At 43.9% G+C, this 144,179-nt stretch overlaps 1 pseudogene; it reads right to left on the minus strand.

Moving 5' to 3' along the window:
* Positions 1 to 5,679: 5,679 nt before the first annotated feature.
* Positions 5,680 to 73,891, minus strand: LOC124722534 (annotated as a pseudogene).
* Positions 73,892 to 144,179: the final 70,288 nt, after the last annotated feature.

Here is a 144,179-nt window from a genome sequence, read left to right on the forward strand (position 1 = left end):
GTCCCTTAACAATAACTACAAATTTATACCACTCACGAGTCTCCGTATATATAGTCATTGTGCTACCCTCACTTCTCGTGACACTAGCGAGCTCGCGAGTGACTCCTTCCGGTCATTTAATGCGATTTCTTGGAACCATCACCCACAATGCATGGTGGTCGCTGTCCGCCAGCTCATGGGGTCTGTCTGGTCTTCATTTACCTGTGGATGTTCCTTCGAGTTTCCATTTCACAGATAAATCAACATTCAACTCCGGCAGCAAAGAAGGGTTGATATGTCCCTGTTGGATTTGCTATTTGAAGAATACTCAGTATTATAGAACACTCAGTATAATGTCGTTTATTGAAAACTGAACTACATTTCTAGAAAGATCACTATATACACACAAAAAAAACAAATAACAAAAAATGGTTCAAATGGCTCTGAGCACTATGGGACTTAACATCTATGGTCATCAGTCCCCTAGAACTTAGAACTACTTAAACCTAACTAACCTAAGGACAGCACACAACACCCAGCCATCACGAGGCAGAGAAAATCCCTGACCCCGCCGGGAATCGAACCCGGGAACCCGGGCGCGGGAAGCGAGAACGCTACCGCACGACCACGAGATGCGGGCACAAATAACATGTAGACGACTATTCATGAAGAGCGTCGGTGAGGTCCGTCGGAGCTCGTCGTAGCTCGGCGAGGTACTGGCTGTACTGCTGCTGCGCTGGCCTTATAAAGCGGCGAAGGTCGGCGGAGTGCTCCAACTTCCCTGTGTCTGTGAGGCGACCTCTGCAGAAAAAGGTTCGCATTAGTCTCTAGCAAGTTCTGTTTATATTGAAGAATTGTTTCCTTCTTGGTGGCGCCTGCAAGTGCTTGTGTATGTTATATGGTACGCAGGGTTGTCTTGAGTGTACTCTCCCCGGCAGGGGCCGTCTGCGGCAGACGCAACATACCGCCATTCTGGTGAGGGGGGAAGGGGGGGTTCGGAGCGGCGAGAAAGATCGATAGCTGCTACGTCGTGGAGATCTGCGGCTGCGGCGCCCCGGAGGAGGCTGTGGAGGCTGCCTCTTGGAGAATAGGGTGCTGAACGTCCTGCGATGCGGGCTGACCTGTGTACTGGTTGTGATGGCGGCATGGGTGGGACCAGTGTCATCGGTTCGTCTTCCTCGGTGGCTATCGGCTGTTGGGAAGGTGCCGATGAGGGGCCGGGCAGCTGGTCCGTCGGCTGAGGCTGCTGTGTTGGTGGTGCTGGTGGCGGCGACCGATGCCCTGAAACGTCACCCATGCAACGAGTAGATGACATTAGTGAAGGTGTCTGTGTAGGTGGTCCGGATTGGGTTGTAGAGGTGGCGGTGGTCCGCGTCGTAGGGTGTGGTGCATGTGTCTCAGGGCAGCGAGGACGCAATTGATTTCGATGGCGACGGACTACGTGGCCATCCAAGACGACATCAAAAAGTTGGCGACAGCGGGAACACTGGATAACGGTAGGCAGCCAACCCGCGTTAGTGCCAAAACCTTGGGTCCAGACTAAGGAGCCAGGGAAGAACCGGGACTGTCCAGAAGGGCCCGCATCTCGTGGTCGTGCGGTAGCGTTCTCGCTTCCCACGCCCGGGTTCACGGGTTCGATTCCCGGCGGGTTCAGGGATTTTCTCTGGCTCGTGATGGCTGGGTGTTGTGTGCTGTCCTTAGGTTAGTTAGGTTTAAGTAGTTCTAAGTTCTAGGGGACTTATGACCACAGCAGTTGAGTCCCATAGTGCTCAGAGCCATTTGAACCATTTTTGTCCAGAAGGAATCTGACTTCGTGGAGAGCGCAAGAGATAATGTACGAGGGTCCTGGGTTGGCGGCCATGGAGTGCTTCCGCTGGGCTTTTGTCCCCTATCGGAGTGGCTCGATAGGAACTGAGGAATTGCGTCAGAGCATCTTCAAGGGAGTGGTCTTTGGTATATTTGAGCATTTGCGTCTTGAAAGTTCCGACCAGGCGTTCCGCTTCCCCATTGGATTGGGGATGGAAGGGCGGGGTGAGAAGATACTGGATGCCGTTGTCGGTGTCAAAGGAGAGGAATTCCAGGCTTCAAAATTGTGGTCCATTGTCTGTGACTATGGATTTCGGTAGTCCTTCCAAGCAAAATATTTTTGCGGGGACTGATAATGTAGTGTACGTGGTGATCGCTGAAAACCGATCGACGCATGGGAAATGGGAAAATGCATCCGTGACTAGGAGCCATTGGTGGCCCAGAAATTGGGCCCGCGAAGTCAAGGTGGATGCGTTCCCAGGGACCATTCGGCATAGGCCAGGGAAGGAACTTTTGGGGGGGATGGGGCAATTGTTGGGCACAGACGGTACAGCGCTGAACCATCTCTGTGATGTCAGACGTGAGGCCGATCCAAAAAACATGCCTTCTTGTGAGGGATTTGGTGGAAACGATCCCTCAATGCCCTTGGTGAGGAATGTGGAGGATCGTCGGCTGCAGGGATCTCGGAACGATGACCCTCAATTCTACTGAATCTAAGCAAAGGAGGACTCCATCCACCACCAAAAGCTGGTGTCGGATGGAATAGTACAACTAGAGGTGGCGTTGATCCTGAGGGGGCGGTGAGGATGGCCAACCATGGAGAACGCGGTGTCGGACAACTCGGAGAAGGGAATCTTCTGCGGTGGCTGTAGCTACTTTGACAGCTGTAACGGGAAATGCTTTCTGGGCCTCTTGGACGTCATCATCAATCTGAAAAACGAGGAGGTCCAACTGGTCAAAATCTGGGTCAGGACCTTGTGGTGGATGCGAAAAGGCGTCCGCGTTGGCGTGCTGGGGGGTGGTACGAAAATGCGTGGTGTAGCGAAACTGGGATAGGAACAACGTCCAACGCTGGAGACGTTGGGATGTTTTGGTCGGTAATCGCGCAGAAGGCGCAAATAAAGAGAGGAGCGGTTTGTGGTCAGTAATAATGTGAAAGGACTTGCCATAGAGAAAGGGATAGAACTTGGAACAGGCAAAAACCATGGCAAGTGCTTCTTTCTCGATTTGGGAATATTTGATTTGTGCTGTGGCGAGAGCTTTTGAGATGTATGCTATGGGGCACTCTGTGCCATCCGGCAATTTGTGACACAGGACGGCGCCCACACCATATTCAGAGGCGTCCGTAGCAAGTATCAAACGAAGATTTGGATCTTAAGGCATAAGATATGCAGCGGATTGGAGCTGCTGTTTGAGGGTATGGAAGGCGGTCTCGCAACTGGGGTCCAACAGAATGGGACATTTTTGCGGCAGAGGTGGTACAGGGGTGCTGCCACTTGAACTGCAGAAGGAACGAATTTCCTGTAATACGAAATTTTGCCCAAGAAGGATTTTAACTGATGAAGGTTCCAGGGACGGGGCAGGTTGTTAATGGCCTCGATGTAAGAGAAAGATGGAGAAATGCCCTTCTGGGAAATGATGTGACCCAGATAGGAAATAGATTGTTGGAAAAATGAACATGTAGAAATATTACATTTCAGACCTGCAGTTCGAAGGCGGAGAAAGAGGAGGCGGAGGTTGGCTATGTGCTATTCGTAGGAGGACCCCGTGACGACTATGTCATCTAAGTAATTTATACAGCCCGGGGTATCAGTGAGAAGTTGTTCGAGGTATCTTTGAAAGATTGCAGGAGCACTGGCTAAACCGAACGGCTTAGTTGGAAGAGGCCGAAAGGAGTATTTATAACAGTGTATTGTCGGGAGGAAAGATCAAGAGGAATTTGGAGATATGCTTCTGGTAGGTGGATTTTGGTAAAGTAGGAGCCCCCTGCCAATTTGCGAAAAAGATCTTCCGGTTGTGGAAGGGGATAGTAGTCAACGAGAAGCTGTGGGTTGACTGTAGACTTAAAGTCACCGCAGAGGCGAAGGCGGCGGCCTGGCTTCTGCTCGAAGACTAAAGGCGTGGACCACAAGCTGAACTGCACGGGCTGGAGAACCCCCTCATCTTGAAGACGTTGGAGTTCTTCTTTGAGCGGCTGTTGTAGTGCCACTAGTACCTGGCGTGCCCGGAAGTAGCGGAGCCGGGCGGCGGGACGGAGTTGGAGCGAGGCCTCAACGTCCTTGTCATAGCCTATGCCCGGTGAAAATAGGTACTGAAATTCATTACAGAGTGCATCAACTGCAGGGAAAGGAACGTGCTGAGACACTAGGTGAACATCGTCCACAATGGAAAATCCGAATAAGCGGAAAGCGTCCAGTCCGAATAAGTCTGCTGTGGAGGAACTGTTGACAACCAGAAACGTGACTGGACGGTGAACCGATTTGTACTTAACTTGAGCCGTGAATTGTCCTAGGAGAGCTATCTCTTGCTTATTGTACGCCACTGGGCGCTTAGGGGCTGGAGAGAGGGGTGGTGAACCAATAAAGGCATATGACGTGTAATTAATCAAGGATACTGCTGCGCCGGTGTCTACTTGCAGACGCAGAGGTTTGTTATTGATAGTGACGTCTATAAAAAATTTTGATGTCGAGGAGTTGTCCACCTGGTTGACGTCCATTGTGGTCTTATTCAAGCCGTATGGATATGGTCTGGGCTGGGTGCTGCTAGAGGCGGTTGTTTTTGCGCGACAAGCGGACGCTAAATGGCCTTCCCTGCCGCAGTGTGTGCATTGCGTCCAGCGGTCTGGGCAATCTTCTCTATCATGTGTTGAATAGCAGCTGGGGCAGGAGGACAGGCGGAGACGATCCCCACGACGACGTTGCTGGTTGTGTTGTTCCTGCAGTGGCTTCTGGCTCCGGCTGGGACGGTGGGACTCGGCGTCTTGTTGTGGGGGCGGTCTCCGACCGCGGCGGCGGTAGCAGCGCGGCGTGGATTTCTGCGACGTCTTCGGCGTCCGTCGTGGCGTCGTCAGATTGCTGCTACATCTGCCCAAGATTCCAGTCGACGATCGGCGGCTGTAGAAATTTCGAACTTATTGGGTAGTTCTATGACCTGCTCGAGGGACGGGTCTCCTAAGTTGAGGGCGTCGTGGCGGAAAGCGGCGTCTGGCACTGCCTGTATCAAGTCGTCACGCACCATGTCATCAGCGTAAGATTCCTTGGAAAGATGTGTGTGAAACTTACATTTCCTGCTGAGACCTTGAAGCTCGGCGGCGCACTGGCGATAGATCTGCTCGGGTTTCTTCCGGCACTGGTAGAACTCGACGCGGGCTGCGAGGACATGATATCGGCGTTTGTAGTAGGCATTTAACGTCGCACAGACGGTGGTGAAGGTGAGGGAGTCGGGGTCCAGCGGCTGTAGTTTCGTGAGCAAGACGTACATCTTCGATTGGTTCCATGACAAGAAAAAAAGCGCGCTGCCTCTCTTCTTGGGTGACTTGATGAATCGCGAAGTGTTGCCGGAGACGTCGCTCGTATGTTTCCCATTCTTCAACTTCATCGTTGAATGACTGGAACGGCGGTGGCGTCGCGGGGCGGTGGAGGCTTCGGATTTCGGTGATCAGTTGTGTCTGAGTTTCCAAAAACTGGTGCAGAAGTACTTGAAAGAATTGTTGTCATTCCGTAGGTGCTGCTGTCGTAACCATGATGGTCGTCGGTTCGTTCCACTATGCTAGTCGCTACTGAAGGATACTCAGTATTGTAGAACACTCAGTATACTGTCGTTTATTGAAAACTGAACTACACTTCTAGAACAATCACTATACACACACACAGAAAACAAATAACATGTAGACGACTATTCATGAAGAGTGTCGGTGAGGTCCGTCGGAGCTGGTCCTAGCTCGGCGAGGAACTGGCTGTACTGCTGCTGCGCTGGCCTTATAAAGCCGGCGGAGGTCGGCTTAGTACTCCAACTTCCATGTGTCTGTGAGGCGACCTCTGCAGAAAAAGGTTCGCATTAGTCTCTAGGAAGTTCTGTTTATTTTGAAGAATTGTTTCCCTCTTTTTTGTGCCTGCAAGTGCTTGTGTATGTTATATGGTACGCAGGGGTGTCTTGAGTGTACTCTGCCTGGCAGGGGCCGTCTGTGGCAGACGTAACACTACTCAGGTCGCATGCAGTGACAAGTCCACGTTCGGACTCAGAGAGCTCTCCTGACCGACACATTCTGCAGATGCTGCATCTCTATTGACAACACAAGGAACCCCGCCCCTTAATACTGCCGAAACTGCCTCCCGTGGCATCTAATGATCGATTACGCCTTTCACAGGCGTGATCTGGCACATTTGATCAGAGAGTGCGTATATCATGTGTGCTGGCTAATCATGGAAGCCTTAGGAACTTCTACAAGGATGGAGAGAGTGCATTTTTCAGTATACTGACTTTTCGTGATATTTCCATGGCTCTCGGTAGTTCTCCGAAAAAAAAAAGCTTTCAGTAAATCAAGTAGATTGTTCGGTATTGCTTAGATCCCACATGCAAAGTCAGAAATCATGGAAGACGAATGTTTCAAATCCTAATTATTCTGGCAAGGCGCAAAAATACCAGTAAGGTGTCATCATTAATAAAATTTTCTCGGGCTTCCAACAGCGTCAGGTGGTTAAAATCCCACGAGCTTTCGACAGAGCGCTCCTCAGTCATTGACGAAAAGTCAGGATACTGAATAATACGCTGAGGCCAGAACTAATGCGAACCCATCCATCCTTGCAGAGGTTTCGACCGAGCTCACTTCAGTCATTGACTGAGGAGACCTCGGTCGAAAGCTGGAAGCCCGAGAAAATTTCATTAATTCATATCGCCATGAAACCATGCAGTCATACAAGGTCGTCATGTTTTCGTAGATTAGTAGTGTACGACTGAATACATCTGAAAGCGATCCAACATGTATTTATACAAAGCTACAGCTACTTAAAATCCATTAAATCACTCTCCACGTGCAAAGTGTTCTGCTCTGTAGACTGTAAATTAATTTGACAGGCGAATTCTGGAGAAAACGATTGAACAGCTAAAAGGTTCCAATTATTAGATCCATCAGTGTAAACTTGAATGAAATTCTGTTGATTAAGGAAACTACTGCTAACTGTAGACTAAGCGTTCTGTTTTTGTAAAAAGAATCATCATGTTTAACACGACTCTGAGTTACTTAGAAAGTCAGTGTGATGATTTGCTCCAACCTTCACGGAAAACACTGACTTTTGCGACACAGTTTTCTAAACTAAAGCTCTTGGCGTGATTCCCGATGAGAATCGTTGCCCATTAATGTTTATTAAAAATTTCTCTATGGGTTGGCGAGCAACGGTGTGGTATACAGAAGACTGCTGCAATAAGTAATTCTTACAGGTATATACCTGTCATACGATAAGGGAATGCTGTCTGATATACAAACTATAATTATGTCAGACAGCATTCCCACACGATATGACAGGTGTGTATCTTCATCACAGAGGTTGAGAATGTGGCTAGTTCTAATGTCTTTGTCGCCAGCCTGATACCCTCATGGTGAACCAAATCGAGTATATTTAATTAAGGTGGCTGAGCAGAACCATACACTGTGCAACGATAATCGAGTGTACATCGTATAAATACTATATAAATTTTTATTTTTTCCAATTCATTGGTTTCCGGAAAGTGACCTTACATCCATCTCACCACAGGAAATGTTACATGACAGTTTGACGATTCGTGGTAGACATTATTTTAAGTCGTACCCTATTACGAAGTTAAATAAAATTAAGAAACGACTAGTTCAACATAAAACAAGGCTTACAATCAGAGTTTACTAAAACGAGTAGAAAAACGTAAATGGAATACACAGTGGTAATATACAATAAAAATCTTACTGGTAACACAATAAGAAATGATTAACAGCTTTCGGTTCAAATTTGGGATATTCCCAAGTCAGTCCATATTGATGACTTTACATTGAGATTTGTAAATACCATCTAGATAGAATAGGAGTACAGTTTACAAGAACCAGAGTTGTGTATTACAGCCACACGCATAGATACACCATATTCGGGCACATACGTATAGGACGTACAGTGACAAACAGAGGCTGACCGTTTCATATTCTTCAGCGTAGCACGTGGAGATATAGTCACCTAATCGAGCGTTCGGTCTTCCCCTGGGATTCTAAGTAACAAGAGCATTAGATTAGCAGCGCAGGGAGCTATATCTTGGTGTTAGCACTGTTGACAAACTCGTACAGTACCTTCTGCGTCGCTACATCGTTGGATGTTGACGGCGTTTTAAGGTTGCTTGAGAACTGGTGACCAAAAGCCCGATGTTTACTTACAAAGACTTTTGTGTGCTATGTGTCCTGAGAACAATTTAGAAATATATGGTTTGGATCTTCTTCCTCTCAGCAAACACATGGATGTGTGACGGTTGGATTGAGCCGATATAATTGTTTGTTGCACTTCCAGTGATTATAGTTCAGCCGTGCTATAACTGTCATGAAGCTCCTTGATATTTGTGTCTCATTATACCAAGGTACTCTTGGAATATTGGAATGTACCAGTCCATAGTGATTGCCTTTGATTTCACATGCCTGCGAACATTTCTCTTGCCAGTCAGAGGGCAGCCGCTTTCTGAACATGGATATTACATCTGTGAGAAGGACTTTATCACATTTAATAGTTCCATACAGAGATGCCTGCTTTGATAGGGCATCAACTTGTCCATTTCCAGGTATCCCAGAGTGTTTTTTCATCCGTGGCATCACGATGTCGAGGCATTTCCTCTGCTCCCGATACACGTCAGAGACAATTACTGCTACTGCGGGGTTGATAAAACTATTATGGTTTCTAATCAGTTGTAGGGCTTATATACTATCAGATATAATGACTATTGTCTTCTGTGGTCCTCTGTGCGACAGTAGGGCTTCCAAAATGGCAATCAGCTCGGCATTCATAATATTGTAATGTTGATCCAGCTTTTATAAGCCTTCCAGAACGAAACTTTCACTCTGCAGCGAAGTTTGCGCTGATATGAAACTTCTTGGCAGATTAAAACTATGTGCCAGACCGAGACTCGAACTCGGGACCTTCGCCTTTCGCCGGCATGTGCTCTGCTGGCTGAGCTACCCAAGCACGGCTCGCGACCGCCCGTCACAGCCGTAGTTCCCCCCGTACCTCTTCCAAATAAGCCTTGGTGTTCTCTTCGGAGCGTGTAATAAGTACTGCCTGCGCCTCACTGGACTTGGACCCAACCGTATACACCACGCAAGCATCGTGATAGTGAGACAGGAATTCCATTGCCGTTGCGTTATTTGTATCCTGGTTCTGAGACGAAAAACTGGTTTTGGCATCAATGTGCAGAGTCAACGTTTCGTATGGCCTGTTGTGCTGCAGAAGAGAAGTTCTCCACACCAGATGCCTCAGTGACTGCCTGTCCGTATATTCAGCCGTGACTGGTGGGAGATGCTTATTTATCCGGTATCTTCCGCACACCCAATAGGATGTTAATTCCCGAATTTTTTCGTTCAGGGGCTCATATTCGTAGAAACAGAGTCGCAGGAGGAATTTCTTTCACAGACAAATTCCTCGTAAGTTTAATGGTAGGTTATTCGCTTAAGCGAGTAATACGTTTTTTGGCGTTGACATGAGCAGCGCAGTAGCTATACGTAAGGCTTTTTACTGCATATTGTTGAGTCTGGAGCGTGCTGTCTGTTGCTGATCCGTAGCACAAGTGTCCGTAATCAAAGTGTGTCCTTACTAAGCACATGTATATAGAAATCACAGTCCACCGATTAAAGCCCCACCATACTCCAATCGTCTCTCTGACGAGACTGATATGTCGGATATGAGGAGCCCATCTTCATTTATCATCGACAATTATCCAAAGATATTGACTTGCAAATATATGTTTTCCCAGTTGCATTGTTTGGGTACTATGGCGCGTAAGGATCATAAGACAGACTTGCTATCAGGGATTTCGACGGTAGTTTCTGTGTACAGCTCATACAGACGTATGAGAGCGGTATGCATTTTCAGAATACAGGACTGAAGAATACTGCCTTCCGAATATATGCATACGTCGTCTGCATATTGTAATATCTGGATGTTAATGGCGAAGAGGCAACGAAGGTGTGCAGTGTAGAGACTGAGTAATAAGGGAGCCAAGACTGATCTCTGCGGGAGTCCTCTGCTAGTTTCTCTGGGTCCCAGTGTAGTTTCTTGCTGAAAAATGATTTCTACTGCAAGTTCTTTGCTTTCCATATTTTGGTAACTGCTAGTATGGACTAAAACAAGAAAAAATGTCCGGTAGACATGTGCTCTAAAAAGCATTCCTTAAGAGCTATGAGCACTTGTTCATCGTTGCCACTCTGAAACACACCACTTCTAATGATCAACTGCTCGCAACTTTTAAGGTATGCGTTTCACAGCATATGTTTCCTCGACTTTTTTTTTCTTATTTTGATCCATACTGCCACTTTCCAAAATATAGAAATAAAGAACTAGCGGTAGTAGAGATTTGTTTCACAGTACTGAAGATGAAAAATTGCTCGTAGCTCTTAAGGTATGCGTTTTCGACCATATGTTTACTGAGACTTTTGCATCTAGTATCGTGTACTTTATGCGTTTACACGATTAATTATGATACACCCAGTATAAGGTACGCAGAGTCGCTGCCAGCTAGTCAGTTTGAAAGCTACAATCGTCGCTATAACATGGAAATGATAAAAAGTGAACACATGCCATTACTGGCTATTACCACGGACTTACGTCAGTGTTGTGCTTAGTGATATCAGAAATATGCTGCGTGTTTTAGTGTTAAGTGTACTATTGTCGCGTTTTTCAGTGCGAATCAAGTGTTTATTCGAGAATAATTGGCATCTAATATACCTACGAAGTAGCAATACAATAAAATGGATCGTTATGTAATAATAGAAAGAAAAGTACAAATATCTGAACATTTCGGTCACCATCCAGCTGAAAAAACGCCACCAGATGTACAGGAAGAGCCCAGCACTTCGTCGAAACTCCCACAACAAAGTTCATCGACTGATTCCTTTAATCCCACGGATATTGGCAATTATTTGGATATATTAGCGTCAGGTAATATTAGTGACGATATAAAACACTAGCTTCTCACAGCTTCAAGGAAACCTGGAAAAGGTTATATCTTTCCTACTTCCGAGCACAACAAGAGGGGACGGGTTGAATGCAGACAAGTGTACGATAATCACTTTGAACAGTATCAATGGCTGATGTTCTCACAACTTAAAAAGGAACTTCTTTGCATTAACTGTTCAGTTTTTGTGAATAACAAAATGGTTGGAGGAAATAAATATATTATCACCAAGAAACTTGTGTGAGAACCACTGACAAAGTTTGACAAACTTACTAGTAAAGAGACCCACTCTCAGCTCAAGTACCACGTTGGAGCGTCAACAGATGCAAAAAAATGGCTCTGAGCACTATGGGACTTAACTTCTGAGGTCATCAGTGCCCTAGAACTTAGAACTAGTTAAACCTAACTAACCTAAGGAATTCACACACATCCATGCCCGAGGCAGGATTCGAACCTGCGACCGTAGCGGTCGCGCGGTTCCAAACTGTAGCGCCTAGAACCGCTCGGCTACTCTGGCCGACCAACTGATGCAAAACCGTGAACTTGAGATCACAAATCAGTTGTCTCTCTTTCTCTCTTCTCAGCTATCGCAGGCCCTGTAGACCAAGCGCTGCATCATTTGTCAAGGCATAGACTGGAAAGCATTAGGGAAAACAGAGACCATCTTGTACCTATAACAAAACCAATCATATTTCATGGAAAGCAAAATATTCCTCTGCGGGGGCACAGAGATGATGGGAGTCTACTAGAAAACGAAAATGATCGTGAAAGTATCGTGAGTAACGAGGAAAATTTTAGAGCTCTTCTAAGATATAGAATTGATGCTGGAGACATCACCTTGACACCACTAAAGCGAACGCCACTTACATAAGTAAAACAACGTGTAACGAACTTATTTCATGCTGTGAAACAGTGACGTTATCGAGAATACTGGAGGAAATAAAAGATTTTCGTTATTACAGCATAATCTTCGATGAGACTTCGGACGTAGCGCACATCGCCCAACTGAGTTTAACTGCAAAATATGTTGATGGTGACGGAAAATTACACCAAAGATTTTTGGGTTTCGTTGACATCAAAAATGGTTCAAATGGCTCTGAGCACTATGGGACTTAACAGCTGTGGTCATCAGCCCCCTAGAACTTATAACTACTTAAACCTAAGGACATCACACACATCCATGCCCGAGGCAGGATTCGAACCTGCGACCGTAGCAGTCGCACGGTTCCGGACTGCGCGCCTAGAACCGCGAGACCACCGCGGCCGGCTTCGTTGACATCCATAAAGACAATGATTGTAGTGGAAACATTAACGATGAACCTCAAGAGAGTCAATATGAAGAGCGTAGTTTTACTGGTGAAATATTAGTTACCACGATTCTAAGGAGAATGGAAAGTTTTTCTCTGTCACTGGAAAACTGTGTGGATACAGGCTGTGATGGTTGCTCAGTTAATATGTCAGAACTGAAAGGAGCTGTTGCTACAATAAAAAAGAAAGCTATCAACGCGCAAGTATCACCGTGTCGAATTCATCAGCTCAGCCTCGCTGTCTCTGGAAGTTGCTATGTTACAAGTATAACAAACTCACTTGGCACTATTGAAGAAGTTGTATCGTGAAGTTGTATCGTTATTTACAGCGTCTAGCAAGCGGTTCGCAACATTGAAGAGTCTCCAAAAACACTCGCTGCAGTCACATTGTCAAACGAGATGGGTTGATTGACATGATGCTGTTATTCAATTCGCAGCTGATCTCGGAACAGCTTGCAAAGTTCTTAAAGAAATACAATGTTGGAGGGATAGAACAACGGCTGCCAAAGCCATTATTCTCTTTCCAACTCTCTCTAAATAGCGAGTTTATTATCACTCTGTTTACACTGAGTGACATTATTAGCATAACATATCCAGTCAGCAAAATCTTACCAGACCCTAGCTTGGAGGTTGCGATGGTAAAATCAAAATTAAGTTCGACGCTCAAGGTGTAAGACGGCACGAGAGCTAATGCTGATTGCGATTTTGCCCTTATTGTTGAAGAGGCTAAGGCAGTTATGGAAGAGTTAGACGTGGAGATGAGTGTTCCTCGTCCTACAGGCAGACAAAGACACAGGGAAAACTGCGATCTAATGATGATGCTATGACATATTGGAAAAGAACTGTTTTTGTTCCAATACTGGACCATGTTACGACTGACATGAGAGAAAGTTTTGCTGAAGAAAATGTTTATCATTTAAAATTCAACATACTCTTGCCCTCACAATTACTTAAACATGACGGTAATGATCTGGCATATAAATTGAATCAGTGCCGTTATTTGAAGAAGAGTGTGATTAAAAAGAGACTAATGGGAGAGATTCTTCAGTACAAGCAAACTAGCATAAACGCCCTTAATGATCATGATTCTGTTATGCAAGCATTGTCTGTTTGTCCTAGATATGACTATCCTACTTTACACACGCTAAACAAAATATTTGCTTGTCTACCTGCATCTGTTGTTACAGTAGAAAGAAGGTTTTCAACATTGCGTCGTAGAAAGACATGCCTGAGGTCGACAATGAAGGCGGATCGACTTAATGGCTTCGGTCTGTTGAACGCTCACCCTGACATTGATTGTTCTGTTGACGATGTAACTGACCAATTTGCCAGGAAGAATAGGCGCATAGGATTCATTATTTAAGGAAAAGAACCACAACTGTAACTTTTTTATATCATAAGATGGTATTGTCTTGTATGTCTATAATCAGTTTAAATAAAACTTTCTTAAACTTTCCATGTGACTTGATTGTTTTTTATTACGGTAAAAGTAAACACAGCGCAAGATATCTTTAGCGCTCCCTCCTTGAGGTTTTTCTGTATCCGCCACTGATCCAGCCTTCTCAAAGGCTCAAAATATCTCTAACATATAAAAATGAAACTGAATTTGTTGGTATCCATGTTTGACGAACTGTTTCATTGTACCTAAGAAAGTATTATAGAAATTTTGAGCCTTTGAGAATGGCGTAAGGCCGGAAAGCGTGAGGTAGTATAAAATTAATAATTACAGTGGTCAAGACATATCAGTCTCAGAGCGCACTATGACCACAGCCTTACAGAATTTCGATCGTTACTGGTCGGGGTGAAAAATACTATGTTTTTTTATCTATAACCACATTATACTTTGGGGAGGATTCTCATGGCTTTTTGTCTAAAATAGAAAAAAGGGTAACATAAAAATTTAAAAAATCTGTGTATCGTTCTATCTGCCCATAACCCCACTTACGTTTCTTATGATGCTCGCGACGAATTGAAGTAATAACTTTGGAGACATTGTCTACACGCCCTCGGATGTGACCACGGTCGATGGCTGCTCGCAGCCAAGGACCAAAGCTTCTCTGTACACTAAAAAATTTCACTCGCCATTTATAAAATGATCTTTCTCCGTCTCCTCCTTGTTCGACCGCTGGGGGATATCTATAAACGATATCCTGTATTTATTGATTCGGGGCGCGGGCGTCCACCGCTTCGGCGAGCGGTCACACGACACGCGTCAGCTGTACGCTGTGCCTACATCTACATCTACATCTACATCCATACTCCGCAAGCCACCTGACGTTGTGTGGCGGAGGGTACCCTGAGTACCTTCTAGGCGCTCAGTCCGGACCCGCGCGACTGCTACGGTCGCAAGTTCGAATCCTGCCTCGGGCTTGGATGTGTGTGATGTCCTTAGGTTAGTTAGGTTTAAGTAGTTCTAAGTTCTAGGGGACTGATGACCACAGATGTTAAGTCCCATAGTGCTCAGAGCCATTTGAACCCTGAGTACCTCTATCGGTTCTCCCTTCTATTCCAGTCTCGTATTGCTCGTGGAAAGAACGATTGTCGGTATGCTTCTGTGTGGGCTCTAATCTTTCTGATTTTATCCTCATGGTCTCTTCGCGAGATATACGTAGGAGGGAGCAAAATACTGCTTGACTCTTCGGTGAAGGTATGTTCTCGAAACTTTATCAAAAGCCCGTACCGAGCTACTGAGGGTCTCTCCTGCAGAGTGTTCCTCTGGAGTTTATCTGTCATCTCCGTAACGATTTCGCGATTACTAAATGATCCTCAAGTTCTACCCGCCACGCGACGTCAGCAGCGTCTCGAAGCTAGAGACATGTCGCAATCACGATAACTCAGCTCACCACGTAATATAAGCTGCACCTCTACGACTGGCAAAGCTAGCCGTAAGTTTTATATGACACCTACCGCAGAATACTATTTGTTATCTGGCAACTTACAGTTGTGTGGTTGATTATCCGACACGTAATGTCATACGCTATCTAATCAAAAGCACCTATTGTACGATTACGTACCACATACTATTGTGATCAAAAAATAATGACATTCTCTGTAAGCACAGCATTGTATGACCGCCTTCCAGTGCTATGAATCCTAAACAAATACCACCACATTTATTAAGCACTGTCGAAGTGTCTACCAAAGCTTGCTGCTGCTGAAATAAACAGTTAACAGCCAGTGCTCAAATACGTCGTTCATTTTCTGATCCCAATTCATGTTTTGGACTGGACTGCAGAAATGTGTTGCAAAAAAATGGTTCAAATGGCTCTGAGCACTATGGAACTTAACTTCTGAGGTCATCAGTCCCCTAGAACTTAGAACTACTTAAACCTAATTAACCTAAGGATATCACACACATCTATGCCCGAAGCAGGATTCGAACCTGCGACCATAGTGGTCGCGCGGTTCCAGACTGTAGAACCGCTCGGTCACCCCGGCCGGTGAAATGTGTTGCACACCTGAATTACAAGTACGATGTTTACCCTCTCAATATAGGATTCTGATGTCTGTAATGACACTTTAACAATATCCTGGATTGAGGGAGAAAAAATGTTTCCCCAACTAAAAATGTACCACCTATGTAAAATACCCATATTGTTCGTGTGAGTAGTCTCCTCCTAGTTTACAGGTATATGTTGAGATCTTTAGGAGGAGGAGGACATTGGTTAACGTCCCGTCAACAACGAGGTCATTAGAGATGGAGAGATCTTTACATAGTATCATTCCACTACCATGCGAATTGATATGAACGGCCGAAGGCTTTAATGGTAGTTAGTACACCACGAGAAAAACGTACGTACGCCTCTCTCTGCTGTGCATTCTCCTCTTCCTCCTCCTACTCGGTCTCCGTTAATATGTCATTTACCTCATCGTCGAGGTATTCCGTTTCTAGTCACTAAGATCACGAAACTCCTAATATCGCATCGGGCCTCTTTTTGCCCGGAATAGTGCAGAAACTCGACTTGACATGGACTCAATACGTCATTGGAAGTCCCCTGCAGAAATATTGAGCCATGCTGTCTTTATATCTGTCGATAATTCAGTAAGTGCTGCCACTGCGGGATTTTGTGTACGAACTGAACTTCCGATTATGTGCCATAAAGGTTCGATGGGATTTACGTCGGGCGATCTGAGTGGCGAAACCATTCGCTCCGATTGCCCAGAACGTTCTTCAGCCGGCCGCGGTGGTCTCGCGGTTCTAGGCGCGCAGTCCGGAACCGTGCGACTGCTACGGTCGCAGGTTCGAATCCTGCCTCGGGCATGGATGTGTGTGATGTCCTTAGGTTAGTTTGGTTTAAGTAGTTCTAAGTTCTAGGGGACTGATAACCACAGCAGTTGAGTCCCATAGTGCTCAGAGCCATTTGAACCATTTTTGAACGTTCTTCAACCCAGTCACGAACAAATGCGGCTAAGTGGCATGGCGCCTTGATATCGATAAAAATCCGATCCTTTTTTGCTGCAAATGGTCTCCAACTAGCCGAACATAACCATTTCCAGTCAATGATCGGTTCAGTTGGACCAGAAGACCCAGTTCATTCCATGTAAACACAGCCCACACCACTGTGGGGGCATCATTAGCTTGCACAGTGCCTTATTGACAACTTGGGTTCATTGCTTCGTGGGGTCTGCATCTCACTCGAAACCTACCATCAGCTCCTACCAACTGAAATTTGGACTCATCTCATCAGGCCACGGTTTTCCAGTCCTCTTGGGTTCAACCGATACGGTCACGACCCCAGGACAGAAGTTGCTTATGCTGTGCTGTTAGCATAGGTAGTGGCGTCGGTCGTCTGCTGCCATAACCAATTAATGCCAAATTTCGGGGCAGTGTCCTAATAGTTACCTTATTCGTACGACCTATATTGATATTTGCGGTTATTTCACCCAGTGTTGCTTGTCTGTTAGCCACTGACACTGCGGAAACTCAGCAGCTCTCTGTCGTTAAGTGAAGGCCGTCAGTCACTGCCCTGAGCATGGTGAGAGGTAGAGCCTGATATTAGGTATTCTCGGCACACTCTTGACACTGTGGATCTCCAAATATTGAATTCCCTAACGATTTCCGAAGTGGAATGTCCCATGCGTCTGGCTCTTACTACCTCTCCGCGTCATGCGACCATAACCACGCTGGAAACCTTTTTACATGAATCACCTGAGTACAAGTGACAGCTCCGACGATGTACTGCCGCTTTATACCTTGTGTATGCTATTCTACAGCCACCTGTATATGTGCATATCGCTGTCCCATTACTTTTGTCGCCTCAGTGTATATTGTAGAAGGGCGTGAACCCACACTCCTCCACCATCTCCCTGAAGTCGTGCATATTGTCCTCCACAAATGCGAGGACTCCTGGACTCATACTCCCGTATGTACATTAGTATAACTGATATTCGTCCGCCGCGTGGGATTAGCCGAGCTGTCTGGGCGCTGCAGTCATGGACTGTGTGGCTGGTCCCGGCGGAGGTTCGAGTCCTCCCTCGGGCATGGGTGTGTGTGTTTGTCCTTAGGATAATTTCGGTTAAGTAGCGTGTAAGCTTAGGGACTGATGACCTTAGCAGTTAAGTCCCGTAAGATTTCACACACATCTGAACTTTTTTTTATATTCCTCCAATACATATTGACAATAGATACTACTATATTTTGTTTTTGAATGAGTAAATAGGTAGTGTGCAACACGGAATTTATTAAAATGGAGCTCTGGGGAGAAAAGGTGTGGGAATAATATACGGTTATAGGCTCTAGAACAAAAAAAGGAATAAGCTGTAAGGTATACGATGAAATTTGAAAGGTCAAGAATGAAATGGTTGGTCTAAGCAGGTTTTCCACAATTGACACATCGTGAATAAATACACGTGTAAGCAGGAGGAAGACGGACGCTTGGATGGATAACCGCTTTGCGAAGTTTTACTGGGGAAACCAGTTTTTTGTGAATTTGTGACCTGAGAAAATCGGCTTCTCTGTGCTAAAAAACTGGCCATGTGTGAGTAGTATACTGCTTGTTTTTCCTTCATGTACTATTCTTCAAATATTCTTTGGTGTTAATGCGCTCCACACGTCCCTCAATAAATTTTTTTAAAACTACCATGATTGAAAATAATCTCGGTAGTAAATAAAATTTCATGAGACTCGGTGTGTGTGCGTGTTGGGGGGGGGGTGGGGGGGAGCGGGCGGAAGAGGGTTGTGATTGTTATGATTACTCCGTAAATTGCTACTACATACTTTGAGCAATTCTGACAAACAGATTTCTTTTGCGATATGAGGTACTACAGAAGAATATCGAAGGTTAAATGAGTAGATAGAGTAACTGACGAAGGTGTGCTGAATCGAATTGGGCAAAGAAAATAGATTTAATGATAAAACCAAGGTAGAAGGAAATATCGTCGTTTTAGTATTTGAGGGTGAAAAACTGGAAATGGAATTCAGTAAGTGGGCTTGAAATGGAGACCTGCACCACAGGATGCAGAAGCGTGGAGAGAGTCTTTGGAGTGAAGAACGTAACAGTTCACTCATACCAACCAATGAACGCTTTTTTATGTTGGAATCTTCATGAATCTAAAGCTAAAAGAATGAACAACTTTTTTGAGTCCGGATAACGTGTAAAGGGTGACAACGATGAATATGCATTGAAAGTAAATCGGAATCATCTATGAACGTGTGTTTAGGGCACAGCATTTTATAATCAAATAATTGAACTTACCCCCTAACCGCTCCACGGCGTTGATTGTAGGGCGTTCGTCATCCTGTATGACAATGTAATCTAATACATAACTTGGGGTTATCTCTGTATGAAATGAGTGCAACTTTACGATGTCATTGTTGGAAGTCTTCTGAATACCGCCATCTCACTATCACCGGCGATGATCCTCATATTTCCAAAAGCAGTGACTCCCTTGTAAAGAGGAACGAAGCACCAATCGCTACGAACGCTGAATGTGAAATATTGTAGCTATATATGCGGCTGTCACTGGAAGTGAAAACATTAATTACATATACATCAGTATGGCGTGCCCTGATAGTGCGAGAACTCACCGTCAAGAATTAATTTGTAAGCAATTTTTTCTCCCCAGTGGAGGATGTAACCTTTTCGGAATCTCCTCATCAGTTGATTTGCATATGGATGGTGAAAAATTCTGTCAACTAGCATTCGTAGAAACATTTGCGAATGAAGTACCAATACAGCCGTTGGAATCAGTGGACAGTAATTGTCCCCCCCCCCCCCCATCCTCATTTAGAATTTGATTTTATAGTCAGGAATCTAATTTCTTTTCGTTTTTTCCGGGCTACAGTTATAGCTATCCTCGACGACGATGACAATATTACCTCTTCTCTATCCATAGCGAATGTCCAAGAGGGTGAACGTTATTGACTCATTTCTACCCGTCCCATCGTCTTGTACGTTGTCACACAATCCTTCATGTCATATATGTTACAACTTAAATCTCAGATTGCGGTGGAGATGAGCCACAGCAGCAAGATAGAGCTATTCAAAATCCTCAATGTACGCCCAACATGTATTGCTTCTAACCGTGTGTGTGTGTGTGTGTGTGTGTGTGTGTGTGTGTGTGTGTGTGTGTGTGTGTGTGCGTGCAAGTGTGTGTGTCCACGCGCGTGCGCGTGTAAGATATATTTATTATTTCCGTATGTTGCAGGTTATGTTATAGAGAAGGTTGAGCTACCACCAACCAAAATGAGTGTAGAGCAGAGACGAGACGTGATGAATAACATGTGAACAGAATCTTAAAGGACGTTGCTTCTGCGGTGGTTCTCGGGAATTTACATATGGGCATTCATAAACGAATAGCGCAAATGCGTCTGCAGTAGCGGCGCAGTGCAACCAATCACTGACGTAAGTACGTATCTCCGGTTACTGGTAAACAGTCACTTCCTATACGGAAAAAATCACAACAACAAAAAATAATTAATGAAGACTAATGAAATTTCGGGAATACATTTGTCTACCTAACCATATTTAAGAGATTAACATTGCAAGATCACAGGTTAATGTAAGCGTGGGATACGCCATTACAAACGTGAAATGCTGCTACATTTATAACCTGTGTAACTGCCAGAATGTTTAATGCAATCATGCATACGTGCTTGCACTGTGTTGTAGAGGTGCTGCATGTCAGTTAGTGGGATGGAGTCCCATGCCTGTTGCACTTAGTCTGTCAGAACTGGGACTGTTAATACTGTTTGTGGATGACAATTGAGTTGTCATTAGATCATGTCTCATATGTGCTCGATTGGAGACAAATCTGGTGATCGAGCAGGCCAAGGGTAACATTTTGATAGTCTCTGTAGCATGTTGGGTTACAATAGCATTAAGTGGGCGAGCGTTATCCTGTTGGAAACCACCCTCTGGAATGCTGAACATAAATAGCCGCACAACAGGTCGAATCACCAGGTTGACATACAAATTTCCAGTCAGGGCGCGTGGGATAACCATGAGAGTACTCCTGTTGTCGTACGAAATCGCACCCCAGACCATAGCTCCAGGTGTAGGTCCATTGTGTATAGCAGGCAGAGAAGTTGGTTTCAGGCCCTCAACTGGCCTCCTTCTAACCAACACGTGGTCATCACTGCCGCCGAGGCAGGAACAGCTTACATCAGCAAACACAACAAACCTCCACACTGTCCTCAAATGAGCTCTAACTCGACACCACTGAAGTCGCAAATGGCGGTGGTCTGGGGACAGTCGAATGCGCAAAGTCGCAAATGGCGGTGGTTTGGAGACAGTCGAATGCACGCTACAGGGCGTCGGCCTCGGAGCTGTCCTTGAGGTAACCGATTTGTAACAGTTCGTTGTGTCACTTTGGAGCCAACTGCTGCTCAAATTGCTGGTGCAGATGCAGTACGATGCGCCACAGCCATACGCCTAACACGATGGTATTCCCTCTCGGCAATATCGCGTAGCTGTCTGGAGCCCGGTCATCTTGCGCCCGCACATTCTCGTGACAACGCTTCCAGTCATGTAAAAAGGCTACAGTCTTATCAAATCTTACTGCTGTATCGCAGAACGAACATCAGCTTCTCTTATCCGTTTACACGATCTCGTTCAAACTCAGTGAGATGTTGATAATGGTGTCTTTGTCGCCTTAAACGCATTCTTGACTGACATCAGCTCGCCATGCCCAATCTCAGAGATAACCAACTCTCACGATCGTTACAGCGTGTATTTAAAGCAAACCTCATTTGCATCCTCATAGGGGCGCAACCAGCACCACTCTTACGCGGCTGTCGCGGAATTTGAAGAAACATCATTCTTCAGATGTAGGAAAACGCGTACCAACTCACGTTTATGTTGCGTATCTCCGTCTTGGTATTGTGATTTTTTGTCTGTCACTGTTTATCACGTAGCTGAGTACTCTGAAATCAGCGTCCTTCTTTTATCTTTCTCTTTCCCCAGATACATTCACGTATTATATGAACATACGTCACAGGCCGAGTAATTAAGAAACATAGGATGATGTATGAGTTTGCTAAAAGTGTTTCGATAGCTTATGTAGCTGCAACCTACAGGGATAAAGAAAGTGTTTTTTGTTTATCCATGTGAATGATCGTTATTTTCACTCCCCAGCTCAAAAGTAATTTTAACTACAACATTTCCGACTGATCCTCCAGAGATAAAAAAATTAATGGATTTACTCGAATCTTACAACGTGCTACAGATACTGGATATTCTGACCAAAGTAGTTCTTCAGTCATAGGTATGTTTCGTAGACAGTAGTCTAGTTGACTGGTAGTGTGTGAGAAAATTCTTCATCACATCATTTTATTACTGGAAATGAATTAAGATACACACATACCTATAAAAACCTCTCGATGGATATATTCGGTCGGAAGTTTGCATAATACATTCCCTACCGACCTTTAGCACTTTCTTCGATATATCAAACAAAATAAAGAAATATCAGGTAGATATACAGCACTAATAATAACCTAACGTCATAGTGCAATACAATTTGATTACATCTTTAAGAAAATACGACTTTATTATCATGTAACTAGTTATGCCATCATCTTAAATTTCTAAAGAGTATAATAATGTGCAGACTTAGCTTCTCGGTTCCAACATAATAAATTTTATTGGGACTGAGAAGCTTATGTCCACGAATCAGCATAGTTTCAGAAAACACTGCTCGTTCGAAAGTCAGCTTGACCATTTCTCAGATGATATGCTGAGAACTATGGATGAAGGGCAACAGGCAGATTTCATATTTCTAGATTTCTGGAAAGCATTTGAGACAGTGTCCCATTGCAGGATGTTAATGAAGGTACTAGCATGTGGAATAAGTTCACAGATGTATGAGTGGCTCGAAGACTCCTTTAATAATAGAACTCACTTTGTTGTCCTCGACGGCGAGTGTTCGTCAGAGACAAGGGCATCGTCAGGAGAGCCCCAGAAAGTGTGATAGGGCCGCTGTTGTTCTCTATATACATAAATCATTTGGCAGAAATGGTGGGCAGCGATCTCCGGTTCTTTGCTGATACCGTTGTGTACGGTAAGGTGTCGAAGTTGAGTAACAGTAGGTATACACAAGACGACGTAGATAAAATTTGCAGTTGGTGTGATGAATGGTACCTAGCCCTAAATGTGGAAAAATGTAAGTTAATGTGGATGAGTAGGAAGATAAAAGCCGTAATGTTCGGAGACAGTATTGCTAATGTCCTGCTTCACACAAAGATCTGGGCGAAACTTTGCAAAATGATATGAGATGGAACAAGCATGTGAGAACTGTGGTAGGGAAGGCGAATGGTCGACTTCGGTTTATTGGGAGAATTTTAGGGAAGAATGGTTGACCTGTGAAGAAGACCGCATATAGGGCCGTGGTGTGACCAATTCTTGAGTACTGCTCTAGTAATTTGGATTCGTATCAGGTCGGATTGAAGGAAGACATCGAAATAGTTCAGAGACGAACTGCTAGATTTGTAACCGGTAGGTTCGAACAACACGTAAGTTCATGAGCTCAAATGGGAACCTCTTGAAGAAAGGCGACGTTCTTTTGGAGAACCACTATTGATAAAACTTAGATAACCGGCATTTAAAGCTGATTCCAAACGGTTCTACTGTCGCCAGCGTAAATAGCGCGTAAGGATCACGAAGGTAAGATACGAGAAATTAAGACACATACGAAGGCGTATAGACATTCGTTTTTCTCTTGCTCTATTTGAGAAGTAAGACCTTTTATTCGTTTATTATACGTACCGGGGAAAATAAGATACATCTATTTCCGGGGAAACATGGAATTAAACAGATATTATAGATTGTTGGAAAAATATTGATTTATTACAATTTCGTCTCATATACACTGTAACACCCCACCCGTCACTTATCTGGTTCTGGCGTGTGTTCACCCCAGCTAATTGACTAACAGATCAACAGAGAGTGCAAAACTGCCGCAATATTGGATAACGCAGAGAAAGTAATAAGGCCCTGTGACTCCTGATTGAACTGCGGTGGCAGTGTTGACATTAATTGATCCAGAATTGATCACTTTTATTTAAAAAGGGGTGCACATTGATGTTATATGCAGCTATTGACCATGAGATGCAAATGTTGAACATAAAATTAATTAAGAAAGTGACTTGAGATTTCAACTACTTGATTGAAAACAGATGCAGTCGATTAACACAAATTTATTTTAACTCACCACCTTGAATCATCACATTACATTACTCTCCTACCAGGCAGTGGTAATAAATTGCGTTTGCATGGAGTAAAGCTCGATAACTCAAAAGTAATTCCTATCGACTGACCCAGGTGTAATGTGAAGTGAGAGAAGAATTCTACAGTACACGGCCCATGAAACCCTCGTGGAAACTTTGCCGACGTGATCCAACAAATTAATCAGTGGCCGGAGCAGGCGCAATATCACCGAATAGAGCATGGCAGAGCGGCGTCGTTGTGTGGACGTCGGCCGACCTCGTGGTGCTGCAAGGCTGCGCTCGTCTATTCACTCCTAGCTATCTTGCTCAGTACATAGCTGAACCAATTCATTCAATCTCCAAGCTCAATCGTTCCATTTGCTAAGTCCTAAACTGCAGAGATGCTCACTCTTTCTCAGGCAAGCTGAGTAAAGAATGCCACGTCCGCACTCTAGGACAGCTGGGAACGTAAGATCTCTCCTGAGACTTTTGCTAGTCCGCTCTTCACCTCAGTTTCCCCTCCAGCAAAATCACTTACGCCAATTGCAGTGAAGTCGCGTTAATTATGCGTCGCTTCCCAGTGCCGACCAATGCCTGATCTGGGAAGTGAACAAATTCCCACAAAATTTCCCTTCTTCTCAACTTCTTCTATTTAGCTCCCCCCAGGCCACCCATCAAGGTTAGCGTCTGCACAAACATCAAGTTTTCCGGAATTCTGACTCCCAGGAGAGTACTTCAAATTCCTTGGTCCTACATTCCCATCAGAGGCTGGCGTATTTCATGCTGTCGCTCTTCACCTGATTTTCTTCAGGCTCTGTGGACTGTGAATTCAGCGTGAAGTTGCTATAGTCATGAACACGCATATTTTGACCTCTGTTGACTGCTCCACCGTAGTAGCTTGCGCGGCTTTGTCGCATGTTTCACAGAAAACGGGATGATGGACATTTATCAAAAGGCGCACAAGTTCTCCATCTGTTTCCCGGTACACCAGCATGGAGTCGGGGTCAACAACCCACTCACTGTCACTCATCTTAAGGTGGCTGGAGGCCGCGCTGCGCTACCGCTTTCTCAGAGCTTGAGCCGCCCTAAGCTGCCTATTGTCGCATCCTTTAGCCGTTCCCCCGGCCGGCCACGTTCAAATACTTCCCTGGGGTAAACTAGCGTCCAGTAAAGCGACTTGCTTCCACAAAGTTATCATGTTGTGTGAATTACTTTAAAACCATCACCCGACATTAATTATTCCACTACATCCATACTATACCCTCTACAAGATGCATTGTGCCTTGTCAGCTATTTTGTTCAGCCCTACTATTCGCTCAACGTGAGTTAGGTGATCGTTAATGACTTCATGTAAGGGGCATAGTTCTTGCCATCTTACAACACATACATTAAGTACACACACATTTTTCCTCCGCCAAAACTACATGCCATACAACAGTATATTCCAAATAATATGTTTATGCGTTCTAAATTCATTATGTATGTAATATCGTCCGTGGGCTGGTGTAATATCACCCAACTTGGAGCCAATACAGAGGCTATGCTGTAGATGTGTGTGATGTCCTTAGGTTTCTTACGTTTAAGTAATTCTAAGTCTATGGGACTGATGACCTCAGATGTTAACTCCCACAGTGCTTAGAGCCATTTGAACCATTTGAATAAACACTGATATGTATACACGTAGCCCCATCCCCATCCCCATCACCAACCTGAGGAATTCTTTACCACACGGAGACAAGCCTAAAATCATTCTCCATCGCAAATGATTTTTTGTAAATGAAACCTAATAAAAAGTTAATATTGCAATATGAATAGCATCTTAACACTAGTATAGTGTGTGTGTGTGTAAGTGCTCCTCGCCGTGTGTGTATGCAAGTATCTACCATTGACATAGGATTCATAGGTCCTCGTTTGTCGACATGGAGGTGGTACAACGGTTTCTGAGGCTCTAGAGCTATCAGTGGTTTCTACAATTTCTTGAAAAGATTCTTGTTTTCGAAACAACCTAATGAAGGTTTCTCTCGCTTCTTGTGTAGTTTCGCGCAGTGGCTTTGGAAAAAAGATGTAGGGAACTATTTGAATGAAACACTGCTGCATAAGGAAAGGGAGAGAGACGTGTGTCAGTGCAGCAACGTACTCAGGATCATGTTTGACATCAACTGGAGTATGGTTTTTTAAATAACGTCCACTTTAAACAACATATGAACTCAAACAGCGTTTTAATTCGAAATGTAGATATTAACGGATGTAAGGAAAATAATTATTGCTCGTTTATTAGCTATATTTTTATGAATCTGCTTGTGATATTGTACGTTCTAATGTAGGGCGATTACATTTTTGAGTCACTGTACGTCTCGCCGCGTCTCGGTTACCACTGCGGAGTATACAGGCCCGCATGTAATTATATCGATGTGTTTGAATATACATTATCCGTGCGTGTATTTACATATGTCATAAACGTTTTTTAAGTATAACACATATCAAGAGTATGGGGTAACATTAGTATGTTCTAATTACAACAGTTAATTTACTGTATGGATACCAAACTTTATAGGGATGATCTTCGGGAGGCAATACGGAATCAAAACATGATTTCTTGCATCATTCCGAATGGGAGCAACAGTGACATAAGTATTAATGCTGGTGCTTCTCTTCCGTTCTGTTTCATGATATCACAGAGCACATGCTAAGTCGTTTCTGCTCGGTGGTTATAATTAAAGTGCAGCTACTCACGAAGTAGCTGTAATTATCATATGGCAGCGAAACTTGGTAGTTACGCTAATACGTTGATGCGGAACCGATTTACGTAAAACAATAGTGATAACTTGGGCCAACAGGTGCAAAACTGGTGCTATGAATGCAAGAAAGACGTGAAGAAATATTTCCATATGTAAAGGATTAGGAACGGAACGTGGGCAGGAAAGGTGAAACAAATGAGAAAGGCATAATGTTGATTTTATTATTAAGTACCGTTAACACAGTTTGTTCACTATGAGCATCGGAGACGTTGTTGTGATGTTGCAGCCGTAAAACGACATGATCAACAGTAGTTGCAGCAGATCCGGTGGAGTCTGAGCCACGTGTTCCCGTACGCTGTCTTCAGATCAGGTAGAGACTGAACGTTTCCATGGTAAATGCGTCCTTCTAGATATCCCCAGAGTCAAAAATCACTTGGATTCGGATCAGATCATCTTTCAGGCCATGCAGCTAGAAAACCTTTGGAAATAACACGGTCGTGGAAGGTTGATTTAACTAGATCTTTCACTGGGTGAGTGTCATGAGGTGTTGGCTCAGAAATAGTGAAATAGTGGTTTCCACACAGTTGCACTCTTCCAAACCAGGACTCACATGTTTTGGAATAAAGTCTCGATTGAACAACGGACAGAGAATAAAGGTGCTTGTGAATCCACATCACACAGTCACATACGGCGAGCGCAGTGGCTCTTCGGGTACAAAATGCGATATACCAGTACCCCAAATTCGGCAGTTCTGTGTATACGCTGCATCCTGTAGTGTAAAATACGCCTCGTCACTTTATAGAGTATTGCACAACCGCATGCGATCAACATCGATCCGTGCCACAAACCGAAGAGGAAATTCAGAACGTTGCTGCGAAGGAGGAAATTTCAGTTGCTGCACCATCTGGATCTTGTACGGGTATCAGTGTAAAACAGGCCGCAAAACTACTGCACGAGCACTAGCGCGAACTTCGGTGACTTAACAAACATTGTTTCATTGAAGTATAATTACGTAACCCCAAGACTATTCCACTCATCTAGGGATAATATTACTTCAAAGCCACTTTATCGCGGATTTTTCGAATACAACCACTGGATAAACTCACTGCACTGGCGCATTTACCGGTGCTATTGTTTAGGTTGTAAGTGACTGTAAACAGCGTTAATTGCGATGACTGCGTTGTGATCTTATATCCGCCTCATGTCAAGGACAGAGATGTTTGTCATATGCAATACCTCCCGGGCCGGCCGGTGTGGCCGAGCGGTTCTAGGCGCTTCAGTCTCGAACCGCGCTACCGCTACAGCCGCAGGTTCGAATCCTGCCTCGGGAATGGATGTGTGTGATGTTCTTAGGTTAGTTAGGTTTAAGTAGTTTTAAGTTCTAGGGGACTGATGACCTCAGATGTTAAGTCCCATAGAGCTCAGAGCCATTTGAAAGCCAATACCTCCCGGTTATGCAGATATTGGGTGGCTGGTTCAAATGGCTCTGAGCACTATGGGACTTAACATCTGTGGCCATCAGTCCCCTAGAACTTACAACTACTTAAACCTAACGAACCTAAGGACATCACACACATCCAACCCCGAGGCAGGATTTGAACCTGCGACCGTAGCAGTCGCGTGGATCCGGACTGAGCGCCTAGAACCACTAGACCACGCGGCCGGCCAGATATTGGGAAACAGATGTAGGTTTTCATACAGGGCGGAGAAAAATTGTCACGAAATTTTAACCCTGGATAGCTGACGCCAGTAGGAACCAAAATTACTAATGTTGTGTAGGTCGACAACGAACAATTTTTGAACTACGGAAACTTGGCGCCATGCGCTCCGACTAGCCGCGGGATTGCCCTGTTGCCGGATGCTCTGGACAAGGGATGACTGCGAATGTCGGAGACCGCGATGTATCCAAGGCGGCCTGTACGCTCGGTGGAAGCGCGCCAGCCTTCTACTCTGGGGGCCTGGGTGCGAATCCGCCGGGGTCCCGACACATCCATTGTAGTTTAATGATATGACACACCTGGAACAAACCCGTCAACAGCTGTTAGTTCGCGTACAGAAAGTCCTTTACAAATTGTCTAGGCACTGAAAAGGGCCTTTTTTGTAGCTAGGACATTGTTTACTTAAATCAGGTGTTCGAACTGGCGACCCTCTGACGTGACACAAACTTGCTAGCGAAGAACGGTGTTTTGAAAGATTCCTGGCATTGCCCTGATTGGCGGCATGTTGACTGCGATCCATTCAAGTGGCTCTGAGCACTATGGGACTAAACATCTTAGGTCATCAGTCCCCTAGAACTTAGAACTACTTAAACCTAACTAACCTAAGGACATCACACATCCATGCCCGAAGCAGGATTCGAACCTGCGACCACAGCAGTCCCGCAGTTCCGGACTGCAGCCCCTAGAACCGCACGGCCACTACGGCCGGCCTTGCGATCCATTAATTCCTCTTCGTTTCTAGGTGGTTCGCATCCGGGTGGGTGAATTAGAACCTTGAAGAATCTACACAGGAAAAAGTCCGATGACATGAGGTCTGGTGATTGCAGGAGCCATGTCCTACGAGCACTTCTGCCAATTACCAGTCGTCGAAGACTTCATTTAAATATTCGCGCACAGCACGACTGTTACGTGAGGGCGCCTCATCATGCTGCAACCACATGCGTAGCCGTATGTCCAAGGGAACATCTTGCAGTAGGCTGGATAGAGTTTCTTGCAAAAAGTGATGGTAATTTGCGCCGGCAAGTCGAGGAGGTAGACGGACTGGCCCAGTCAGATGGTCAACCACAGTGCGTGCCCAAATCTTGAGCGAAAATCGTTCCTGGTGTCCGTCGACGTACGTAACGTGAGGATTTCCCCTTTCCGAGCAATGAACGTTTAGAGTGTTGTAAAGGCCATCCCGATGGAACGTGCACTCGTCGCTGAACAACACAATGGCGAGGAAGTCGGGATCTCGTGCAACACGTCGCAGAAACCACCGGCAAAACCCTAGCCGGTGTTCAAAGTCCGCTACTGGATTTAGGTATTGTATGGGGTGTAAACTAAATGGATGCTGGCCGTCAACCCTCAAAACCTCCCAGCCTAATCGATGAGTGACTCCCATGTCGTGTCCAACCGCTCTAGTACTTGTCGTCGGTGCTTCCTCGAAACACTCCAGAACAGTCTCTACAAATGCCGCATCCCGTCGTGTTGGAGGTCTTCCAGCTTCACGATGATATCCCACTAACGAGCTTGTTTCGCCAAGTCGCCGGTGAACCGCTGTAAACGTTTGCGGTTGTGGGTGTCGTCTTGCTGGGTACCGTTCCCCATACAACCGCCGAGCTTCATGCGCATTACCGTCGGCTAGTCCATAAACAAAAACCATATCTTGTTGTTCTTCAAACGAATACTATGATGCCATGTTTACTGTATGACTAAAGCTCAGGTGATGTGTGTGTGCTCCGAAGCGAAGCTTACCTGTAAATGCAGCTGACGTGAGGTGGAGACAAAAAAAAGACCTACTCAACACGTGTGCGTATCACGTTGGGACAGTGACGGGGCGAGGGACGTTTGTACGTATGAACCGACAACAATAGCGCTGTCCGTCAACCGACTAAAGGCAACAGGACAATCCCATGGCAAATTGGAGCGCGTGGCGCCAAGTTTAAAAATGGTGCTTTGTCGACCTACAGAACATTAGTAATTGGCATCAGCTATTCAGGGTTAAAATTTCGCGACACAATTTTTCTCCACCCTATATATAAATGCGCATGCTATACCTCAGGTACTGGTTGCAATGGGTCATTCCGCTGCCTGTAATACAAATACACTGAGGAGACAGAAGTCATTAGATAGCAATATGCACATATACAGACTGCAGTAGTATCCCATACACAAGGTATAAAAGGGCAGTGCAGTGGCGGAGTTGTCATTTGCACCCAGGTGATTCGTATGGGAAGGTGTCCACCGTGATTATAGCCGCACGACGGGGATTAACAGATATTGAACGCGGAATAGTAGTTGCAGCTAGACGCATGGGACATCCCATTTCAGATATTGTAAGGGAAATCCGTATTCCGAGATCCACAGTGTCAAGAGTATGATGAGAATACCAGATTTCAGGCATTACCTCTCACCACGGATACGTCATTGGCCGACGGCCTCCACTTACCGACCGAGAGCAGCGGCGTTTGCGTTGAGCTGTCAGTACTAACAGACAAGCAACATTGCGTGAAACAAACGCAGAAATCAACGTGGTAGTCAAAACGAACGTATCCGTTACAAAAGTGAGGTGAAATTTAGCGTTAATGGGCTATGGCTGCAGACGTCCGATGCGAATGCCTTTGCTAACAGCACGACATTGCCTACACCACCACTGCTGAGCTCATGACCATATGAGTTGGTCTCTCTACGACTGGAAAATCGTGGCCTGGTCAGATGAGTCCAGATTTCAGTTGGTAGAGCTGATAGTGGGTTCTAGTGCGGCGCAGACCACATGAAGCCATGGTCCAACTGAACTGATCATTCGGTGGAAACGGTTATGTTCGGTTACTTGGAGACCATTTGCAGCCTTTCATGGACTTCTTGTTCCCAAACAATAATGGAAATTTTATACATGACAATGCGCCACATCACTGGGCCACAGATGTTCACGATTGGCATGAAAAACATTCGGACAATTAGAGCGAAAGGTTCAGCCACCCAGATCGCTCGGTGTGAATCCTATCGAACATTTACGGCACGTAATCTGGAGGTCAGTTTGTGCACAAAATCCTGCACTGGCAACACTTTCACAGCTATGGATTATAGAGGCAGCATTGCTCTGTATTTCTGCTGGGGACTTCCAATGACTTGTTGAGTCCATGTCACATAGTGCTGCTGCTCTAGACTGGGCGAAAGGAGGTCCGACACGATAATCGAAGGTATCCCTACCATAACGCGACAGACGCCGTCGCCAACCTCGCATAGCGTAAGTGTGGCGTCGCCGGCGGTATCGACGCTGGCGCCGTTCTGGGCTGACGTTGATGTCTCGCTGGTGCAACACTGGCACTGGGACGTCACTTTCATCAATCTATCGGATTATTGTATGAAATAAGAGTAATTTGTTACAAAAGTTGATCAAAATCTTCCCTGCAGAGCACAGAACTCGGTAACTCCTATAGGATGAAAGTAATACGGAGGTCAGGGAGGAGCTCGATTCACGTTGGATGACCTCCCCCTCTCCCTCTGTATGTCCCCTCCCCTCTCCTCCTCTCCCCCTCCCCCCTCTTAGCCTTGCCACGTGCTGACAGATGTCTTCAATAAAGCTGTAATATGACACCGCTGACTGCTGCCAGATGCTGAGTCAGCGACTTGGTGTCGTTCTCTCACTGCCCCTTTACTCACATAAAAGAAATAGTGGGAGAAGCAAATGCCAGACTGAGTTTCTTAAGATGAATGTTAAGGAAATGCAACTCATTCGCGGAAGAAGTGGCCTACAGGATCCTGGTTTGACCGATTCTTGAGTGTCGTTCAACCATCTGGTACTTCGAGAATAGTTCAAATGGCTCTGAGCACTATGGAACTTAACATCTGAGGTCATCAGTCCCCTAGAACTTAAAACGACTTAAACCTAACTAACCTAAGGACATCAAACACATCCATACCTCAGGCAGGATTCGAACCTGCGACTGTAGCGGTCGCGCGGTTCCAGACAGAAGCGCCTAGTTCGCAACCATTTGGAACTATTTCCATGTAGGACTGATAGAAGAGATAGATACGATCCGACGAAGAGTGGAGTATTTCGTCACGGGATCGTTTAATCAGTGCGAGAGCATTAGTGAGATGTCCAACAAACTATAGTGGCAACCTCTACAAGAAAGGCTTTATGTTTCATGAAGAGGTCTACTACTGAAATTTCGAGAGAGTACTTTCTGGGAAGAGTCGGAAAACAAATTACTTCCTCCCACATATATCACGTGAAATGACTACGATGAGAAAATTCGAGAAGAGACCGTGAGGATAAAATCAGAGAGATTAGAGCCCACACAGAAGCATACCGACAATCCTTCTTTCCTTCTTTCCACGAACAATACGAGACTGGAATAGAAGGGAGAACCGATATAGGTACTCAGGGCACCCTCCGCCACACATCGTCAGGTGGCTTGCGGAGTATGGAAAAAAAAAAATTTGAGCTAATACAGAGGCTTACCGACAATAATTCTTCGCACGAGCCATTCGCGAGTGGAACAGGGAAGAAGGGGATCAGTTAGTGTTATCAGGAGTACCCTCCGCGATACGCCATCAAGTGGCTTGCGGAGATGATGTGGGTATAGATGTAGAGGTTTGAAATTTGATGCAGGATACTGGGGCAAATTCCAGTGATTAGGAACTTTAAGCCGTTCCTCCCCTTCGCACAAAGGGAAAGGAAAATGAGCCAATAGCATGTGGGATACCCAGGTGCTTGCCAATCTAAATGCTAGCCATGCTCGGCTTCGCTTAACTTCGGTGATCTGCCGAGAACCGGTGTATTCATCGAGGCAAGGTCGTTGGTGTCAATATTGTTATGCTGTGAGATTAGTCTGACTGTAAACGAAAGAATACACATGCGCAGTATGCTGTACACTCCGAGTGCCAGATAATTGTGTGATTATTTCGTTGTTATGCTCTCCGTTTTGTTCTACCCTTTTTTCCAACAACGTTAATAGAGAAGCAGAACAATTCGTCGAGGCTTCATAAAACAGTTGAAGGCTTTGTGGGCGAAATATTCTGACAGCGCGAACACGGCGAAAGCAACTAAGCGGCGCGGCGCCGCTGCGCGCAGCTCACCTGTTGCACGAACGGCTGCAGCCGGCCAGATTCAATCTTGCCGAGGACCAAATGGAGCAATAAATAACCCGCTAGCCCCAGCCCGGGATCGGACCGGCCTACAGCCCGCACGCTCACGGCGTTCCGCGTGACTGCACAACCGACGTGAGGCCAACCCCACTACAATTCCTTTCACCCTGTCATACTATAGTTTCAGTGCGTTGAAACTGTGATAGCACTTCATCCAGAGCGGGTTCGTTGCTAGACTACTGGCTGCGAATAATGGAGCCCACTGCACTATACAAACCGTAACGGATCTTGAAATGCCTCATAAGGGAAGCAGAAAGATCCTGTACCAATCTGTACCCGGAAACCCTCTCAGATTCTCCTACTCTCAATTTCTTGCTTAGTTTCTACAGCTCAGTTGTTTAAGTTTGCAAGTATATACTAGAACAGGGGTGGCCAACCTTTTCGTCAGGTGGGCCAAATTTTTGTGAGGGGATTTCTCCGCTGAACTCGTTATCAATTTTTGTTTCGTTAGCCAAAACAAGTAAGAAATATTAATTTATTTTTTTAATGAAAATAAAACAAATCTGACGAGAAAACATTTATTACACGATTTAGCGAAATAAAATGTTAGTAGCATGTCCGACTTTGGTTCACGGAACTAGGTGAGTCTGTGTTGATGTCAACTGAAGTTATTGCTACACGCGAAGAGTTTTCCGGATGAATATCAGTAATTCGTCTTCTCATTACCGATTTGATGTAATTCATCTGAGTAAAGAGCTGTTCACACATTCCAAAAAACGAAATCATTTTTAAGCAATTTTGTAAAACGGTGGATATTTCTTATTGTCCACATATGTTTTGTATGACTGTTCGAAACCCATCTGATTAAATATCTCCTTTAACTGTGAGTCACAATGCATTTCGCAGCATTCCATTTGCAAATGTTCCGGTAGTGAACTCACGTCTACAGAGAATAGCCAAAAAAAAAAAAAAAAAAAAAAAATGCGGACGATATTCCTTAAAACCTTGAAATCGGTTTTCGAATTCATATTTCAAGTCAGACGGGATTAAAGTGTAGTAAATAGCTTCCACCTGTGTGACATCCGATTGCTTTGACAGTATAAGAAAATTTGTGAAGTTTTTTTTGTTTTCATAACTGTTGTTCCCAAAGTCAAAGTTTCATTTGGAATGTGGAAATAAGACCAGGTATGACATTAATTAGCTGATCTTTTCCTTGCAATCGCGCATTAACGTTCCTGACGTGGTTAGTTATACCGTCCAAGAACGCAAAGTCAGAAAGCCATTCTCTATCTTCGAACTCCGGGAGTCACTTGTACTAGCTTTTAAAGAATGGTTACATTTATTGCTTCAAATCAAACACTCTTTTCCACATTTTCACACGGGCTTGCCATTTTACTTCTGTATAGTACGAAATGTTATCATGCTCTGGATCCAAAGATTTCAGAAATTATTAGAACTGACGGTGATTCTATCTTTTCACCTTAATAAAGTTCACTGTTTTGTCAAATACCTTCATGACATGGTCCATTTTGAGGGGTTTGGCACGTAAGTTCTCTTGATGGATAATACAATGAAAGTTTAGCATCGACGTATTGCAAATTTTACGGGCCTCGTTTTTAATCAAGTGAACTAAACGCTCTTGTTTTCTAGCCATTTCTGGAGCACCATCCGTTGTTAGCCCCGATAGTTCGTCATTTTTTAACCAAAAGCAAGTTAGTGTCGATATAACTGCTTCCAGCAAATTTTGTGACTTTCTGGTATCCTGAAGTGGATGCAATACTGTTAGTTCTTCTGTTTTATTAAAATGGGCATCAAAACCTCTGACATAAATCACCACTTGGGCTGTTATCCGCCATACCTGTGCGTTCATCCAAATTTAGAAAATAAATTATACACTCAGATGCACGATTTTTTAAATTATGTACAATTTGTCTTAAAATGTTGTCCACAAGTGTAGTAACAGTTTGACGAGACAGGCTTATTTTTCTAAAAGCCTTTTGATTTTCTGGACACCCAGTTTCAATGACGGTATCTAAGCATTCCTTAACCATTCTGAATATGGCCTTGATCTTTTTCCCGGCTCAGAGCAGCTGTATAACTTGCTTTCACATTGCATGTTGACTCTGAATTCGCTCTGCTCTTGAGCAGAAAGTTCTCTGGTCTTGTCGAAATTGTCCCTTGCACTTATCAAACATAACTGCATGTTTAGTCTCGTAATGCTGTTTGGTGTTACATTCTTTTCTAAACGGGATAGATTCATTGCATATCGGACGTATGGGTTTTGTTTTAAATTCCACAAAAAAAAAAAAAAAACAGTTTACAGTCCACCTGTCTTGAAAAGTTCTCAACTCCTCTGTAACTTTCCCCTTGTTATGGTTTTCTTTTAGTAGCTGGCGTCATGCCAAGTTTATGTCTTGAACTGAATCAGATATCTTTTTATCACAAGTCGGAAACTGACAGAGTAATCGGAGTTGCTTAATTTTTTGTATATACGGTACGTGAAGTTCAGAATCAAATATCGGTTACCAAAAATAGTTCGATACAAATCTCAAAAATTCCATACAAAGAAAACTTTTAAGTTCCCCGAAGTTGGTTAACACCATAAAAGAAATCTCATGGGTGCCCTTCGATTCCCAGTTGCGGTAAATTTTTAAACTAAGGTTCATGTTCCACGGGCTTTTATGTGAAGCATATGGCCCACGAAGATGGAAAAATATAAATATAAATGTTTTTTTTTAACAATCATATATATCAAGGATCGATGATTAGGGATTTATATGTGCAATGAAAACTTTATATTTTTGTTTGTGATATCTCATTAGAAATAAGAAGACGTGCATTTTTCATAAGTGACGAATATGTGCCAATTAGCGTATATTTATATGACATAGGTATCCGAACTGAACGGAAAAAACTACAAATGTAATGACCGAAACTGGAATCTAACCAGCAATCCAGCAATTATAAGTCTCGAGCGCTGTTTTTTTTCATTCTTAATGTATTTTACGCATCACGGAAATGCTTGTAGAATATGCGACTATGTTTAAAAGTATATGTTAACTGCGCAACAATGTTTACAAACATGACTCTCCGCGGAATCGAACCCTGGTCCTCCATATGGAAGGTGGCTAGTATCGTACTGCAGAGCTACATTGCTCTTCGAGCTAGTGGTCTCACATTTACGTATTATACGCATTTGGGAAACTTCATAGTCTGGTCTCTCGAGAATTTTTGAGAGCAGTATTGACCTGCTTTAGGAAACTGGTATTTTAGTTCCTCACTTTAAAATTTCCATCCCATTTCGACTTCTTGTGTTATGATTGAATCCTAAAACTTTTCTACACTTCAACTACTTAGCAACATTAGTTTCAGTAAATAAGAGAGAAAGACAGGTGGATGATGTTGCACTACGCTTTTCTATCTTTATTATGCGGAATCGTTAAACGTTATCAGTAAAAACACGTTCTTACAATTAAGTATTTATTTATTTTGTACTACTTAAATTAAAAGAAGGTACTTAGGCCGAAATAATTGCTAATGTACCCAGTTATCATAAGTGAATACATAAAATAAATGCAAACCTGCTTAAATTAGAGACAAGCATCACATACTAATTGAGAAAAGATAAAAGCTGGCTTTTCTTACGTGAAGTGAGGTAGGTCTATCGCGATCGAATGTGCACCACATATCCACGTGCACGTCCGTAACTTTACGGCCGATATTGTTGTGAGTTTGCAGTAAAATTAAATTCGGAATATATTGTTTATGTCTGGCACTCGTGTAGCGCAACACACATGTCCAGCTGCGCATTCCATACTTCTTCTGATTGTTGGTTGCGTATCGCCAAGGCGAACTATATTTTCGTCAAGATAGGGCGCGGGATTTTCAAAATAAATCCAACATAGTGATTTTTTCAAACGGGGATATAGACGAAAATCTAACGATAGTTGAATCAATGAGTTGAGATATTCCTATTGCAATTGGATATAATACGAAAGACACTTGATTGAATGCTCTAATCGGTTTTTTTCATGAAATAAAAGTTAATTTTTTCTTTCACATGAAACAGCTCCGCGGGCCAAAATTTAGCGCCCCGTGGGCCGCTGTTTTGACCACCTCTGCACTAGAAGTTCAGCACCGTCGTTAAGTTACGTCATTTGTACTGAATGAGGTATTCGAATCGGTAGAGAAGAACATAAAACCAAAGCACAACATGTTCGACATAATACAGGGTCCTAAACATGAAATCGAGAACATTCTGAAACCGAAGGTTGTATTGGAAGAAAAGAGGAACAATGATGATCTGACTTCCCCGCGTAAAAAATAACTACAAACTGATACGCTTTTGACGGTAACTCTAAGTTCGAGATTGCGGGTTACCAGGAAGATTATGCGCATACAAATGCTGTTCCATAATCGCCTTTCCCTATTCGTGACCTCTAACATCTGGTGTTACATTGTGCCACAGGACAAATTTAGCGTTTGCGCCAATTCGAATTTCAATATGCTCACGATTTTACTTTTTATTTACGCGTATAGTTCCGTAGGACCAAATTGACGAGCAAATCTCCAAGGTCATGGAATGTGTCAGTACATGAAATTATAACATAAAAGTAATAGCAGATAAAATAAAATGTTTATGAATCCAAAAAAAGTCAAGACATAAATTTAAGTAAACGCAATCAACAATGTAACACAAGTATCAGCTTAACTTTTCAAGGAACACCTCAACAGAATAGAAGGAGTGACCCATGAGGTAACTCTTTAGTTTCGATCTGAAAGTGTGTGGATTACTGCTAAGATTTTTGGATTCTTGTGGTAGCTTTTTGAAAATGGAAGCAGCAGTATACTCCACACCTTTCTGCACAAGAGTTAAGGAAGTGCGATCTAGATGCGGATTGGATTTCTCCCGCGTATTAACTGAGGGAAAGCTGCTAATTCTTGGGAATAAGCTAATATTAATAACAAGAAACTTCAGTAAAGCATATTTAAGTTCACGAATATATATATATATATATATATATACAGGGTATCCCAGCTATCTTGTCTACCCAAAATATCTCTCGAACAATAACAGCTATTGGAAAACGACTTTCACCGGTATCAATGTAGGGCTGGGGCCCATGAATGTACATATTAGGAAACATTCTAAAACGAAAACATATGTGTTTTTAACACAAACTTATGTTTTTTTAAATAGACCTCCTATATTTTTTCTTCAGAAATCCATAGCATGACAAAGCACATACACAATGGCGTTGATTGCATCGCAATATTCCCATTACATCCCGAGATATTGAGACGCGAAGTTGACGTTTGAAACAATCGACATGCACTGCTAGCGCACGTCCTGAGGCTCAGGCGTGAACCCCATGCTGCCCGTAATCGCGATGTGATTGACATGTGTAATCACACCTCCATACTTATCAAGAGGTCCCAAACGAATAATACGGTCTGCTGCCATCAACTCTCATAAGCACATAATGGTTTCCCTCTTGCACGTTTTACGTTTCTACGTACACAATATGAGTCAGGTTGTCTTATTTATCCTGCACGTCCAAAATAAGGTTTATCTACTGCGTTATATGACCCATTGCGCCTGTCGCGCAGGGCCTGGTTCTACCTAGTCAAGTGTCCAACGTAGTTCCCACTACTGCCACAGTTACCACTTCGCCTTGTTTATGATTTGCGACCCATGCAAACTCCTGTACACCACCACCCTCCGAGCATTCCATTTGTTGTTGCTTTGGCGTGCAGTACACCGCTTGCCAGTGTAGTCGTGCATCAGAGTAATCTAGTGACGGCACGGAGGTAGTACACATTGTGAATAAACGTTGTGTTGTGGAACTTATACTGTACAGTATAATGTACACACATGAAGATATGGTAGAAATGCTGCTGATCTATGGAGAATGTACGTTGACGGGAAATACGTTATGAGATTGCTTGTTTGTTGATAGTACTGTTAGCGAACATTATGATTATTAAGTTAATATGTCTGTTTTCTAACCTACTCTACGTACCTGTATTGTACCCTGTTGTAAGTGGACGAAATGCTTTTCAGGCAGAACGACTATACAGAAGACGATTCTCTGACAAACCATCGCCTTCGCACCGGATGTTTGGTCGTCTCACATCTCGTCTACGTGAAACGGGAAGCTTAAATCCAAGACCTCGACGTCGTCCTAGAACACGCACAGATGAACGTGCTGAAGTTGCTGTGCTCGCTACCATAGCTGTGAATCCTCAAATCAGCACACGTCAAATTGAACGTGAAGTTGGTGTGTCGAAATCAAGTGCACAGCGTATTCTTAAACGTCATAAATTTCATCCTTACCATGTTCATTTACACCAGGATCTTCATGGAAATGACTTCCGCAATAGGGTAACATTTTGTCGGTGGGCTCAGCAAAAACTTCTGACTAATCCAAATTTTTTTGCTGATGTTCTCTTTACCGACGAGGCATCATTCTCCAACAAAGGAATTGTCAATATGAGGAATATGCATTATTGGTCCGCAGACAATCCAAATTGGCTCCGTCAGGTAGAGCATCAACGTCCGTGGAAAGTTAATGTTTGGTGTGGGATTGTTGGAGATACCATTATCGGACCTTTCTTTATAAATGGCATCCAAAAAGGCAGACAATACTCCAGATTTATACGGCACAATCTTCCTGTTCTCTTGGACACCGTACGTCTGAACCGGAGAATGGTCATGTGGTATCAGCATGACGGATGCCCTGCACATAACGCCTTACGAGCTCGACGACTTCTGAACCGTAAGTTCCCTGGTAGGTGGATTGGACGAGGTGACCCAGTTAGGTGGCCTGCCCGATCTCCGGACCTTACACCGCTGGATTATTTTCTTTGGGGAGCAGTGAAGCATGCTGTTTACCAATATGAACCAACAACACCAGAGGACATGAAGCAACGCATTATTGATGCTTGTACAGCCATCAAAGAGGAAACAGTAGCACGAAGTAGGGCATCGTTCATCCGCAGAGTGACCCGATGTATGCAAGCCAATGGGCATCACTTTGAGCATGAGATGTGAACGCTATGTTTACTATGTAGTGCTGGTATCACAGTGGAAGTTTCTACAAAGGCCCATTTTACCCAGTGATGTTAAGAAACATTTGTTTGCAACAATTTGTCATTTAACGCATTAGATAAACATAACATTGATAATTATGTGATAATAAAACTAATTGGTTAAACATGTTTACATTCATCTTCTATGTCCTACCTGAACTTCCCAAATCAAAACATTTTTACTTAAACAACGGTAAAACTTTTAGTCCACTTGCTCGTTTCACTAAAAGCATCAACATGAATTTTACTATTACGAGTGAATGATTAACTGACACTTGCGCTAGATCTACAGTAAAGTAAAGTTTTAACGTTGAACGGCATTACTTTTTTAGTAACGGATTAACGATAAGCTAAGTTAACTTTGTGACTAACGTTGCGGTACACAGATATGTTACAGAACCGCATCACCCCTAGCCTATGGGATAAATACCTGCTGGAATGGACGACGTTAATGCACGATGGCAGCAGACCGTATTATTCGTTTCGAACCTCTTGATAAGTATGGAAGTGTGATTACGCATGTCAATCACATCGCGATTACGGGCAGCATGGGGTTCACGCCTGAACCTCAGGACGTGCGCTAGCAGCGCATGTTGGGTGTTTCAAGCGTCAATTTCGCGTCTTAATACCCCGGGATGTAATGGGAATATTGCGATGCAATCAACGCCATTGTGTATGTGCTTTGTCATGTTATGGATTTCTGAAGAAAAAATATAGTAGGTCCATTTCAAAAAACATAAGTTTGTGTTAAAAAACACATATGCTTTCGTTTTAGAATGTTTGCAAATATGTACATTCATGGGCCCCAGCCCTACATTGATACCGGTGAAAGTCGTTTTCCAATAGTGTTATTGTTCCAGAGATATTTTGGGTAGACAAGATAGCTGGGACACACACTATATATATATATATATATATATATATATATATATATATATATATATATATATATATATATATAGAGAGAGAGAGAGAGAGAGAGAGAGAGAGAGGGGTCAATGTCAAAATACGCAGACTAGTAAACAGGGGTCGGCAAGAGTTTCGTGAACTTATATTACTTATTGCCCAAGCTGCCCGTTTCTGGGCCGAAAATATCCTTCTAGAATGGGAACAGTTACCCCAAAATAAGCGAATGAAGATAAGCAAAGTAGACTAATTTCCGTGTCTAACGATCACTTACTTCAGGTGCCGTTCGAATAGTATAAATGACAGCATTAATTTTCTGGACAATATCCTGAATGTGGGCTTTCCATGACAGTTTACCATCTATCTAAACACCTATAAATCTGAACTGTTCAGTTTAACTAATCATATGCCAATACTGTGAAATTAAAACGATGAGTTTGGTTGAATTGTGTGTTAGAAACTGTAAAAACTGAGTCTTATTGTGATTTAGCGTTAGTTTATTTTCTACAAGTCATGAACTTATGTCATGAACTGCGCTATTTGAATCAGAGCCAACGTTGCGTACAACATCGTTTACTACCAAGCTAGAGTCATCAGCAAACAGATATATTTTAGAATACCCTTAAAACTAGAGGGCATATCATTTATATAGCTATGGAACAGGAATGGACCCAACACTGTCCCTGGGGCACCCCCCGTTCTCGCCCCTCCCCATTTGACTGTACCCCATTCAGACCCCACATCACAGCCATTCTCAACACTGTGAATAATGATCTTTTTCTGTCTGTTGCTAAATTAAGAGGTGAACCAATTGTGAGCTACTCCCCGTATTCCGTAATGGCCCAACTTCTGGAGCAATATTTTGTGATCAATTCATCAAACGCCTTAGTTAAATCAAAAATATACCTAGCGTTAGAAATCTTTTGTAAAGAGAATATAGCGTTTTCAGTTGTTAAACCATTTCTAAAGCCAAACTGTACATTTGATAGAAAATTATGTGATATAAAATGATCAATTATCCTTACATACATGGCCGTTTCAATACCTTTAGCAAACACTGATGGCGTAGAAATTGGTCTGAAATTGTCTACAGTATCCCTTTCTCCCTTTACTACTGAATACTTTAATCATTCAGTAACCTGATCATTCTTAAAGGAAAATTAGAAATATAGCTAAGTACAGGGCTAACATGTGAAGCACAGTACTTTAATATTCTGCTATTCACTCCATCATATCCATGAGAGTCCTTAGTCTTCAGTGATTTGGTAAATGACTCAATCTTCCCCTTGTCAGTATCACAGAGGAGTATTTCAGACATCAGTCTAGGAAAGGAATTTTCCAAGACAGGTATATGATTCCCTGTAGAAACTAAGTTTTTATTTAATTTCACCAGAAATGCTCAGAAAGTGATTGTTAAATACTGCACACATATCTGACTTATCAGGAATAGAAATATTTTTACTACAAACTGACTTTGTATCATCGACGTCGTGCTGCTGACCAGACACTTCCTTCACCACTGACCATATGGTTTTAATTTTATGCTGGGGATAAGCTAATCTATTTGCGTACCACATACTCATTGCCTTCGTAATAAAAATTTTAAGCACGTTACAAGCGTGCTTTAATTTTTCTATGTGTGTAGATTTTTCATTACAACACATTTCATTACTTACGGACAATAAACCACCTATCATCCTCAGTAATAGCTTTTACGTGTATGGTGTGTTCACCACACAAGTTAATCATTTTTGTAACTTCTAATCTCCTGTCTTAGTGCAGAATGGTGGACGCACGTGTATTAGCATTAAGCGGGCTGAAAGTTGAGAGAATTCTGTTTTCGAAACCGCTGTCAAGCTGTGTGTCTCCAGAGGAGCTACCTGGAGCTGCTGAAGAGTCCAATCTTTATTCACTAGTAATTTCCATCAACCAAGTATCACCAGCTTTAATAAAAATGTGAACTAATTTCCATCAAGCAAGTATCACCAGGTATAATAAAAATATAATCATTTGGTATTGCATTGTTCTTACTGTGGTATCAGAAAGTAAAATAAATACCATTAATACCATCCTGCGTCACTGAAATTGTCTTAACTACTAAAATGTAGTAATACAGTTAAGTGAACTTAGTTCACTTTCTATTTTAAGATCCCATCTTACACAGTAGATTTCACTCTTCAAAATCGTAAACGTTTAAAAATTTGATTAACATACTATTGATCGTGTGGAGCGCTGTTGATAGGCTACTGACTATGGAATCGCCACTACACAGTAGCAAGTCTCTTATCCTAACAAGATACACGTATTGTCAATAACAGAACAAACGTTGTGCAGACACGGTGCAGGTAAGAAGTTATTTTTTATTTATTACGTGCAAAACATCAAACGAGAGCTATTTTCTGCCTACTAAAGAATAATTTCACACTAAAAGCAGCAGGCTGGTTTTTCGACGACAAACTGAGTTCATTTTGACGCCTCGGTTGTAAAACTAGCAATGGTGTCTTACCCTTACTGCCAAGCAATGACCTGAAGCAGACGTAACTGTTAGTGGCGTTGTTACATCGAAACACATTGAAATAAAATATGAATATAGCAAATCCAAGTAAAAAGCTGCTGGCAGTGGGTTCATACATTCGTTATTTAACCATAACATTTTGTTGCTATGTTTCACTATGTAATATATTTGGTATAATCTAATTGCAACACGCTTCCTTCCTGTCGTCAATTATGTTTCAGTAATTGGGTTAAACTCAGTTTATTTCGTCGATGTTCTCATGAGAAGCAAAATTTATACAATGATGACATTGATATGCTCTCCAACCACCTTCTTGCGCCTTGGGCTGCTATAAATCAAATAAGATACATCATTTATAAAGTGAAACGCGCAATACAGACAATTAAAAGACTTGGCATAGAATGATAATCATAGGAGATATGTACCTGTGAATGTTATCTCTTGACATGGAAGCAGTGAACAGCTGTGCTTGAGTGCCCTCTTACATTGAGTTACTGTGGCTGCGACATATACAGGACAGTTATAGCTAACTACGGAAACGTTCTTGCATGTGTCTGTTGACGACCTGTGTCCCAGGATGCAACAAGTCAGTGTTGCTGATCTCGTAAACAACAGGAATTTTATCAAGAAATATAAGTGGCGATTAAAACGTTTCCGTTTGAGTGCGTTGCTGCAATGTATGCACAACCCAGCGTGACTCCGATGCAGGTATATGAGCAGCGATATGTAAGCAAGGAGTTAGTGTGGCCTTCGACAGGGAACTTTTTGATCGGCGCTTATATATTACCTGGGAAATTAAGGAATAGCTGGAGTTTTAAAAAATAAATGTGATTGTACCAACCGACGTGACACCTTACCTCACAATGGAAGACTGTTGTGCGATTCGAAGAGCTGGTCTAATATATTCCAAATGGCTTATTTTCTGAAGTTCTCTTCCCTCTCCCCACTCTTGCATCGACGTCACATATCAGCTATATTGCTACGTCAGGTCACTTGATAGGAGCCCATTTTTGTATTAGTTGGCCGTCTTCAATTAGCGTACCGCTATGACGTTTGTAACTGCAACAAATTCGCCATTGCTCTTCTACTCTTCTCCCACTCAATTCAGTAGAATCTGTTCAGAGTCTCTGGTATAGACATTTCCTTGTGATGAATAAGAACCGGCTCTCTGTGGCTTCAACGGCTCACATGTTCATAGGTTTATTTACGGCGGTAGATTCCTCTCAGTATGACGCTTACGGTGAAGCTTCTCGCTGCACATTCGCATGGATTCCCTGGCAGTTCATCTTTCTATGCCATGCCCTAACGCATATCAGCAAATATGAGTAATGATTAACGCTGGATATCCAAGCTCAAAAACTACAAACGGTGTTAAAATCCGTTGTTGACAAATAACAGTAGATTTTATTTCAGTTAGTTCCTTTAATGACGATGCAGCAGGTATTTGCTTTTTATGAAACATAGACGCTTTTAAGACATCTGTCGCACATGGAATATCGCAATCAAGATGTCCTACGACCTGTAATATTCATTTTAGACAACTACCCGTATCCTGAAAATACACAGCTTTGAATCATCGACAATCTGTACTGTTTCGAACAACTGGTATTTTCGTCATTATTTCCCCGAAACCTGGGATGGTGCAGGCTAGAAGGAAGTACATTCTGCTTTGAAGAGGCACGTGAAAGACGGAGGAGATTAATGCACTAAACCAACTTCTTACAAGGGAACCTCCCCATCGCACCCCCCTCAGATTTAGTTATAAGTTGGCACGGTGCACAGGCCTTGAAAAACTAAACACAGATCAATCGAGAAAACAGGAAGAAGTTGTGTGGAACTATGAAAAAAAGCAAAATATACAAACTGAGTAGTCCACGTTCAGGACAGGCAACATCAAGATAAATGTTTGTTCAGGGGCGCCGTGGTCTCGTGGTTAGCGTGAGCAACTCCGGTCCTTGGTTCAAGTCTTCACTCTGGTGAAAAGTTTAATTTTTTATTTTCAGACAATTATTATCTGTCCGTTCGATGCGATCACTTTTTTTTGGGAATGATTATCACATCCACAAGAAAACCTAAATCAGGCAAGGTAGAAAAATCTTTTTACCCATTCGCCAAGTGTACAAGTTAGGTGGGTCGACAACATATTCCTGTCATGTGACGCACATGCCGTCACCAGTGTCGAATAGAATACATCACACGTGTTTTCCTGTGGAGGAATCGGCTGACCTATGACCGTGCGATCAAATGTTTTCGGTTCCCATTGGAGAGGCACGTCCTTTCGTCTACTAATCGCACGGTTTTGCGGTGATGTCGCAAAACACAGACACTAAACTTATTACAGTGAACAGAGACGTCAATGAACGAACGGACAGATCATAACTTTTCGAAAATAAAAAAAGTAAAATTTTCAGTCGAGGAAAGACTTGAACCAAGGACCTCGCATTCCAGAGCTGCTCACGCTAACCACGGGACCATGGCACTCCTGAGCTCGAACTTGCCTTGATGTTGCATATCTTGTACATGGACTACTCAGTTTGTATATGTTGGTTTTTTTTTTCATAGTTCCACACAACTTCTTCCTGTTTTCTCGATTGATCTGTGTTCAGTTTTTCAAGATCTATCCACTTTGCCAACTTATAACTAAATCTGAGGGGGGTGCGGTGGGGAGGTTCCCTTGTTAGTGATGAGTACAGTAGGCTTCCCGCTAACTGGATGACGAACTTGCCGGACGGAAGATAAGACAGCTAAAATGCTCACGCTTTAATGACTCCTATCATTGCGGCTATAGCGCAGACGAGGCTTGTGACAGAGTGGTGAATATGGAAAAGATTAGGAAGTCGTATGCCTCAGTGGAATCAACAACAGTCTCTCGACCTCAGAGCCAGAAGAAAAATATGGAACGGCAAGTGAGTCAGAAAGGTATGACGGTATTTATCAAATCGAAAGAAAGAGGGAGGTATGAAGAAGGTTATAGTTGCAGAGAAATAAAATAATACACAGCATTCAACGAACTAAGATGGCAAAAAGATAATGTAAGGAGAGAAACTGAAAACAGAGGTCAGCTGTCAGCCATCAAAGAAGAAACACCCGTAGTAACACAAACTGATGTTACCAGCAGGATGCCAAACGAAGAACTCATAACAATCATCTACGGGCAAAACACTGGCAGCCGGCCGATGTGGCCAAGCGGTTCTAGGCGCTTCAGTCCGGAACCGCGCTGCTGCTGCGATCGCAGTATCGAATCCTGCCTCGGGGATGGATGTGTGCGATGTCCTTAGGTTAGTTAGGTTTAAGTAGTTCTAAGTCTAGGGGACTAATGACCTCAGATGTTAAGTCCCAAAGTGCTCAGAGGCATTTGAACCATTTTGAAAACACTGACAGAGGAAAGAGCCGAGTACATGTTATTAAGGAATCTGGTCTTAAATTTAAGAAAAGACTCATAGAAAAAGCTACAGCACATCACGTGAAAGAAGTGTTTCCTAGTATGAGAAGGAGACTGATAGAACAGCGGAGGAATTTTTACATTGTGGTTACTGCCATATCTGTTAAACATTACGCAGATCTATCTAGATGTCCAAAATGCTTTAATTATTCGTACGTATATAAATTCTCTACTTCAGATCAAATAATATGTGAATATTATGTGTAAATGGATCACGAAAAATGTAAGTTTCTCAGGAAAATGGAGCCAGCAGTTTCTATTACCTTCAAGGAGCGGGGAAAAACATGGACTGGAAAAGGAAATGATTGTTCTACATACAAAACGCTGTTGAAAAAAGAAATAAATTGACATATTATGGACAAGTACGATAACTCAGTACATGAACCCACAAATAAACTGGTAAATAGAGAATAAACGTCCCGTCAAATCCGGGAACCACAAAGGCCCATTTAAACAATTTAGAGCTGAAGTGAGTGTAGTTAAGTTTAAAATGGCCCTCCGTTTGCTTGCTGAAAAATAGATGTTTGACATTGCTATTCAGACAGACAACTTAGCTGATACGCCATCTCCTTCTGTCAAAAGACGGCAGATGACAGAGGTTTGCACCCAAACTGATGGCAATGTAACATTTCCAAAGTACAAAATACAAGTTTATACTAGACATTTGTACGGTAGCTACGAGGATATACTCATATTGTCTAAACTAGAGGAGATAGTTACTCTAAACACGGCATTGAGATATCTAATGCTTGAGGGGAAACCCATGGTGTATTTAATTACCTTCTCGCTTCCCGAATTAGTAGACGGAACTCAGCTAAGTCTTTGACCCTTACGACTTGCCCAGAGAATTAATAATAATTATTTACAAAAGTGTGCAAAAGAAGAGAAGAGGCATTCGATTTAGAACAACTTCACAAACAATTCGTTGTCACACATAGCCGCAAGACATTGGACCATTTCACGGGCGCATTGTTACTTTCATACACACCACCCATCATAAAATCGTTACGATGAGCATAGTTGAATGCAATGCAAAGTGTGACGGTGCTACATGAATTATGGAATCAGTCGGTAGAACAGAAATTCGAGTTAACATGTATGCAGGAACTGTACTTAGCGCAAGGAAGAACATCTACCACTCCTACAACAGGTCTAGTCGTAACGGAAGGGACACCCCCAATAGCGGTAGTAATGCACCGCTCTGCAAAACTTGAGGACGAGACAATTAAAGTAATATAACATATTGAGTATTCATTGGATATAAAGAAACGTGCAAGCGGATGCTGACAGATATCTCCCACTCGTACACAGAAAATAGGACGTCACATGGTGTGAGGTCAGACCCTAGTCACACGACATTTACATTTAGCGTGTGACTATATTATGAAAAACTGCTGTCCCCGCAACACGGGGTAGTTGAAGGGATGGGAAAAGACAGTATGTGTCAATAAGCGAGCGGTTACTGTGCACTGTCGCGATGTTCTTCATTACAACATGAACCGGAGACAACATGATGATGACTTCACAAGGGAAAGAATCATCGGGAAACTGGAAGAAAGAAGAAGTGTGACGTGTGTAGTCCGGAAGTTTGGTATACCTCACAGCATTGTTTCACATGCATGAGCAGCATTCTGAACCACAGGTGCTGCTGCCCGAAGGAAAGGAGATGGTCGATAACGGTCAGCTACAGCAGGAAATGACCTCTACGTTGTGCAACAGGCAAGAAGGGACTGACGTCAAGTATCATGTGCGGTTACAAGCACATTTAACACGGATGCAAGATACGCAGTCTCACTCTCCACAGTGGCATGACGATTGCATGAGTGCGGTCTCTTTACCGAGAGCTAGTACATTGTGTTCCGTTAAGACCCGCACACAAGCGGTAACGTATGCGATGGTGCCGAGAGCATAGGGATTACACCAATGAGGTTTGACGTCGCGTGCTCTTCTCAGACAAGAGCTAATTCAGCCTAAGTAGTGAATCTGAACGAATCCTAATAGGGTGAGACGTAACGCAGGCAGAGATATTGTCGAACGTGATAGTTTTGGTGGTCCATGTATTATGTTGTGAAGAGCCATAACGTTGCATGGGTTTACTGAAATGCAAATCTTTGAACACTCACCGGCTCACGTTGCCGTGACGTTGTACTCCTTCCCCACATGTGTCTTTTCAAGAGTGCATTCGTCCCTCGCTTCATCTTTATAGATGACAATGCGCGACCGCATCGAACAGCACAGGTGGAGGAGCTCTTGGAATGAGAGGAATTTCGGCGAATGGACTGACGTGCTCGTTCCCCCGACTTAAATCGCATCCAGCACTTGTGGACTGTATTTGGGAAACGTACCGCAGCACGGAGAGGAATGGTGCGCCCTACCTCAACTATTCCCTGCTAACCTTGTGGACCACGAGAGCACCTTGCCGAACACATATTGCAGTCCGTGGTGATCTCACATCCTATTAACAACCGTTCCCCGCCTTTTTTAATGTCAGGGACCATCATAAATTGCAACAACTTCACTGTAATTATTGTTTCTGAATGAAGGTGTCGTTTCTGCGCATTTCATTGCGTATTTCTTACAGCTACTGTACGATACCGCAGCAGTTCCTTCGAGTCAAATTTTTTGAAAGATACAGCAACTTCAGCTTCTCATTGCAGATCTCCGTGACGCGCGCAGTTTTAACATCAGCAGCCTCTGCAATTCTTTGTATAATAAGAAGCAAGATACGTGATAGTTTGGTGACATCAGCAGTCGCAACATATTACTGCGTGTTTCTTGCTGATTCAGCAGGATAACAGGTATTAAATTTAGAGAAGACAGCAGGAAACGTTATTGATCCATTGTCTCCACCATCACTTATAAATTTAAAGGTATTTCTACTGTTATGAATAAGGTGGAAATTGCTGACAACGTCTATATTCAAATCAGATTTTTAAAAGAGTACACTACCGGCCATTAAAATTGCTACACCAAGAAGAAATGCAGATGATAAACGGGTATTCGTTGGAAAAATTTTATTATACTAGAACTGACATGTGATTACATTTTCACGCAATCTGGGTGCATAGATCCTGAGAAATCAGTACCCAGAACAACCACCTCTGGCCGTAATAACGGCCTTAATACGCCTGGGCATTGAGTCAAACAGAGCTTGGATGGTGTGTACAGGCACAGCTGCTCATGGAGCTTCAACACGATACCACAGTTCATAAAGGGTAGTGACTGGCGTATTGTGACGAGCCAGTTGCTCGGCCACCATTGACCAGACGTTTTCAGTTGGTGAGAGATCTGGAGAATGTGCTGGCCAGGGCAGCAGTCGAACATTTTCTGTATCCAGAAAGGCCCATACAGGACCTGCAACATGCGGTCGTGCATTATCCTGCTGAAATGTAGGGTTCGCAGGGATCGAATGAAGGGTAGAGCCACGGGTCGTAACACATCTGAAATGTAACGTCCACTGTTCAACGTGCCGTCAATGCGAACAAGAGATGACCGAGACGTGAAACCAAAGGCACCTCATACCATCACGCCGGGTGATACGCCAGTATGGCGATGGCGAATACACGCTTCCAATGTGCAATCACCGCGATGTCGTCAAACACGGATGAGACCATCATGATGCTGTAAACAGAACCTGGATTCATCCGAAAAAATGCCGTTTTGCCATTCGTGCACCCAGGTTAGTCGTTGAGTACACCATCTCAGGCGCTCCTGTCTGTGATGCAGCGTCAAGAGTCTCCGAGCTGATAGTCCATGCTGCTGCAAACGTCGTCGAACTGTTCGTGCAGATGGTTGTTGTCTTGTAAACGTCCCCATCTGTTGACTCAGGGATCGAGACGTGGCTGCACGATCCATTACAGCCATGCGGATAAGATGCCTGTCATATCGACTGCTAGTGATACGAAGCCGTTGGGATCCAGCACGGCGTTTCGTATTACCCTCCTGAACCCACCGATTCCATATTCTGCTAACAGCCATTGGATCTCGACCAACGCGAGCACCAATGTCGCGATACGATAAACCGCAATCGTGATAGGCCACAATCCGCCCTCTATCAAAGTCGGAAACGTGATGGTACGCATTTCTCCTCCTTACACGAGGCATCACAAAAACGTTTCACCAGGCAACGCCGGTCAAATTCTGTTGTATGTCAGCACGTTGTATGTGTCGCCACCGGCGTCAACCACGCAACTCGGTAACACTAAAGAAATATCTTTCTATATTCTCATTACCTTGCTTTTATTATATCTACTTTATTAAAAGTAAATACATTATCCTCTTCTAGTCATTGCAGCCGGCAGAAGAGTTACCTCTATGGAGATAAAAATTGAATCGGGCTACGAAGTTATCTGGACACGCGTAACCGCCCTAGGTTAACATAGATTAAATCTTAGATTTTAGAATCCTGCAGAAAACCCGAGGAGAACCAAGAATTATTACGCCGGGAAAGCCTACGCAGTCTAATTATGGGATGTTTTTAGCGGCCAACCGATTTCGCTTTAACAGTTGAAGAATCATTTAGAGTTAGTCTTTGTTCAGAGGTTCCGAAATATCCCGATAGTGGAGTAATACAATGTTTAGTCACCTAAGTGTCACTGTCTTTCAAAAACCTGAATAGCCACCTTCTGCAGCGTGGACCGCTGCCAGACGTGCAGGAAGAGTGTCAGTGAGGTCCTGGAAGGCATCGACAGGGATGTGGAGCGATGTCAAGTACAATACCGTGCCACCATGGGCCAGGCTTCTCGGTTGAGGATCCATGGCGCGAAAAATACAATCGAAGTAGTCCCACAGAATATCTGTTGGCCTTATATCCGGGGCCGTTGGTGGCCAGAGAAGCACGATAATGTCTCCCTGGTGTTCTTCGAATGTCGCACGTATACTGCTGGTAGATGTCATGGTGCCGAGGAAAAAGTGTATGTAGGGGTATAAAAAACCACCAAGGCTTGATGCATACTTTTGCTGACCTATTGTGCATTCCAAATTGAGACATCACCCAGGAAATGGCACAAAAGATTTCCCTGTTCCGGCCTGTGCCATTCCGACAATTGTTTTGGAGTGTTTTTGGCTTTCAGACGCTTCAAGCCCCGTACACGTCAACAGCCACCTGTTCGATGGAGCATAAAAGGTGATTCATCTGAAAAGGCCTCGTGTCACCCCTCACGGGACGTCAACTTGCGGTACTGGCGTGCAACTTCCAACCTTCAGCAGTCAGCATAGCTGCATAAATCAGGCGCCTGCAGCGGAGGCCCACATCAGCAACGTTGCTGAACAGTCGTCGAGGAGACATTGCTGGTATTCCTCGGTTCCTCTGAGCAGTCAGTTGCTCAACAGTTGCACGTCTCTTCGCCCATACACATCTCCACCACAATCATTCATCCTGTCATCTATGGCCCATGGTGCACCACAGTGTCCTCGGTGCCGGTTTTCGATAGCGTCTTTTTGTCATACTTTAATCACGGCGGCAACTGAATGGTTTACAAACATCTCCGTTTCTGAAATGCCTTCACCCTTGGCCCAGAAGCCAAAGATCATGTCCTTTTGGACGTCGTATTTCCGAAAGAACCGACACCACACGTTCATATAATTGATTCGCTTCGATGGGAAATAAGAGACACCACACATTCGAATCCACAACCTTCAGTGCAGATGTACAATATCGTTTAGCCTCCTGCGGGAATGGACGGGGACTGCGGATATGTGGCGCTAGGTGGGAGTGTGTGTCGGCCGGGCAGCGTTCAGAGATAGTCTGTGCATTTGCAAGAACTACTGTGGCCAGATGGTGCAACGGTTAACGCAACTGACTAGTGAGCAGGAGATCTCGGCTTCGAGTCCCAGACTCCGGTACGGTAGCTCAGCGTGTTTGGTCAGAGGGTTAGCTACCCTCTGCAACAAAAAACTGAGTGAATGGATCAACGAAGAACTTAAACGTGTGTCATCGGACGCCCGACCTGAACAAATTCAACGAACAGTATAGAACGAAAGGAGATTAAAAAATTTCCTGGCACACATTTTCACTCGTCGCCGCCAATTCCGCATAAAGTCCCGATGCAAATTGATTTAATAAGTTTCTTTCCCCTTTTTTTCCCTTCTCAACCTCCACCTTTAATTTACATAAATGAATTAGCCATTTACATGCTAAAGAGAAAAGCATGACAAAAAAGTTGCATGAAAGTGTGGTAAAGGAACATACTGAAACAGGGGCGGTACAGAACCGTAGTAAAACTCCTAACTGGGAGCCGGCGACTTAAATCTTATGCATAAAACCACAGAACTAATAATTTCTTCCCTTTTCCATCAAGTGGCATGAAAATTTTAATTTAGTGGGGACGCATATGGCGATGTGGAACAACGTGCCATAGTCGCCACTTGAAAGAACATACACATGTGCCACTCTTACTAAAAGAAAAGTCTGGATACTAAGCCAAATGGAAGGTAGCTAAGCCTCAAGTCCTCAGGGTGAAAAACCCCTATACCATTTTATACCTAGCAGCAATAGCAATAAAAGGGAAACATTGAAAATAGAAGCTATACAGCAAGGTAATAAAACTGCTAACCGTAACTCAACAAGGCTTACGTAAGATAAGACCTGAGACAGTTAAATGCTACATCATGAATGACAGGCACATTTTAATTTAGTGAGGAAACACGTACCATTGTACAATAGAGCACTGTAGTCATAGGTTAAAATACTAAAGATACACAAACTTCCTTTAAAAGAGGACATTTTACAGCTATAAATACAGAAACTCGGTGAACCTTGAAGTCCTCACTATGCGCTACTACAATGCTTAGTTGCGGATGTTCATCTTGCAGGATTGTTTGCCCTTTTGAAGGCTACATGTAGCACTGATACCTATCACAACTTCATGAAACTGTAGAGGCTGAGCCTGGAACATTCCACGATGTTCCACAACAAACATTTTGTCAGCCGAAATTAGCCGAGAATGCAGATTGCCGTGAATCAGCCAATCTCTTTCCTTCCTCACAGCTTACGAGTCAGGACGCACTGTCTTCAACACGATGCGACGTGGAAGGTCGAATTGAGTGGAAATTATTTCCGAAGAGAGTACTGTACCTCAGTGTACGTTCGAGAGTACTGTGAGCGTTTTACAGGTACCACCAGTAATCAAGCTCCACTTTCTCACATCTGCGGAACACATAGTCGATGGTCATTCCCTTGAACCGTGTAAGCGCATAGTATTTTGAGGGAGTAAAGGAACAGTCAGTCGGACAGAGGGGGTCCGAGTTTGCCACGTCAGGTGTGACGCAGTGGTAACAAACTAAGGTCTTCTGTGTCAGTCGTCAAACTCTGGAGGACGACAGGCACGTGAAGCGATGTTCATCAATGTCCAAGAGGCAACAGTCTGGGCAAGGGAGGGAGTCTGTTAATTCTATAACATGGAGACAGTGTCTCGTCGCACATTTTTTGTTCGTGACCTGACACCACGTCACGCGCACGGTGATGGGCAGAAAATGATGGTGTATCGTTTTCCACACTCGTGGCCAACGGACAAATGGGTACTTGGTTTCTACCACATTACGTACAACCGCCCGGAGAAGGGTGGTGTAAGAAACTTTTGCCTTTGGCCAGAGAGTTGCTGGGAGATCCGAAATCACATAGCTGCGTTCGAGAATGAATTTCGACACACTCAGAGCTGTGTCATGACATGCGCCACCGACATCTGCAGCACGTGAGAGACGGGAATCAGAACCCCCCCCCCCCCCCCCCCCCCCCATAGAAGACCCGTGAAGGAGGCATGTGGACTGGTCCACCGTTTCTGCATATTGCTGATATAGAAGAAAGCTGCCCGTGCCCTGACATTAACGACTCCAAGCCCTCCATCGTGTAGGGGTAGGGCGAGAGTGTCATAACGTACTTAAAACATGTGTCCTACAGGTAGTTAATAAAAGAAGGCTGCGTGATTTCTTCGACCTATCACCAGCGGTAGGTGGAGGACCTGTATCATCTGATTGACTTTTGATGCCGAGTAGAGGTTCAGGTATTCAACAAAGTTCAGTAACTGGTGGGAGGAGGGCAACAGCGTCTGGCGAAAGAACGCGCCTCATACCCAACGCCATTGACTTGCTGATATTTAGAAGACTGCCCGACACCTGTCCGTATCACTACATCCAGTTTAGTACACTATGGTCTTCATTGATGGAATTAAAGAGCAGCAACAGGTCGTCGGCGTAAACCGTTTAGCGGAAGGTGATGTCCCACAACGTGATGACAGGTATCCTTTTGTTGAGACCCCTGAGGACCGGCTCGATCGCGATTGCATGAAGGTGGGTAGAAAGGGGGCAATCTTGTCGTTGAGGCCTCTCCATAGGTACTGGACTCACCATTCAAACCCATACAATCACTTATAGGAGGAAGTTAGGGGGCATTCTAACGAAGGCCCGATCGGAATCGAGGGAGACGATCGCCACTTATGGACGGAACGTCGAGGCGATCGCTATTGAGTCCCTACAGCCACCGGTGGTCATTTGTATGTTGGCATCTCCCTCTTTCAACGTCTGTTCTGGGACGAGGATCATTGGCAATGTGGTCTTAATATGGCTGGCTAAAAACCTGGCGAAGAACTGTAGTCGGCATTCATTTATGGCCGATATTCATTGACCAAGTGCCGTCCCGCTGGCTTGTGTACTAATACAAGACGTTCTCGATAGAAATAGGTAGTATAGTGCAATCAGGGGACATGATTTCATAGCCGGCCGGTGTGGCTGAGCGGTTCTAGGCGCTTCAGTCTGGAACTGCGTGACCGCTACGGTCGCAGGTTCGAATCCTGCCTGGGGCATGGGTGTGTGTGATGTCCTTAGGTTGGTTAGGTTTAAGTAGTTCTAAGTTCTAGGGGGGACTGATGACCATAGATGTTAAGTCCCATTGTGCTCAGAGCCATTTGACATGAGTTCATAGAACACTGTAACCCAGCAGGGCATCATGAAATCACGTAAAGTTAGGTAAAACTCGAGTGCTAATCTTTCAAGCCCTGGGGAATTACTGACCGCACACTTGTCAAAGGTGTCCCATACCTCTTCATGCAAGATTTCCTCCGTTAACGCCATCACTGTCATCTTGTCGATAACCTGCTGTAACGCATCGGCAGTGGCTTCGTCATCTACGTTCTTTCCAGGTAAAAATGACGAAAATGATCCTCCATGACTTTCACTATGATTACTTGGGTCGTACAGAAGGTACCGTCTAGTGCCGCAAGGGGTGTAATTAACTGTCAGCGATGTCGGCGCATGGCTGCCACAATGTGACGCATGGCTTCTAATCGGCGCTTCGTCAACAATAGTATGTGAGCCTTAATTCGGTTTTGATCTCAATGTCTGTGCGGCGATAGGGGCAGAGCGTCGCGGTCACTAAACGCTGCGTAATAGAAATCCAGGGTGTGCCGTTGCCGTGCAGTCGTGTCCTTGCCAAACTGCATAAGTGTCTTGCGGACAGCCGGTTTGACACAGAGGACCCATCACACCAAAGTCCTGGGATATCGAGACTGACGTTTTTCACAGATGGCCAATGTTATGGCCACTTGCTGATTGCTATCCGGCTCCTGGAGGTGAGTTACATTCATCTTCCCAAAGTCATTACTAGCCCAGACATGTTGGGGATGGAGATGAATAGTGAAGATATAGACGCTGTGATAAGAGAAGGCTACCACTCTCTGCTTAAGACCTCAAGCCATATATATGGATGCAGTCGGCTCGTCAAACGACTGGTAAGATGCGTGAGTCCAGGCCTGTTACCTTGTACCTCTTCGCACATGTCGTGCAAGTGAAGATCGTCAATCACCACGCCATCTCCGGACAAGGTGTATAGAGCGGGATTTGATCCTTTGGATCAAGGACGATAATAAAATCACTGGCTAAGACGCCCTAGAAAAGGAGAGTTCGATGTCCGTGGAGTAGAACCTGGCCCAGTCACAACATTTAGTTGGCCTATAGGGTGGACAAACATTAATGAATCGGATGTCGAGTGCTGTGACCGCTAATACTCGTGCAGAAGGGAGTACGTGATGTCGGTGGCCTTAACGGCGTCCCACATTAACATCACTACACCGGTGTCTGCTGGACCACCAGGCGTCATGTACGTTACGTAATCATTAAGGTCCGCGAATGCATACGTCTGCTCTTCTTGCAGGAATATGAACTCGACTCCTGTGGCTGGCATTACTTCCCACAGGAGTTGGATCCGTGCAAGGGACTTCACCATGTTGATCTTCATCGTGCACAAGTGATAAGCCTGACTGACCGGTTCAATCCACCGCCGCAAATATGCCAACCAATCACGGGACAAGAGGGTTTCCGTGCGGGACCTTCGTCTCGGGAACTAGCAAGACGAGGTTCTGGCACGTGCTCTCATGCACGGTCGCCTCCGATATCATAGCACACCGTTCCCTGCTGCTCCGACCTCTGTACTTTGGTCAGACCTTCCTATACTTTTACTAAAGTGCAATAAGTCTTCAGCCATGGTAACTGAATAGAGTTTCTACAGTCAATTTACACCACGGCCATCCTTCATTCATAAGACCGCTCGACCAGCCGTGGACAATTGGCATCAGAATCGTAAAGAAGTGACTTGTTCTTTTTACTTACGGCTTGACACCGCAATTAGGCGTGTGTAGTGTTATCTTAGCGCTCGAGGCGCGTGTTCTTTGTGTCAGCACCGTTGAGTATCCGTGGTTAGCGTTGCAGTAGCTGCAGACTGCGCTGCCTTCGTAGCACATTTTCTATGCAGTCTCCACGGAGACGCCACTCCCAACATAGGAGCTATGCTACTACTGTCACCTACGGCTCTTTTCACACTACACGGTTTTGAAAAGACGGCAAAAAATCGATGTAAATCCGAAAGGGCGACAGGTTCACACTATACGGTCTTTGCATGGCATTCTTCCGTCCGCCCGTCTTTAAGTTCAGTTTATGGTATGTGCTGTTTCAGTTATAATGAATCGTAAACAAATTATTGCATTATGTTTATACACTGATGTGCCAAAACATTAGGACCACCTGCATAACAGCTTATTTGTCCGTCTTTCGAAAGAAATACATCATTTATTCTGCGTATCAGGTATCCGACAGGTTGGTCGTTGATTTGTGAAGGTATGTGGCATTAGCTTTCTACGTACAGGTCATGAAATTCGCGTAAATAACGGGCCGCTGATTTTCGTACGTGGTGATGGCGCCCGATAGCGGCGCAGATGGGTTCAATAGGATTTACATTAGGTGAAACTGGTCGCCGAGACATCAACGTGAGTTCACTATAATGCTCCTCAAACCACAGTAGCACGTACAATTATACTGCTCGAGGATGACATCGCCAAAAGGAAAGACAGCAAGCATGAGGGGATGCAGGTGGTTCGCAGCTGTTATTATGTGTTTGATTACTACCACAGGTCCCATGCAAGTGCAGGGAAGTTTCTGTCGTAGCATAATACTGCTCCCACCAGCTTGTGTCCGCGGCGCGCTGCACGTTTCCAGCAGACATTCACCTAAATGACGACGTTTCTGGAGACTACCATCGACTTAATGTAGCAAAAGTGTGATTCACCCGGGGAGCCACCACGTCTCCATTGACAGATAATGGATTCCTTATGGTCAGGTGGACAATGCAGTGGTAACTGACGATGTCGTTGGGTCAACATGTGAACATGTAGGGGTGATCTGCTGCGGAGCTCCACGTCGGACAATCTACGACAATGGCGTGCTCCGAACCATTTGTGCGTGCACCAGCATTGTGGTATTTCGGCAGAGATGCCACAGATCTCCATACAGAGCAGACAAACCCCACGTCCTGTGAAGAGTAGTAGACGTCCAGCTATTTACAACCTATTGGTAGTTGCACTGTCCATCTACCTCATTCCGTAGATGCTCACGACATTCGCAAGTGAACGTTCGACGAGCTTAGCCGTTTTCGAGATATTCGTTCACGGGCTCTGCGTAATAATAATCTGCCCTTTGGACTTCCCCATTTGCAGGCCATATCTTCGCTAGAGTGATCTCCCGTCCATGTCTGCTCCGCTTACATACTTACGTTACCGCGTAACGTGCCCGGAACGCCAGCAGGCGGCATCAAACGCAGCAGTGGGCAGTGGTCATAATGTTTTGGCTTATCAGTGAATAATCGTCGTCGAAAGAGACAACAACGTAAACATCATGTTTGAGTGCATGCTATCAATGAAAGGAAAGAGGAAGTGGGCTTATTGTATACCTTATTTTAGGTTTTTCGGAAAGAGGGAAACAAGTTTTTCAATTTTTTCTAATGTCTGAGCCTCATTTAATGAATTACTTGAAAAATTCAAGAATGCTCTGCAGCGCCAAAACACACAATTTAGGAATGTGCACAACTAATTGAGATTTAGGCCGGTGTATTAATGTAAATTTAAATACATGCTTGATTGTGTGTACTTGTATTTATTGGAATTGTACCATTCTAATAGGTTATTAGAATGTTGCATACTGAATGAAAAAACAACACAAATTATCTCAATATGCCTTTATCGAACAATATAACATTGCAAAATGAAATATATAGAAAGCAAAAAATACATAAATCTTTTGAGTAGTGAACTAATAAATAGTTACTTGTACCAAAATCAATACCGTCTGTAATTGATGATGCACCGAAGCCACAGAAAAACTATTCTTCTCGCTTTCTGGAGAGGTGAAGCCCCGAAAATAACGTGATACTTCAGACGGTTAGTCTTGATTATTCCCAATTGTAGATGGCTAAGACTGGTTGGATATAAGCATTTCTTGAAGTATGGGTGCTTGGTTATTTAAAAAAAATCTTTATTTACCATCAACAATAATATTTATAAATCACAACCCACCTCCTTATTTGATTAGTGGGTCTTACTTGCTACTGTTAGTTACAATTAGCAGCTAATTACAATATATTGAGTCGTGAGCTACAGCTATAATCTAATTTCAATGGGCAGCTATATTTATTTTAACTCCTAAAATTTTTTAACCAAACCTACATTCTACTTCCTGCAGCGTCACAGATGTGTCAGCAATGTACAAACCTACTTTATTGCCTTGGCCATCGAGCTAATCCCGATGGGCGTGCCCCTGACACTGGGCAGGCCAGGATGTTAATCGCTGCAGGTTCCTAAATCTAGATTTCTAGTCTAGTTCCTACTAACTAGTTCTAACCTACGTCATCTCCAGTGTATTGTCAAATCCAGGTTATTTTTATTCCCCACTCCCCCTGATCCCGTACGTGGCGGATTCCAGACTAAAGGGTCGGCCTATCCACGCACAGGCGGTATGGGAGTAGGGTACATATTTGTCGTAATCTGTGCTTTTTAGTTTTGTTCCCTCAAGTATCCTCTCAACACCTTCTGTGATACCTCGTTGGCAAGTCTGTTCAGTGTTTGGAAGGTGTCTTCTTGTCTTATCAGGTGGTAAGTGTCATGGTCGGGTAGTTGGTCACGTAGTGTAGGAGCAAAATCATTGAAGAGGGGGCACTCGTAAATCACGCGATCGGCAGTGCCCTCCGGTTCACCACATTCACACGCGGGTGTGGCCCTTTTCCCGAACCGACATAAGTATGCCGGGTAAGGTCCATGTCCAGTGAGAAAATGGATTAGTCCTCTGCTGGGTTCAAAGTACTTCATTTTTAGCCGTTCCCTGATGCTTGGTATCAACTCATGTGTCCTGCGCCCTGTTTCATCCGCGTCCCACAGTTCTTGCCATAATTTTACTCCCCTTTGCGGAATCTCACCCTTGTCCCCTGCCCCAATGCCTAAGATCTCCTCTATATTTGTTACATTTCCCTTCTTAATCCAGAACCATGCAGCCTGCTCCCTGATTTTGATGTCCAAGGGGCAAAGCCCCATTATGACTAGTAGTGCTCCCCCTGGTGTTGTTCTGTAAGCCCCTACCGATCTAAGAATCATATTCCTCTCAACCCTTATCACTGTCATGGCGGGCACCACCCTCGTGAGCCTGTGTGCCCAGACTCCCGAGCCGTAACCCACTATCGATGTTAATATACTGTTATGATAGAGTTTTATAAGATGAGGTGGAAGATGAAATCTTTTATGTCCTATGGATATGAGGTTGTTCAGTGTTTGGAGGGCTTTATGGGTTACGGTTTCTATGCGTTTCCCAAAATTCCACTTCTCATCAATGATGATGCCCAAGTATCGTGCGTCACGTCTCCGAAGAACCGGCGAGCGCTCGATTCGTACAGTTGGGTTACGGATTAATTGTCCCTTCAATAGTAAGTAGGTGGACTTACTTGGTGATACCGTCATTTTGGTGTTTTGGCACCATAGTTGTAACTTGTTTAGGGCACTCTCTATTTTAGGTTCAATGTCTTCGCGGCTACGGCCGCCGACCAACAGGAGGAGGTCATCTGCATAGGCTATCACCTCTAGCACTTCTTCACTTTGTTGTAAGGTGTCTAGTAAAGGCTCCATGTGGATGTCCCAAAACAGTGGCCCTAGCACGGAACCCTGAGGACAACCCTTTGTTATAGATTTTCCAATTCTCTTGCTAGAAGATGATAGCCACACCTCCCGTTCCTCGCAATAGCTCCTCAGACAACCATATAGCGGCCCTGGGCACTCCTTCTCCCGCAAGCAGGAGAAGAGCGAAGGCCACCACAGGTTTGTCGAAGGCGCCACTGATGTCAACCATGATGCCCACCACGTACTTATGTGGGGTAGAGCCACAGACCTCAGCAGCCAGGGCGATTGCATCAGATGTCGATCGCCCAGGCCTGAAGCCGAACTGCCTGTCGCTCACCCCACGCAGCACTCTATGTGCAGCCAGTCTGTCAGCTAGTAGCTTTTCTGATATTTTCCCTAGTACGTTAATCAAACAGATTGGTCTGTGGGATTTTACATTTGTTGGATCTTCGTCTAACCCTTTCCGAATAATGACTACATTCGCAGACTTCCACACCCTTGGAATTTTTTGTTGTATCAGACATTCGTTGTATAGGTGAGTGAGTGGTGCAGTTAGCTAGGGAGCTAGGAATTGCACCACCTCAGCTACAATGCCGTCTGGCCCGGGAGCTTTACCCCTTTTAAGTGATTTTATGTGGGCAGCCACCTCTTCCTCCGAGAAAGGGTAGACTGCCGTATTGTTGGTGTATTTATTGAGGTTGTCTTGTCTTAGTTGTTGTTGCTGATCGGATTCCCCATCCGCGCTATCATCAGGCAGCAGGGACCGGAGGAGGACCACAGCAGTTTCCTGCCAGGATTCCGTCATCCTGTCCCCGTGCCTGACTGTTGATAATTATTGGTTATTACCAGTTTTAGACTGCTGACGTTGGTGAGGTATGGGTAGTTGGGCGTAAGCTTGAGGCGTTAGGCCATACATGTTCAACTGTTCGCGGTAAAATGGAGGTTGATTAGGGGTGTTGAGAAACTGTTGGGACTGAAATTGTGTTATACTTGGAGGCTGCAGAAAATCCAGCTGAGGATAATTGGAGAACTGGTGTTACGGAAAATGAAGTGGACGAGGGTGCACTGCATTCGTTTTTTCTTTGATGTTTTCTATGGCGTCCAAAACTCCCGTATTAAGTTGTAGGAATTCCTCATCACTAAATTTTTACAGGTAAGACGTATGAGACTTTGTAGAAAGCCACTTTGCTATAAGATTTCTCTCCTTCTATTGCTTTAAAAATTCTCAGTTCAACCTCATCAGATTTCTTATGTTTCTTAACTGGTGGTATACATGTTGTTTCTTTAGTAACTTGAGTAGAAACACCCAAAATATCAGCGAAGCTTGCAGTTGCTGTGCCATGCCTTCTTCCCCTTCATTTTGTGTTCCATGCTCTGCTCCGTACTATCAGCGTAGTCTCATTCTTCATAGGTCTTAGTTGAGAACTACAGTGGACCAAAATATACATCTTTGTTCACCTTTAACGATTTCGAGTCACTTGTCTCGTTGACCTCGGTCTTTTTCTTGTACTTCGAAAATGAATCTCTAAGGTTAGTCCATCTCCTTGTTACTTGTTTAACTGAAACAGAACAATTATTAAGAGGTAACTGTAACTGTAGGTGAAGGTTCAAAGTTTTGTACATGACTTTATTTTTCTAGGTATCCCGCAAGTGTTTGTACTTTTACTGATGTTCACTGCAATTATAGAATCGAAGTTTCTACGGAAAGTAAAATAGTACAAGATGTATGTAGAGCAATCTGATCCGTAGTGTGAGAGGACTGCATTCCAGCGCTAACCCTAGACATGTGGAACTCGACAGCTTCTAGGTTTGAAACTGCAGCATGTTTCCCACACTGCATCCGAGCAGTCGATGAAAAACACATCCGTCTTACTTACCCGTTTGACTCAGGTTCAGTGTATTTTAACTATAATGAATGTAATACTTTGGTTCTAATTTCATTTGCAGACTCCAAATACAGATCTGTGTATGTTGATATAGGAAGTTAAGGTACGGACCACGACTCATCAATATTTAAGTTATCCAGTTTGTGGCATTAAATAGAAAAATTGGAAGCAAGAACTACCAGAAGAAAAATCTCTCCAGGAATGGAAAGTCCAAATACAACTTACGTCATCCTCGAGGATAAGACTTTTCGATGACATTAGCATTCGCTGAGACCCTTCGGAGGAGAAAATCTAAAAGTGGAGGAAAGAATATTTTATTATCGTCTGAGCAGAGCTAGAAGATACGTCAAGTGTGCCTTTGGTATTCTCACTAACAATTGGGGCATATTTCACCGGATCATTAATGTACAACCAGATTATGCTGTCATTATTGCAAATGCTTGCAGTGTATTACATAATTTTGTTCTTGAAAGAGACAAACAAAGCGATGTAGATACAATGCCTATCACAGATTTGGAGGAGTTACCACAAGATCAAAGAATACGATAAGAACCAGCTGCGAACAAGGTAAGAAATGTTTTTGTAAATATTTCGTTTTTGACCTCGGAAGTGTGCCATAGCAAATGGCTAAAATATAGAGTTACATCGAGAAATTGTAGCTAAACCAAAACAAGCATTAAAAAGTATTTCTGCACAATATTCCCTTCTTTCAAGAACATAAATGCGGTACCTATGTACAAACATAACAGTATTAGTCAAAATCTATTTACCAAATCCATTTTTGTCCTTATCATTAAGAGTATCAAAATCTGGGAGCGATTCTACGCAAACTTCACGCCAGACATCTTTCGTATCCTCCCACAGCACAGGTTGGACTTCCACAAGGGTAATCAGGACTTTAGCATCAATATTTTCCAATATTTTTAAACAAATAAATAGATAATAGAAAACGTAAATGCAATCACACACTCGAGATAGCAACTGGCCACTGACCGGGCTGTTTAAAGTCACTAAAGGCACTATTTAAAGTGACTATTTGATCACGTACACCAATGCTGTATCGGTCGCCGTCCGGGCGCCGTGATGGCAGTGGCAGTGGGTGGCTCCTACACAGCACGGTTACTGCGTCTTACCGTCACTGTGTAATGTAAAAGGGGCCATGCTCTCCTTCATTCCACGAAAAAGCCCTCGCCGGTCGATTTTTTGCCGTACGGTCAAAACCGTATAGTGCGAAAAGAGGCTACGGGCTGCCACTGTGCTGCCGCTTTGACGCCTTCTTCAGTGCCGTCTACGACGCTACATCAGCATGATGTAGTCCGACACAGTCACCGTCGCTGACGACGTCACCCCGACGCCGCCTCAGCGCGCCGATACCGCCGCCGTTGGCGACCTTATTTGAAGTAAGTGCCCCACTCTTTGTAACCACGTCGGCAGCGCGTTTGCACCCTTTAGGAGCGGGTGAAATCAGTTCGGATGAAGTTGACAGGGCTTTGACCGAACATGTTAGCAGATTAACTGGAAGAGTGTGACGGACTTGGAGGAGTAAGTTTTTTTTAATGAACGGTGTGCCTAGAGATAACCTTATGTCAACTTTCGTGAGTGAGCCAAACGACAGTATGCAAACATTCTTGTAGACTGTGGGGAACTTGAACCGGCTGTGTTCGTGGTGGAATGAATTTTGAGTAAGTGTTGTATGATTGAAACGGACCATTGAGTAGGCGCGTACGAAAATTCCACTGAGTTCGAATACTCGGCAAATGGACTAGTGAAACGCTATGCCGATAAGAAGAGTGTTGTGTATTACACAGATAAGTTATCTACCCTCCGGTAGCAAACGGGCGAAGATCTTGAAGTACACTATACGAAAATAAATAAAAAGACAATTATGAAGGAAATACGCGGCTGGGACGGAACTCAGTACATGTGACGTACATTTACAGAGAAACAAACCATTACAATTTCAGCAAAAAATGGGTGATATATTCAAAATAAAGAGCTACAGAAACTAAGCAGGTCAGTTACACGTTGGTCCACCTCTTGCCCTTATTCATGCTGTTATACGGCTTGCCATTGATTGATAGAGATGTTATATGTCGTCCAAATGGATATCGTACCAAATTCTGTCCAACTGGCGAGTTAAATCGTTAAAATTCTGAGATTGTTGGATGGCTCTGTGCATAATCCTCCAAAAATTTTCAACCGCGGGAGGTCTGGCGAGCTTGCTCGTCAAGGTAGGGTAAGGCAAGAACGAAGACAAGCAGTAGAAACTCTCTCCGTCTACTTGTGGAAATCAGCTTACTAAACTGTAAGCCATGAAGAGCAACAAAACGGGGCGTAGAATTCGTCGACGTACCGTTGTGCTGTAAGGGTGGCGTAGATGACAACGAAAAGGGTCCCGTATGAAAGGAAATGGCACTCCAGACCATCACTCCTGGTTGTTGGGCCGTATGGGGAGCAACATTCAGGTCTCATCTCTGTCCAGGGCGTCTCCAGGCATGTCTTCGGCGTGATTCGCTTTGACTGGAGTAGGATTGTCTTCAGTGATGAGTCCCGCTTCGAACTGAGCCCCGATGGTCAGCGAAGAAGTGTCTGGAGATGTTTCGGACTGGTGTGGGATACCAACCGGACTGTCGCCCGCCAAAGGCTAGACAACGAGGAGTGATGGTCTCGGGTGCCAATTGTTTCCACAGCAGGATCCATCTGGTTGTCATCCGCGGCACCCTTATAGCACACCGGTACGTCGACGATATTTTATGTCCCGTTTTGTTGACCTTCTTGGCAAGACATCCTGGGCTTACATTTGAACAATATTGTGCCCTCCCGCACCCGGCGAGAGTTTCTATTCCTTGTCTTCGTGCTTTTGAAAACCTACCTTTGCCAGCAAGGTCGCTGGGTCTCTCCACAATTCAGAACGTTTGAACCATTATGAGAAGGGCCCTACAACCAGCTCGCCATTTTGACGGTGTATCGCACCAATGGAACAAAATATGGCACTACATCCCTCAGGAGGTCTCCAACAACTCTGTCAATCAGTGCCAAGCTGAATAACTATTTGCATAAGGGCCAGAGGTGGTCCAACTCGTTATTGTCTCAATCTGTGAAGCTTTTTCTCTTGAATAAATTATCCAATTTTTCTGAAATTGTAACAATTTGTTTGTCTGTACATGTACATCTCATCTATCGACTGCCGACCCACTCGTATTATTCCTTGATGGTGCGTCGTTTCTTTGTGCAAAACCACGAACCACGGCGTGTTTTCAGTCACGCAGTGCATTGCGAACGTTGTGGTCGGCAGGGGCACATAGTTAATAGGTACCCTGCTCTCTATTGCCACAGTTGTGGTGAGGTAGGACGAATACGATCCCGTGGTCCCGCAAAGCAAGATGTTAAGGGAAGAAACTGCAAAAGGTACAGCAATAGATGATGAACAGATGTAGTTAGCCCTACCGCACCTCCAAAAAAAAAAAAAAAAAAAAAAAATGTAGCATCATGAGAGAGAAAAACAGTCAACAAACTGCCTCCTCGCCGCCACCTACCTTGCCAACAATTGGCTCAGTCGTAGCCAGGCAGTCCCCGTCAGCCGTAGCGCCGGCAGAAAAATGTACATAGTCCACTATAGAATGACTACGACGCTATAGAAATTTTAGACGAACATGACGAACTCCCTACGCAGTTCTGTGGCTTTGCAGCGGCCCAGTATTCTGTCCCCGGTTTTATACACTGGAGACGATGACTTAGACGCCCAGAACACCGAGTAAGCCATGGCGAAAATAAGTTGGCTGTATGTTGATACCTACTGGGGAGCGCTGTCCTGGGTCAGTTTTGGAACAAGTTGATCGTATGTCGGTAACGCTCAATTCGGTTAAGCCGGTAATGGTTCGGTATCTGCTGTACCTACACTAGCGTGAAAAACCAAAAGATCCGCCCATCATTTGTGTTTCCCTAAACCGCGTATCATGGTGTTAGAACAACATTCTTAAACAGCAACGTAAGGGAGTAAAGTTCTTCGGCTGATAATGAGAATTCAAGAGAGGTTTAGCTATTTGCAGTGTAGTAGTATTGATGTTCACGTATAGTATATATCACTGTTTTGTACCCTGACGTTCGCCAGAATTATTTATCTAGTGAATGTCCGTGGCTAGTTCCATTATGGATGATTCTTTCTGTGGTTTTTGTTGACTGTTATTCTGCATCTTTTTCGTGTAAAAGCAGCGTATCCACATATGTGAAGTTGCATTACCCGTTATTGGTATGCCTGTAGTTAGCTGTTGATAGTCCTCTTGTCTGACGAGGTTAAAAACTTTTTTTTTCCATCTTGTCTTTCCATTTCCGGAGAAACAGTTTAAATTGTGATGAATATTTGCTGACGGCACCTGCATTTATTGTAATATGTCCATTTTGTTATTCCTGTTTGCCGAGCTATGCTGCGCTCTATGCGTTATATAGTAGAATTGGAACAAGGACCGCTAATGCCAGTATCACCACTGTGTCAAAGAAAGCATCGAATTCAGTATAAAGAAATTAATTGAAGACATGTGGCAAGAGTACAGTAACACCCTGCATAACTGTTTTAAGCAGAGAATATTGCACAGAACATACGGATCTACATACGTAAAAACACATATTGTGACGCTGTGCAGATACTAAAAACACGACTATGCACAACATACTGTCACAGTACACCATACTCTGGCTCAGTGCCATGATTTCTGGGAAAAGGCAAGAGTACACTCTGGGGGCATATATTTAGTTGAGATAGTTGAGTTTATTGAGGTTATCGAGTTAACGTTATTTGAGGAGATTATTTTTATTTGTACATTTTGTAACACTAAGTTGATTTGTTGATGTATTATTGTGAACTGAGAGAGTATTGTCTTGCCATGTCTCGTAAATGAGCTCAATAAAACATACTGTTGAAGACGTAGTTAAAGAACACTGGTAAACACATTTATATGTTTTTGAATTTCCAGTATATTGTGTTAGTAACTGGACAGTGACTTGTATTAACCAGTCTGATGTATAAAACAGCCAAATTGGAGAAATTGAAGTCCTTTTTATGTAACCGATGTCTACTTTCAGATATGAGAACACATTGTCAAATCATCCAAACAGAAAAAATTCTGTACTCCGTGGTTTCACGCAGACCATGTTAATATTGTACGTACTTGGGTGTAACTCAAGTTTTTTCAGTGACTATTCGCAGGAAAAACATTTATATTCTAAATATACACCAACATGTTAAAGAATTTAAAACTGTAATGAATTTGCTTTCTGTGACTTACACACTGAAGCGCCAGAGAAACTGGTATAAGCATGCGTATTCAAATACAGAGATATGTAAACAGGCAGAATGCTGCGCTTTGGTCAGCAACGCCTATATAAGACAACAAGTATCTGGCGCAGTTGTTAGATCGTGTACTGCTGCTACAATGACAGGTTATCAAGATTTAAATGGGTTTGAACGTGGTGTTATTGTCAGCGCACGAGCGATGGGACGCATCATCTCGGAGGTAGCGATGCAGTGAGAATTTCGCGAACGACCCTTTCAGGAATCAGGTAAAACGTCAAATCTTCGAGATCGCTGCCGGAAAAAGATCCTGCAAGAATGGGACCAATGACGACTGAAGAGAATCGTTCAACGTGACAGAAGTGCAACCCTTCCGCAAATGGCTGCAAATTTCAGTGCTGGGCCATCAACGTCATCGTGCGAATCATTCAACGAAACATCATCGATATAGGCTTTTAGGACCGAAGGACCACCCGTGTAACCTTCGTGACAGCACGACACAAAGCTTTACGCCACACTTGGGCCCGTCAACGCCAATATTGAACTGTTGTTGACTGGGAACATGTTGCCTGGTCGGACAAGTCTCGTTTCAAACTGTATCGGGAGGATGGACGTGTAGGGATGTTGAGACAACTTCATGAATCCATGGACCCTGCATGTCAGCAGGGGACTGTTCAATCTGGTGGAGACTCTGTAATGGTGTGAGGCGTGTGCGGTTGGAGTGATATACGACCCGGGATACGTCTAGATACGTCTCTGACACGTGACGCTTAAGTAGGCATCCTGTCTGAACACCTGCATCTATTCACGCCCATTGTGCATTCCGACGGACGTGGGCAATTCGAGCAGGACAATGCGACAACCCACATGTCCAGAATTGCTACAGTGTGTCTCCAGGAACACTCTACCGAGTTTAAAGACTTCTCCTGGCCACCAAACTCCTCAGACATGAACAATATTGAGTATATCTGGGATGCCTTGCAACTTGCTATTTAGAAGACATTTCCATTCCCTCGTACTCTTACGGATTTCTGTGCAGTCCTGCGGGAGTCAGTTCCCTTCAGCACTATTTCAGACATTAGTCGAGTCAATGCCATGTCATTTAGCGGCACTCCTGCTTGCTGGTGGGGGTCCTACATGACACTAGGTAGGTGTACCAGTTTCTTTGGCTCTTCAGTGTATGTTTAACACGTGATAATACTAAAGCTGTTTTATTTTACGTTTGTTGAGGACTTGTTATATGAAGAGTTTTAGCTGAAAAGGCTCAGGAGAGCAGTATATTATTCACTATTATCGGCACATCGTGTTTTATAAGAATGAAGAAGGAAAATTCATTGTGACACTACATGGTTCCAGAGACCTTTTCAGGCCTCACACAACTGTAGTCTATAAATGAAGAGCGAAGCAGCAAACAAAACTTTGTACCAGAACCAGAATTCGAACTCACGCCTCCCGCATACTAAGCAGACAAGCTAACCACCACGCCACCGTGGCACCGCCGCTTTGCACAACTGCACGGATTATTCTAGCACGCCTTCATCCTCAGTGGGAATTTGGATTGCAGAGGGAGATGCACTAGCGTAATCCGTGCGTCTATGTAAATCCACTGTGCCAGCGTGGCGTAGTGGTTAGTGCATCTGCCTAGTGAGCAGGAAACCCAAATTCAAATCACGACCTTCATACAGATTTTAGTTCATCAATCCAGTCTGTATATACATAATTCATTGTGAAACCGAGCGAAAAAGGAGTGAGTTGCTGCAAAGTTAATGAGAAGATTGAGTTCCGCTAGACACCACATGAACACAGCTGTTACGAAGCTCACAGCCCAGCGCAGGAAACACCTGTCAGTTTCCGCGCTAATACACAGATCTTGCGTCACAGGATAACACGTGCAAGGAGATGTCACCGCCACTGACAGAGACAGACGCCGCATGCTTACGCAATCTAAACAGCACATGTAACTCTCCGTGATCGCTGGGGCCTGTAGTTCATTCACAGTAATTCCAGTAACCACCTTACGTACCGCTGAAATGTTCTTGCGATAATTTACCCTTTATTTTTGACACTGTATTTTTGGTATAAATGGAAATGGCGTGTGACTAGGGCCTCCCATCGGGTAGACCGTTCGCCTGGCGCAAGTCTTTCGAGTGGATGCCACGTCGGCGACTTGCGTCTCGATGGAGATGAAATGATGTCAATAAAGACAACACAACACCCAGTCCCTGAGGGGAGAAAACCTCCGACCCAGCCGGGAATCGAACCCGGGCCCTTAGGTATGACATTCTGTCGCACTGACCACTCAGCTACCAGGGGCGGACATTTTTGGTATGTTACGTAATCAAGGCATGTCACAAGGATTCTAACTTCATCCCATTTTGCATCGTCTGCTATTTTCTCACCTTAGGTAATGAACTATAATCTTCCACGATAATATTTTCATTTTACACACATCAAAAAAGTTTTCTATCACCCGATTCCCAGAACTGCTGAAGATAGACGTTGACTGTGGATATTGTATCACAGAGACAGTCCCTTTGACTGTTCAGAGATGTCACTAAACCCGCCTCAAGATATAAATAACCATCCATGAACAGCACCTTTTAGACGGTGGGGTCCGACAGCCTATCAGTTCCAGTCATTCCACCAGGAAGGAGGTACACGGCTCGTGTTGCCTGTAGTTCAATCATACGTACACAGTCAATACCGCGGTTCGATCGCGTCCGCATTGTTACTTTGTGCCAGGAAGAGCTCTCATCAAGGGAAGAGTCCAGGTGTCTCGAAATGAACCGAATTGATGTTGTTCAGACATGGAGGAGATACAGAGAGACAGGAACTGTCAATGATGTGCCTCGCTAATGCCTCCCAAGGGCTACTACTTCAGTGGATGTCCGCTACCTACGGTTTATGGCTCGGAGGAACCCTGACAGCAACGCCACCATGTTGAATAATGCTTTTCGTGTAATCACAGAACGTCGTGCTACGACTCAAACTGTGCGCAACAGGCTGCATGATGCGCAACTTCGCTCCAGACGTCCATGACGAGGTCCAACTTTGCAACCACGACAGTATGCAGCGCGGTACAGATGGGGCCAACAACATGCCAAATGGACCGCTCAGGATTGTAGTCACGTTCTCTTCAGCGATGAGTGTCGCATATGCCTTCAACCAGGCAATCGTCGGAGACGTGTTTGGAGGCAACCCGGTCAGGCTGAACGACTTAGACACACTGTCCAGCGAGTGCAGCAAGGTGGTGGTTCCCTGATGTTTTTGGGGTGGCATTATGTGGGGCCGAGGTCCGTCACTGGTGGTCGTGGAAGGCGCCATAGTGGCTATACCATACGTGAATGCCATCCTCCGACCGATGTTGCAACCATATCGGCAGGATATTGGCGAGGCATTTGTCTTCATGGACGACAATTCGTGCCCCATCGTGTACATCTTGTGAATGACTTCCTTCAGGATAACGGCATCGCTCGACTAGAGTGGCCAGCATGTTCAACGGGCATGAACCATATCCAACATTCCTGGGATAGATTGAAAGGGCTGTTTATGGACGACGTGACCCACCAACCACTCTGAGGGATCTACACCGAATCGCAGTAGAGGAGTGGGACAATATTGACCAACAGCACCTTGATGAACTTGTGGATACTATGCCACGACGAATACAGGCATTCATCAGTGCAAGAGGACGTGCTACTGGGCATTAGAGGTACCGGTGTGCACAGCAATCTGGACCACTACCTCAGAAGGTCTCGCTGTGTGGTGGTACAACATGCAATGTGTGGTTTTCATGAGCAATAAATAGGGCGGAAATTATGTTTATGTTGATCCCTCTTGCAATTGTCTGTACTGGTTCCATACCTCTCGGAACTGAAGTGATGCAAAACTTTTTTTGATGAGTGTATATCTCCACATCAGTTTCCGTTAGACTTTGTTTTTACATTTCAACAAGAAATCATTTACGTCTTCGACTTTAAACTTATCCGTGGGCAAAGTCACAAGAGGTCCGGTGTTTGTTGACACTGTCGATTTTGTACAAGAAATTTCAGACCCCACAGATAAAAGCATACAGCTGTAGTGGAGCCCGAGTGGCAGCGCTGTGTGTGGATCTTGCCCACCGCTCCTACTAGTGCACTGAGTCTGCTGTTTCTGTCTCCGGCCGCCGACGCCGTACTGCTAACAACCGCCCACAATATCAAGCGACGCCTACGCCTAATAAATTACATTAATACCGCATTTTAATATCATAACATAGAAAGTTATTAATACCACTATTCTACAAATACTTAGAATTATTTTGCAGTTATCTGAACACCATTATATTATTATTACTTCTAATACTTCCAGAACGAACCGCTACATTTAAATTGCTGCTTTGACACTGACACTTTACGATTTTTATGAGAGAGTTTTCAGTTCTGTTGCCAGCCGAAACTTAACTGTTACATCAGTACTTATTGAATCTACACTGGTGCATCCTACAGCAGCTAGCCACAACATGGAAATATCTGAAAATGGATATCTTACTGCCTTTTATATGTTACGAAAAGGCTCTCACATTTTCATTTGTAAATACTACGTCTGCGAGAGAGTTTGCTACCTGCTTTCGTCTCCATGGCCTGTAAAATCGAGATATTCTATCTCCAGGTAGTTCGTCAACAACGTTGTCGACGGTATGACTACACTTCGCAAGTACTTCATTATGCGTCTTCCCATCACGCTGTAACCGTAACGTAATAGATTTGCCAATGTACTTAGAATTTGATCGGAACGACATGAAACTGGGCAGCAAGAATACATTTCGCAACACAATCTCCACGTTTGAATTTTTGTAGCGACGCACCTGCGACTCCAACATTGCCAGACTCATACTTTTCACTTTTCACTTTTTACCTTTTCGCCATAGTTACTGTGACATAACTTACTGTGATTTGTGGTAAATGTCTACTGTTGCGGTATGAGTCTCTCATCTCTGTTTCACTCACTGTAGTTTGTAACATTTACACTTGCCTCGCTGTTTGCTATGATTTGCATGTTAGTTTAAGTACTGATATTTCGTGTTTGACTTTGTTGCCCACCATTTACGGAAAAGTTTATGTTAATTATCTTGGTTTTAATATTTATTTTTGTATGTTTTCTCTTACTCCCATGTTTACGACATTTTGCTATTGAGATTGTCTACCATCGTACCGATAGCCAGTAGCCCTTGCTTTTGTTCTGGTTGTTTGTTCCACCAATGGAAGTCCCTTTGAGACATTATTGGACTTAAAGCTTTGTCATGTTCATATTTCCTAGGTGCTTTGTTAGGTCAGTTGCCCGGTTGTTGAAGTATTTTTGTTTAGTGATTTTGACTATGTGAAGTTTGCACTTGGGAACAGATACTTACTTATGTACTTGGATTTCAAATTAGTAATACTACTGCACATATTGTCATATACTGTTGTCACATCTTGAGATATTTCTTTCCTGTGATTCTTGAAGTTTTACCAGTATACTGAATGTTCGATGTGATTTCGGGGCTTCTTGCCACGATATTTCGTCTGGCAATCGGCCAGCCATCTTCAGGTGAGTATCTGTCAGTGGAGACAGCAAGTTTTTTTCCCTTTATTGAATTTCTATTCCTCCAGGTCGGGTGGGGGGTGGGCGGGGGCGGGCTGCCAGCAGCTTAATATGCCGCTCTTCAGCCGACAGAAGAGTTAAAAACATAATGAGAAGATAACAAAAAATAAAAACAGGCGATAAAACGGTGACTTTTTAAAACCGTAAAATGGCGCAAAATTGTGGAAGTTAAAATATAAAAACAAAGGGTTGGTGATGCTAAGTAAGACACACAGTAAGTAGTCAGGCAAAATTAAAATATACAGCGACAGTCTGGTTTCTGTTTGCAAGAGATAAAAAATCATATTTAGCCACAGTATGGGTTCTGTTCACAACACTTATGGGGATACACAACATTGAACACTCACTTAAACAGTGCACTGTAGAGTAGACACAGAGATGACACACCACAACCTGAGGCAGTTGGGGGGGGGGGGGGAGGATCCGGGCAGGGGAAGGGAAGAAAAGGAGAAAAGGGGGGAGGGGAGGAAAAGCAAAAGGTAAGAGTGCTGACGTAGGGAGAGGACAAATAAAAGGGGGGGGGGGCAGGGGTGCAGGGCGGATGCAAGAAGGAGTGGGGAAGGCAGAGGAGGAGAAAGCAAAAGGACTCAGGGGAGTGGATAGAGCCAAAGAGAGGGTAGGCGGGGAAAAACAGGATGGAAGGGAGGGAAGAGGGAGCCCGGGAAAAGGACAGAGGTAGGGAGGGGTACGTGAGAATCAGAGTTGATAGGAGGGATAAATGGAGGGAGACAGGGCAAAGTCTGGGGGGGGCGGGGGGGAGTTGACTGAAGCCATCTTGGGAAAGAAGAGGTGGAGGGTAGGGAGGACACAACAGTGAAGGTGTGGCAGTGGTCAGGGATTAGGAGAGGAGCAACCAGGGGATGGCAGGGATCAAGGTGGCAGGAGGTGTAGAGGACTCAGGTATGTTCGAGTAAAAAGAGCAGATGGGGGAAAGGAATCAGGTCATAGAGGTTCCATGTGGGGGGATGGGAGATATATACAGAAAGCGAGGCAGAGTGCATGGTCCTCAAGGATCTGGAGGGAAATCCAGGCAGGACTGGCATAACTGAAGATGGGACCGATCAAGGATTAGTAGGTGTGGAGGATGGTAGAGGGGTTCAACACACATGTCCCACCAGGGAGGAGTTTAAGGAGACAGAGGTGGTTGTGGGCTTTGGATTGGATAGAGTGGAGATGAGGGAAGCAGGTGAGGTGATGCGGAGACTGCACGTTCCTAACGTCGGCTTTATAGCAAAAAATTAGGGTGGGAATGCATGTTCATTGGCAGCCGTCACAATAGTGTCCTCTATTGAAATCCGCGCCCTCTGGATGTAGTGTTCTGTCTGTGACGAGCAGGAGTATGCATAGAGGTGAAAACTACATGTCCGCCCTCTATCAGAATGCATGCTCGGGTCACTAAAAACAGATGTCAGATGTCGCCAAACGTGCCATTATGAATAAACGGTCTCCTCCCGGAAAAATTAGAAAGATCACCAGGTCCCAAACCTTGTCCAGTTGAAAATCGCCATCACGATCTATAAGATTTTATGCTACACGTATCTCCACAGATTCTTTAATTACTGAATCCCAAAAAGTTATCGCTGGGACCAAGATTTTCGTGGCAGAAAAATCCATAGCGTATCCTCTGGTAATACAATGCTCAGCTACGGCCGACTTACTGGGCTGCGAAAGGCGAGTGAGGCGATCATGTTCAACGCACCTTTCATGTACTGTGAGTGTTGTCTGTCGAATGTGCTTTGCTACACTGGCACGGAATTTTATAGATCCTGGCCTTCCACAGAAACAGATCGTCTTATACCGAACCAAGAAGGGTACTTATCTTCACCAGTGGCCGGAAGATTACTTTAAGTTGATGTTTTCTTCAGATCTTGCCAACTTTAGATGAAAGGTTGTCGACTAATGGAAGGATCGCCCTGGACTGGAACAGTTAATCATCTTCTTGATGCTGTGGGTGGTCACGTTTCTTCCTTCTTAGTCCTGTTCTAATCTGATGTGGAGAGTAACCATTACCTCTGAACACTGACTCTAGAAGTTCCAGCTCCATTTTAGAGCTGTCTCCATCAGGTCAACATGATCCCGGTGCACCAACGTTCTAAGGACGCCGGTGGCTTGTGAAGGGTATGGCAACTTGACACTTGCAGGTAAAGGTCCGTATGTGTAGGATTACGGTACCCAGAACGCCCTAATGACCCATCCACTCTCCTAGTAACCAAGACGTCCAAAAACGGCAAGCAACCATCCTTCTCTACTTCCAGCGCAAACTGGATATTCTTGTGGATTACATTCAGATGTTGCAAGAAACGTGACAGTTCTTCTTCACCAAGGGTCACACTACAAAAGTGTGATCTACATATCGCCAGAAGACTCTCGGTTTAAGTTCTGCCGAATCATTTGGACAAGGCTTGGGATCCGATGATCCCTCTAATGTCTTCCGGGAAAAGACAGTTTACTCATAATGACACGTCTGGCGACATCTGACGTCTGTGTTTAGCGACGCGAGCGCGCTTTCCGACAAAGGGCGGACATGTAGTTTTCACCTTTGCGAATGAGCCTGCACGCCACAGATAGAACAGTATTTCCAGAGGGCACGGATTTCGGTAGTGGACGCTCCTCTGACGCCCGCCAATGGGCATGCGTTTCCTTGCTAATTTTTTGCTATAAAGCCGACGCCGGTCACTTGCAGTCTCCCGGCACTCTTTTTCCCTCCTCTCCATCCTCAAGTCCCTCGGATGGTCCCTACCAGTGGTTTTTATTCTTCATCAGTGCCCCGTCGTTTCCAGTGATTCTTTTAAGTGTCTTGCTCCGTGTGATTTTTATCCTGTAGCCGACTTTTAACTTGTGTTTGCCTCCAGTAGTTTTTAAGTGCACTTTGAATTGCCAGCTGTGTTCTTTTAACTTTATGTCGACTTTTTAACTGTTCCCCGAATGCATGTCCCAATCTTAGTGCATATTTTAACTCCCATCACCTCCATTTACTGTGTTTTTTATGTCCCCCTTTTTATCCCTCCTTTTTATGTAATCACCCTTCTGTATTTTTGTAAAGCCAATTGGCTGAAGAGTGGGGGACTATGCCGCTGCCAGCTTCCCCTTCCCACGTGAGGCAGGGGAATGAAATTACAATAAAGGAAAGAAAAAGCAGTCTCCAGTGACGGACACTCAGCTGAAGATGACTGGACGATTGCCAGCCGAAATATCGTGGCAAGAAGTCAACATGATCCGGTTGCAATACCGAAATCTCATCGAATATTTCTTTCCTCCTTGCGAGGAACATTCTACATCCATCCTCTGTTGTCGAGAGTGAAATTTTGGTTATACATCGAAGCTACGTTATAATCACCTGTTTCTGGTATGTATGCTTGACAAATCCCGACATTGTGCTGAACGAATTAAATGTCTCAATTCCACTTCCTCAGAAACATCCATATCTACCCGAGAGGTCAACATTACACAATTAGCAAAAATCTGCCGTCCTCCTCATTGCAATGTTACTGACAGCTTCAGTTTCGGTATCTAACTTATATAACTTGCCCATAGCTCCACAGTATATCTTACCACTCTGTAACACTTTATCCATAGGTGCTTGTCACTATTTATCGATCCTTATCACGAACCACGAACCGCATCTCTTGCGTTAACCTCTGGTTCCCGTCTGCTACAACTCTGGTAGCCCTACGGAAATGGTCAGTACACTCGACTTTTTTTCTGCATTTCTGGTTTCACAGATGGTCAGAGTCACAGAACATTTCGGGTTCGGGTTTCACAGATTGTAGAATCACAGAATTGATGAACTTATGTACCTATCCCCCCCCCCCCACCCCAATCAACCATGGACCTTCCCGTTGATGGGGAGGCTTGTGTGCCCCAGCAATACAGATAGCCGTACCGTAGGTGCAACCACAATGGAGGGGTACCTGTTAAGAGGCCAGACAAATGTGTGGTTCCTGAAGAGGGGCAGCAGCCTTTTCAGTAGTTGCAGGGGCAACAGTCTGAATGATTGACTGACCTGGCCTAGTAACATTAATCAAAATGGCCTTGCTGTGCTGGTACTGCGAACGGCTGAAAGCAAGGGGAAACTACAGCCGTAATTTTTCCCGAGGGCACGCAGCTTCACTGTATGGTTAAATGATGATGGCGTCCTCTTGGGTAAAATTATTCAGATAGGGAAGGGAGACCAAAATTTAATAGTCATGGAGCACTGAAATTCGATAGTACGAAAAGTAATAAGAAGAAGAGTGGGTAGCTTTGAGAGATCAAATAGTGAAGGCAGCAGAGGATCAAGTTGGTCAAAAGGAGAGGGCTAGTACAAATCCTTGGGTAACAGAAGAAATATTGAACTTAACTGATGAAAGGAGAAAATACAAAAATGCAGTAAATGAAGCAGGCAAAAAGGAATACAAACGTCCCAAAAAGGTGATCGACAGGAAGTGCAAAATGGCAAAGCGGGGTTGGCTAGAGGACAAATGTAACGATGTAGAGGCATATATCACCGGGGGTAAGATAGATACTGCCTACAGGAAAATTCAAGAGACCTTTGGAGAAAAGAGAACCACTTGTGTGAGTATCAAGAGCTCAGATGAAAAACCAGTTCTAACCAAAGAGGAAAAGCAGAAAGGTGGAAGGATTATATAGAGGGTCTATACAAGGGCGATGTACTTGTGGACAATACTATGGAAATGAAAGAGGACGTTTGATAAAGATGAAATGCGAGATATGATACTGCGTGAAGAATTTGACAGAGCACTGAAAGACCTAAGTCGAAACAAGGCCCCGGGAGTAGACAACATTCCATTAGAACTACTGATAGCCCTGAAAAAACTCTACCATCTGTTGAGCAAGATGAATGAGACAGGCGAAATACTCTGTCTTCAAAAAAATATAGTAATTCCAATCACAAAGAAAGCAGGTGTTGACAGGTATGAAAATTACCGAGCTACCAGTTTTATAAGTCATGGCTGCAAAATACTAACACGAATGCTTTATAGACGAATGGAAAAAAATAGTAGAAGCCGACCTCGGGGAAGATCAGTTTGGATTTCGTAGAAATGTTGCAACACTTGAGGCAATACTGACACTACGACGTATCTTAGAAGATAGGTTAAGGAAAGGCAAATCTACGTTTCTAGCATTTGTAGACTTAGAGAAAGCTTTTGACACTGTTGACTGGAATACTCTCCTTCAAATTCTGAAGGCGTCGGGGACCAAATACAGGGAGCGAAAGACTACTTACAATTTGTACAGTAACCAGACGGCAGTTATAAGGGTCGAGGGGCGTGAAAGGGAAGCAGTGGTTGGGATGGGAGTGAGACAGGGTTGTAGCCTATCCACAATGTTATTCAATCTGTATACTGAGCAAACAGTGAAGGAAAAAAAGAAAAATCTGGAGTAGGAATTAAAATCCATGGAGAAAAAAATAAAAACATTGAAGTTTGCCGATGACATTGCTATTCTGTCAGAGACAGTAAAGGATCTGGACGAGCATTTGAACGGAATGGACAGTATCTTGAAAGGAGGATATAAGATGAACATCAACAAAAGCAGAACGAGGATAATGGAATATGGTCGAATTAAATCCGGTGATGCTGAGGGAATTAGATTAGGAAATGAGTCACTTAAAGTAGTGGATGAGTTTTGCTATTTGGGAAGCAAAATGACTGATGGTGTTCAATGTAGGGGGGATATAAAATGTAGACATGGCAAAAGCAAGAAAAGAATTTCTGAAGAAGGTAAATTTGTTAACATCAAGTCTAGATATGAGTGTCAAGAAGTCCTTTCTCACAGTATGTTCATGGAACGATAAACAATTTAGGCAAGAAGCTTTCGAAATGTGGCCCTACAGAAGAAAGCTTAAGATTACATGGGTAGATCACGTAACTAATGTGGAGGTACTGAATAGAATTGGGGGGAAGAGAAATTTGTGGCACAACTTGACTAGAAGTCATCGGTTGGTAGGACATGTTCTGAGGCATCAAGGGATAACCAATTTAGTATTGGAGGACAGCGTGGAGGGTAAAAATCGTAGAGGGAGACCAAGAGATGAATGCACTAAGCAGATTGACAGGGTTGTAGGTTGCAGTAGGTACTTGGAGATGCAGAAGCTTGCACAGGATAGATTAGCATGGAGAACTGCATCAAACCAGTCTCTGGACTGAAGACCACATCAACGACATGTTCCTAACCTGAACCTCCTATCTCTCTTTTATTCAATCTCACTAATTTCGGCTAAATACCACATCCATACACACGTCTTGACTTTCAGTAAAACATTTTATTGCGTTAAATTCACGTCTGAAACGAATAATTGCTACGTCGACTGTGGAGAACTTTGCTATACCCACAACCATGATCACGAGTTGTCGTGTTGGACTGTTACAGTTCTTTCATTGCACTCAGTTGGATTTCCAGTTCTTTCTGGCCAGTAGCAAGGCGTGTTTTGCCATTCCTAGCATTTAGAAACAATTACTGCGCTTTTGGGACTGGCACTGACGTATTCTTTGGCAAGTACAAGATTTCTTAATTACAGGAAAAAATGCTATTGCTCATCCCCATTGTTGTATGCACTCGAAGCAACACCTGTGCACTGGTTTAATTTCTTGCACCTATATATCTGATTGAGCGATCACACTCTTTTCAGAGGATGTTATTAGGCCATGCTGCCCACGCGTAATGATGAGGATATAGGAACCAATATTTCAGCCCCTGGATAACAGCATTATTTATACTATGTCCAAGCCACTGCTGACACCTTCATTTGTTATGATTATAATCTCGTTTCAGACACACATCAGGTGACTAACGTGCAATGGAATATTCTTCAACAGTTTGCGTTGTGAGTTTATCACCGAGGCCCCTGACCTGCCAGCTCACTCGCTTTTCGTTTGTAACGCCTTTTGTATCACTCGCGAGCAAATTTAAACTATTTCAACCCGTTCCGTAGCACACGCTGCTGATTGGCATTATAACAGGCTCCAAGTAATTTCCCTAAATTGGGTATATGAAAAACATATTGTAAAAGATGTCCATAAGGCGTGAAAAACCACATAGAATCATCCATATTGAAAGTAATGCAATTTTACCCTCGCCACAGAGACTGTTATGTGTGGCGTAATAATTGTACAGAAATTTTTGCAGGGGTACGCCGCTTACTTACAAGATTAAACACTCTCAATGTTTCCTTGCAGTTGTTGGTTCTGTTGTTTTGTGCTCTGAGAGACCATTTAATTTCAGTTACAGTAGTTAAGAATAGAAGTCCGGAAGAAACATTTCGACATGCATTCATGCCGCTGTCGATGGACAGCTGCGTGGGTTTCACCCCCCCCCCCCTCAACACCCCCTCCCCACACCCCCACCAGCACTACGACCGTTCGATCCACGGGACCAGCCCACAGCCCAGCTGGTACCTGTCAACGTTTCCTCCGGTCGCTGTCACGCGGCTGCCCAGCGCAGTTGGCGCGCCCACATCTCGGTGCACAGCTCCATCGATGTTCTAATCCCGTAAGTGGTTTATGGAGAATAGCTGACAAGTTTAATTGCAGCCATTGTGTTGGTAAACTTACGTACGAAATTTCCTTTTTCCTTGCCTCAGAGTCTTTAAAGTTCTATAGTTAAAATAAAATACGATAGGCGCTTCGCTATGGTTTACGTGATTAATATATAAAATAAAAATAATGTATGGTTCGGAAAACGAAGGATCGATAGAACTGCACTATCTTTCAACCTTACGCAGTTCGCAAGGAAACGACTTGCCTCGAAATTTTCCGAAGGTAGAAAATTATTAATTGTCCGTCCTAAAACTTGTATCCCAAGAGCATTCAACCATTTTTCTGAAAACTGTTGTTTTTAAACAGGAAACCTGCAATGAATTGCACTTATTGTCACGTTGTAGAAACATTTATCAGGAAAGTGCTTTAAAATACGAGGGTTGGCACTTTAATAGTGGCAACTATTTATTTTCAGCTTCTACAATATAGATACGTGTTTCAATGTTTTACTGACCTTGAGAGTAGTCACCAGCATTTTGTATAATCCGTTTCCAGCGATGTGCAAGTCGTAGGATACTCTTAGCAGTGCCAGTTGCGTTGATAGTTCGAGAGGTGCGGTCTATTGCCCGACGAATTTGTAGAAGTTCTGAAGCGAATACCGTGAAGTGCTTCCTTCAGTTTGGAAATCGAGTTGAACTCACGAGGGCTTAAGTTAGGGGAGTGCAGTAGATGGTATAGCACTTTTCAGCCCCATCAGTCAAACAAATCAGTAACAGCTTGCACAGTACATGCTTGAGCATTGTCCTGCAAAATGATGGTCAGGTCCTGCAGAAAGTGTCATCACTTCTGTCTCTATGCTGTTCATTTTTGTAACACAACCTACGACCAGCTTAGATATAGAAGTGATGACACTTTCTGCAGGACCTGACCATCATTTTTCAGGACAATGCTCAAGCACGTACAGTGCAAGCTGTTACTGATTTGTTTGACAGATGGAGCTGCTAAGTGCTATACCACCTACTGCTTTCCCCTGACTTATGCCCTCGTGAGTTCAGGGGAACAGTAGCACAGTCATAGACAATATTTTTATTCATTGTTCATTACTAGATGGGCATTCTGTTAGTAAAAGGGTCAATGGCCTTTCAGACCATGATGCACAAATTTTAACATTAAAAGGTTTTTGTACTCAAACCAACATAGTATTTAATTACAAACTACGTAGGAAAGTTAATCCAACAGCAACAGAGAGTTTTTCAAAACTTGTCAAGGAACAAGAGTGGCAAGATGTTTATAGTGCCAATAATATAGATGGTAAATACAATGCTTTCCATAACACATTTCTCATGCTCTTTGAGTGTTGCTTTCCATTAGAACATTCTAAACTGGGTACTAGCAGTAATGGACAGCCCGCTTGGCTGACTAGTGGGATAAGGATATCATGTAGAACAAAGCGGGAATTATATCAAAATGTTAGAAGTAGTCACAATCAAGCTACGGTAGCCCATTACAAATAGTATTGGAAGGTGCTTAAAAATGTTATTAGCAAGGCAAACAGTATGTGCTATGCAAATAGAATAGCTAATTCACAGGATACAATTAGAGCCATATGGTCAGTTGTGAAGGAAGTGTCTGGTCAGCAGCACAAGGTTGATGATACAAAGTCAGTTCGCAGTAATAATATTTCTGTTACTGATAAATCAGATATATGTACAGTACTTAACAACCATTTTCTCAGCGTTGCTGGTGAATTAAATAAAAATTTAGTTCCTACAGGAAATCATATAAATTTCTTAGCAAATGCCTTTCCGAGATTAACGTCTGAAATACTCCCCTGTGATACAGACAAGAGGGAGATTGAGTCAATAATTAAATCACTGAAGACTAAGGACTCTCATGGTTGTGATGGAGTGTCTAGTAGAATATTAAAGTACTGTGCTGCACATGTTAGCCCTGTATATAGCCATATTTGTAATTTTTCCTTTAAAAATGGTCAGTTTCCTGAGCGATTAAAGTACTCAGTAGTAAAGCCGCTTTAAAAAAAAGGGAGAAAGGGATAATGTAGATAATTTTAGACCTATTTATATGCCATCAGTGTTTGCAAAAGTTATCGAAAAGGCTGTGTATGTAAGGTTAATTGATCATTTTATATCACACGATTTGCTATCAAATGTACAGTTCGGCTTTAGAAGTCGTTTGACAACTGAAAATGCCCAATTCTCTTTTCTCTGTGAGGTACTGGATGGGCTAAACAAAAAGTTTCGAACGCTTGGCGTATTTTTTGATTTAACAAAGGCATTTGACTGTGTTGATCTCACAATATTGCTCCAGAAGTTGGATTATTACGAAATAAGGGGAGTAGCTCACAATTGGTTCACCTCTTACTTTAGCAACAGGCAGCAAAAGGTCATTGTTCACAATGTTGATAACGGCTGTGATGTGGGATTTGAGTGGGGTACTGTCAAGTGGGGAGTGCCCCAGGGATCAGTGTTGGGGCCGCTCCTGTTCCTTATTTATATAAATGATATGCCCTTTAGTATTATGGGTAACTCTACAATGTTTCCGTTTGCTGATGACACTAGCTTGGTAGTAAAGGATGTTGTGTGCAGCACTGACTCGGTTTCAAGTATTGCAGTACATTACCTCATTTCATGGCTTGTAGAAAATAAACTAACGTTAAATAACAGTAAGACTCAGTTTTTACAGTTTCTAACACACAATTAAACAAAACCTGACGTTTTAATCTCACAGAACGGGCATATGATTAGTGAAACTGAACAGTTCAAATTCCTAGGTGTTCAGATAGACAGTAAGCTGTCGTGGAAAGCCCATGTTCAGGATCTTGTTCAAAGACTTAATACTGCCATTTTCACTATTCGAACGGTATCGAAAGTGGGTGATACTTCGACACGTAAATTAGTCTACTTTGCCTATTTTCATTCACTTATGTCGTATGGTGTTATGTTTTGGGGTAAATCTTCCCATTCTAGAGAGGATATTTTTGGCTCAGAAACGGGCGGTTCGGGCAATAAGTGGGGTGAGTTCACGAACATCTTGTCGAACTCTGTTCACGAGTCTGGGTATTTTGACATTGGCCTCTCAATATGTATGTTCCTTATTGTCGTTTCTTGTTACCAATATTAGTTTATTTCCAACAGTAAGCAGCTTTCACTCGGTTAATACTCGGCAGAAATGAAACCTCCATTTGGATCGGACTTCCTTAACTCTTGTGCAAAAAGGTGTGCAGTATACTGCTGCATCCATTTTTAATAAGCTACCACTCGAATTAAAAAATCTTAGCAGTAATCCACGCGCTTTCAAATCGAAACTGAAGAGTTTCCTCATGGGTCACTCCTTCTATTCTGTCGAGGAGTTCCTTGAAAAATTAAGCTGATTCTCATTGTACTGCTGATAGCGTTTGCTTGAACTTATGGACTGATTTTCTTTCAGGTTCATGAACATTTATTTTTATCTGTTATTTCTTTTATGTTGTAAGATCATGTACTGACACGTTCCATGACCTTGGAGATTTGCTCCTCAATTTGGTCCTTCGGAACTTGACATGTAAATAAATAAATAAATAAATAAAAAGAGGTTCCCTTTGTTGCTCTTTCATAAGCAGATTCATACATTGTTTTTTTCTGCTGTAAAATATAAAAGCAGATTTGTATACCGCCATACATATTGGTTTTAACCACGGTGTTGAGGTCTGTGTCAGGTGCTAAACGGACATTAACACGTTTCCATTGGATCTAACAGAGAGCTGGGCATTGCTTGGTGTAAACTATGCTGCTCCCGCCACACACAGAATAGCTGAAATACAAGACAGAGGCAGTGTTTCTCATTGAGGAAAAATGTGGAAGATATTGCAACATATGAAAACAGGAAGAGTTTGCAGCACTGTGGAGCGTTTCCAAACAGCCGTCCAAAGGTGATGACCGCTACATCTAATCTCATCTCCCACACTGATGGGGTAGCAGATGTCTCGGTGTTCATTTCAATTGATTCCTTATATTGCTTCCATGTACGTGATCACTGTTTTATTGCTGGCTAACCCTGGAAGGTAGTTATAACACCGAGAATCTCTCCAACTTAAACAAGTGGTATCAGTCAATCATTATGTGGTGATCAACAGCGTATGAGTGGATGGATGGGATGGAAAAGACACTGGCGCTATGCGAAAATGTACTGTAATGAGTACCACAGTTGATAGTGTGATCAATTTTAGCATTTTTACCAGGTTTTCTGTAATTTCAACGCGAACGAATGAATGACAGCATGCTTACCAATTTATGTATCATCGCTAAACCATCCCTCCACTACTTTAAGTATACCATGCACTAGATTACGAATATACATAAATGACTGTGCAGTACGTCCATTCATGGTTAAACATATGCACCAAAGTGTACAATACATACGCTAGACCAATGCAGTTAGGTTATCTACATTTTTCTAGCTCTTCGATCATAATGCGTAATCAACGATTTCGATTGCCCATCTTTCCCTGTGTGGATGGGAGTCACAGAGTATTCTAGCTTTTTAGGATAAAGGCGTTTGAGAGATCTCCCAGCTTTGTCTTTGATCAACCTGCCCTACATCACTTTGTGTACAAAGCTGCAGTCACATGCTGCCTTTATATGTTGCAGCAGAAAAAACAATCTATCAAACTGCTTATGAAGGAGCAACACAGGGAAACCCTCCTGTGATTGATGCCCTGTGAAATATGGTTCTCCCACATTATGGGTGACGAAACTTTACACTGGTCTGTGCAAGCGAATTCGATCACTGGCCACCTGCTCCAGTGGAATAATACCTTTGTATTGAATAGGATCGCAACATATGCTCAATGTCAGCACACAGCCGGTATTTGTTTTCGATATGTCGGAAGAGATGGATGTGCTAATATCCTGAGTTCTCTACAGGATGATGTAACGTAGTTTTGTAGTTCGTAGTTTTATAGTTCTTAGTTTTTCTCTGTTGGATGGTACAAAATAACGAGGATAGAGAGAATTTTTATGTGACAGACACGAATGCACACTGAGGGACACAGATCTCTTTTGGACTTTCGTACCTGTATGTAGGTTGAAGACACATCGCAATGCAGTAGCTAAGTCCTCGTCCTTTTCCCAGTTCCTGTATGATGTAAAAAAAAACCGTAACTCCGTCCGAACTGGCCTTGGAAGGCCCAACGGTACAGACCGGCCGCCATGTCGTCCTCAGCCCATAGGCGTCTCTGGATGCGGATATGGAGGGACATGTGACCAGCACACCACTCTTCCAGCCGTATATCAGTTTATGAGACCGGAGCTGCTACTTCTCAATCAAGTAGTTTCGTATGATGTGTTGTATTCTTAATTTTCACAATAAGAAACACCACAATAACTGCTCATACTACTCGTATCTTTTCACTACCTGGTGTTGCAGGAGAAACCTTCGTTTGGCTCTTGCCCTACACATTGTACACATCTGGTGGAACTACGACATGCTCCCATTTCCACTGAGTGGTCAGTACACGGCCCCTGTCGCATTAGCTTAGCTCAACCTGTTTCTGTAAGGGCTGCAGATGGTGGTGGATATAACACTCTCCAGCTTCTGCTCACTTCCGACTTAAATTCGAACAATCACATGGACAAAGGTGCTGGAAGGGCGTGGCAGAGACTGAGGAACAGTTACAAGACGCAGAGAGGGTGTCTAAACCACGCTGGAGTTTTATCATATGGGGCTCTTAGCAGATAGATTCGAAAATGTGGCTTGTTTCGAGATATGACAGTGTCAGAAATATTATTTATCAGCTATAATCACAAAAAGACATCTCCATACAATCCAGCGCAAGTGTGGTGTTGAATGGAGAGACTTTATTCCATATTGCACCAGAAAGCGTAACACTATAGATGTATAAAGCTAGTGTTTTCGTCATAGGATTCTGCACAAAAAATAAAATTATCATGTAACATTGTTGGCTGGGAGGCGCCATCTGCCGAATTTCGGCAGCCGAGATGCAAGTCTTATTTCAGGCGACGCCACATTGGGCGACTTGATAGTCAATACGGTCTTCCTCCAGTACAGGCGCTAAAACTTTACACAGGTCGGTGGATGTGACTTCTATCACTGGTCGGTTGCTCCAGAGGACCAGTACATGTATATTTAATGGCGTCACCACATATGGTTGATGGTAACACGCAGACGGTATTTGTTTCCCAACATATCAGAAGTTTTTAATTTATTACTGTTGCCATAACGAAAATTCCAGCACCGATACAAACACTGATACTACTGCAAAGAGCTCCTCAACAGCTATTTCTGTTGGAAGCAATGCCGCTCGTATTCCTGAAAAAAATTAAGCAGCTACAATATTTTCTACACTTGCACGCTCTAGATGTTACCTACATTTCAGAGACGCATCTAAATCAGACCGATCGATTTGAAATGAGTTATTACTCCGTTCATTTTGTCGACCATTCTATCCAAGGTCACCGCCGTCCACTCTACTGCGAGGTCATGGTGAAGCCAAAGGTTCCTCACCGGACAGTCGATATGTCAAATTTGACTGCCGGTAAAGGTCTAAAGATAGGGAACACGGTCTGTAAAATAGCTGCCACATATAATCGACCTGTTAGACTTATTAATGAACAGGACCTTCGGGACTTACCAGGGTATTTCGAGAATGTACTAATAGCAGGAGACCTTAGCTCCAGACATGTTGACTGGGGCTACCATACCGCATCCGAAAGAGGAAGTAGAACGAGGCGTATTGTTGAGCGTGATCCTTCACTGAAGGTAATCGTTCCTGAGAAGCCTACTCCTATCGCCTCCCACACCCTCACCAAGTGTTGTAACGTCTAGAAGATAAAGATAAACATAGAGAAAAGTGTTGCTACCCTCTGCACAAGAAAATTAACTGTACTAGAGCGGCAGATTTGTGTGGGCGGTATAAGAGTACTGTGGGGCGACTCAGCAAACTATCTCAACCTTTTTACGGATAGGCGGCTCACTTTTGTCAGACAGATTCTAGGGCCAGAAGTAGGGGTTGTGACTCTTTCAATAATCTGTATCCGATCCTCAAGGGTGGGGGGGTCAATAACTACGACGAAACTACGGCTCCAAAGGTTCGTCATCCTTCTGACGATTCTCTATGGATCAGAGGTGTGGTCCATGGCAATTTAATCTCACCTCAAGAAGTTAAAGTCAGTTCAGAATGGAATCCTCTGTACCATAGCCGACGCCGACCAGTTCACACCAGACACGCATGTTAGGGACTACTTAGGCGAACCAAAATCTTTCATTACATTGAAAATGTCAGAATCTCTCTATGAGAAGACTTCCACTTCTACACACCATCTCGTTTATCAGTTAGGTACTCAATATCCAAGCGCTTGAGATAAGGGACCCCTCTTTACGTTTGACAATTTAGGCAATAACATTATACAGACGAAAGTCGTACATACAAAATATCATCCAGAACTATAGCGGCCGGCCGCGGTGGCCGAGCGGTTCTAGGCGCTCAGTCCGGAACCGCGCGACTGCTACAGTCGCAGTATCGAATCCTGCCTCGGGCATGGATGTGTGTGATGTCCTTAGATTAGTTAGGTTTAAGTAGTTCTAAGTTCTATGGGGCTGACGACCTCAGATGTTAAGTCCCATAGTGCTCAGAGCCATTTGAACCATTTTTGAACTATAGCGACCCTCATTTTCTATCATCATTTAAGCCATGCTAGAAGTCAGAGAGGCACTGCCCTATGTTGCTTCAGAAGAAAATAAATCAGATATACGAAGAGAGGTGACTTCGAACGTGGACTGGTCACTGAATGTCATCTGAATAGCAAATCCATCAAGAAAATTTCAATGCCAGCAGTCCAGCTAGCTCAGTGACTGTGGTTTGGGAGTTAACTACAATGAGATATCTCCTCTAGTATCGGCTCTTGACGTAGAATGGGCTGCTATGCTCCACATCCATTCAGACAACTCACTGTAAGTATCCTCAGTGGAGTCGAAGCCGTCACAAAGGCGAAGGGTTGACACATCTCATATTAACGTCCACCTACTGGTGTTGGGATGTTTTGATCAGATGGTGTATTCTGCATTTGGATTTGATAAAATTCGGAGGACCACCATACGGCACGTGACGGAGGGTTTTCTGTGTCATTACTAGTCATTTCCTTTTCTGTTCCACTCGCAATTGAAGTGAAGGAGAAACGGCTGTTTTATGCCTTCTTACAAACTCTGATTCCTCTTAGCCTGCCTTCGTAGTATTTGCGCAAGATGTACGTCGATGGCAATAAAATCGTCTGTACTTAGTCGCCAATGCTGCTTCTCTAAACTTTCACAAAAACTGTTACGTATAAAGAACGTCGTCTTCTCTTCAGAAATCCTCGTTTGAGTTCATGAAATATTTCCATAACACTAGTGTGTTGAAATAACCTACCAGTAACAAGTCTAGCAATATCACTCTAAATTGCTCTGACGCTTTCCTTTAATCTGACCCAGTGAGTATCCTAACCAACCGATCAGTACTCAATTATAGGTTGCACAAGTGTTTCTATATCACGTCCCCTTTACAGATGAGTTACACTTTCCTAGAATTCTCCCAGTAAACTCAAGTCGACCATTAGCCTTCCCTGTAACAGACATTAACTGATCACTCACTTCATATCATTTTGCAAAATTACATCTAGATATACATGGTCCAGTCACATATATGTGATCTCCATCTATGTTAGACATCCACATGCAGTAACCACTCACAGACAGCAGGTGGCAGCACTTGCATTGGAGAATGTATATATGGTGTGGAGGGATGCAGAACATAGTACAGGAGAGTAGTGAGACAAAGCCAATTCTGGAGCAATTTTGATATCATAACGACATCAAATGAGTTATGCAAAAAAATTAATTGATCAATTAATTTCCTACCCCAACCAATGATGAAGTAATGGGTTTTTTCCAGATAGCACATGGACCCCGATGGGGAACTCTCAGTCCTCTCTCCTCCCTCTCCCTTCCTGTGATGTAACCCAAGATGGCTGTCCCAGAAGAAATGATGGGAATATCAAATTTGGTGTGTTTACTTTGAGGTCTGCAGACCTACCGACCCAGTTCACAACACCATTACCACCACCACTGCCACTGCCACCACCACCACGACCACCAGAGGTATCTCTTAGGCCACCCCACCACACCCCACCTCACCACACCCCATACCACTCCCCTCCCCTCCTCTCACCCATCTGGAAACTGGTGAGAAAAATATTCAATCTGTGCTGTACTGGCAGATAGGACGAACGTAAGTCTTTATTACTTTGTACACAATGTGGTAGATTGTTTATTTAAACATTCTGATTTGCTATTGGTCAAGCACTAGACATTAGCTCCATCCAGATTTGTCAATAACTGATAAACGTGGAGTGGGCAGTTTCGCTATTAGTCTAGAATTTTAGAGTTGATCGACCCAGTCTAGCCAGTAGCCCTGTATGGGAAATAATGATAGAACAGTAGAAAGAGACGAGGTACTGGCCGAACTGAGGCTGTGAGGATGGGTCGTGAGTCGTGCCTGGATAGCTGAGATGGTAGAGCACTTACCCGCAAAAGGCAAAGGTCCCGAGTTCAAGTCTCGGTCCGGCACACAGTTTTAATCTGCCAAAAAGTTACATAGAACAGTAAGCTATCACTGAAGTAGAGGATAACAGCCGACTACTGATCTAAAAGTGAATACGCACTGCTGGGAGAATATGAAGATGGATAATAATATCACAACAGCAATCCACAGTCTCACTTCACATCGAACAGCATGCCACATGTACAGGACTGTTGTGGCAATTTCATATGAGAATGAAACACAGTTATACCAATTTATGAGACGCAAGTCACACCCTGGCCAACAGAAACGTGGGAAATATATCATATGGTAAGTTTCACAAATATAGTGTCTTTGTGTTACCTGGAAAGTGTCTCAAGATGAAAAAGAAAAATGACCAGACATCTCCAGTCACCTCCAGTCTACTGACTAGCCACGTTACAATGTGGCCCAAAAGTGAGCTAACTGCAGCCCCTTCTCAGTTTAAAAAACCTAAATGGAAATGGAACTGCAATGTGGCTAGGGCCACCCGTCGGGTAGACCGTTCGCCTGGTGCATGTCTTTCGAGTTGACACCACATCGACGACTTGCATGTCGATGGGGATGAAACGATGATGATAAGGACAACAGCCCATGAGCGGAGAAAATCTCCGACCCTGCCAGGAATCGAATCCGGGCCGTTAGGTATGACATTCCGTCGCACTGACCACTCAGCTAGCAGGGGCGGAGAGCCGAAATAGGGATGTTGTTTATCAACAAACCTCGAATTTCTCATATGAAATGTAAATTCCTTCTGTTTAGATGAACCATTTTCGAAGATAGAAGAAATCTGACCATAAACACATTTTCAAATCACTAAAAGTATCGTTACTTGTTGTGAAAAGCCTGTACAACACTATAGCATAGGATATATTCCTCTAAGTATTCTCTCATAAGTAGAAAGATATCTTTTCTTATCTGCCACATCCTGCGTCACAGGACTAGAATATTAAACCCATTTCTGGCTCATAATGGAGTGCCAACAGCATGCTGTACCCATGTCACAGGATGCCTCCTTAGTTTTGAACACTTGTAACACTACGCTACTGCGCACGATACTTATTAAAGCCTGTACTATGGTAAGTTGCCGGGCTTCACCTTATAAGAAAGGATTTTGGTATATATGTTGACTGCATGTATCTGAATGGAGGCAAAATCAGACTTTCACCCACTCAGTAACAACAATGATACGTCAAGCAAGTCTGAAGTGCAACTACACGTTAGAACGGACAAGAAACAACCCAGCAGATGCTACCAAATTGTTAATAATACGGTCGCCAGCCTAATTAGGCATTAACGGAGTTTCTTCCCAGTACAAGTTGATGTACGTTCATACCAAACAACACGTAACAACACTGCATACTATGGCAAATTTTAGAACCAGAAAATCTACTGAACTAATAATTTCACTTTCTGTACTAATATGGACAAGCCATAATTACACAACAATACACTATAATGTTTACTACAAACTTCGTACTGTCTATTGATCTGATTAAAATCGGGCATAGGTTACCCTAGAAATAGCACTTTCGAAACACACATACAATGTCAATTTTGAAAAAGGTAAAACACTAATAAATTTTGGTTTTATATTGACTTTAACTTTGCTGGTCAAATCAATTCAGTACACTTCTGAATTTAAATGAATAGAAAAGAAAAAGGGAGGGGGGGATCCTGAAACTGTTATGATCACTCTACTGAAATTTTTGATTATCGAAATCGTTAAGCACTCAAGATTTCCAATATATGAGTTACTACTCTTTTTGTCTTATTTCTTGCTCATTTAACTACCATTATTTTTGTCTCAAATTAATTAGCCTTCATTACTAAACCAATTTCAACATTATCTTCCAACTTTGTCAGACCTGTATTATTTGCCTATATATTCGTTAACAACAAAGTTTTTTAAACATCATTCTAACATAGATAAGTCTGCAGGTAATTATTATTGACATAAACTTTAAATCTTCATCTCGGGACACTCGGATTGCACAACATGTGGAAAGGACCCTGTCTAGGTTAGTGATTAGGATAATTAAATGATAGGACAGTTCTGGTAAAAGTTAAGTTGTTATTGAACAGTAAGGAACAAAAGTAACACTGGTCCACACGAATACAGTACTAAAAGTTTCAACTTGTTCGTATCGATGTGGCGGGTGGCGGGCAGAGCACACATACAAGCACAGCTATGACTCTTGATGTATCGGCACTTTACTTCTCCATAGCGTCGCAATATTTTTCCATTTAGTGCCAATGGAATACTGCCATGCTGTATAGGCGTCGGAAACGGCACATCCGAGGCTAAACGAAATCACGTTTTCCAGGAGAGCCTCCTCGATCCAGAACGTGTTACTCAGACCGATGCCCAACTCCGACTACTGCTGCTGAGTCCGTTATGCCGTGCCGCGCCCGTGTGCATTTTCCCGCGCTCGCCTGCCATCCACCTTTTACTGCTCCCCTACAGACAGGGTATTCACTCGAGGTTTTGCATTTTACATATCCTAGTACATTGCCTACGTATGGACCAGACGCACAAGTACAACTTTAACATCTTACAACAGTTTCAATGTTTCTTACATTTCAATTTTGTTATAATATTGCTTGCAATTTGACATAAACATTAATATTCACAACGAAAGTTGTTTATAGTTTCCTCAACACAATGACATGAAAAGAAAAGAAATGAAATCAGAATATCGATTACACTAATTTATTGAAAATCAGAAGAAAAAATTTTTATATGTACAATAGTATAGCGTTGGTGTTGTTACACACTCTCTTAAAATAACCAAATGTAAAAATGTAAATGTCGTGTGACTAGGGTCTCCAGTCGCGTAGACCGTTCGCCGGGTGCAAGCCTTTAGATTTGACGCCACTTCGGGAACTTGAGCGTCGATGCGGATGAAATGACGATGATTAGGACAGCAGAACACCCAGTCCCTGAGCGGAGAAAATCTCCGACCCAGCCGGGAATCGGACCCCGGCCCTTAGGACTGACATTCTGTCCCACTGACCACTCAGCTACCAGGGTCGGGCAATAACCAAATGCCTCGCCACATGTGAAGTCTCTTAAGGTAACAGCACAGACAATTTGTAAATATGAGGTTTATACTGCACATAACTTTATAAATTCTACAGTATAGCTGATTGTTTAAGACAGTCCTCTTGCCCTGTGTATGATCCATTAAAAGATATCATCGCACTGAAGAAACGTCCGATTGATGTTCCAACTATTGAATCATATGCCGGCCGCGGTGGTCTAGCGGTTCTAGGCGCTCAGTCCGGAACCGCGCGACTGCTACGGTCGCAGGTTCGAATCATGCCTCGGGTATGGATGTGTGTGATGTCCTTAGGTTAGTTAGGTTTAAGTAGTTCTAAGTTCTAGGGGACTGATGACCACAGATGTTAAGTCCCATAGTGCTCAGAGCCATTTGAACCATTTTTTTGAATCATATGTGTGGTACTCTCACCCTCGCATCCACACGCCGACTGGCAAGTCACTGATATCAAACTGATAGGCTAATTTATTAATTTAATTGTGAGGGTCCCTTCGCACGGTGAATAATTTATTTCCTGGTCTCGGACTGCATCCGCCAGAAAACCATTAGAGATGCTTCCGTGACGTCTCTGGAGGCTTCCCACAGGCTAGGTAAACAATTCCTCCGATACCAAAATAGGTGGTAGCCATCGTCAAATAGATGAAGACCTCCATCGCTATTTGTGTTCTGTATCTCAGATGTCTTATTATGCTGGTGGAAGTAAGGCAGAACTTACATTTGAAGCTGACCACAGGGGGATTCTAAGAGCGCCAATGTACATTTCGCAGAAGGACGATGGAGATAAGATACAGGAAATTAGCGCTCATAGGGATTCATATAGGTAGGAAGTTAGCTCTCATAGAGATACCTATAGGTAGACTTTTCCCCTCGCTGCATTTCCGAGTGGAATAGGAAAGGGAATGACTAGGAGTGCTACTGGGTGTCCTCCGCCTCACATCGTACGATGGGTTGCGAAGTTTACCTGTTCAGGTGCCAGTTCAACCATTTATAGGCACATTATTTATCGAGAAAACAAGACACAGAACCTCGGCTGCTGATTGTCTCTCCAGAAAACTTCGTATTAGCCCATAATTTTCTCATTGCCGTTACTTCGCGAGATGTATTTGAAGGCTGTAATACGTTATCCTGCAGTAATTAGAAGAAACGGTACAGAACTCACCTCTCAATTCCCCAGTCGTCACAGTATCGCTTACCTGCCGTATGCACAGTCTTCGATAGACAGCATTTGAATCCACCTGATTTTCACGAGTAAGAGATCTCCTCCCAGCCAAGTTGCAGACCTCCACTAATTCTCTCGAAATCCCATCACGTTCCGGCAACACGGTTCCATTAGTTAGAAGGCTGACAGGTGGAGGGCTATCACAACAAGATAAATAGCACACTGACGTACAGGAGGAAATTTATAACCATGTAGAGCATACATGGGCAACACAAACAAATTCAGAAGCATGACACCTACAGTTCATCCATATCGAGTGACTGACTATAAATATCCCTCCCGTATATGACCTAATGTCCTTTATCGTATTCCTATAATTAGCACGCTAGGAATATGGCAGTGTAATGGTGTCCAAGACTTTTCTCAAACGACAGTGTCTCTCTCTCCTCATTATTTTTGTGACAAACAACTAAATAAAACACATAACTATAAAACAACAGTAATAAATTAAAAACTTAACAACAGTTCATTCATGATATAGAACGGAAATAGAAAATAAATGTTCTGCTACCTGTGTGTAAATAATAGGCCTTTATCTATTTGCAGCCCTTGAAAACGGACAAATTAACACAAGTTATTCAGCCACAGATTTCACTCTTTGGCAATGACTATTCGTAATGTCCAAATAGTGGTATGACCACCGATTACAAAATTATTGAGGAGAGTTTCATAAAATTAGAATCTATAGGAAAACGCTGGTGATTATTTATAGTAGTGAACCACTTATCGCCGGCTGGTGTGGCCGTGCGGTTCTAAGCGCGTCAGTTTGGAACCGCGTAACCGCTACGGTCGCAGGTTCGAATCCTGCCTCGGGCATGGATGTGTGTGATGTCCTTAGGTTAGTTAGGTTTAAGTAGTTCTAAGTTCTAGGGGACTGATGACCTCAGTAGTTAAGTCCCATAGTGCTCAGAGCCATTTGAACCATTTGAACCACTTATCAATTTTCGAGAAAAGCTGTGAATGGTGGACAGCCTAGGTTTCTTTTATTGGCCTCTTCAGTCCAATATTTTTATTCTACGTGTCTTGCAACTGAGAGAGTCAAGATTTTTCAATGTTTGTTCAATTTCTACGTTTACTACAGGAAATCATAGGAATAAAAACCGAAAATCGGCTGTTTCAGAAACCGGTTATTCTAAATGTGGGCAAAATTACGAAATTGTTTTTAAAGTGGAAGGAAAGCGACATCTCGTTACAGTATGGAGAACATTAAAGACGACTCCACGTGAAAGAAGTCTTCAGCCCAGTCGTGGACAATTTGTGCAAGTAGAACACGTTTTTCAAATTAGTGATGGTGGTTTATAGTTGTGCTTACTGCTAAAAGAAAATAAAAAAGAAGAGGACATTCTGCACCAACATTTACATAATGGAAAAGCTGAAACATATCATGTATTTAGGACAAAGCTTGACGAAAGTTTCTTTGTGACATTTATCAACCGTCATTTATTGAACGAGTATGATTAATGTTACGTGATATGTGGGAGTGAACTTAAAGGTCTGTGCCTCATTCAAAACGTTTATATAAATTAAATTTTGATGCAACCTACTTCAGTGGTTCATGGTGTGGGTTCCTGTTGTCATGTCCTAGTTCATGAACCAAGGGCAACGTATGAGTGACCAAGTAAGTGGTCCTGACAGTCGGGATACCAGTTACTTTGGAATAAGGCTGTGCATCTCGGACATATTCTGAGTCGTGGTCAGCCGGCCGGTGTGGCCGTGATGTTCTAGGCGCTACAGTCTGGAACCGAGTGACCGCTACGGTCGCAGGTTCGAATCCTGCCTAGGGCATGGATGTGTGTACTGTCCTTAGGTTCGTTAGGTTTAAGTAGTTCTAAGTTCTAGGGGACTGTTGACAACTGATGTTAAGTCCCATAGTGCTCAGAGCCATTTGAACCATTTTTTTGAGTCGTGGTCACCTTTGTGCTCAGACGGCAAAGACTACCAAATCCACAGGTTAGTCCCTCAACCGGTAGGGGTAAAACTCAATGGGACCCGAGGCAAGTAAGGCTAGCAACCTGCTTCCCTGGTACTTTATATATGATGCTGGCAACAATCAGAGCAAAATGCCTCGGACCTTTGGAGGTGTCGGAGTCCCACCTCTAATTGACAAACCAGGGACTCCTAAGATACGACTCGTCAAACGAATGGTAACGAGATGGGGAGCTATTAATATCAATGGGGGCTACTCTGGGAAGAAAGTAGAGCTGGCAGAGGCTGCAAGTAAGATGGAGTTGGGCGTTTTGGCTGTTAGTGACGGGTAAAGGGTGAGAAAGAAGAGGAAGTGGGAGAATACTAGGTCTACCTGTAAGGAGAAAAAGCAGGAATAGCACAATGGGGTGTAGAGCTTTACATCAGCAAAGAAATGGAACCCAGCGTAGTTGCAATAGGGTATGTAAACGAACGACTGATGTGGATAGATTTTACAGTGTCTAGCAAGAAAATTAGGATTGTGTCAGTATATTCGCATTGTGAAGAGACAGATCAAGATAAGATGGATTGTGTTTAAGACGCACTCAGTGATGTAGTTGTTAGAGTAAAGGACAAGGACAGTCTTATGCTCATGGGTGATTTTAATGCCAGGATTGGAAATCGAACAGAAGGGTATGAAAAGGTTATGGGTAAATTTGGAGAGGACATGGAGGCCAACAGGAACGGGAAACAACTCTTGAATTTCTGTGTCAGTATGGGCATAGTAATCACAAACTCCTTTTTTAAACATAACATTCACCGGTATGCTTGGGAAGGGAGGGGAACAAGATCTGTCATTGACTATATAATAACAGATCGGGAATTCAGGATGGCTGTGAGGGACACACGTGTATTCAGGGGAATCTTTGATGACACTGATCACTATTTAATCTGCAGTGAAATTGGTATTGTGAGGCTGAAAGTGCAGGAGGTCAGGTCCATATGTAGGAGGATAAGAGTGGAGAAACATCAGGATAAGGAAGTCACGCGCAAGTACATAACAGTGATCTCAGAAAGGTACCAGGTAGTTGAATGTAGTCAATTACAGTCATTGGAAAAGGAATGGACAAGGTACAGGGACACAGTACTAGAAGTGGCTATAGAATGTCTTGAAACAGTAGTGTGTAAATGTAGGATGCAGCAAACAGCTTGCGGAATGACACAGTCAAGGCAGCCTGTAAAAGGAAAAAGAAGGCGTATCAAAAATGGCTACATACTAGAACTCAGGTAGACAGAGAAAGTTATGTTGAAGAAAGAAACAAAGCCAAATACAGGGCTATTACAAATGATTGAAGTGATTTAATAAATTCACTGTAGCTCCATTCATTGACATATGGTCACGACACACTACAGATACGTAGAATAACTCATAAAGTTTTGTTCGGCTGAAGCCGCACTTCAGGTTTCTGCCGCCAGAGCGCTCGAGAGCGCAGTGAGACAGAAGGGCGACAGAAGCCGAGAAAGCGTATGTCGTGCTTGAAATGCACTCACATCAGTCAGTCATAACAGTGCAACGACACTTCAGGACGAAGTTCAACAAAGATCCACCAACTGCTAACTCCATTCGGCGATGGTATGCGCAGTTTAAAGCTTCTGGATGCCACTGTAAGGGGAAATCAACGGGTCGGGGTTGAACGCGTGCGGGCAAGTTTCACCCGTAGCCCGCGGAAGTCGACGAATAAAGCAAGCGGGGAGCTAAACGTACCACAGCCGACGGTTTGGAAAATCTTACGGAAAAGGCTAAAGCAGAAGCCTTACCGTTTACAATTGCTACAAGCCCTGACACCCGATGACAAAGTCAAACGCTCTGAATTTTCGGCGCGGTTGCAACAGCTCATGGAAGAGGATGCGTTCAGTGCGAAACTTGTTTTCAGTGATGAAGCAACATTTTTTCTTAATGGTGAAGTGAACAGACACAATGTGCGAATCTGGGCGGTAGAGAATCCTCACGCATTCGTGCAGCAAATTCGCAATTCACCAAAAGTTAACGTGTTTTGTGCAATCTCACGGTTTAAAGTTTACGGCCCCTTTTTCTTCTGCGAAAAAAACGTTACAGGACACGTGTATCTGGACATGCTGGAAAATTGACTCATGCCACAACTGGAGACCGACAGCGCCGACTTCATCTTTCAACAGGATGGTGCTCCATCGCACTTCCATCATGATGTTCGGCATTTCTTAAACAGGAGATTGGAAAACCGATGGATCGGTCGTGGTGGAGATCATGATCAGCAATTCATGTCATGGCCTCCACGCTCTCCCGACTTAACCCCATGCGATTTCTTTCTGTGGGGTTATGTGAGAGATTCAGTGTTTAAACCTCCTCTACCAAGAAACGTGCCAGAACTGCGAGCTCGCATCAACGATGCTTTCGAAGTCATTGATGGGGACATGCTGCGCCGAGTGTGGGAGGAACTTGATTATCGGCTTGATGTCTGCCGAATTACTAAAGGGGCACATATCGAACATTTGTGAAAGCCTAAAAAAACTTTTTGAGTTTTTGTATGTGTGTGCAAAGCATTGTGAAAATATCTCAAATAATAAAGTTATTGTAGAGCTGTGAAATCGCTTCAATCATTTCTAATAACCCTGTAGATAATTCCAGCATCCAAGAAGAAATCTTGGGAAGACTTTGGAAACAAGTTGGAGAATTTGGGTCAAGCTGCTGAAAAACCATTCTGGAGTGTAATTAGTAGTCTTCGAAAGGGAGGTATGAAGGAAATGACAAGTATTTTGGACAGGTCAGGAAAACTGCTGGTGAATCCTGTTGATGCATTGGGCAGATGGAGGGAATATTTTGAAGAGTTGCTCAATGTAGGTGAAAATACGATCAGTAATGTTTCAGATTTCGATGTACAATGGGATAGGAATGATTATGGAATTAGGATCACATTTGAGGAAGTGGAGAAAATGGTCAATAGATTGCAGTGCAATGAAGCGGCCGGAATGGATGAAATTAAGTCGGAATTCATCAATATACAGTGGAATGTCAGGTGTTAAATGGCTACACAGGAGAATTGAAATGGCGTGGGAGTCGGGACAGGTTCCATCAGACTGGACAAAAGCAGTAATCACACCAATCTTTAAACATGGAACCAGACAAGATTGTAACAACTACAGAGGTATCTTTTTAATCAGCGTTGTGGGTGAAATCTTCTCAGGTACTGTTGAAAGGAAAGTGCGAGTATTAGTTGAGGACAAATTGGATGAAAATCAGTGTGGGTTTAGGCCTCTTAGAGGTTGTCAGGACCAGATCTTTAGCTTACGGCAAATAATAGAGAAGTGTTACGAGTGGAACAGGGAATTGTATCTATGCTTTATAGATCTAGAAAAGACATATGACCGGGTTCCTAGGAGGAAATTATTGTCTGTTCTACGAGATTATGGAGTAGGAGGCAAACTTTTGCAGGCAATTAAAGGCCTTTACATAGATAGTCAGGCAGCAGTTAGAGTTGACGGTAAATTGAGTTCATGGTTCAGAGTAGTTTCAGGGGTAAGACAAGGCTGCAACCTGCCTCCACTGTTGTTCATATTATTTATGAATCATATGTTGAAAGCAATAGACTATGTGATTAAGATATGTGAAAGTTTGCAAAGTAATATTTCAGAGCTAGATCAGAAATGTAAGGACTATGGTATGAAGATTAACATCTCCAAAACGAAAGTAATGTCAGTGGGAAATGGGAAAGAGATATAAACGGACTGAGTGCCAAATAGGAGGAACCAAGTTAGAACAGGTGGACGATTTCAAGTACTTAGGATGCATATTCTCACAGGATGGGAACATAGTGAAAGAACTGGAAGCGAGGTGTAGCGAAGCTAATGCAGTGAGCGCTCAGCTACGATCTACACTCTTCTGCAAGAAGGAAGTCAGTACCAAGACAAAGTTATCTGTGCACCGTTCAATCTTTCGACCAACTTTGTTGTATGGGAGCGAAAGCTGGGTGGATTCAGGTTACGGTATCAATAAGGTTGACGTTACGGATATGAAAGTAGCTAGGATGATTGCAGGTACTAGTAGATGGGAACAATGGCAGGAGGGTGTCCACAATGAGGAAATCAAAGAAAAACTGGGAATGAACTCTATAGATGTAGCAGTCAGGGCGAACAGGCTTAGATGGTGGGGTCATGTTACACGCATGGGAGAAGCAAGGTTACCCAAGAGACTCATGGGTTCAACAGTAGAGGGTAGGAGGTGTCGGGGTAGACCAAGGAGACGGTACCTGGATTCGGTTAAGAATGATTTTGAAGTAATAGGCTTAACATCAGAAGAGGCACCAAAGTTAGCACTGAATAGGGGATCATGGAGGAATTTTATAAGGGGGAGGACTATGCTCCAGACTGAACGCTGAAAGGCGTAATCACTCTTAAGTGATGATGATGATGATGATGCAACCTACTTCTTTATTTAAAATAATACCTGTGAGCTACTTTCAGGTACATAAATATTTCGCTTCATTCTGAGTGCTCGGAATATGGAAACTGGTACTACCACACAAAAATCTGCGGAAGCATGTTTCCAGTGAAATTTAACGATATCGCACCTCGTCTAAAGCGATAGGAATTTTTCACATATAGCTGTGATATCTTTGGCAGGAATTTCAGTTACAGGTACAATTTTGAATGACATCAGCGAGATCATCACGGTGAGTCATCAACTGAGACAAGATCAGTTAAATGTAGCATATGTAATTATGAAGTTGTTACAGGGTACAATAATGCTGACCTTTTAGGATCGGCACATGCTATACGAGTGAAGTTCGAAGAACTGCGCTTCTCATCATTTGATTCTTTTTAATAATGGGAAGTGGAAACTAATAAGTCTACACTAGGGTTGTTTGTAAAATGTCGTGGCCCACATTCTGCTACTGACAACGGTACAAAACATTATTAGGTATGTCATCGATCAGCGAATTTTGTGTCTACAAGCAAAGGCATTAGACTGCTCTAATTACAAGGCAGCAATAAAATTTCTCAATGTCCTGCGAGAATAAAGGTCACCCAGCCCATAGATGACTCATGCCATGTCCCATTTGTGTCTATTCCCGTTGGAAACACACACGACTTGAGTCACTTGGGACCGACTGAAACAAAAAATGGAAATGCAGCTGTGGCTATCATAAATAAAATCTCTTTTGGCGCTATACTAGATAAAGTACGAGACTCGGTTTCTGACTCTTAACTTGAAAGAATTCACCTCTTAACGGAGCAACACTTATAACATAGAGCGTTGCTACAACCTGTGCATCGCTACGGCTGAGCATCACAATGATGCTACTAGTGTAGAGTGGTGGGCGCATCTCGGATGATACGAGGCAAAGTTTTCCATGTCACTTCCTCGTATCAAACAAACGGTCAACAAGCGCTGCCCCAATTCTTCGACTATGTAAACTCTGAGGTTGGATAAATTTCACCGAAAGTTTTCTTGTCAGAAACCGCAGGAACTTTCTTTAATGGGTGGAAGGTTTCAATGGAAGCTCCAGAATGGAGGCCTTGTTACACATGGCACGTAGACAAAGCCTGGAGGAAAAACATATACATTCAAGTAAGGGACCGAGAGAAATAAATAAAAGTATACAAGATCTTTGGTACATTGTTAGAGGAGAGGGATGTTGCTGCATTTGAAATTATGCTGGCTGCTGTAATAGTAGAGAATGATTATAGTGCAGCAGAGTTTTGGACCAACTTCCTGGACATCTATGTCGAAACGCACATTGCTGAATTCGAATATTCATATCGAAAGATCTATCACATTTTCAAATACGTCTGTCTGGAGGGGAAGCGTCACAAACATGTTGATAAATCTCTTTTTGCTCGTATGTCTTTTGTCAAAGGCAGATTGTGGGACCGGATTATAGGTATAACGAAAGGAAAGCCCACCAACAAGAGGAAAGGTATTCGTTGCAGCCATATCTCGAGCGCAGAAATAAACAAGAACCTCATTGTAGAGGAAGACAGTGGCTGCAGAGTGCCATCTGTCTCAGAAGTCGTGGAAGTTTATTTCGTCGAAGACTATCGACAGGATGACAGCTGCAATCTGATGTGTCCAAACTGAAAAACTTGCATCCACAGATATTCGTGCTTCTGTGTCGATTCGAGTGTGTGCAAGCACATACACAGCGTATGCTAAATGATTTCCAAACGTTCTCAGCCTCCGGCCTCCGAGAAAACTGATGATGCATTTGTCGTAGTCAGCGGCAATATTTGTGCCCTGAACGAACGAGAAGTACTGGCGCAAATGAGTATACAACGCGCGTGTAAGGAACGAAAGGACTGAATCACTTTTGAACTGCTAGGATTAATCAACGGAATCTCTACAGCTAATGCACTGGATGTTGTCGAAAAACTTACGTAAAAGAAAGGTTAACTACAGTTCGCAGTCAGAGTGATACGCCTTCATTCTGAAAAAGGAAACATGTCAGAAGAAGAAAATCATTCCACAGCGGGGACTGTTTTCAACATAGAAGAAAAGAGCTATCCTGTGCATCCTATTCGCAAGCCTGACCAAACGGAGAGACATAAAATAGCAATGTCTTCCTTGAAAACTCGGGATGAGGTAACTGATGTTTCGTTTGATCACAACAGCGAATCGATTACTTAAGTCGTAGGAAAATGGACAGTGGCCTATTTCGGTTTCGTATTATTTAAAATATAGTGTGTAAATGCATGAAAACTTCGCCCCGCGTACATTCCGTCTGCTACGCAATCACTGCTCGACTTCGACTGCGGGCGCCACCCAACTGCGCAACTCACCGACACTTTGGCTACTTTCGGTGCGGTTCGGGACTGAAGTTCTAGATCGGCGTCTGCCTCTAAATACGTCGGCACACGGTAGGATTTAGCTAACGTTGACGGGGCGCTCTACGACTTTTGGGACGTCAGTTCCTGCTGTTTTATGTTGAGGGGTTATTTCATCACACGAAACACAAAATAAGTTCTGCGATATTTTGGCGACGTGACACGTAAAGCAGAACCAGTAGGAAGCAAGATCGCTCCCTACGTCGTAAGCAGAGAGCTTGATGCGCATAGAAAGCAAGACGCCATATTTTACTTGCTGTGCTCAGTGGAAGCTCATATTCGGTGCCGCGCGAAGTGGCCGCGCGGTTTAGGGCGTCCTGCCACGGATTGCGCTGCCCCTCCCGCCGGAGGTTCGAGTCCTCCCTCGGGCATGGGTGTGTGTGTTGTTCTTCACATACGTTAGTTTAAGTAGTGTGTAAGTCTAGGTACCGATGACCTCAGCAGTTTTTTTCTTTGGGAATTCACACACACACACACACACACACACACACACACACACACACACAGAGAGAGAGAGAGAGAGAGAGAGACACAGACACATATTCAGTTGGTTGTGTGTTACGTCTTACACCCCATGACTATATGCCGTTTCTAAGCACCAGCACACTAAATATCCTGAGAACGAATGGTTATTGGTACGATTAGATGTAATAAAACGACGCGAAACGTATCGCGTTATTACTCGTTTGTTATCGGAGGAAACCATTTTAACGCAACGGCACATATAAGATGCATGGAAAACGTGTCGTTTTTGGTAAGATTTGTTATAATTAAATGTAAATGAATAAAATTTCGGTGATTAAAACCTATAGAAGACTATAAGATAGAATACAAAGTCATTCATCAAGAAGCTACAGTCTAGCGTAAGGAGTAGAGAAAGGTACTATATTATGGAACAGAGGTTAGACTGCTGTAGGGTTCCAGCCGTCTCCGGTGCTGATCGAGGGGTAACGAGGCAGTAGTGTGGAAGGAAGCGGCTCCCATATTCTGTCAAGCTGGAAGCGCTGGGAATTGCCATAGCTGGATCTGAAACTGTGCCTTTCGGCGAATTTGCTGGACAAATGCGTCAGTGGCAGTGGAGACTGTCTTCTGTTGCCTTTGGTTACATACCAATCATACGCTTCACAGCTTCTGTAAGTTGCTAAATGTTTGCCTTCGCAGTTTGCACAAATAAGATGTGTCTTCCTTTTATTGTTGCATACCTAAGTCGCATGTGTGCCAGCGCACGTTACAGCGACCAGGATTCTCAGATTTGCTATATTTTTCTGCCCTGGCAGAAAGTCAAGAACGTAGGTGACACCGAAACTCTCTTCGACTCGTTATTGTTTAGGAAGAAAGCAAGAAGGTTTGGTTCTTTCGTTTCTGTTCCCCTTGCGGAGCTGGTTTCGGGAATTAGTGCACACTCGTGACCTCGAACCCTTCCTGCCAGTCGTTACGTCTGCTTTGGTTCCACAGTGTACGACTGGAACTCGATCTCCCACTTTTAAATTCCTCTTTGACTTCGAGGTAGTCTTTTATTGTCTCTCTCTAAAACTTTGTTGTTCTGGGATGGTTGTCCGCCTTAAGTCGCCCTTTAATTCTTTGACTATAACGGCAATCCCCTGGGTCAGGTAGTCTATTATCGATAGTAACCCATCCTATTTCTGTCTCACTATCTGCATCTCCACTTCTCCGTCTTCTTCCTCACCTTTCAGCGTGGAAAATGAGATTGCAGTCGGCACACTGACTTCCACATTCACCTCTCTGCCGTTTTCCTCTTCCATCCTATCCTTCAAGCTCCCATCGATCACCTGCCTGTCCTCATCCACGGAATTGTCTGCCTCCTCTTGTACCGATGCCAACCTCGCCTTTTCGGAATAGTGTGTTTTCTTTGTCGCCCTACTCAAGTTGAGTGCAATATTGAGAGTACTGCAAAGGACTGTGGTTGCGAATTCCCGCGATGAATGACGAAGCCATGCTGTCAGACGTTTTGTGGCGCCACCGGGGGTCGCTGGCTAATGCTTGGTCCTCGCCTCTATACGGCAGGCATCCACTTCAAAGTCAGTACCTAAGGCCTTAGCAGAGGCTGGTACCCGTGCAGCGCAACGGGTCCTGGCCTGCAAATACCCTACACCTTGTATGAAACGGGGAGGATGCTCTCTGGCGGCAAGAAAAGAAAACGGCGCGGCAAAAGCGACTCTTAATCGACCACATTAACTTCAAGGCTCCTGCTCAAAGCCTCCACTCGCGCCAGAATACTAGCAAGCGTTAATGCTACATACGCAAAATGCGAATCTGCCAGGTGGAAACACGTCAGCTTTGCCACAGAACTATCACGGAACACGACAATTCTACCAAAATGCTACGAAAACTCCGTAGGGAGAACCCGAAGACAGTAGCAAGAGGGCCACGCGTTCGATAGACGCGTCTGGTGTGTCCGCCAGTCACTTCATGTATTATTAGCACCACAAATGCCTCCGTCTCCTTTTATACTAGCAGATCGTATGACATCTTGCGGTCGCTTCGGCATTACATACAGGTGTCCATGAACTTTTAATCAGACAGTATACATTTCCCTAGCATGGACAGGAAGGAGAAGATGGAGCACAAAGGAACACTTGGCCTCTACTAAAATACATTGAGAATATTCATCTAATTCTGAAAAAATATTTGGATGCTCTAATCGGTATTTCAACAGGTGATGTAGAGGAAAAACTAATGTATGAGGTGAGACATACACTGATAAGCCAAAACATTATGACCACTGCACACCGCGACGTTGGATGCCACCTAGTGGCTTTCAGGGCATGTGACATGGTAATAAAGGTATGTAAGCGGAGCAGACACGGACGGGGTATCACTCTAGCGAAGATATGGCCTGCAAATGGGGAAATCCATTAAGCAACTTTGACAAAGGGCATATTATTATTACGGAGGTCATGTGAACGAGTGTCTCGAAAACGGTGAAGCTGGACAAATATTTACGTGCACTGTTGTGAGCATTTACGGAAAGAGGTAAGACTGTGAAACTACCACTAGGCGCTAAGTGACTGGACGTCCACGACTCTTCACAGAACATGGGCTGCTCTCTAAAGTAGGATAGATCGTGATCTGGGGCATCTCTGCCGAAATAGCACAATGCTGGTGCACACATAAGTGTTTCGGAGCATACCATTCGTTGTACATTGTTCGACGTGGAGCTCCAAGCAGACTACCCGTACGTGTTCACATGTTGACCCAACGACATCGTCAGTTACGACTGCAGTCTGCAAAGAACCATCGGGATGCGACCGTCGATCAATGGAAACATGTCGGCTCTTCGGGTGAATCACTTTTTTTGCTACACTAGGTCGATGGTCGTCTCCACAAAGGCCGTCATCGAGGTGAACGGCAGCTCGAAACGTGCAGCGCACCACCCACACAGACTGTTGGGGGCAGTACTATCCAGTGGGAAACATTTTCCTGCACTTTCATGGGAGCTGTGGTAGTAATCGAAGACACTCTGCCAACTGTGAACCACCTGCATTACTTCATGCTTGATGACATCCCCTACGGCGATGTCATTTTCCAGCAGTATAATTGCCCGTGTCTCTGAGCCAGAACTGTGTTACAGTGGTATTGGGAGCATTATAGTGAACTCGCTTTGATGTCAGGACGATCAGATTCGCCTGATGTAAATCCTGTGGAACCCATCTGGACTCACTATCGGACTCTGTCACCGCGCAAGAAAATAAGAGGCCCGTTATTTAACCGAATTATATTATCGTTGCGTAGACAACTAACGCCACATACCTCCACAAACCAACAAACTAACTGTCGGATCGCCGATACGCAGAAACAGTGAATGTTTATCGTTCCATAAGCGGAAAAACAAGCTACACTTGTGTCCAAAATTAAAGCAATAAACCGAAATTTTGCAAGGCTGCGTTTATATTGCCACAAAACGGTATAAGCAGATCATAGTAAAGTATAAATAATATAATGAATACAAAATGTAGACAACTGCCACGGTAGACAAAAATTTTTGGTGTTTTCCAGCATAACGGATTTACACACACATCCGACAGCTGGTTAATGCTCTCAGTATGGGGTGTAACCACCTCTGGCAGCAATACAGGCCTGACAAACAGAGGGGCACGCTGTGAATGATGTCATCAATCTCATGTTGAGGCAATAACGCCCATTCTTGTTGCAGAGCTGCTCGCAAGTCTTGGAGAGTGGTTGGTGGATGCTGGTGTGATGCAACCTGTGTCCCTAGTTCATCCCAGACGTGCTTTTCGGTAGTGAGCAGGCCACGTCCTCTGTGCAATATCCTCCGTTTCCAAGAAAACGTCAACTACACGTGCACTATGAAGTCGAGTATTATCGTCCAGCAATACGAAGTCTGGGCCCACAGGATAGCACATAAAGTCCCAAGATCTCGTCACGATACCGACAGCAGTTAAACCTTGCCGATTTAACCGTATAATTTCATGAGGAGGTGTTCGTGTGCTCAAGATAATCCCTGCCCACACCACTAGGGATCATCCTCGATAACAGTCTCTTCCGACAATGGTTGGGTCCCTAAATCGTGTTCGACGTCCTCTCCAGATGCAAATCGGACGAGAATCACAATCTGGACCAAATAGGGACTCATCTGTGAAAAGAACATTGACCCACCGTCCGGGTGGCATGTTGCTAGCTCCACTCTAGACGTTCCTTTCTGGGAAGACGGGTCTGAGGTACACTGGCAGTAAAGGGCACTCTGCTGAAGCCTTCTGTACACCATTTTCCAAGCTGCAACACGTGCCGCTCACGTGATATAATGTTCTTCCCCCAGTTCTCTGTCGTGCCCGTCACCTGCGCTTGATCTTGACTAAGTTACAGCTTTCCAGGACATTGTGTCACAGCATGGTTAACTAAAACTGGCTTCCCCTCCAGTGATGCTTCCACCCTATTTCTACCTAACTTAAACATGCAAATTAACGTAAGGGAGTTATTGTTGTCACTCTCGTCTACTAAATCTCAAACAAGTGAAATATACACACAAAAACCTGAGCCATGTTGCAAAACCAGTGTCTTGCAACACCGCAAACGATATGTAAAACTGAGGCACCCAACATGTAAGGTGTTCAAAATCCAGACGCCTTATGTATCCACACCCTTCCGCTTCAGTTTTGTGCTGGGGTGATCAGTGGTTGAGCGTTGATTAAGTACAGCTCAAAATTGCATACCAATTTAATCTGGTATCAACCATCTACTCACAAATTGTCCAGATCGATTCTAAATGTCTACACTTAATCTCATTGGTTCTAAAAATGAACTCTTTGCCTGGCTTTACAATTATAAATTTAAACTGCTTTCCAGTCCTTCTTCAAAATTTACTTCTTTAAAGACTTTATAATTAATAAGATAAAATTCTTAAAAAATCATTGTACAAACATAATTTCTTGAATATCTTTACATTTATGTAATGGAAGTGAACCAGAGATGAAATAGAAAATGCTGAATTCTATTATCTTGACTCTCTTTCAGTTAAAGATGTAATTACAATTAGGATGATTATGTAAGTGAAACAAATATGAAGAAACCTTTCTCCGCCACTATGTAACTAGCCTATTTCTCAACTATTCTACAGGGTACTTCATTTTAACTTTCATAAACATTTACTGTTGTTAAACAAAGTTCCATTTAAATAAGCATATTTCTACTTTATTTTCAATGCTTTACTTTACACCTGCAAAAGTTAAATATGGTTCCCTTAAAATGATTAATATAAATTCTTTAACACCATATACTTATTGAATTACTACTGTGGCTACTAGTCAATAATATTCAAACTTATATACAATGACATATTACATTTCAAGTACATTTGTTACATATTGAATTGATACTGTGACCTAATAATATAACAACAATACACACATTTATATACACACAACATAAAATTATTACATATTACATATATATGCATGGGGGGTCAGCTCAACATTCTTTCCCTGATCCTGGCCGCTACTTATCACCAGATCCTTCCTGGCTTCACCGAGAACTGACCCTTGGTTTCCCGCTCATCAGTCACACTCACTGACCACATGGCTTCGAGGGAGGAGTTTCTACGTCTTTGTGTGCATCAAAATCTGCCTTCTCATATATTGTACACGTATGTGCGACCAAGTGTGTAGATATGAATCGTGAATTCTTCTCCTCTCATCCACGCCTCGATGGAACAGACCACCGCTGTGCTTGGGCTACGCTAATCCCATACTCGAGCAGCATTGCCTCCAGCCATGACAACCGAGCGTCGTGCCGTAGTGATTAGCACATTTGATTCGCATTCAGAAGGAAGACGGTTCAAATCCGCGTCTGACCATCCCGATTTAGGTTTTCCGTTATCCCCCTAAATCGCTCCAGGCAAAGGCTGGGATGGTATCTTCCAAAAGAAATCGGCCGATTTCCTTCCCCTTATTTGTAGCAATCTGAACTTACGCTCAATCTCTAGTGACCTCGATGTAGGCGAGACGCCAAATCCTAACCTTCCTTCCTTACTTTCAGTCATGACAGATCTGCCCCTCGGCACCACCCCTTTAACTACTCTCCAAACGTGCGAGCACCTTATATCCTAAGAGCCTTGCATACGTCAAATCACAAAGCTACCTTGTTATGAAGCATTCGTCTTATAACTAATGATTTTACTCAAACATTTACGTCGAGATGAAAATGTAATCACTTATGCCAGATGTAACGACATATTCAGAGTATACGTCTAGTGATACATTTCGTTGAATACATATTTGAGAACTCTACCAGAATGTCTGAATTTTCAAGGAGAGATCTTTAATCATGGTGTTCTAGACTTTTACATATCACAAAATCGGATATCCTTTCTCAGGGTCGGTAATTGTTAACAGAAAATGAGTTAAATTTTTATGGACGTTAAACAGTTCTCCATGAAAGACTCATTATTGGATCAACTTTCACCGCACCGTTTGATACAGATACTAAACTTTCCATCCATACAATACTCAAAGAATAAAACCTCGTAGACAACAACTTAATGTTTTATAATTCAATTCAGATTTTGATGTTAACTAAAATAAGTGATCGCCTCCTACATCACGATGCTCAAATATTAAAACTAGGAGAGTGTATTCGAAACTCGTAAATATCTACCTACTTTCAATGCAGAAACTCATGAACTGTCTCAAGAGACTCGCATAACAGTTTGAATGACGATACATCTCTCAATTCCCTCATATATCTTTCTGCCTTTCTTGAGTGGTCATTTGCTTTGGGCACTTGCTGTCTTTTGTAAGTATTATCAGCCTCTCGGAAAGAAATTTGTCGTTGTATTCTTTAGGTTTTTATTATTAACAAATAACGATATAGGCTCACACTCCTTTCCCAAGTCAGCAAATATGGAAATACAGTCATACAACGGATAGCAAAGAGATAGATTAATAAACTGAACGTAGGAATGTACCACTATTTGCATACTGAGTGAGAAATCCTCCTGATCTGGTTTAAGTCGTTTAAAATCAATTTACACCAGTTATTTCAATGTAAGTCTAAGCGGAGCAGAGGTAAATGCAAGCAGGACGGCCTGCAAATTCCGCAGACAATAGAAACTCCCCTCACTTAAAATATCCGGGCTACGCTCTGTCTAAAGGTCTCATTGCGAACTCTTTTCAGGCAAGCCAGTGGTCCGACACGCTCAAATGTCACTGGAATGCGCTGGAGAGGGCAGCCGTCCGATTGGCGGGGGGCTACCGTCCACGCCGCATCGGCGGTGCCAGCGGCGGTTGCTTGTGAACAGCGGTAATGTGTGCGCTTATCTAGTTACAATATTTCGAAAATATTCCGAGTGGAAGGGGAAAGTACGAGCATTTCCTCTTGTCTCATAGCTTAATGAAAATACTAGATTTGCGACTGCCAGCCAGTATTTTTCTGCGGAATTCTCTGGCACTCATCAGAAGCGAGGATTGGATTTTTGGCAACAATTTCCCTTTCTGTGATAGGTTAACAAATAATTACGAGTCCTCGTTGGCTGATGCGGGTTTTGTTTTTCAGTGGGACGCAAGAATTAGGGGGACGAAAAGTTCGGAAAGCATTCTGGATCCGAGTTTGGTGATGAAAATATTCGAGATCCGAGCTGCAGCGAAAGGTATTCCAAGATTAGATACTAACGAAGAATAATTGACGCTCCATCTTTGGCGAGTTGCAGACCGCTAAGAGATGCCGATGTTTTCGAGGTAGTGGGGTTCCGACACTGGTACTGTGAATGCTGGTAAGTGTTCTCACTTCGGTGACTGAATTTAACTGAGACTGGCACCGTGTGAACTTTAGGAACGTCACGATAACCTTGGATGATAGTTAAAGCAGTATTCATGACATATTTTAGTTATTTCATTTCTTTTATGGTACAGGAGTGGGTGCTTATTACAGTGAATATTGTGTTACGAGGGGCAGTCAAATGAAAACCGAACACCCACCACGATAGAACCATGGAATGGTTCCAAGCAAAAGTAATCACCACATGCGTTAGGACATTTATCCCACTGGGAGACGAGATGGTCAATTCCTGTTTCGTAGAACGCTGTCAGCTGCTGACGGGTCATCAACCTCTCTCATTCTTGCACTTCCTCGTCCAACTGAAACTAACGTCCATGCACGTCATTCTTCTGATATTCCGGTGTTTCCCAGCTATGTTACTGAAGCGTAGCCTTCGTCCAATTGTCAGTGTGGACGCAGGCGTTATCGTGTAACAGGATGATAAACAAAGAAAATGTCAGAACGAAAAGCTAAATAAGTTTGATAAAGTGCAAGAAAGATACACGAGGGAACGACGCGAACCTGGAGAGTAACTTACTAATAAAATCGAGAATATCCGTAATACGAGGGTGAGTCAAATCAAAACCTTAAATATTTTTTAAGATATGATTTATTGTGCAGAAGTGGTACAAAGCTGTATCACTTTTCAACATAATCTCCCCCAGGCTCAATGCAAGTCCTCCAGCGCTTACAAAGTGCGTACATTCCTTTAGAAAAATCTTTTGGTAGTCCGTGCAACCACTCATGCACCGCGTGGCGTACCTCTTCATCAGAACGGAATTTCTTTCCTCCCATTGCGTCTTTGAGTGGTCCACACATATTGAAATCACTTGGGGCAAGGTCTGCTGAGTATGGTGGATGAGGAAGACACTCAAAATGCAGGTCTGTGATTGTTGCAACTATGGTATGGGCAGTGTGGGGCTTTGCATTGTCATGTTGCCAAAGGACACCTGCTGACGGCAATTCAAGTCGCTTTGCTTTGGTTGCAGGCCGCAGATGATTTTTTTAGGAGAGCTTTGTATGATGCACTGGTGACAGTGGTCCCTCTAGGCATGTAATGCTCCAAATTGACGCCTTTTTCTTCCCAAAAGAGAGTCAGCATAACATTCCCTGCTGATGGTTCTGTTAGAAACTTCTATGGTTTTGGTGATGAGGAATTGCGCCATTCTTTGCTCGATCTCTTCGTTTCCGGTTGGTGGAAGTGAACCCAGGTTTCGTCCCCAGTAACGATTTTTGCATGGAAGCCATCACCTTCTTGTTCAATGCGCCGAAGAAGTTCTTCACAAGCATCAACACGTCATTATCTCATTTCAGGAGTCAGCTGCCGTGGCACCCATCTTGCAGACACTTTGTGAAACTGGAGTACATCATGCACAATGTGGTGTGCTGACCCATGACTAATCTGTTAACATGCTGCAATGTCATTCAGTGTCACTCAGCGGTTTTCCTGCACTATGGCTTCAACTGCTGCAATGTTCTGTGGAGTCTCAACTCGTTGTGCCTGACCTGGACGAGGAGCATCTTCCACTGAAGTCACACCATGTCGAACTTCCTACTCCATTCGTAGACTTGCTGCTGTGACAAACATGCACCACCGTACTAAACTTTCATTCGTCGGTGAATTTCAATAGGGTTCACACCTTCACTACGCAAAAACCGAATATCATAACGCTGTTCTTCCCTGGTGCAAGTCGCAACTAGGACGGCCATCTTTATACTGATACTGCGACGGTATGTGTGCATCCGCACTATGCTGCCACCTACAGGCCATTCTGCAAACTGTTTGTAGCACGCTTAACAACTTACAGGATAACGGCGCGAAATTTCGATTTGTTATTACAAATTTAAGGTTTTCATTTGACTCACCCTCGTAGCTTAGACGAGCACTTCCAGACCATAGCTTTTAGGTAAAGCACGAATTTCTGACAGAAGAAGCAAAATTTATAAGGGCAGAGCAAAGCATTGATACGAGACAAGCGAAACAGGCCAAATTCATAGAAGAGTATAAGGAGCATGAGCAAAAAATACAGCAAGCAGTACGGGTGCAACAGGTGAAAGAACAGGACCTGATAACGATCTACACTATATCCCTTTCAGGATCAGAGGATAAGCTGGAATCCTTAAGATTGAGCACCGAGTAGAACTGTTTGAGTTTGGAAGGCGAGGTAGGTAGGTTAGCCAAGAGTGCGAAAGCATTAGTGATTACAGATACAAGCAGTGAAGTTTAAAGAAGGGCATACGAAATTAATCGACGGCTTCATGGGATGAAGAGTGAACTTTACGAGCGTATGACGGTGGTAGACAGAAAATTACGCCACAGCCACGGAATACAAGAATGATTAGTGTCGCGGGGTAGATCCACATGATTCGGGAAACGAGAACGGGATAGCAGACGAAAAGCACACGTACCCATACACGGCGAGGATGGCCGGCCGAAGTGGCCGCGCGGTTCTGGCGCTGCAGTCGGGAACCGCGAGACCGCTACGGTCGCAGGTTCGAATCCTGCCTCGGGCATGGATGTGTGTGATGTCCTTAGGTTAGTTAGGTTTAACTAGTTCTAAGTTCTAGGGGACTAATGACCTCAGCAGTTGAGTCCCATAGTGCTCAGAGCCGTTTGAACCATTTGAACGGCGAGGATGAAAGCAAGAATGGGATGGATTTGATAGGCGACACCAACTCTATCATCAGAATGAATGGAATCTACACAATTACGAGCATTACGAAGGTGGGACTAATCATCGCGTGGAGGGACCACATAGTCAAAACTGGAACAGATGTGGATGAAGCCAGCCGGATTATGGAAACCAGCACCAGTACAGGCAAGAGATAGAGACTGATAACAGAACTGTGGTTATGCCACGGGGCAAAATTAGATCGGCGGACCAGGAACAGTACTCTCGCTGGAGGAAGCAACGAAGCACCCATAAGATGATCAATGGAAAATGAAGAGGGGGAAAGACGATGACCACGACGAAGAATGGGAAGATGTGTATAGTGACGATTCAGAATATGGGGAGCATGACGTCCAGATGTGCAATTTAATCCACTAAGAAGTGCCTGCATCACTGGGCTGAGACTTGAGAAGTTTCATAGATATGCTAATACTAGCACCGTATAGGCCTAAAACTTTTGGGTAATTTATTTGATGAGAAGACTTAGCCAGCATGAAATAAGAATTGGTTACTGGTATAAAGACTCCGGGGGATATATGTGTCTTATATAACATGGGCGTGGCAAACCTAGGGCCATAGTTGAAACATAGTTCATTTCATCTTCATTTCTGTGCTGTTTCCTATTCTTATTCTGTTCTATGTCAGCGAGAACGAACATTTTACTATCGATATGCCTGATGTGAAAAAGGTGTGAATTTAGTCGTCCTGTAAGGAAGTGTGTGGCCATGTGAGAGGACAGAATGTTTCATAAGTTTGAGTTTCCTGATGAATGTGTTCATGTGACTGAGAAATTTGATGTATAAATTGGTTTCCAGGTTCATGTTGCGTGAATTTCTGTAACGCTATTTTAGGGAAGGATTGGTTTTGGAGATCATGAGATGATTTACTTTTCCAGTGAAATTCTACGGAATGAGAGTTTCTTTATAAGAATTTGACGGTATTAAATGTTTATTTATGTGGTGGCTATAGAAGTGGATTTTGAGTGGTTTCTCTAATCCATCTTTTTGAGGATAACATTGTGATTTTGGTGGTGGTTGGTTTCTTCTTGATGAGGACGACTCTGAGATTTTTGATTGCTATGTTTATATCCTATTGATTGATTTTACTTCATGCAGAGATTGTTTTGAGATGATTTTTGGAATCTTGGTTAGTGCATATACACTCCTGTAAATTGAAATAAGAACACCGTGAATTCATTGTCCCAGGAAGGGGAAACTTTATTGACACATTCCTGGGGTCAAATACATCACATGATCACACTGACAGAACCACAGGCACATAGACACAGGCAGCAGAGCATGCACAATGTCGGCACTAGTACAGTGTATATCCACCTTTCGCAGCAATGCAGGCTGCTATTCTCCCATGGAGACGATCATAGAGATGCTGGATGTAGTCCTGTGGAACGGCTTGCCATGCCATTTCCACCTGGCGCCTCAGTTGGACCAGTGTTCGTGCTGGACATGCAGACCGCGTGAGACGACGCTTCATCCAGTCCCAAACATGCTCAATGGGGGACAGATCCGGAGATCTTGCTGGCCAGGGTAGTTGACTTACACCTTCTAGAGCACGTTGGGTGGCACGGGATACATGCGGACGTGCATTGTCCTGTTGGAACAGCAAGTTCCCTTGCCGGTCTAGGAATGGTAGAACGATGGGTTCGATGACGGTTTGGATGTACCGTGCACTATTCAGTGTCCCCTCGACGATCACCAGTGGTGTACGGCCAGTGTAGGAGATCGCTCCCCACACCATAATGCCGGGTGTTGGCCCTGTGTGCCTCGGTCGTATGCAGTCCTGATTGTGGCGCTCACCTGCACGGCGCCAAACACGCATACGACCATCATTGGCACCAATGCAGAAGCGACTCTCATCGCTGAAGACGACACGTCTCCATTCGTCCCTCCATTCACGCCTGTCGCGACACCACTGGAGGCGGGCTGCACGATGTTGGGGCGTGAGCGGAAGACGGCCTAACGGTGTGCGGGACCGTAGCCCAGCTTCATGGAGACTGTTGCGAATGGTCCTCGCCGATACCCCAGGAGCAACAGTGTCCCTAATTTGCTGGGAAGTGGCGGTGCGGTCCCCTACGACACTGCGTAGGATCCTACGGTCTTGGCGTGCATCCGTGCGTCGCTGCGGTCCGGTCCCAGGTCGTCGGGCACGTGCACCTTCCGCCGACCACTGGCGACAACATCGATGTACTGTGGAGACCTCACGCCCCACGTGTAGAGCAATTCGGCGGTACGTCCACCCGGCCTCCCGCATGCCCACTATACGCCCTCGCTCAAAGTCCGTCAACTGCACATACGGTTCACGTCCACGCTGTCGCGGCATGCTACCAGTGTTAAAGACTGTGATGGAGCTCCGTATGCCACGGCAAACTGGCTGACACTGACGGCGGCGGTGCACAAATGCTGCGCAGCTAGCGCCATTTGACGGCCAACACCGTGGTTCCTGGTGTGTCCGCTGTGCCGTGCGTGTGATCATTGCTTGTACAGCCCTCTCGCAGTGTCCGGAGCAAGTATGGTGGGTCTGACACACCGGTGTCAATGTGTTCTTTTTTCCATTTCCAGGAGTGTAGTTGGGCAGTAATCAAGAAGGGCTATACGTGACCTATACTTGCTTGGATGTTATTCTGATTTCGAATTGATGACTGCAGTGCCTGAAATGAGATGACTGTGCCTACATAAGCGAAATTTATGATGTATGATTGCTTTTGTCTGCCTGAAATAAGATGACTATGGCCATTGTTGTGAACTTGATATATGATTTGCTGGTGCAGGGAACACTACAACTTATTGAGGAACGAGGAAGTAAACAGTAGCTTGAGAAAGACGAAGAAACCCACTAGTTCTCGTAGACCCTGGATCCTACATAAGATGTGAAGTGTACCACCATCAGCTTAGTTCGTTGACGATTATGGAGACTAAAATGTGCAAGACCACTGGACTGCAGATATGGGTGTGCAGCTACCATCCCGCCACTTAAGGATTCTTTGGTAAGCAAACAATATGTGGATTGGAAAGTATGGTGAGTAAATACGATTGAAAGCCTTGTGATAACACGTTTTCATTGACGTCAGTACATTGTTCGGGCGTTCTCTGTAGCGCCGGGGATGATATGCGATCATCTACTAGCAAGAGGGACAGATGACCATAGTAACATATGTTGAACCTTTTTCAGCGGCATAATTAAAATATAACTTTAGGCATGAAATATGTCAGAGTATGGAGGTGTGTGTGTGGGGCCGGCAGGAGTTGCCGTGCGGTTCTAGGCGCTACAGTCTGGAACCGAGCGACCGCTACGGTCACAGGTTCGAATCCTGCCTTGGGAATGGATGTATGTGATGTCCTTAGGTTAGTTAGGTTTAATTAGTTCTAAGTTCTAGGCGACTGATGACCTCAGAAGTTAAGTCGCATAGTGCTCAGAGCCATGTGTGTGTGGGTGTGAAAGTGTTTTCTATATATTTATTGTTGTTGGTCACCATAAGAAACGTTACACTGTCTGCGGAGCTATGAACATAGTTTATTGTGTTATTATCCAATGAGCTACAGCAAAAAGATAAAATTTTTAAAATGGAACGATAGTTGTTTCTATCATGCACTGGAATCAGTAACACCAGCTGTGAATACATCAATTTAAATTACATTCGTATTACTTTTAGTTTGGAAGCTACAACCCTTCAAAGTTTCAGGAGCAGATGTATAACGCAATGCGCCTTCTAAATGAGGTGCGGCCGAGTTGTAACGTCGCCGGTGTCACGGAACGAGAAGCTTCCCCGATGAGCTGTGGGGATATCTAAAGGATCGTGTTTATGTCACTGAGTCCACATCCCCAGATGATCTAAAACGGCGCATCGAGGACGCATGTTGCCCCGTGACACCGGCGATGTTACATCTCGTCCGCAGCCCCGTTAGAAGGCGCATTGCATTGTGCATTCAGGAACATGGACAAACATTTGAACATCTCATTTAAATCAACTTCCCACCGCCAGAATATCCATCACCCATCACACAGCCATGTATTATGTACTGCGTGTGGTATCTGCCCCTGAAACTTTGAAGCGTTGTAGCTCCCAAACTAAAAGCGGTAGGGATGTAATTTAAATTGATGTATACACAGCTGGTGTTACTGATTCGAGTGCACGATAGAAGCAACTATTGTTCCATTTAAAAATTGTATCTCTTTACTGTAACTCTTTGGATAATAACTCAATAAACTAGGTTCATAGTTCCGCAGACAGTGCAACGTTTCTAATGGTGACACACTGCAATAAATATTTCCGTCGCCTATTAATTCGTAACTTACAGAGGCAAACACATATAGTGAAACACCCTGTATATACTTTTCTTATGTGTGAATTGTTCGTATATAAGTTAGGTATCTACTGAACAATTTCTTTGATTCTTAGGTCTTGTGTATGTGTTAATCAGATTTCTAAGATACAGGAAACTGAATATATTGCAACGGCAAACATAAAAGAAATTAATAACAATATGACGAATTCCTAAGTTACAGGAAACAGAAGAGATCGGAATGGCAAACATATGAAAAAATTAATGACATAAGACCAGCAATGTTAGATGCGTCCTCAGTCTTTCACGGTGGCATGCTTCAATAAAATCTTGACACTTTGAATAAAACATTCGAGTATTCGATAGCTGTCGCCGTTATCGTCACTAGGAATTATAATCACTGACCGCTAGGGCTGGCACGGTGTTCTGCTTCTACACAGCCTACATCAGCATCTGGAACCTCCAGGTTGGGCGGCAGTGTTGCATGCGCGAAAGGCAAGTCGGGCAACACATAGCAGCTCTTTCTGTCGCGGAATCGAGAGGTCAGGTGGCGTGAGGGGCCGCCACCGGCTTTGAAACTGCCGCTCCCTCCCCCTGCAAGCGTCAAACAACCACCTTCCTCTAGACGTCCATATCCTGTTCCCATGCTCTACTAAGTGCGTAGTTAAAATTGTTGCTGTTTATTTTAATTTCGGCCATCTCTTTTATAACGGAATCCCTGTATGATGATGTTTGAGCAAAAACCCCCAACTTATCAGACTGTATTTAAGTCCGTTCTCTAGGCAATTTTCAGCCATGGCTGACCTCTCGAGTTCCCTTTGTTTCGTAAGAGTGCGAAAGTTTATCGTACGTAAAGTTTTTATTTTATTTGAAGTGACGTGGCTTGTAAACCAAGATTTTATGGATACGTATTGGATGTTTTTGTTTACCCACGCAAGAGTTCTGTGTAGCAATAATAATGGTCAGACATGCCACAGGGTATTTTATGGAATGTGACTGCGTGTTTTAGAGATTTCATATGTGGTTGGGGAAATGGTGTGATATTCAGTCAGAATAAAAATGAATGCTCCTGCCGGAGGTTCTAGTCCTCCCTCGGGCATGGATGTGTGTGTTGTTCTTAGCATAATTTAGTTTAAGTAGTGTGTAAGTCTAGGGAACGATGATCTCAGCTGTTTGGTCCCTTAGGAATTCACACACACACATAAAAATGAATCTCACGTGCTGGAGTGTATCAGATGGTTGTGAGATAATCGTTGGAAATGCAGTTGATGGATCGTGTGGGCTATGAATAGTATTTTAGTGGGGTGATGTGAGCCACTTTTAATTTTCACATCTGTCTGCAATGAGGGACTCATACTAAATGCATTCGTTTGATAAAAATCATTGTACATTAATATAGGTAAGTTAATTGTTTTTTAAAATAATCTGGGGGAAGCTAGTGATGCGGAAGACTATCTTTGTATATTCATGTCTGTATTATTGTGGTTGTTTTTTGTGTGTCACGTATGGCCATATGAAGCTGGAAAGCACTAAGGAAGCAAATGTGGCGAGTCGAGTAATGCTTTCACGCTGGCTACGTAGCCGGTGAGCATCTACTACGGCGGCATTGTAAAGCGTCTGACTAGACCTGAGCGCCGTGGGCGGTCACAAAGAGAGCTCCAGGTGGCGGCTGCAACTGAATAGGTTGCAGCTAATCTCACACTTCCACTGGGGATGTCGGCGTTTGTCTGCCGTTGCTAGAAGGGACCACATAAACTTCTACAACTGCTGCGCTATTTGACAGAAGCGCGGACCCTGACGATTGTCTGACTGAAGTTGCGATTCGGAGCACGACCGCAGACTGCATTGACCGGCCGCAGTATTGGTTCCCATTGTTTTCAAGCGAGACGTGTGGAACGCGACAACAGCGTCGCCTGCCGCGGCATCCCTCCTTCGGCGACAGTCCACATACACGGCCAGGAACCAGTAGTGCCGTAATGTCATTGCATAGTGACCGGAGACTGCTTTTACTGACCGAACATACCCAATTCAGTCAAAACGAGTTTCTCGGACTCCGGTGAAAAAAAGTTAATTAACAGTGTGGCAAAATATTCCGAATTATATGACACTGGACATGAAGAATACAGAAATGTTTTAGTGAAAGATAACGTCTGGAAAACTGTAGGGCAGGAGTTAAATAAAACAAGAAAGCTGTTATTTATTAACAAATAGATTTATGTTTGTATTCTTTATGGCATTTACTATATGAGTATATTAAAAAGGCAAGCGTACATATATTTGTCTTATATAAACCATTGTTTACAGTCCACTGACTGTTTACAATCCACTGTTAACGGCTGCCTTTTGCCACGCCGCAGACCTGTATTCACTGCAGAAAAGATCTTCAAGTTTGTCTCTAGATTCAAATCAATTGCTGCTCAAAGATAGTCCAAAACGGGAAAGGCTACGTCTTTTGTTTCGGCTGGTTTCTTCGTTAATTTTACAACTACAAAATGGAATACTTCTCTCTTCAAGATACCCATCACGTAGTAAATTGTGTGAAGAACTTGGCGATAATATCAAGTTATCAGCCACGTCAGGTGCCACAGCAAAAGGCCTATAAAGCACTCTAAAAATTATGCTTAACAGCCCAAAAGCGTTTTCTCACACTCGCCTAGTATTATAATCTATAAATATGAACTGACGGAAAAAAATCGCAACACCAAAAAATCATCAATGTAGAGTAACGAAATCTCTGTACATTTTGTCTAGATAACATATTTAAGTGATAGACATTCCAAGTCGCAGGTTAATGGAAAAACAAAAAGTCCTTGCAATTGTCAAATACTGCCATATAAATAACAAGTGTAGCCACCAGAACGTTGAATGCAAGCATGCAAAACGTCCATGGATTGTGTTGTGCAAGTGCCGGATGCTTGTGCGATGGAGTTGGATGTCTGTTGCATTTGGTCGGTCAACACATGTACGGGTAATGTCGTTGGTGCATGACGCTCGAATTGTCCGATGATGTTTCATATGTGCCCGATTGGATATGAGCTCCATTGGAGACAGATCTGGTGATCGAGCAGGTCAAGACAAGTTGTCGACACCCAATAGAGTATGCTGAGTTACAACAGTGGTATATGGGCGAGTATTGTCCTTTTGGAAAACACCTCCTGGACAGGTGTTCGGGACTGTCAGCACAACAGGTTGAATCGCCAGACTGATGTACAAATTTGCAGTCAGGGTGCATGGGATAACCTCGAGAGTAGTCCTAGTGTCATATGAAATTGCATCCCAGACCGCAAGTCCAGGTGCACATCCTGTGTGTATGGCCCGCAGACAGGTGGGCTGCAGGCCTTCAAGTGGCCTCCTTCTGACCAACACACAGCCATCACTGCCACCGAGGCGGAACCACCTTTCATCAGAAAACACAATAGAGCTCCAACCTGCGCTTCAATGAGCTCTCACTTGACGCAAGTAAGTCGCAAATGGAGGTGGTGAGGGGTCAGTGGAATATGCGCTATGGGGCATCTGGCTCGAATCTGTCCCTGAAGTAACCGATTTGTAACAGTTGGTTGTGTCACTGTGGTGCCAACTGCTGCTCAAATTGGTGCTGTAGGTGCAGTACGATGAGCCAGTTTCGTACGCCGAACACGATGGTTTTTCCTCTCGGTAGTGCCACATGGCCGCCCGGAGCCCGGTCTTTTTGCGATCGTACATTTTCGTGTCCACTGCTTCCAGTAATCAAGTACAGAGGCTGCATTCCTGCCAAGTCTTTCTGCAACACTTCAGAAGTGACATCCAGTTTCACATACTCCTATTACAAGAACTCGTTCAAACTGAATGAGGTATTGATAACTGTGTCTTTGTCGCCTTATAGGTATTCTTGACTGACGTCAACTCACCACGTCCTGTCTCAAAGGTAGTTAACGCTCACTACCGTTGCTGCACGTATTTAAAGCAAACCTCATTTGTGTCCTCATAGAGCCGCTACCAGCGCCACTGGCGCGAAATCTGAATAGATATCATCTTTGACATGTAGTAACACGTCTACCAACTTACGTTTGTGCAGACAGCTCCATCTTTGTGCTGCGATTTTCTTTCTGTCAGTGTAGATTTGTTTCTCACGGTGTGATGTAGGAACTTTTCTCGAAAAAGTTTCGCCACTCAATTACTGACAGGAAATGCTTCCTCTCCATTCAGGAAAGGAGTAACGTCACATTTGTGCCCGTAAAACACTTATTTTAAACCTCTTTGCTGCCATTTTCTTCCATATAGATGTTTTCTACAATATCTCGTTATCAGATTCTTTTCCGTAAGCGCCGACATCATCACCAATGAATTTACAACATGCGTCCATAGTAGCGAACAAACAATCGAAAAGAAATCTTTGTAACTAAAAAAGAGCCTTCCCTCTTCACTGGTGCTCTTATGGGAACATGATTTCCATCTATAGGGCCGACTAAATTATTTACATCCCATTTATGTCAAAATTCTTGTTCATTACGTCCGAAACCTGATTCAGTAGGAGGAGGCATCAATATATACATTTCAAAATTCTTAATATGTTACGTGGTGATATACGATATGCAAATGACAAGCACTGGGAGCTTTCACCTGTAGCCAAGAATCTGAAACAAAGCAAAACATGTAACCAATACAGTTTTCATTTGCAGAGGAGCTTTCACCTGTAGCCAAAACTCCGAAACAAACGAAAAAATGTAACCAATACAGTTTCCTTTTACAGGTGATGATCGTAAGGAGAAGTGGAAGATCTTAAGAGTCGATTACCAAAGTTTTAAGAAGAAAATCAAATCAGGAACAGCCTCAGCTGCCTCAGAAAATATAAAAAGAAAGCGACGTGAATAGCTGTCGTTCTTTGATGGTGTTCCACAACACAGATACGGAGGAACAAATATTCCAGTGAAATCATTGCAGCCAACAACACAGGAATGCCAAGAAGGTAATTGAGATCAAACTTGTCAACTGGAGACTTCGGCATCACAAGAAGAAGATGTGGCAGACACAAATACAACAGGAAATAATGGTGAAACGTCTGAGGTAACAAACGATGAATGTTGTGTACCAGTACAGGAAAGAAAATGCGGTAAGGTTCGTAGTAATGATGATGTAACGTTAAAAATGTGAAAAGAAAGGGACGAAAGGAGGCAAAATTTATTAAAAAGCTTATGGAACACACAGATGACAATACTGACTTTTTTTTGTCGCATCAGTGCAGTTGCAAGTAGTTTTCCTCCAGTTTACACTAAATCGCCAAAGAAATTGGTGTAGGCGTGCGTATTCAAATACAGAGATATGTAAACAGGCTGACTTCGACGCTGCGGTCGGCAGTGCCTATAATTATATGACAAGTGTCTTGCACAGTTGTTAGGTCGGTCACTGCTGCTACAATGACACGTTATCAAGATTTAAGTGAGTTTGCACGTGGTGTTATAGTCGGTGCACGAGGGATGGGAGACAGCCTCTCCGAGGTGGAGATGATGTGGGGATTTTACCGTACGACCGTTTTACGAGTGCACCGTAAATACCAGGAATCCGGTAAAACATCAAATCTCCGACATAGGTGCGGCCGGAAAAAGATCCTGCAAGAACGGGATCAACGCCGACTGAAGACAAGCATACAACGTGACAGAAGTGCAACCTTTCTCCAAATTACTGTAGATTTCAGTGCTGGACCATCAGCAAGTGTCAGCGTGTGACACATTCAACGAAACACCACCGATATAGGCTTTCGGAGCCGAAGATTCACTCGTGTACCCTTGATGATTACACGATGCACTGCTTTAGGTCTCGCTTGGGCCTGTCAATACCGACATTGGACTGTTGGTGACTGGAAACATGTTGCCTTGTCGGACAAATCTCGTTTAAAATTGTATCGAGGGGATGGACGTGTACGGGTATGGAGACAACCTTATATATCCACGGACCCTGCATGTCAGCAGGGGACTGTTCAAGCTGGTGGAGGCTCTGTGGTGGTGTAGGCCGTGTGTAGTTGGAGTTATATGGGACCCCTAATACTTCTAGATACGACTATGACATGTGACACGTACATAAGCATAACGTCTTATCACCTACATCCATTCATGTCCATTGTGAATTCCGACGGACTTGGGCAATTCCAGCAGGACAATGCGACACCCCACACGTCCAGAATTGCTACAGAGTGGCTCCAGGAACATTCTTCTGAATTTAAACACTGCCGCCGGCCACCAAACTCCCCAGACATGAACATTATTGAGCATATCTGAGATGCCTTGCAACGTGCTATTCAGAAGAGAATTCCACCCCCTTGTACTCTCTCCAGCCGTGCAGGATTCATGATGTCAGTTCCTTCCAGCAGTACTTCAGACATTAGTCGAGTGCATGCAATGTCGTGTTGCGGCACTTCTGCGTGCTCGCTGGTACACTACACGACATTAGGCAGGTGTACCAATATCTTTAGCTCTTCAGTGTATAAGGTAAAAGCAAAATAAAAAGTATTATTGTTTCTCATTATACAATAATCGTTGCACAATACAACACACCACAGTCATGTCATACCAACAGCCCTTGAACTTCTACGCATGTCTTACCACGTCTGGGAAGTACAAAAGAAGTATAAAATTTTGTACACAGACCTCAACGTCAAATATAATATTTTTACTGCCCTTATTACATTTCTTAGGTCCTGTCGTTTCATGTCATCTTTAATAAAACTGAGAACGAAATTAAACTGCCTTTTATTTAATGGAAAACAACTCTTGAATATGTTTTCATCAGTTAACAAATGTTTCTTTGCTCAACTCTGTGTAACTACCTTCTGCTGTTCTACTTTTATGTAAAGGCATTACCAGATTTCGTCTTTTCCTGCTATGTAACAATAAAATGTCATATTCTCCCTCTTACGACAACAGCGAAATTAGCGCGGCGGAGTTACCAGACATCTCGCCACGCGTAGTTCTTAAAATGCGACTGCACTGCTTGCTTGTCTGTCGCTGCGTTCCGTAACACACCAACTAGAAACAACAACGTTGCCGTCTGCAGTGTATAATTATGGTCGGCACCTGTCGCTGCTTTCTGAATCGCACCTTAAGAGGGCGGTCCCGAAACAGACGTGCAAACGAGAATCAGTGCTTCACAGCTGGTAGCAGTGCACGTATCAAAGGCACTCACATAGGTGCGCGACAACCTATTACACAGTGCAGCACATCATTAACTGCCGGAGCTGTGTTCGCACGACTCGTGGAGATGCTAATCACCTCAATTTGGCATTTATATCAAAGGGATGGTAAATTGTGGTCCTGTGAACTCTATACAGGACTGCAACGGCACACGCTAAGTCATAAGAAGAGGAAGCACCCGCATTCTGATACGAACAGTGAAGATTAAGGGTGCTCCATTCTCTCATTAGCGGGCAAACCTAACCTGATAGAGAGAAGATACCTTCCTAGTGGCTGTCGCGGGCATGGCATTATTAAACAGAAAACGTGGTCGGTGTCATGACACGTGTGCCTGTCGAAAGACACTCTCATTAGACACACTGTGTCACTTGCTTGACTGTGGACGAACCGAGATGGGTTATCGAGAGGGCGTTAATTATAACGAGAGAGAACGAGCTGATTTCTGTCATCTCAGGTCTACGATCCATCGACACCGACATACTGCAACAGAATCCTCTTAAATGTTCCTCCAAGTCTCCTATTCAAACCTTTGCTCTCCAATTGCCTCAACAACACGCCTCCATCGCCTTATGTATGGAAATAGCGAACTGTGAAGACTGTATAGAGTACGATTTAGGTTTCGTGTCAACATGTGTGCTTTCTGCTTGCAAATTCAGTGCTTATGATTTCTTATGTCACAACGTTATTTCTTTGCACTCTGTGACAAGTGTGTTATTTTCAGTAATATTTCACGTTAAATATCAATTTGGTGTTCATATGGTGGATTACAGCCTATAATCGAAAGCACCGATTTCCTGTTTGACTTGCCCGTAAAATTCTTACGAAGTCGAACGCGTGCAATCGAACCTATAATTCTTTCGTAATAAGGACTAAATATTTCCGTTACGAAAATAATGACTATGAGTTGATTTGAGTTACTTGCTCTTACTTGCACCACTGTTTAAACATTGCACAGAGTGAAACCGTTAACTCCTGGAAACAACAGTCCAGCTTGCAGGCTGTTGCTTGCTGGATCGGTTACTAATCTCCCGCTTCTGTCGCAGGACAGCTGGTGGCTCATCTGCGTGTGTGCTGTCATGAAAACCGCTGTTTGTGACATACAGTGCTTCCAACACCTCTAACGCTTTTGCTTACGGAGAATAATACTAGAGTTTGTTCTGCACTTTACAGACACATTACTGAACGTATCCTAAATACATTTAACTTACACTGACAGTGTGGAACATAACTGGTATTTACGTTATTGTTCAGGCAGTTGAAAACTTTGACTAACTCTTTTACCAAAGCGTGATGAGGATAAGGGATCCGATTTATAAATTGTGAACACATGCAAATTACACTTCACTGCTTTTCCTACCTCAGTTGTATTCCTTACAACTTGCTTGTATCCTCAGCACAGCAACATACACTTTATAGACGCTAAGAGAACTGATATTACCTTACCGTATGACAACCCCTCTGTAATTAAAGTTGCTCTACGCAGATTTCGATCGCCAGCTCTGAAGGGGCAATTTGACTTTACTGTTTCGGAAATAATTTTACTTTTACTGAAATGAAGTTCATTATCTTTTGTCAAGTTGACTTTTTACTTAGAGACAAGAGGAATGCAAGCCGTGAAAGTGCTACATATCACAAAGGCTACCAGGTTTAAAGTTTTGAATTCACGTAAGTATTGAAACTAATTACTGAAAAACTGCGACGCTACTTTGGAGCAATATCAGTTATCAGCAAAATAAAGCCACTACTCTTAAATGAAGCAATAACAGATAATCAGGCTGGAAAACAATTAATTAGATCTTAACAACTATCAAGTTTTACAGCAACATTTTTTTCATTCTCTTACTATGTCTTGAATCGTATAAATTTAGATAGAAATCTTTTTTTAATTATGCGACCAGGAAATAGAAATTCAGTAAGTGCCCATTTGTGAAAGAATCAACGAGGGTGTTTAAACAGCTACCATTATTCTGAAGAAACAGAGTCATAAGTGACTGTAACCGTTTGCACTCCGTAATGCAGACAGAGGGCGTCTCCGCGCACTCTTATATTCCGGCTGCAGCACAGAGAGTCTCTTTGTGGAAACACTGAGGCCACTGACCAACGATTAGGCTATACATTAAAAAAGTGCACTTTCATTGAAATATATTTACATAATCATTAATATACAAAACTTCCCTTTGCGGATAAGTTTTAAAACTCATGAGGGTGGATTGTTTCCATCGTCATTTGACTCAAATTGTTTACAAATGAATCACTGTCATCATAAAAATTATCCTCACTCTTTTTTTCACTTAAACATTCCTCTAAAAGCTCTATAATCTCTTCCTCAGAAAGGATTTCATGAAGAACTAGCCATTTCGCACCTTATAACTTGTACAAAATAATTACCACCTTGGTTCGTCATTGAGTTAACACAGGCTTCCCTAGATGGCAGTACTACGCAGCATTGATGCCTAGCACAGTAAGAGTCGAGAACATAGAGCATGTGACAGCTACGAAAAATCGTGTCGAATGAGGCTCGACATAGGAGTCGAAAACAAAGTTTGCAATGTCGAGTACCATTCGCCATTGATGTGGAAATGGGTAATTATCTTACACGGTTCGAGGACATTTGAGTCCAAAGATCAATTTTAAATTTTTTAGAACTTTCAATCTCAGTTTAAGTTGTTACGTTACAAGTCTTTCAATGACTCTCCCCTTTTACTTCGATTACACGGCTATTTCTCTGTATATTTGTAAATGACTATGATATGTATTACTTTTTGTCATTATTAACTACTGCTTGCGGTTGAATTGCTTTTCTAATTAACTTTTCTCCATATGCACAATGAGATTCCATTAACTGTGTGTACAACAACTGCATGATAATCATTTTCCGTACACATTAGTTTCAGTACCTGACACAGAGTACACGTACATGTTTGACATTTCTTGTCCTGTCACACATTAATCTCTAATCAGTTCTCATTTTAATTCTTTTGTATGCGCCTGTGACCATCATTTATTTATCAGTTGATGGATATTTTGTGCGTTTCTACTGGTAGTTGACTGAGTTAGATTGTTCTTCTTTGATGGTGTTTTTTATAGTAGCCTGTTGTGTTGTATGTGACATTGGATATATTTACGCCACCAAATTCTAAACTATGCCTTTAACTGCTCTTTAGATACTTCGTTGTACATCAAATTCATTCTGGTTAAATCGATTTGTTACTGTGGTTAGTTTTTGTAGTAAAATCTAATCACTTATATATTTTCTTTTGATTCCACTCGGCCATTTCTGGGACCGTTCAGTAATCTTATGGAACTACACTCCTGGAAATGGAAAAAAGAACACATTGACACCGGTGTGTCAGACCCACCATACTTGCTCCGGACACTGCGAGATGGCTGTACAAGCAATGATCACACGCACGGCACAGCGGACACACCAGGAACCGCGGTGTTGGCCGCCGAATGGCGCTAGCTGCGCAGCATTTGTGCACCGCCGCCGTCAGTGTCAGCCAGTTTGCCGTGGCATACGGAGCTCCATCGCAGTCTTTAACACTGGTAGCATGCCGCGACAGCGTGGACGTGAACCGTATGTGCAGTTGACGGACTTTGAGCTAGGACGTATAGTGGGCATGCGGGAGGCCGGGTGGACGTACCGCCGAATTGCTCTACACGTGGGGCGTGAGGTCTCCACAGTACATCGATGTTGTCGCCAGTGGTCGGCGGAAGGTGCACGTGCCCGTCGACCTGGGACCGGACCGCAGCGACGCACGGATGCACGCCAAGACCGTAGGATCCTACGCAGTGCCGTAGGGGACCGCACCGCCACTTCCCAGCAAATTAGGGACACTGTTGCTCCTGGGGTATCGGCGAGGACCATTCGCAACCGTCTCCATGAAGCTGGGCTACGGTCCCGCACACCGTTAGGCCGTCTTCCGCTCACGCCCCAACATCGTGAAGCCCGCCTCCAGTGGTGTCGCGACAGGCGTGAATGGAGGGACGAATGGAGACGTGTCGTCTTCAGCGATGAGAGTCGCTTCTGTCTTGGTGCCAATGATGGTCGTATGCGTGTTTGGCGCCGTGCAGGTGAGCGCCACAATCAGGACTGCATACGATCGAGGCACACAGGGCCAACACCCGGCATCATGGTGTGGGGAGCGATCTCCTACACTGGCCGTACACCACTGGTGATCGTCGAGGGGACACTGAATAGTGCACGGTACATCCAAACCGTCATCGAACCCATCGTTCTACCATTCCTAGACCGGCAAGGGAACTTGCTGTTCCAACAGGACAATGCACGTCCGCATGTATCCCGTGCCACCCAACGTGCTCTAGAAGGTGTAAGTCAACTACCCTGGCCAGCAAGATCTCCGCATCTGTCTCCCATTGAGCATGTTTGGGACTGGATGAAGCGTCGTCTCACGCGGTCTGCACGTCCAGCACGAACGCTGGTGCAACTGAGGCACCAGGTGAAAATGGCATGGCAAGCCGTTCCACAGGACTACATCCAGCATCTCTACGATCGTCTCCATGGGTGAATAGCAGCCTGCATTGCTGCGAAAGGTGGATATACACTGTACTAGTGCCGACATTGTGCATGCTCTGTTGCCTGTGTCTATGTGCCTGTGGTTCTGTCAGTGTGATCATGTGATGTATCTGACCCCAGGAATGTGTCAATAAAGTTTCCCCTTCCTGGGACAATGAATTCACGGTGTTCTTATTTCAATTTCCAGGAGTGTATAATACACTGTATAATGTTAAAAACTATTTTGTTCTATTACGATACCATTAAGAGATTTACACATGTTTTGAGTGTTGTAGCCATTTTGAGAGTTGATTCATAAATTCACATCCGAAACTAGTGTGTTGTAGTGATTTGTAATATTTGATGTGATTTTGAGAGCACTGTGAAACATATAGATGAAGAAAATTTCTAAAAATTCTTGAAACTAACCTCCAAAGACATTTGCAACACATTTTTTCCGTATTCGAAAATGGCGTGATGACAGAAATCTCTCCGATCTCTCAGCTCTTCCTCATATCTTTCTCCCTTTCGTGAGTGGTCATTTACTTTTCCCATTTGCTGCCTGTTTGCGAGTGTTATCTGCCTCTCGGAAAGAAGTACGTCACTGGATTTTTTAGGTATCCATGGTTAACAAATAGTGATCTGGCCTGCACTCCTTGCTCCTTTCCCAAATCAGCTAATGTGGAAATTTAGTCCGATAACTGATGACAAAGAGGTAAATTAATAAAATGAATAAAGGAAAATGCTGATTCGAGTCTTGCTAAACGCACTTTGGGTGAGACACCCATCTACTGTGATCAGAAGTCGTTGAATGTATTTCCACGAGTTACTTCAATGTAAGCATAATAAACAGCAGAGGGACACTATGTGATCAAAAGTATCCGGACACCCCCAAAAACATATTGTCAGGTACTCCATATCAACAACCTCAGTAGTCATTAGACATCGTGAGAGAGCAGAATGGGGCGATCCGCGGAACTCACGCACTTCGAATGTGTTCAGGTGATAGGGTGTCACTTGTGTCATACGTCTGTACGCGAGATTTCCACACTCCTAAACATCCCTAGGTTCATTGCTTCCGATGTGATAGTGAAGTGAAAACGTGAAGGACACGTACAGCACAAAAGCGCATAGGCCGACCTCCTCTGTTGATGGACAGAGACCGCCGACAGTTTAAGAGGGTCGTAACGTGTAATACGCAGACATCTATCCATACCATCACACAGGAATTCAAAACTGCATCAGGATACACTGCAAGTACTATGAGAGTTATGCGGGAGGTGAGAAAACTTGGATGTCATGGTTGAGTGGCTGTTCATAAGCCACACATCACGCCCGTATGTGCCAAACAACGCCTCGCTTGGTGTAAGGAGTGAAAACATTGGACGATTGAACAATGGAAAAACGTTTCGTGGAGTGACGAATCACGGCACACTATGTGGCGATCCGATGGCAGAGTGTGGGTATGGCGAATGCCGTGTGAACTTCATCTGCCAAAGTGTGTAGTGTCAACAGTAAAATTCGGAGGCGGTGGTGTTATGGTGTGGTCGTGTTTTTCATGGAAGGGGCTTGCACACCTTGTTTTGCCTGGTACTATCACAGCACAGTCCTACATTGATGTTCTAAGTATCTTCTTGCTTCCCACTGCTGAAGAGCAATTCGAGGACGGCGATTGCATCCTTCACCATGATCGAGCACCTGTTCATAATGCACAGCCTGTGGCGGAGTGGTTACACGAAAATAACATTCCTGTAATGGACTGGCCTGTCCAGAGTCCTGACCTGAATCCTATAGTACACCTTTGAGATGTTTTGGAACGCAGACTTCGTGCCAGGCCTCACCGGCCGACATCGTTACCTCTCCTCAGTGTAGCACTCCATGAAGAACGGGCTGCCATTCCCTAAGAAACCTTCCAGTACCTGATTGCACGTATGCCTGCGAGAGTGAAAGCTGTCATCAAGGCTAAATGTGTGCCAACGCCATATTGAATTCTAGTATTACCGATGGAGGGCGCCAAGAACTTGTAAGACGTTTTCATCCAGGTGTCCGGATACTTTTGATCACATAGTCTAACTGCAAAAACAGCGTGACCTGTGTGTTCCGTAAACAATACGGACTCCCCCCCCCCCCCCGCCCACACACACACACATAATACAGAATGGACGAGAAGTCTCCTTAGGCCCTAGTATCGAACGCTAGCTGATTTGATTTGTTTGATCAAGTATTTACTCATATATCAAATATCCAGTATATCGGTATATTCCCCATCGTTCTGCAAACACATTTCCTCATTCTACTTCTTGACATATTTTTGAGTTACTTGGTAGTATAACATCGTGCAGATACATGCGTCTTAATAACTCCCCATAAATGGTTGTCAGATACGGTAAGGACAAGGCCTCTTGCTGACCCTTTCATGGGAGCTGATGTTGCTAATGATCCACGAAATATCCATCACTCTGAAAAGTATTCCATTAGGAATTGGTGCACTGGAAGAGCTTTGTGAGGAGGCGCTCCGTCTTGGTGCAACCATATGCGTTCTGTGAGACACTTTTCCTCAAGCTGACGTGTTAACCATGTTTGTAACATGCGTAAATAGCGTGCGCCATTCGCAGCCACTTCAAACAAGTACTGTCCAAGCAGATGTGATGTCATCGCTGCCCATATCATTACGTGAGGCGTGTTCCTTTCCAACTCGACTCTGTGATGAAGATTCTCTTTGGCCCAAACAACAATATTTCTAGCACGTCAGCTGCCATAAATGGCACATTCATCTGAAAACAAAACCTTGGCACTTTTCACTGCATTTAGAAACTGAGTTAACAATCCAAGGCATCCTCATTCCTGTCTGTATCCGATAACTCCTTTGTGAAAGTCGATCGAAAAGGTCTGAAGTTAAGGTCTTCCTTTCATGTTATTTGGTACAGATGTCACGGTATACCAATCTCCGAAGCATATTTGCGTGTCAACTTCACAGGAGATAGTTCAATCGAAGCAGATACTCTGGCACACGTTTCTTCTCTTCTTCCCTTCCGCTCCCCGGTCTGTCTTTAAAACTGTCAAGCCAAAAGCACAAGAACGTCTTTCATAGTCCAGAAGTGTTGCATTTAGTGGCGAAGCCTTGTTAAATCTTTCCTAGAATGATCTCATAATCTTTCTCATTATATACCCTGCATACTGTCGTTCGCGCACCCACACACTTGTCACTAAGCGTTCATCAGTAGTGTAACTATGACCGCTCACATTTTCCATGGCTACATATTATGACTCTACTGCGACTGCGACTTCGGAAACATGTAAACATGAATTCCACCAACTGATAAGAAGTAACATAGCAATCAATCTGCATACTAACATTTGATACAAAACAAGGGTTACAGAGATACGGGGACTTCTCGCCCTCCCTGAACGTAGTCGGAAGTTCCCTTGCGTACTCTTTTCAGGGAAACTAGGGGCCCGCCGCACTAAAAAATTTACTGGAATTCTCTGGAGCGCACAGCCTTCTTACTGATGATGTGGTAACGCCCAAGTCGCCTGGTGGCGCCAGCGCGGGTTACTTGTGAACCGCGGAAATGTGTGCGCTTTTTCGTGATCTTGTTAAGACAGTTCTAAAATATTTTGAATTGAAGGGGAAAACGTGAGCATTTCCTTTTCTCTCAATGGCTACCCACGAGAATAAAGCTCTAATTGGCAGCTAGCATTTTGATGTGGACTTATCTGGGACTCATCAGCAAGGAGAAGGGTATTGTTGGCAGTAATTTTCTTTTCCCTGATAGATCAACGGAGAACCGCGAGACCTCTACGACTGACGCGGGTTTTGGCGACTATGTTTTTGTATGGGACGCCAGACTTAGGAAGACACAAAGTTCAGAAATTACTCAGCGCCCGAGTTAAGTGAAGAAAACATTTGAGGTCCGAGCTGCAGAAGAAGGCATTCAGGTTTCGATATTGGTGCATAAAGTACTCGTGGTCCTATCCTGGCGAAGTACAGATTGAGGCTCCGTCTTTTGCAGAGGCGTAGGGGTGCCGACTCTGGTGCTGTGAAGGCTGTCAAGTGTTCTCCCTTCGGAGTCTGACTTTAACTGAGATTGGCTCCGTGCGAATTTTGGGAACATCAAGATAAGAGGATGTATTCGAGACTTTTATTTTAGTTATTTCAATTCCTTCGCAGTTCGGGAGATAGTGCGCACTACATTGAATCTTGTGTTACCATTTGTTTCTCCTTAACTTGCCAAGTGCAAGTATTCGTTACTGTGCAAGTCTGAATACCACCCCTCCTTGCATCATCAGTAAAGCCGCAACTCGTATTTCTGCCACATCGCTTAAAGTCGATTCAGTCGCGATCTCTGGAAGTAACATCCCTCTATACACTACTGGCCATTAAAATTCCTACACCACGAAGATGACTTGTTACAGACGCGAAATTTAACCGACAGGAAGAAGATGCTGTGATATGCAAATGATTAGGTTTTCAGAGCATTCACACAAGATTGGCGCCGGTGGTGACACCTACAACGTACTAACATGAGGAAAGTTTCCAACTGATTTCTCATACACAAACAGCAGTTTACCGGCGTTGCCTGATGAAAGATTGTTGTGATGCCTCGTGTAAGGAGGAGAAATGCGTACCATCACGTTTTCGACTTTGTTAAAGATCGGATTGTAGCCTATCGCGAGTGAGGTTTATCGTACCGCGACATTGCTCCTCGCGTTGGTCGAGATCCAATGACTGTTAGCAGAATATGGAATCTGTGGGTTCAGGAGGGTAATACGCAACACCATGCTGGATCCCAACGGCCTCGTATCACTAGCAGTCGAGATGACAGTCATCTTATCCGCATTTCTGTAACGGATCGTGCAGCCACGTCTCGATCCCTGAGTCAACAGATGGAGACGTTTGCAAGACAACAACCATCTACACGAACAGTTCGACGACGTTTGCAGCAGCATGGACTATCAGCTCGGAGACCATGGCTGCTGTTACCCTTAACGCTGCATCACAGACAGGAGCACCTGCAATGGTGTACTCAACGACGAACCTGGGTGCACGAAAGGCAAAATGTCACTTTTTCGGAAGGAACCCAGGTTCTGTTTACAGCATCATGATGGTCGCATCCGTGTTCGGCGACATCGCGGTGAACGCACATTGGAAGCGTGTATTCGTCATCGCCATACTGTCGTATCTCCCGGGGTGATGGTATGGGGTCCCACTGGTTACACGTCTCGGTCAACTCTTGTTCGCATTGACGACACTTTGAACAGTGGACGTTACATTTCAGATGTGTTACGACCCGTGGCTCTACCCTTCATTCGATCCCTGCGAGGCTGATCCTGGCGGAGGTTCGAGTCCTCCCTCGGGTATGGGTGTGTGTGTTTGTCCTTAGGATAATTTAGGTTAAGTAGTGTGTCAGCTTACTGACTGATGACCTTAGCAGTTAAGTCCCATAAGATTTCACACACATTTGAACATTTTTCGATCCCTGCGAAATCCTACATTTCAGCAGGATAATGCACGACCACATGTTGCAGGTCCTGTACGTACCTTTCTGCATACAGAAAATGATCGACTGCTGCCCTGGCCAGTACAATCTCCAGATCTCTCACCAATTGAAAATGTCTGGTCAATGGTGGCCGAACAACCGGCTCGTCACAATACGCCAGTCACTACTCTTGATGAACGGTGGTATCGTGTTGAAACTGCATGGGCAGCTGTACCTGTACACGCCGTTCAAGCTCTGTTTGAATCAATTGCCAGTCTTATGAAGGCCGTTATTAGGGCCAGAGGTGGTTGTTCTGGGTACTGATTTCTCAGGATCTATGTACCCAAATTTCATGAACATGTAACCACATATCTGTCCAATGAATACCCGTTTATCATCTGCATTTCTTTTTGGTGCAGCAATTTTAATGGGCAGTAGTGTACAATGTTTCTGAGTACCTTCCGGGCCATTCATGTGTACATTGATGCTTCGTGCGCAATTTGTTAACTTTGAACGAAGAATTCAGTTATGTGCAGTTTTTCTTCATGTGTGAAGTTTCTTGTGAAATAAAGGTGTTGTAATTGAATTTCTTTTGATATCATTTCGATAGTTATTAACCTCTTTCACTCGTTGTGTTATGATCTGACTAAGCTGCAATCGTACTGTCATAATTATGGCCCTTTGACTGCTCTGAGGGAAAGCTGATCGGCACTACAACATATGAAACACTATTTCACCTTATTGTAAGATTAAATAAAAGATTTACTAACTTTATTTACTCCATTTCCACACGAATGACCGGAATAGTTACAGCTGTCTTTGAACAGTGAAATGTCACTTGATGCACAAAATTACAAACTCCTGTTTCGAAGTACCAGTTCAAGATTTACGAAAAGTACAGTTCCATCTGAGACTTGAACAGCACTGGAATCCTAACTAATTAATGTTGATTGCTTCTTCGGGGGTCACGAACTGGGAGGAGTGACTTCTAGGCAATTTCGCTGCGGCCCTGAGACGGAGGGTGTGTCTCCAGGAGCATCACTGATATCTCTGGTATCGGTTCGCATTGCCGACTTTGGTGTGGTAGCGTGATCTTTGGACGATATCTCATTCCTCCCACCCAAACCTCCGCACCGTCGTCGTGCAAGGTGGATGCACGTGACGATGAAGTGTGCAGGACTTACTGCAGACGCAGGTTAGGAAGTAGGGAGGGTAAATATTGTCAATGGGACTTCCCTGCCGACACCTCGGCATCCACCGCACGGACAACCGGGGTCAGTGTCCATGAAATCAGTCGTAGTGATGCAGATGCCGTAGTTTGGCGAACGGACATAGGTGCAGGTTGCTGGGCAGGTGACGGCACCGGCAGTCACAGGGGCAGCGGAGGCGGGGCGTCGAACACCTCAGTGGAAGGTGCCGTGCGCGACTGGTAGAGAGGCCCTCAGCGATGTGCTGGGTCTACGGACAAACATTCTGTGGAAGAATCACTGACATACTAGTACGCGCAATGTAGATTATTTTGGTGGCGCTGCAGCAGCACAGCTGAAGGTTCAAAAAATGGTTCAAATGGCTCTGAGCACTATGGGACTTAACTACTGAGGTCATCAGTCCCCTAGAACTTAGAACTACTTAAACCTAACTAACCTAAGGACATCACACACATCCATGCCCGAGGAAGGATTCGAACCTGCGACCGTAGCGGTCACGCGGTTCCAAACTGACGCGCTTAGAACCGCACGGCCACACCGGCCGGCCACAGCTGAAGGTTTTATGAGTTAAGAAAGACGTCCTATTGCTTTGGTAATGAGCCCTACGCTTCCAATGATGTCTCTTTCCAAAGACTTTGTAAAAAACGCCATCCTGCTGTTGAAACTTTGTCTGTCCCTGAGGAACGAATGGTTTCCGAAGCACCGGCAGAAGATGCAACAGTATACCGTACCTTCGACCGTGTAACAATTCTATAGACGACTTCCCGTCACGTGCAAGGAGAGGTAAGAGGGCAAAAAAAGGTTTCAGAGCATACTCCCGTGTGTGAGAGTAACAGTGTTTCTCCACGTGACTTTTGAACGTTCGAGCACGAAATACTAATCGGAAAATATTTTGTTAACACTCACCTACGTCGGGAGAAGTGATCATCATAATAAAATAAAAGAAATCAGAGCTCGAACGGAAAGATTTAGGTGTCCCTTTTTCCCACGCGTCATTCGAGAGTGGACTGTGGATAAAAATGTGTATCCGTCACATGATGTATGCCATTGGTGGCAAAAAAACTGTAGGAAATCGTCTGCGGGCCATTGTGCGACACAATGACCTCTGGCAGACATTCAAAATAAAAAATTCGAGATAAAGCCGATAACTTACTTGCGGTAGTGGTGGATGTCATGGCGGCAACAAAGGGAATCTTGTTGTAACCAACCGGCCGGAGTGGCCGAGCGGTTCTAGGCGATACAGTCTGGAACCGCGTGATCGCTACCGTCGCAGGTTCGAATCCTGCCTCGGGCATGGATGTGTGTGATATCTCTAGGTTAGTTAGATTTAAGTAGTTCTAAGTTCCAGGGGACTGATGACCTCAGATGTTAAGTCCCATAGTGCTCAGAGCCATTTGAATCATTTTGTTGTAACCATCTCCCACTAACAACTATCACGTGTTCTAGAACGGACCTGAGAAATCAGTATGAATACGTTGCCACTCAAAAAAAGATTGCGTCGGAACCGACTGATTTTCCTGGCAAACTTTGTAATGAACGATCAAATGGTTCAAATGGCTCTGAGCACTATGGGACTCAACATCTTAGGTCATAAGTCCCCTAGAACTTAGAACTACTTAAACCTAACTAACCTAAGGACATCACACACACCCATGCCCGAGGCAGGAGTCGAACCTGCGACCGTAGCAGTCCCGCGGTTCCGGACTGCAGCGCCAGAAACGCACGGCCACCGCGGCCGGCCAATGAACGATCATTTCTTCAGTCGGATCGTCCATACCGTGCCAAGTAAACTGACAGCAGGCGAGTTTCTTTGTGCGAACCACACCCAGATCATCTTTTTGCAACAAACACAAGACTTCTGGTTATAGGGATTGAGAAATCTCACCATTCGCATCCTCATCCTCCGTGTGGGATAGCAGAACACCAGATCATGATGACTATGCGTGATGATACGAAAAGTAATGACACGCGAAATTCGTTCAAACTGCATGGCCACCCATGGCGCACGTACAGTATGTAATCAAAAGTATTCGGACACCTGACTGAAAATGACTTACAAGTTCGTGGCGCCCTCCATCGGTAATGGTGGAATTCAGTATGGTATTGGCCCATCCTTAGCCTTGATGACATCTTCCACTCTCGCAGGCATACGTTAAACCTGGTGCTGGAAGGTTTCTTGGGGAATGGCAACTCATTCTTCACGGAATGCTGCTCTGATGAGAGGTATCGATGTCGGTCGCTGAGGCCTGGTACGAATTCGGCGTTCAAAAACATCCCAAATGTGTTCTATATGATTCAGGTTAGGACTCTGTGCAGGCCAATCTATTACAGGAATGTTATTATCGTGTAACCACTCCGCCACAGGCCGTGCATTATGAACAGGTGCTCGATCGTGGTGAAAGATGCATTCGCCATCCCCGAATTGCTCTTCAACAGTGGGAAGCAAAAAGGGGGTTAAAACATCAATGTAGGCCTGTACTGTGATAGTGCTACGCAAACCAACAAGGGGTGCAAGCCCCCTCCATGAAAAACAGGACCACATCATAACACCACCGCCTCCGAATTGTACTGTTGGCACTACACAAGCTAGTGGACGCCGTTCACAGGGCATTCGTCATACCCACACCCTGCCATCGGATCGCCATATTGTGTACCGTGATTCGTCACTCCACGCAACGTTTTTCCACTGTTCAGTCGTCCAGTGTTTACACTCCTTACACTAAGCGAGACGTCGTTTTGCATTTACCGGCGTGATGTGTGGCTTATGATCAGCCGCTCGACCATGAAATCCAAGTTTTCTCACCTCCCGCCTAACTGTCGTAGTACTTGCAGTGGATCCTGATGCAGTCTGGTATTACTGTGTGATGGTCTGGATTGATGTCTGCCTATTACACATTACGACCCTCTTCAGCTGTCGGCGGTCGCTGTCAGTCAACAGAAGAGGTCGCCCTGTAGCCTTTTGTGCTATACGTGTCCCTTCATGTTTCCACTTCACTATCACATCGGAAACAGTGAACCTAGGGATGTTTAGGAGTGTGGAAATCTCGCGTACTGACGTATGATACAAGTGATACCCAGTCAGCTGACCACATTCGAAGTCCGCGGAGCGCCCTATTCTGTTCTCTCACGATGTCTAATTGCTACAGAGGTCGCTAATATGGAGTACCTGGCAGTAGGTGGCAGCACAATGCACCTAATATGAAAAACGCATGTTTTTGGGGTGTCAGGATACTTTTGATCACATAGTGCATTGCATATCAACCTAAAGAGCTACATCAGAAGTAGCGACAGCGGCAGCACGTCGAAAGCTAAGAATAAAATTTTGTAGACTTTCAAAATCCTGAGAATAGACCTTTAAACATGATTTCTCAGACGAATTAAAGGCTACCTACCGGTGACCGAGACAAGATTTTAGCATTCGTATTTTGCGAGGAGGATCCTGTACTCTTACTGATAATTGTACATGTCAGAGCCCAACGCTGCAGTTTCTGCGCATTGCGAGATGGGGCAGGATAGCAGGATTGTAAAAGGCGATCTGTCAACGAATAGAACTTTCGACTGTACAAATACTAGTGACATTTCGTAATAGCCTCGATAATATCGAACACCTGTTTTCCATGGTTTCTGTAGTTAAAATGTGCTTTGTTAAGAGTTTACGAGGCAAAAGCAAAAGGTCTGTTAGAAGAACCAATCTTACTGGAGAGCGCAGCCCCGATGCTGAAACGCTTTCGAAATTCTTGGGACAACCCAGAATACATTTTGTTGCCGTAGCAGTAGAAGCGGTGCAATAATTTGGGCAGTGTTAGGAATAAATTGGATATAATGGATGGGTTTCCTCATGACTGATACGAGCTCCTGAATGTTACGGGTCACCAGCAAAACTCTTAATAGCAGCCAAGTGCGACGTTTTTGGATATTTAGCCTGTACATTTGTTACGTGACCTAAATAGCTCAGTTCTTTCTGGAAGAAGGAGTACTTTTCCTTGTTGCACTTTAAGACAGCTGCTGAAAGAATTTAAAATAAAGTCGAAATTCACTGAATGTGCAGCAAGCATATCATCCGAGGCGACGATATCGTCTAAATATTTTGTACAAGAAAGGACTTTTGCTGTTCCTGTTGACTGCCCTGGAATCATTGAAAAATTGCAGAACCCAAAGCACTTCCAAACAGTAACCTTTGAAACTGATACAAACTTAAGTAAGTGTTTATCACAAGGTACTACTTTGACAGTTCATCAAGCTCTAACTGTATACCAGTACCTCTCGCAAGTATGTTTTTGAAAATTATCTGTTCTGCCCCAGTCTGTCCATCAAGTCCTCTGGACATGGAAGAGAAAAAGAATCAATGTGGGTTTACTGTTTCCTTAAACTTAACACACAAACTTAACTCACCCGAAGTATGAACAACGGTGATGCCTATTGGCTTGCAGAAACGGGTTGGACAAGCCTATTTTCTTGCCATCTTTGTTATTCCTAAGCATTCTGCACACACAATGCATCGGAGACAGGCCGTGCTTTTCTCTCATAGTTACTTGTGCTTCTGTTGTGTACTACTTCTTACACAATGGTGAGGAGGGCTGGGTTACAGAGTGGTGCAGAAGCTGTCGTCGTAGGAAAGCTGGACAGGAGCATAAATGACTAGCGAACAAGTAAATACAGTAAACAGAAGCTTTACTTAACTGGTAGCATTCTCTAAGGGCACGAAGACCCTTTACAAGTGAACATGCAGCAATGAAGTGCAGCTAATGCAATAGCAACAAGAGCACTGTAGGGAGAGCCTCTCTCAACTAATGCATGAATGACAGTCAGGGCCACGACTGAGCTTTCCCGATGGCGATTCTGTTTCAACTGGGCCGCGCCTCAATGGAAATGGGCTGTATGGGTGCCGGCGACCATCCTATACTGCGGCGTCAAAGGGCATTCTGATACGGAGCTTTTGGGGAGGAGTGGCTCAGTGGGCGTGCTCCGTTGGATACCCCGAATCTCTCACGACTGCTGTCGGCGTCTGAGGGGAACTTGCGTTGCCCTTACCAACTGTGGAATCCCAGTGGGGTGGTATCGGTCTATGCTATCACAGTTTCAAAGTCCTTAGCGCTATCTATATTTGATTCAAAAAGTTCCTTGTACTTACTACACAAGTCGGAAAAGTTAGTGTGAGGAGCAGAAACACTGATTTGTAACACATCGTTTTGAATGCACAGGTTGAAGAACTCAACGAATCTAAGCAAAACTGTTTGAACTGTATTTAAAGTGAAGTACATGAACTGCAACACACTTTTTCACTTCCTGAAAAGTTTCTAGCAAACTACACACACCAAGGACTGAAATTTCATGTCCATTGTAGGCAGGCAAAATATAAGTATGCTGCTGTCGCAGTGGTCTGCCGGTAAGTGTCTGTATTTATTAGGGAAACAGAAGCACCTCGGTCCAACTGTAACACAATTGTCTTTTGTTCCATTTGTAACTGAATAAGAAGTTTCTTCGCCTGCCTGCTTATTGCAGTGGAAGGGTTCCATGATGCCGAACTGTGAGTTTAAGCTCGCGCGTAGGTTAGTGGCATGACCTGTACGGTATGCACATTTTTGGCAGCGTAGCTGCAATCTCTGAGCCCCTGCACAACGGCGGCTGTTACCGTAGCCTTGCTTTAGGCGTAAACACTTCGACTGAATGTGACCTTCACGTGCACATTGAAAGCATTTTGAATTACGATAGGGATGTCTTTTCCATGATGTTTCAAAAAGTTTTACGAACAATATCTCCTCCCAGAGTTTTGTATCACAGGCCGTGTACTACGAGACTGAAAGTTTTTACTTCT

Source organism: Schistocerca piceifrons, chromosome X (genome assembly GCF_021461385.2).
Source record: "Schistocerca piceifrons isolate TAMUIC-IGC-003096 chromosome X, iqSchPice1.1, whole genome shotgun sequence".
In the NCBI taxonomy this organism is placed as follows: domain Eukaryota; kingdom Metazoa; phylum Arthropoda; class Insecta; order Orthoptera; family Acrididae; genus Schistocerca; species Schistocerca piceifrons.